The following is a 140,667-nucleotide window of genomic DNA, read 5'->3' as shown; positions in this document are numbered from 1 at the left end:
ACCTGTAATAGCACATCCCAGATTTTACTTTCATTAATTTAAGTGTGGCTCCTGATAATCAATTGAGCAAATACATGCTTCTTTGTAAAAGAAAATTAATTTTTAATTTGTTACTAAACGCTCACCTCCTCAGAGCTGCCAAGATAGGAATTATCCACCATCTTCATGTAAGAGTTTGATGCATTTCTTAAAGTGATCTGCAAAAATTGAGGAAGTAGTTTGGATTAATTTAAGTCCATCATCACTAAATTTGGAAGCATAAATGGCTTTTTGAGAGAGAGGATATACCTTATCGTATTTCTTCATGATCTTTGAAAACGCCAGGGTATTTAAGAAGCTGTTTCATACATAAATAGAAGGATCAGATACCATCCTTGAATATTATGTAAAAACTAAAACTGATGATGTGATGAAGCGACAGCCAATAGTTTACCAGTAACTCTTTAGAAGACGAAGCTTTTGGTAAAATTCAACAAAAGCCTGCTTTAGTTGGTCTTCAACTTTTCTTAGATTTTCTCTGTTGAATTTAATCTCTGTCTGGTGAGGAACCCCGAGGACAGTCTTGATGGTGGAACGAGGAGTTTCTTTTGTGTTGTTTATTTTCACCTTCTCAAGTATTTCCAATGGAGCCGGTCTAGGTCTAGGTCTAGGTGCCTTCACTTCAACAGGTTTTTTCTGCTCTTCATGAGCCTTCTTCTTCATATTATTCTTCTCTTTAATCTTATCTTTATCATCAATTGATTCATCTGACTGCCCATGGCTGCTCTCCCCAGTCTCTTCAATCACATCCATGTGGGTTTGTCTTCCTGCAAACACAAGAGTTGATAATCCAAACTTAAAAGTTAAAACTTGTTTACTATTAGAAAATAATTAAACTAACTGCTTGCTCTATCTCCAGCTGGAGTAGAAATGGACAGTTCAGCTGTAGAAGCTGCAATATGCGAAGCCAAGCGAGTCATCTCCACCGTCCGGTCGAAAAAAGAAGCTGGCGGATTCTCCACTTTTATTCTGAAAGCAATCAAAGCATCCATTTGCGTATTCAAAGTTGCGGCCTCCTTCAGCAGCTCTTGCACCTTCGACTTATAAAACTTGTCCACCTTATTGAACTCATCGTCAAGCCTTCTAAAATACACCAACTCATATTCTCCTCCTTCATCCGCAGACATACGAAACGTGGTTTCATAACTATGACCCCCATTCTTGCTCACCGAATTCACCAAAATGGTTTGGCTTTCAATATCTGATGCAGAGGACGGGCTCACAGGATTATGTTGTTGCCATTGCGTTAGGCCACTGAAAGCTCTGTACAGAGTTAAGTTCCGTTTTAGGCCACCCGGGCTGGCCGGCGGCCTCGTACGTTGCTTAAAACGTTGGATATCTTTTAAAAGGGTTTTGAGATAATCGTATTGCACGTACGCCTTTTCCCACTCCGGCACCATCTGCGACGAGAACTCTTTTCCGAACTTCATTTTCGCCTGGTTTGGCCAGAAGCAATCAGTAATACCTTATTTTAGCTTAAGTTAGTGAACGTAATAATGAATAAAAGAGTAGTTGATGATATGCAATTTAAGTTGTTACCTTCTTAGGTTGCTGTTGCTGTTGATGTAAACAAGAAGGAAAGAGAAAATATTGATGAGACAACTATTGATGTTTTAATGTGTATATCTTACATTAGAGTGTGAAGCTGAAGCAGTCGCGGAGGACCACTTTATATTCCCAGATACCATAAAGAATTGACCCTTTAATAGTATTTTAATTATTTGGGCATCGAAAATCTTTTGTTTTCATTCCATTCTATTATTTATTGAAGATAAAATAAGATTAAAGTCTTAACTACTCTGGCTTTATCAATTACTGAACGGTCTTTGATTTGAAAGACGTACACGTCCTCGGATTCATTATCATTTAGCACTTTCTATGGAGCCCTTTTCCTGTTTTAGGTAAGTTCTTTTTCTTTTTTGACATTGAGCTTTTTGAAAATGTAAATTTTATTTTAATCATGTTTTCTTAATATTGACCAAGTTATTTTTTTTAATATATATACATTAATCTAGAAGTACCAACCATTGTATGGGGGCCTCGATTAAAATATTTAAAACACAAAATTAGAGTTGATTGGTAATTAATACTACAAATTTTCCTGATATTCAATTAATTAATTAAGCCAATTTTTGGTAATTAAGTCAACATTACTTGTCGCGTTTATCTTCATTTGTGGAAGATTTGCACATTTCCACAAACATTCTTCAAAATCCCTTTCATTTCAGTTATCGTTTATAACTGATTTATTTGACTTTAATTTTTTTATATAATTTAAAACACATAGAATGTCTTCCTGTTGTTTCAATCTCGTAACTAATTTAATTATCGAAGTAATTATTTTTGTTTTATTCAATAATACTATACACACATAAACCATTTATAAAGATATTTATACAAAGTGAATGTAATGAATTTGACTTATTTATATTTACACTTTCATTTATTAAGATATTTATATTCTCATGTATAATAACTATCTTTAGGTATCTGAGTGGTTCGATTTGAACTCTTGGATATATTACTTAATCTTATCTGGTTGGTAATTTTAAGGTCTCGATTGATTAGTTGAAGTGTGTATATACTGACTCGGATTTAGATTATGATTTGTTTTGTACTCTATCTCTAGATTTTGGATGTCTTAATTTAATTTTAAATGATAACATTTTTTTATGGATCCTAATTTACATATATTTAAAGTCTCTTAATCCCTCCTTTCTAGATCGCTTTAATTCTCTTTTTTTTTTCTTTCTTTCTTTTTTTTTTTTTGTTGGTCAAATACAAGCATAAAGTAACCCAATTACAAACTCTAAAATCAAATTAAGATTGAAAATCTAACTTGAACCAGTAAAACTATATTTTTAACACATATATATTTCGCATTAATATATGGACCAGTTATCCTTATCCTTAAAATAATTAAATATATTAATATTATGTAACAATTTAAATTAGCTGCTTTCAAGAGCTTGATGTTGTTTCAGCTCTTGTTCATGAGTTAGGTGATATAACTTATCATACTTATTCATGTTATTAATGTTAGAAATATAAGTACAGTATTACTAATGTAATTAATGTTTACTTTATAATGAGTGGATGATGATTTTTGACTCGAGTATAAATCATTAATTGGTTTATCTGATGATTTGTTGGGTTTTTAAATAATTGTTCGATTTCGATCTTGGTATTTTTTGTTGCTTAAGCCATGAATTGTAATGCCAGTGAAGATGGTTAAGTTTCATTCATTTAGTTTAGGTGCTATGTTAACAGTAACCAGGGGTATATTTTTACGTGTAATATGTATGGTTTTCATTCATACAGAACCAGAAGTTATTGTATCAATCAATGTTCTGAAAATCGACCGAGGGTCCCAGGTTAAATGGTTTAACCAGTCGGACCAGTGACGGTATCATGCTGACATCAGAATGTCAACAAAATTCAAAATACTTATAAATTTAATAACAACCATCAATAACAAGGTTCCACAATCAAAGTTTACGTCCAACTACAAATTCAATATCAAAATTCATAAAGAAACGATATCAAACTTCATCGACAATTCCCAATTCTCAAGCCATCAACTCCCATTTCACTTTGATGATGTCAGCTTCATTTCTCAGATTCATTCAACCTGGAAAAATATTGAAAGTATGTTAGCTGATTGTAAAGAATATGCTCAATGCATTCATAGACACCTGATTTTCTAATTATTGCATCCACTTTTCTTACCATTTCGTCAATAAAGCTATAACCCCTTAAATAATCAATTAAATTTATACCAAGTTTTTACATAGTGGGGTTCAAAGTTCATCATCCCAAATTTTCATAATTTTATATTGCTTCTTGTAGCCAAACTTATTTACAGCAAGAGCTGTAAATTATAAACCATTCACTGTCTGGACTTTCTTTTCTTTCCAAGTTCTTAAACAGAGTTCATTCTAGTTGAGTTAATTAATGAGTCGTGTTCAATCACGAGTTATATGCGACTTCAAATTGAGGGCAATAAAAGGAAATTAAGTAAATAAAGTTATCCCACATGTCGAAGATTTTTTACATAAAAACTACTCCATTTCCATAACACAAAATTTAAACGCCCATTTGATAGTTTCTATGGCATGAAGATAGAGAGCAAAGATTTTGATGATTAGGCTTTTGATATCAAAATTATTCTCATCACAGATCATATATGGATGGAATACATGGCCAAATCCCTAACACTATTTATCTCTCAAAAGAATTCCTAAACATTTATCAGGGAATTCCAGGACAAACGAAACCCAATAGCCAATGCAAAAAAAAAACAAATATCTAAAGCATAAATAATAATCAACAAGAATAAAAGATACTAAGAACAGACACCCATTAGATTACTCAAAATCTTTTGAACCATGTTCATACAGTAAAATCTATATCTAAACTTATATAGAATACCAACAATATTATATTTGCTAAGTACTTAAATTCTTAAGGTGTAGAATTGAAAATATTAAGGGTACTGAATATTTACCATAACTTGCATGTTTTCATCCCGGTTCCTCAGCTTGGAAGCTGCTTCTTTGCTGTAGTTGTGTTGTCTGGGCTTAGGCCCCGTTTTTCAACCCAAAATATATATATATATATTATCTTATATAATATAGATTATATCTATATTATATAATAGATATATATATATATATATATATATACACCACAACTAAACAATTTACGAGGAAGAAGAAGGCAGACTGGTGGAGTATACAACGGCTGAAATCAAATATGATCGAACATGAATGAAGGTCGAGGATGATCGGCTGGTCGGTCGACAATTTTTTGGCACAGCGGGGAGAAGAAAGAAGATCGAAGTCTCAAAGATGAATGAAGGTCGACGATGAACGAAGATCAGTGAGAAGGAAGATGAATGAAATGAAGATGAGAATTAGATTTTGGTGCTAGGAATTTTTTGTTTTTGTGAGCCGATTTTCCCTCCAACCTAGTTGGACCGGAGGTCTGATACTATTATTGCCGGTCCAACAATAGTCTAGAATGGTTTAACTAATAAAACCGGATTTAAGATACTAGTGAACCAGAGTCAGAGATGAAATTTGGTGACCGATTGGATCCGGGTTTCAGAACATCTTTGAAGTTTGAAATATCGAATTGTGAAAACAACAGTTTTTAGTGATTTAAATTCCTATCTAAGATGGGGATTATATATTCTGAATTCAACTTAATCTACCTAATTGATGAAATATGGAATGCCAGGATTATGGCTTAATCTCAGATAATCAATTTCATCAATCATGACTTAAATTATGTAATTAATCATCTCTGATTTCATATCAATCATCCTTGATTTCCTATATTTACATTAATGTATTACCATTTTTATTGTTACACCTTTTGTATAAATTCAACAATATACAAGTGATGTAAACTTCTCAATACAATATACAAAAAATATTTCTGCATCTCTTTTCTTTCTTTTTGGCATTCTTTGGTAGCTTGTCTCTACTTCTCTTGCCTTCTCCTTCAAACTCTGACATGGTATCAGAGCAATCAATCTGATCCAGTTTTTGCTACTCTAAAGCTTGTCTACCCTCTCTTTTCTACCCCTGCAAACATAAACAAATACTCAGTTTAGGACAATGAGTAGCTATTTATATGGTTATATGCATATCTAAGAAAATTATGTCAATAAGACGATAAATGTCTAAAGATGCTAGGTTTTAAGTGAGACCGTTAGTGACCCCTCTAGTTTCCTGGGAATTTTCTTGGTGTATATTAAATCATTTTCAACACTTACTACTATCCTAGTGCATAACCAAGCTTCCGCTTATTAGTCCACTCAAGCCTTCAGTTTTGTCTTAACCTGCAAAACACATAGTACTCGGATTAGTTAAACCAGAAATCTTAACACCCATGATTAGCACTGAACAATACAATCAGCTAATCTAAATGTTGAATCGTATCACACAGGCAAATACAACATCCTCTATAGGTACATTTTTCTGTCTAAATTTTATTAAAGATGATACTTGGATAATTGATTCAGGGGCTAGTGACCACATTATCTGCGATCCCAAATATTTTTCCCATAGTCATATGCCCACTAAGTCATCTACCTCCGTACGAATGCCAAACGGAAATATTGCACTAGCCACCCACATAGGAATCGTCTACCTAACAAAAAATTTAGTGCTTGACAATATTCTGTTTGTTCCCGATTTTCATTTCAATCTTATTTCCGTATCCAAAATTTGCACAGATAACAATTGCATATCAAAATTCCTTCCTACTAGGTGTGAATTTCAAGACCCTTCAACCAAGAAACTGATGGGCTTGTAGGGTTGGGGAAAAAAGTTCAAAAAATTGGACTAAAATTCCTGTTTTTTTGAAAACCGGTTTGAGCAAATTGAAAAACCGTTTAAACGGCTTGGTTTTCTATTTAAGACTATTCCCAAACCGGTTAACCAAAACCAAAATATAAAACTAGTTTTAACCTAGGTATATATTGAAAATGAAATTTTAAAATAGATTTTACATTTTACTCTAAAACTCCAGACTCCACTGCCACCCATCCATCCCTATTGATACTGAATCAGTTAACCACTTAACCTTTCTCATTGGCGAACAAAAAAACCCACCCAGTGACCACCACGACCATGGCTCCACGAACGGTGACAACCACAAGCCCACGAACGACGAACGGTGCTTCAGTTCTTCAATCCTCAACTGCTCCACGACCATTAGTCCATCGCCGATTCAGCAAGGTAAGCTGTGACTTGATTTGAGTGATTTCAACCTTTGATTTAGCTCATTTATTTTGTTGGTTCTGAACTTCTAATGGCCATAGGACATACCCATGTTTTTTTTTTTTTTTTTTAATTTGTGCGAGTATGGTTGTGGTGATCATGCGAAATGTGTTATTTGTTATGATGTTGTGTCTTGTGTGGGTATGAAAAAGGTAAAAAGTTGTTGCAACTTGGGAAAGAAGAGTTGTTGCATAGAAAATGTTTGATAAAAAAACAATAAGAGTTGTAATTGTGTTGTGAGTTTAAGGTTTAGTGTGATTTGAAGGCAGAAAAGAAGTAGAAATCTATTTTTAATTAAAAGTGATGAACTGATGATTACATCTATTTTAAAAGATTTTTCGTTGGTGTGAATGTTGAATCCACACTGTATAATTCTTAATTTTTAGTAATAATTTCACTGAATCCGACCCATTTTTTGAAATCCACATAGATGAATCAATGAATGAATACGGTAGTTATATGAGTAGGCCTCGTAAAATCAAATTGTTGGCAAGGAACTATACTAGGGATCAACACTTTTAAGTAAAAATCACACTTGAAGTCAAGTAGATGATAAGGATTTTATTTCACATTATGATGAGATTTTGAATATTTCAATTAACTAGTAATGTTTTTGGTGTGTGAATTCTCTTTATGAATCTATCCAAGATTCATAGGATCATGATTACCCAACTAATCATATTATAAAATAAAATAACAGGATTATGGCAAATTGAATTTTTGAAGAAAGATCAATTAACCTCCAGGCACTAGAGACAATATGTATTGTAGATGTTTTCAATTATAATTATATCTTTTCCATCATTATTTATGATTTTATGTAACTTGCTTGTCCAATACTTTGTGTAGAGTTTGTCTTCGGGATTGGAAAGTAGTCTAACTCATCTTGATGATTGAAGGGTATTCCAATATATGAGGTATATTGTCATTGATGATTAAATGGTTTGTTTTGTGTGCAATTGTGAAGTTATCAACAATTTTGTATGCTGGTTTGATTAATTAGTTTAGTATGCTGATTTAATTAGTTTATCCTGAATTGTTGATAATTATTTCATATTATTATAATGTTGAAATTTTGATCATTATTTCTTATTATTATAATGCTGAATTGTTGATCATTATTTTGCTTTTGCTCCTTATTCAATGGTAGGTTGAAGAAGTCTTGAGATCTGAATTATGAAGTCAAGGGTGTTTTTACTTTTAAGATGGTTGAAGAAGACTTTTTTTATTTCAGAGATTCAATTGCAATTTGCAAATGTTTTCACTTTTTATGCCAATGCTTTTATTAATGAGTGATGTATAATTGAATACTTTATCTTTTTATTTCATATTCTAGATCCATTATTTGAAAATAGACAATTTAATGTGTTTTTCACACAAAGAATACAACAACAATACCCAAAAAAAAAATACAACATTAAATTATATATATAATAATATATATTTGAATTTTGGGACTTAAATGTAAAAAATAAAGAATTTATGGTTGAATTGTACAACCGGTTTAAAACTAGTTAACCGGATAACCGAATTGCATATTCGGTTCGGTTTAACTTTGATTTTTGCATATAACCGGCCCGGTTTCAGTTTAGCTTTTTGCTTGAACCGAATAACCAATTTGGTTTACCCAATCCGATTCGATTAATCGGATTATCCCACCCTTACAGGGCTTGGGCAAGGTCCATCATGGTTTGTACTATTGGACAATTGATAATTTTTTTAAGGAATTTCAACGTCATCTTCTTGTATTACAAATAAAACTTCTCATTGTAATACAAATATTAATAAAAATTCCTTTATTTTCCATCAAAGATTGGGTCACAGTGCCTCAATTCTTCAACCTCAGTGTCCTATTTGTCCTCTTGCAAAACAACCTCGTACTACTTTTCCAAATAGCACAACCACTACTACACATCCATTTGCCTAATTTTCTGGATGATGATTTATCAATCTCTCCTCATTTCATCATGTTCCTTGTCATTTACACCAGTACACAACCAACAGACTCCGGTCCTTCACCAATCACTACTAATCCTCATTCTGATACAATTCCAAAAAAATCTTTTGAGTCTCGTGAACCCTTACCTACATCTCCTACAAGGTCCTTTGATATGCCTCTAGAGCCAGTTCCTCAGAGACGATCCTCTTGTCCTACTCGACCACCTGTATGGACAGCAGATTATGTTTGTCCAACAATTCCGGATCCTTCAGGTAGCCTTTATCCTACATCTAATTATGTCAATTGTGACCGTCTTTCTCTGTCCACAGGATTTGTATAAGTCAGATAGACAGAGAACCCTCCAATTACTCTGAAGCTGTCCAACAATCTCATTGGCGTCAAGCTATGGCTGACGAACTCAATACACTTGCACAAAATCATACCTATGATACAGTGCCTCATCCTGCTCACTAAAAACCAATTGGATGCAAGTGGGTGTACAATATCAAATATTGTGTTGATGGTTCCATTGAATGCTACAAAGCCCGTCTAGTTGTTAAGGGCTTCACACAACATGAAGGATTTGATTATTAGGAGACATTTTCTCTTGTTGCCAAGCATGTCATTATTCGAGCTCTACTTTTTGTTGCTTCCACTCAAGACTAGTCTTTACACCAGATGGATGTTCATAATGCCTTTTTACATGAAGATCTTCATGAGGAGATTTACATGGATTTACCTCCGGGGATTCATAGACATAGGGAGAATATGGTATGTCGTCTGCGAAAATATTTATATGGCCTGAAACAAGCATCTCGCCAATGGAATGCGAAATTCATAAAGGCACTCACAAGCATAGGTTTTGTTCAGTCAAAGCATGATTATGCCCTTTTCTGCTGGCATCAAGGTAAATCCTTCATTGCTCTCGTCATTTATGTCGGTGAGATCCTAATTACAAGAAATGATGAAGGGGCCATTGGAACTTTAAAAGAGCATTTCAACAAACATTTTCATATCAACGACTTAAGAGAGCCAAAATATTTTTTGGGAATTGAAATTGTAAGGTCTCCGACAAGAATATCTTTTAATCAACGAAAATATGTTCTAGAACTCATATTAGATTCTGGATTGTCGAGATGCAAGCCAAGTGTCATTCCTATGGAACAGAACACCAAACTTAATTCTCCAGAGTATGATAAAAGGATATTGTTACCAGAAGAAGATCCACTTCTTGAAAGTTCTTCATACTACCAAAGACTTGTGGGACCTTTGATCTATCTTACAATGACACGACCAGATATTAGCTATGCAGCGCACATTCTCAACCAGTTCATGCACGGGCCAAAGCAGTCTCACATGGATGCAGCAATTAAGGTACTTAAATACTTGAAGGGTTGTCTTGGCCTAGGACTCCTTTTACCTCGGGATGAGCATCTGGACATCACGACATACTGTGATTCAGATTGGGTCATATGTCCAATGACAAGGCAATCACCAGTACTGGTTTCTATATAAAACTTGGAGGAGCCCTCATATCATGGAAGACAAAGAAACAATTGACAATATCACTGTCGTCCACAGAGGTTGAGTATAGAGCTATGGCCAAAATTACTTGATCCTTGGGCTATTAAAAGATTTGGAGGTGCAAGTAAGTAAGTCTGTTCACTTATACTGTGATGGCAAAGTTGCCAATGACATTGCAGCGAATCCGGTGTTCCATGAGAAAAATAAACACATAGAGATTGACTGTCACTTCATTAGAGGAAAAATTCAAGAAGAGATAATTGCGACCATGGACATTCACACTTCGGAGCAACCAGCAGATATCTTACAAAACCATTATACAGTAGACAACATTTATATCTACTTCACAAGCTTGGGGTCTATAACATATACAAACCACAAGCTTGAGGAGGAGTGATAAAATATGGAATGCTAGGATTATGGCTTAATCTCATACAATCCATTTCATCAATCATGGCTTAAATTATGCAATCAATCATCCCTGATTTCATATCAATCATCCGTGATTTCCTTAATTACATGAATGTATTACCATTTCTATTGTTACACTTTTTGTATAAGTTCAGCAATGTACAAGTGATGTAAACATCTCAATACAATATACAAAACATATTTCAGCATCTCTTTTCTTTCTTTTTGGCATTATCTGGCAGCTTATCTCTGCTTCTCTTGCCTTCTCCTTCAGACTAACCATACTCAAAATGACTATGGTATATACTTTGTGTTATCCTTCCAATGGACATATTCCTTATTGTGACACGTTTCTTAGTCGCAGCAAAGCGATTTGTAAGGTGAAGAAAAATATAATTGACATTTCAATAATAATCTTTAATATAAAGAGGATAACAAAGATGGATTAATATGTTTGGGTGGTTAAGGTAAAGATTATTATGTATAAATATGTCAAAGAAATGTTTTTCTCATCTTGGAGTTTCTTGATTAATTTGGTCAATTTCCTTGTTGCCTTGTCTAAGAGTTCAAGTAGACCAGAAGCTCAAGGACCAGTCAGGGACTCAGGGGAGGCTCTCTCTCTCTCTTTAATGACTAGAACAACAAACCGCTCTCAAAAACTCCCCTTCCCTTCTGGCTCACCGATTTCATAGGGGGTGTTTGTTTGAGCTTATGAAAATTAGCTTATAAGTAACAAATGCTTATAAACTAATTTTAGCTTATAAGCATTTGAAATTTTAAGCAATTACGTGTTTGGTTAAAATACTTATAAGTGACTGATAAGTAATTGACGTGTTTGGTAAAATGTGGCTTATAAGTATATTTTATTATAAAATAACAAAAAATGGTACTACATTAAACAATGGTATACTAAGGAATTTTAAAATTAAATAAGGATAATGTGGTAATATACTTGGTCAAACTAGCTTATAAGCAGAATGCTTATAAGCCAAAAAAAAAAAGTACCTCCCCCCCAACTTTTTTTTTTTTTTTTTTTTTTTTTTTTTTTTTTTTGCTTATAAGCTCAACTTATAGGCTCAAAAAAGTTATAAACAAACAAATCAGCTTAATTTTAGAGCTTATAAGCTAATTTGACTGGCTTATAAGCTTAGACAAACACCCCCATAATCCCAACTCACTGAGTCGATTCATGAAATCCTAAAATGTCATCCTCTAACAAAACCAAAACCCCCCAAGAGTAAAGAATGTGGTCAATAATGGAAAATCCTAAAATGTCTTCCTCTAATAAAAACCACAGCCCCCTAGGGGAAAAGAAACGTAATCAATAATGGAAAAGAAATTGAAGGCGAAGGTGGGGGGGTGTGGGTTTCGCTTGTTTATAAAGGGTAGTGAGTGCAAAGAAAGTTTTAGATATAGTTGGAAAATTCTATTGAAGATTCTGAAAAGTAGGAAGATGTTCTGGACAAGTTGTTGCAGTAACTAGTACTTTGAGGAAGGCACAGACCAAGTAAAAGGTTACGGATTCAGATGATTTGAAGCAAATTGAGATGGTTTTATGAATAACGTTCTTTTTCTTTTTTAAAGGAACTATTGTTGTTTCTAAACATGATTTTTATTTATTTATTTATTTTTTCATGGGAATCTGCAGAAATTAAATTTCTTGGTTTTTGGTTTTACTAAAGATAGTTAAAAGATGAGAAGTACAAGTTTCTGTGTTTTTAACTGGTCACTTCAATAATAAATGAATAATGATTTTTGAGTTGAGAATCTATTGTTATTTAGTTATAAATGACTCAACTGTTTGATTTTGGATCTTGGTGTTTCAATGCTTATGTCATTAATCTAATATAGCAATGCTTGTATCAGTATAACCAGCGGCAATATGATTGTCATTCTTGAAAAAAGAGAAGGTGCACATTTTATCAGATATAATGGCACACCAAAATCTAAACCTGGACATTTGTCATAACAACAAAAACTCTATCCCCTTTACTAAGTTTTTGCTCTTTCAGGGGTGCTGCTTGGCAGTTGGCACAGCCACAGATAGTGGTAAAAGAAGCTTAAGTTGAGTTCTACCTTTAACTTGTTTGAAATCCATTGCAAGCAGAAGGGAAAAAATGTTTCTTAGGGTCATTTTACAAGATTTTGAGTAACAAGATGGTAAAGATTATACGCCTTAATTATAATTAATTGACTTGTGAATTGTTTGACATGTGGATTCTGCGAGCTTTCCCCTTTTAGGACATGAAGAACCAGTCAATATGTCTTGTTCCTCTGTCAAATTAGAAGACCAGGGACGGCTCCGGTGCCAATAACTCCTTTAATTTCTGGTCTTCAACACTGTGCCTTTTTGTCTGCTTAAAATGGTATGATGGTTCGTTTTTTACCACTTTTTTTTAATGTTTTAGAGCCCAGACAGGAGGCAGCCAAAGGAATTTTAAGCTGATCGAAAGTTTGTGTCTCTGGGACGTGTTTTTTGACATTCTGGAGCCAATATTTAATAAATCCAAAAAAAAATTATTTCCATTGATCAAAATGTTACACTTTCATCACATGTACATAGCATTTACCTCTTGAGAATTTGACAAAATCAACTGACATATACAAGTACAAAACAAAAATGATACTAAAAATAACAAGAAACTTCTCTTCCACGTAATTTTATCGTCAAGAATTTCTGCTGAAGCCTTTGGTAACTCATATATTTTACAGGTCTTTATCTTCGTCATAGTGGAAAGGTAGTGGTACTGACTTGAATGCACGGTACTTTCCAACATTGTTCAAATGCTCATTCTCCAACCTGATCAATTACAGAAGAGTTTAATCAAATAAATAAAAGAAATGAAACATAGAATTAATGAACTCTCTGCTTCAGGGCTCCTTAATTCACCTGAAGAAATTCCATATGCCTCTACGAATGATTTCAAGGCAGGCAACAGTTGCAATCAAGGTGTTTCTATGCATGAAGGTGAAGTCAAACTTAATCACAGTCTGCATCCATGCGAATCTCAGAAGAACGTTCAATATCTGCAATTTGATGAACATATATAAGTGGGTTAGGAATAGACTATCAGAATTGATTTCAAAACTGTATTTCTTGTGTTCTTACTACTTACCATGGCAATGAAATATACACTCTTTTTAGATATAAGGAGCTTGTCTCTCAACCAACGGTTCTTTGAATGGCGGTTAAGAAGCCCCCAGTCGAAAACAAGGTCCCAATATGTACCAAAGATTGCTGCAAGGACTGAGAAAGTCCAGGCCAATACTTCCCAACCCTTTCCCATGTTAAGACTCCAAGCAGTCCTCATGCAAACCGCTACAATTGTAAGGAAATATTTGATGCCATTGTATCCTTGCATTGGATCTTTCTCCTCGAAAAGGCGTCGAAGACACTGAAAATGAAACGGCTACCTTCTTAATTGGCTGATCAAGTTTAATAGAACAAAATAAACTGAAAGCAAAGATTAAGTTGTGTACCTGGAGAAGGCGAGACATGTATGGAATCACAGCGACGATGAAGTTAAAAGTGTTGAATACAGTGCTTTGTTTGCAGTAGTTCGTGCGGTGTTTAACGTCTCCCCATCCATAATAGCAAATGTAGAACTCCAAACTTCTTAGGGCTTGCACCTGAAACAATTCAATGACAGAAACGTTTAATTATTAATTTGACTTTTGTATGGTTGACACTTACATATTGCATAATTCATTTCACAAACCTGGCTAGTAAACTGATCTGCCAAGAAGAAATCTGGGAGTGTGACCTGCAGGGGAAAGAATTATAAAATAAGTAATCCTGTCCCTTGTAGTTAAATTTTTTGATCTTCATTACTAAGTCTTACAACTATTACTTTACCTTGTAGAGAGGAGCAGCAATACAGTGGAACAAACATACTAAGAAGAAGAAGCGACTTGAGCGATATAAGAGGTTGAATGGAAACAACAATGCAACCAGCAGAACCTGCACACACACAAAATAAATAAATAAACAATCATAGATAGTTGAGTGTATAAAAATTTATGGAAGTTGAATGAGCAGAAGAGTAAAGAAAGAGTTCAATTATGTTTACCAAAACCAAGATCAAAGGCAGAGATTCTGTCAATCCATTGTAATCTTTTGTTTGGGGGTCTATCTCCATATCAAGATTGCCGATCACAGTGAGTAGCGCGAGTACCGATATACCAAAACCCACAAGTAGAACTTGTCGATAACCCAACTCTGTTCCTTCCTTGAAACCAAATATGAAGGAATAGTTGATTCGGTACCGCCTCCAGTAATATATATTGGCAGCATACATAACCATGTGCAGGACAATATACGCAAACAAGCTGCAAAACAATTTGTTTGATAACTTGTCAAACATGTAGATTATTTACTTGAATATCTGCTTAATTAATGACGAAGACAACTCTCAAAGACCAAATTATCTTGGTTATTACCTGTAAAGAGGAAACATGGTCTCCATGTACTGTTTCTGTCCTTCCTTGTGCAGAATATCGTGGGTACGTATGATAAATATAACGGCTATTATGAGAGCAGCTGTGCAACCAGCGAAAAAACCTGAAAAATTACCCTCAAGAGTGTGAATGAAGGGTGACAGAACTCCATAGGCATTTAATGTTTATGTAGTTGAGTGGGTTTAATGGAGTTGAAATAAGAATTTTACCCGTAGAGAATGTTGTTCTGTGTCTTTCTCTCTTGGCTTTTGGTCTTAAGATGTTCATGCCTTTACTTCGGTTTGAATTTGAGAAATGCTTGATGAATGTAGCTTCCACTCTCTCTATAAGCTTAGAAACCTGTAATAGCACATCTCAGATTTTACTTCCATATATATAAGGAATTAAAGGAGTGGCTCCTGATAATTAATTGAGCAAATACATGCTTCTCTGTAAAAGAAACTTAATTTTTAATTTGTTACTAAACGCTCACCTCCTCAGAGCTGCCAAGGTAGGAATTATCCACCATCTTCATGTAAGATTTTGATGCATGTCTTAAAGTGATCTGCAAAAATTGAGGAAGTAGTTTGATTAATTTAAGTCCATCATCACTGAATTTGGAAGCATAAATGGGTTTTTGAGAGAGGGGATATACCTTATCGTATTTCTTCATGATCTTAGAAAACGCCAGGGTATTTAAGAAGCTGTTTCATACATAAATAGAAGGATCAGATACCATTATTAAATATTTATATAAAAACTAAAACTGAAGACGCGATGAAGCGACAGTCATTAGTTTACCAGTAACTCTTTAGAAGACGCAGCTTTTGGTGAAATTCAACAAAAGCCCGCTTAAGTTGGTCTTCAACTTTTCTTAGATTTTCTCTGTTGAATTTAATTTCTGTCTGGTGAGGAACCCCGAGGACAGTCTTGATGGTGGAACGAGGAGTTTCTTTTGGGTTGTTTATTTGCACCTTCTGGAGTATGTCCAATGGAGCCGGTCTAGGTCTAGGTGCCTTCACCTCAACAGGTTTCTTCGTCTCTTCATGAACCCTCTTCTTCATAGTATTCTTCTCTTTAATCTCATCTTTATCATCATTTGATTCATCTGACTGCCCATGGCTGCTCTCCCCGGTCTCTTCAATCACATCCATGTGGGCTTGTCTTCCTGTAAACACAAGAATTAATAATATAATCCAAACATAAAACTTGTTTACTATTAGAAAATTATTAAACTTACCGCTTGCTCTAGCTCCAGCTGGAGTAGAAATGGACAGTTCAGCGGTAGAAGCTGCAATATCCGAAGCCAAGCGAGTCATCTCCACCGTCCGGTCGAAATAAGAAGCTGGCGGATTCTCCACTTTTATTCTGAAAGCAATCAAAGCATCCATTTGCTTATTCAAAATTTCGGCCTCCTTCAGCACCTCTTGCACCTTCGACTTATAAAACTTGTCCACCTTATTAAACTCATCGTCAAGCCTTCTAAAATACACCAACTCATATTCTCCTCCTTCATCCGCAGACATAAGAAACGTGGTTTCATAACTACGATCCCCATTCTTGCTCACCGAATTCACCAAAATGGGCTGGCTTTCAATATCCGATGCAGAGGATGGGCTCACAGGACCATGTCTTTGCAACTGCGTTAGGCCACTGAAAGCTCTGTATAGAGATAACTTTCGTTTTAGCCCACCTGGGGTGGCTGGTGGCCTAGTACTTTGTTTAAAACGTTGGACTTCTTTCAAAAGGACTTTGAGGTAATCGTAATCCATGTATGCCTCTTGCCATTCCGGCACCATCTGCGACGAGAACTCTTTTCCAAACTTCATTTTCGCCTGGTTTTGCCAGAACTAGAACTGAAGCAATAAGTAATATTTCTATATAGCTTAAGTGAGTGAACGTAATAATCAATAAAAGAGTAGTTGAGCAACCCTTGGTGATATGCAATTAGCTTGATTTAGCAATTCTTGTCTTCTTAGGCTGCTATTGATGTAAACAACAAGGAAAGAGAAAATATTGATGAGACAACTATCGATGTTTTAATGTATATATATATAGGCAAAAGAGAGAGAACCTTTCTTCCTTCTTGTTAAAGGAAATTTCATAACAAGTGATTTTTTTTTATTTTCCATGGTTGAAAATTCGCCTATAAGCTTCAATTTTTGAAAGCGGCCGCCATTGATGGCCGAATTATTTTTAATTGAGAGTGGGTCTAGTAGGAGAGAAAGACGACATAGAGCCACGTAAGAGTTGTGTAGGTTCCTCCCTTTTTCTATGTTTTACATGCAAGCACAAGACAATCTCCACTATTAAGTGTAATTGTTCATACCACCACATGGTTATGTGTAAGTTTTTTAATTCATGGATATATACATTTAAAGATAATAATATTATTTTGGTAACAATATGTTAAATAAATTAATTATATATAAAGTAAGAATAATATATACATTAATTGAGTTGTTTCATCATGTACCTTAGAGCATATATATATTTCCTTTTATACAATATATGTTTGAATAAACGGATTTCATATAAGAAAGATGAAAGGAGACATAGGCAGAATTGCAGAAACGATATATAACAAAAATGACCTAATTAATATCAGAACGGCTGAAAATAATATTCAAACAAATTATATATGATTTTACCCCCTATCTATTTATAGGTAAATCATGGTCAATACCTGTGTACTAATAATGCGGGCTCTCAATATTATATAAGTTTGTTGGTAAAAACAAATGAGGTTCACGATTTCACATTGGGATATGTGAAGGTGAAGCAGTCGCAGTTGACCACATTATATTCCCAGACACCGTAAAGACTTGACATTATTGTTGATTTTTGTCCCTTTAATCCACTTTCCCAAGCACTTCCTTTCACTTCATTATTTTAATATAAAATCTAGTATTATTTATTCATTCCGTGTATAAAATAAGATTAAAGTCTTAACTACTTCGCTTTATCAATTACTAAATAGTCTTGATTTGAAATATCTACACGTCCTCGGATTCATTATCATTCATCCTTTTGTGTGGAGCCCTTTTCCAGTTCTAGGTAAGTTTTTCTTTTTCGACATGAGCTTTTTAAAAATTTAAAGATGATTTTAATCATGTTTTCTACCCCTTTTCTTGAATATTGACTGTTGTGTGTTCAATCCAGAAAAGATAATTCCCTACTAGAAAAGAAGATATTTAGATTGATTCAATTTAGAAGGGAGATATTCAAATTGATTTAAATTCCAATTAAGGTAGCTGAAGATCATACAACTTTTTAATTCTACGTATTTTAATCTCATCTCAATTCTATCATATAACTGGGTACTATATAAACCCATCATAACTTGTTTTCAAGGGGGTTGGGCAATTATTCTAAACAAATTTTCTTAGGAATTATTTTATTCTTTATAAGATCTAAAAAATAATAAGATAACAATAAACATAGGTTCAAGTTCTAACTTGTCGAACCACTTTAAAAATCTCTCTGTCATTTACTTTATTGCATTTATTATTTATCCACTGCTGGTTATTCGTAATCACGCACACATCTATTCCGGTTCTAACAAGGTCAATCAGAATTCTCTGGTTTGTGCAAATTTATGTATCAACACTAACCAAGTTATTTCAAGTTATATAATATAGTTTTGACCAGGTTATTCAATCACCTTAATTTTAGCTTAATTAAAAATGTATCGAAGCAACTAATTCAAATCTAAATGGATTAAAATATAGCATACCCGCAATAACATATGTTATATATAATTAATCAATGTTTCAACCTACCCAAAGTTATTGCTCTCTCCTTAATTGATTATCTACTTGAATGTGGGATCATCTTTACTTCATTTTTCTACAGTTCAGTTGATCAGTTTCAACCAGTACTTATCAATCCTCCCACCACAAGTATTTAAGTTGGTGGAGCAACTCCACATTATTTGAGATTTTGACTAACTCAATTTAACATTGAAGTTTGGATGAGTTTATTAGTTTAATCCTACTGTTAAAGATTAATAATTGAGATTTACTTCAACTGAGAATATGTATACAATGAAAAGATAATATTTATTAATACTTTTAATAAGACTACAATTAATCCTATGGCAGACATAATCATTGGGTTGATTTTATTTATCCGAATAATAGAGACATAAATTACAAAAAATTAGATTAAGTTGAGATTACTTTGAAGTTTGACATACACTCTCATTCTCAAAATATAGGAGGGATAAACATAAGTGGCCATTTGGTTGAAAGTAATCTAAGATTACTGAAGTTATGTCATCTTATATTACTTGATTATTATGTTTGGTTGTCTAATAATATAATATTTCTGTAATCTTGCATTACCAATAGTTGTTACTGTTGATAATATTAGAGGTAATCTGATCATCTCTATTTTCTTAGGTAATGTAAAATTGCCTATTTTTGTTAATATGTTATCCCTTATTAATAAAAATTTTGGACAATAATGCCCCTGTTTTAAAATCAATTTACACTAATATATCATTTCAATTTTACCCTTGTTTAATTAAGTTTTTGTACAATAATGCCATTATATTTAAAACAAATTACAGACCACCACTGTCACCCAGCCACCACTACTGACAATCGGCCAACCACCATGGACCGCTGCCGAAAAGCTGCTGGAGTCCCTAAAAATGACCGAGAGTCGCTGGGAGGCTCTAGGAGGCTTCGATATGATCGTTTCTGGGCATATTGATGGCCGAAAACGACCATATCATGCCAAATCTGGCCAGATCTATTTTGACCATTTTCAACCAGCTCGATGGATCTAGCCATTAGCGGCCAGACCTGGACGAGACCTGATCGTTAACGGCCATGGACCTAGCCATTAATAGTCAGATCTGGCCTAATATGGCTGTTTTTGGCCATCAATATGGCCAGAAACTGTCATATCAAAGCCTCACGGTCACGATGAGCTACTCACAGTGTAATATCCCACTTGAGGTACGTACTTAAGATTGTCTGTATTACTTAAAGGATTCACCGTTTCAGCTTCAATTGAGTTTGTTTGTTGTCATGGTTGGTTAGTTAGTCTTTGACTTAAAGTGGTATGTTGTATTGGTTAAGTGTTTGCCTTGGTTTTGGTTGAAATTTGGTGAAGTTTGGAAATCCAATCTTCGCCGGGGCGAAGAAGAAGCTTCGCCGCTGCGATGAGGAGCTGCACTCACGGGTAGACTCTGCCGTATTTCACCGGGGCGACAGATTGTGCTTCGCCGCGGGGAAGAGCTTAACAAAAAGTTTCTTGAGTTTTTTACAGAATTCTTCTTTTGGGGCACAATGACCTTTTTACCCCTAATTAGTAGGAAAAGTGGAGAGTAAAATGTAAGGAAATTTAATAGAGATTGTGTTTGGATGGAGGTGTATTTATAAAGAATCAAATGATATAGATGAAATTTCTAAGAAAGGGCAAGGGCAAAATGGGAAATAATGCTTATAATATGAGCTAAAAAGGGTTAAGTGTAGAGAAACCCTTTAGTCCATCCATTTCCACCGCCTCTTCCATTGCCTAATTTCTCTCAATTTCTCCATCCAATCTTCCAAGATTTCTAAGGAGTTTAGAGAGCTTTTGGGGAATTTTTGATAGAGATTTCATCTAAAGCATCCTAAGGTAAGGATTCTTGCTTTAGATGTGAGTTTGCTTATAGTTATATTGAAGTTTTATTTGGTTGTTATTGTCATTGTTGTTGTTTTGAGTTGTAGAGAGAAGACAAGACAACAAAGGAAAGGAAAAGTGCTAGAGAAGCCACTTTTTCACAAGGTAAGTAAATCCAACCAAGTTGAGATTTGAATAAGCTTTTGAGTAGAGATTTAGAGATTGAGTAGAGATGTATACTTGTATATGTATGCATTATGCTGAGAAATTGAGATGTTATGAGTATGTATCTATGTTAATATGAATTTAATTGAGTTATGAGAAGTGTTGTGATTGTATGATGATGAGTTGAGTTTGACTGAAGTTAGAGGGAGTTATGAGCAAACCCTATGGGAGTGTTTTGCCTTGACAGGAAATTAGAGTGTATGAGGGAGTTTTCCTCTCATTTTGGTTGATTAAAGAGAAGAGTAGAGTTATAGATAAGTAGAGATTTGGTATGCACATGAGTTATTTGAGGAAATGTCCAAGTGAGAAACTGCCCTGTCACAGCCGTGACTTTCTAAGTGATTTTTGGGTATTTTACAGATTGAACTGGGCTGAGACCAAAACATAGAAGTTATAGCCCTGTCTCTAAGCTTTAAAACGAGACCAAAACCGTTGCAATCCGATGTATATAACGCAAGTTATGTCCTTTTTAGTGTGACCTTTGCAGAATGACTGTTTTGATGCAATCTTGTATTTGGCATTTCATAAGTGCAACAGTGAGCATGAGTTATTCATACTCATTTTTATGCACTTAAGAAGTAGCTTGAGACATAGTAGAGAATTTGAGTATAAGCTACTTTAAGAGCTAAGAGAAAAGAGAGAAAAAGAGAATAGAGTAGGTTGTACGATGGGGAACCTGTGAGTAATGGGTAGAGTATTCCCGCATGTACGCCGCATTGAGAAAGCGGCATGAGTATGAGAGAGAGAAGTGGTGTAGCCCGTGAGAGTGCATGCGAATGAGGGCTATACCCGAGAGTACCCAAGAGAGAGATTATTCACTCACATGGCCAAGGGTTCCGAATCCATGCATAACCAAGTCCGCTCGGCTAGAATGAGTAGAAATCACGTAGAGTGGGAGCGAGTCCCGACCATGCCTCCGGTAAGATGAGGGCGTGACTACTAAAGAGAGTTAGTAGAAAAAGTTATGAGAAAGAGAAAATAGAGAGAAGTGTAAGAGAGAGAGTAAATGAGAATTGTAAGGAAAGAATTAGAGAGAGATAGTTACGGGGATAGATGCGTAGAGGATTTACTTACTGAGCATTATTTGTGCTTATCCCGTTGTTTTTCATGTTTTGCAGGATCTAGGTGAGGACACGGTCGGATGGACGTCGGCAAGCGAAGGGAAATGGCTACACTGTCCATCTTATTTTTGATGTCTTGTACATGTTACAATATTTGTGAAAAGAATGTTTATGTACATATATATGTTTAATGAAAGAAAAATTTGGGCCCAACTATTTATGTTATTTTACATGTGTTTTCATTATGTGCATATTTTATGAGTATTTGAATAGAATGGAGTTATTACACACAACGACCTTCAGCGACTTTCGGCGATGGTTTGTGGTGGTGGCAGGGGGTGGAGGTGATTTTGTCATAAATTAGAGTTTTATATAAGCGGGGGTGTTTTAGCTAAATCTAAAATCTTGGGGGTTAAAAAATTATTCAAAAATTAATAATAAAATTAATATTATATTAATATTTAAAAAGAGGGCAATTTAGTAATTTAAATAACATACCCATTAATTTATTCCCTCTAACCAAACATATTAATATAACATACCCAATAACTAACCAAACACATTTTTCTAAAAATTCCCAGTAATCTTCAAGGTAATATAAAATTCAAGTAATCTAGCATTCCCCGAACTAAACACACCCTAAGAGTTAACCAAATTTCCCACTCAAATAATGGTTTAATAATACTTTCCTACCTACAGACTTTTAAAATATCATTTTACTATTTAAATATATACTCCGATGATGAACAGAGAATAAATTCAGTTCAAGCTATTGTGGCTTTTGAAAAGGGGAGGTCAATGAGTCTTTTGGTGGTCTAATGTTGGATTTTAGTGGTTGACAATTGGTGGGATCAACGAGAGTAAGGTTTGAGAGGTTTTGATAAATGATAATCAGAAAAAATTATGGTGGTAATGTGGGATCGCAACGATATTAGAATTGGAAATAAAATATATGTTTAAGTAATAAAGTGATATTTTTAAAATTAGAAGAATCATCATTAAGTAATTATTTGAGTGGAAAAAAAAAATTGTTTACTCTAAACATAAATTTAATTAAAAAAAAAAAAAAAGTTGAGACATCATACTACCATTGACACATATATATTAATCTAGAATGGAGGCCTCAATTAAAATATTTAAAACACAAAATTAGAGTTGATTGGATCAAAGTTCTGAAAGGAATAGTCAACATTACTTGGAAATCGTGTGGATAAGTCATCTTGTAAATGTATTTTGTCGCATTTGTCGCTTTCATAGAAATATGAAGGAGGAATTTGAGTTGATGCAAGTCTATTTTCCAACAGATAGACCTAATTTTATTGAACTAAATAGTAAATAGACCCATATATGAAAGTTATGTTGATTTAGCCATGACATAGTGAGAGTGCATTAATCTGATTTCACAGTTAGAAAATCAATATGATATTGATATATTGATATATTCAACTCAACCCATCAGAAACAATATGATATGATACAGTCTTTTTCATTAATTGAAAAACTTTTGAAATTTTGCGTTTGTTTTAATATTTTTGCACTGTCCTACCCAAAATACACATTTATTTTCCTAAAAATTTTATTCTATTTTATTCAATCACTTTTAAACCTCCTAAATTTGTTAATTAAACTAAACACCCCTAAAAAAGTTTAGAAATTGATAAAAACACCCCCACCTATCCATATTTGCTAAATTCCGACTACTACCACCAAAAGGTGGTCGGAATCTAGTATAACGGAGCACTATCGACTGGATCTGATCGGTAGTGCATCAATCTAATATTTTTCGACCAGATCTACTGCCAAAGATTTGGCCATTGACGGCAAGATCTTTAATTGTAGCTAGTCGTTGACGATCAAATGCGGCCAAATCTGGCCGTAAATCCAGTTAAAAAAGGCTATATCAACGCACGACCAGCTAGATCCAGCCTATCGTACACTGATACAGTGACTCCGACCACCCTCTAGCGATGGTGGTTGACTGTCAGTATTTAATGGATGAGTGGGAGTGTTTTTGTTAATTTTCAATGTTTTATTATAGGGGTGTTTAGTAAATTAACAAACCTAGAGAGTGTTTTGTTAATTTTTAAATTTTAATTCGTAATAACCACCGAACTCTTATTTTTTTAAAAATCTTATCCAAAATACTAAAACAAACACACAGTTAGCTTTCCAATTCCACATCTTTGAGAGTCTTCATTTCCACAAACATTCTTCCTTTCTTTATTTCTAAATAATTTTTATCAATCCAACGACTTAATCAATTATTTGAAGATTTATTTTTTCAGTTATTTATTTTTTATAACTGATTTCTTTGACTTTCAATTTTCTATTTAATTTAAAACACAGATAATGTCTTCGTTTTGTTGAAACTTCAATGTCTTAATTATTGAGGTAATTATCTTTTTTATTCAATAATTGAATAATGTAATATAAATTCCTCTCCGAAATTAGTTCAGTGGTTTCGACAATCATTTATTGTTTGTAGCTAACTTATTTGACGTTCAAAAACTCATATTTAATTTCAGATGTAGATTATGATTTGGTTTGTACTCTATCTCTATAATTTGGATGTCTTAATTTAATTTTTAAATGATATTATTTTATTATTATTATAATCTTAATTTACATATATTTAAAGTCTCTTAATTTCTTCTTTCTAGATCGCTTTAAAGTCTATTACTGAGGTGTTAACTGGGTCAATTTTTAAATACAAGCATAAATTGACCCAGTTATGAACTCTAAAATTAAATTGATTGAAAATCTAACTTGAACCAATAAAACTGCATATATTATTTCATTAATGTAATGCATCTATATATCTCATTATTTATCTTTTTACAGTTAATTTCTTGATCAATTATAAATTATAAAGTTTTAATTAAAATTTGAAAAAAGCAACTATTGTATCTTAATTTGATGTTATTAGTATTTGAGGAATGCAATTTACGTAATCAAAACGGGATCTCTTATTTAGTATTCATTCTTTGACACTCGTATGTCGCTATTATATATTTCATGAAATTCCGGAAAATCATAAGGGTTACATGAAAATATCCATAGCAAAATATACTGTCTCTCTTTCTATTTTACCTTTCTGCAAACTCTTTTACAATTTACCTGTTCTTCCAACTCATATTATATAAAAATTAATTGCTTTGGGCCATTTCAAAACTTGACCTTATTTATACAAGTCAGCCACCCCACTCTGTCCGTAATCCGTATTCTTCTCCGTGCACTTAATTTGACCGCATAGTTCGTTCAATGACCCTGACCCGTTAAAAAAAAAACAGTGAAAGTACACTCCCAGAAGCCACTGTTTTTCAATCATATTATATATAATTATATAGGTGCCCAATTGTTGATTTTTTCATGACACTGGAGGCCCCTACCCTTTACCTCCGGCCCCAAATTTGAATAATCTAAAAAGGGTTGATTATACTTTTATTAAATAATAATAAAAATAACAATCTGTTTTTTGTATTCTCAACTCAACACGGTTTTCTGTCCTACAAGATTCAATTCAAGTCTACAACAACTAATAAACTTTCTGGTAAAACATACAAAAGGTTGAAAGAATCAACTGGAGAATCTGCTAGTTCTGAAAATGTTCTGTTCTAGAATTTGTTAATGGAATTGTATTTGTTGATACTTATTGATGATGTATGTTAATGTTGCCTTGCATACAGTTTCATTTCACAGAACATTTGCTCAAGGGCGAGGACTTGCAGGTTATATTGGGCTTGTTGAGTCTCCAACCAGACCAATCGTTTCATATATATGTAAAGACACTTCTTTCTCTCTTTAATTCACTTCTTTTGGGTTCAAATGCAAGCATAAATTTACCCAATTATAAACTCTAAAGTTAATTTGATTTAATCAAATTAAGATTGAAAATCTAACTTCATTACTTCAACCACTAAAACTATATTTTTAATACATAACAAATGTGGTAAGTAGCATCAAGGTGATTTGCACTCAGGAAGTCAATGAAGAGAGCAAACCTTCTTGACCACCAAACCAATCCCTTGAGATTTTATTTTTAATTTTTATTCTATGTAATTTTAATCTTTCTCTCGTACAGATTAACCAATTATAAATTATAAAGTTTTAATTAAAATCTGAAAACCCAAGTGAAGATTTTAACTACTATATCTTAATTTGATGTTATTAGTATTTGAGGAACATAATTTACGTAATCAAAACAGGATCTTCTATCCTTAAAATAATTACGAAACTCTAACAATCTAATCCTTAGGGTGCCACATATTATAAGGAGATTGTGACTTTGATATTTGATAACATGATCTCCTATCCTTTGTACCTATCCCCTTGTGGCTGGATAGCAAACCGTAGTTACTGGGGTTAATTATACCCAGAGTCTTCTGTTAAAAAAAAAAAAAAAAAAAAAAACTTCACACTCAAAACCCTATTACCATTCTGTTGTCAACAACAATTAACCTAATCATGCTCCACCCTTAATTTTCATTTTTTTTTTTATTCCCAATCATGCTCCACTTTTTATTTTTTATTTTTTGTTCCCACGTAATTTTTTTTCCCAACAATATATGATTATGAATATAGTAATATTTATCACTGTAAAAGTTACATATAAAGCATGATTGTAAGTTTTGAAAATGTCCTTTTAGTTTGCATTAGTAATATAGTAATACTTGAGTTTAGAGTAGCTTAGTTCATTGAAAAATTAGTATGGTATACAACTTGTGTTATACTTCGAATGGATATATTCCTTATGTGACATGTTTATTGGACGCATCATAAATGATTTGTAAGGAGAAGAAAAAATATAATTGACATGCACGTACAATAATAATCTCTAATATTAAAAAATAATAATAATAATAATAATTGAAAGATGGTTACTGTCTAAAGTTACAAAGTGGATAATTCAAAGTGGTTTTGAATTAAAAGACGTTTTTCATTCCAGTCATGGGAGTCTCTCTCATTAATCTAATATGCCAAATCTTGTATGACCAGTGGCATCTTTTATTTGAAGTACGCTTTTGGTTATTTTATAAGATTCTGAGTAGCAAGATGGTAAAGATTATATGGCTTATTGTTTGAAATGTGGATCCTGCAAGCTTTCCCCCTTTTATATGTCTTGTTCCACTGTCAGATTAGAATACCAGAAAAGGTTCAGGTGCCAAAACTTCTTTAATACTTTTTCTGCTCTTCAACACTCTACTCTTTTTTGTCTGCTCTTCAATACCAGAATATCTGCTGATGCCGTTGGTTACTCGTACTTTTTATAGGTCTTTATCTTCATCTTCATCATAACTGAAAGGTAGTTGCACTGACTTGAATGCACGGAACTTTCCAACGTTGTTCAAATGCTCATTCTCCAACCTGATACATTTCAGAAGAGTTTAATCAGATAAATAAAAGAAAATGAAAAATAGAATTAATGAACTCGCTGCTTCAGGGCTCCTTAATTCACCTGAAGAAACTCCATATGCCTCTACGAATGATTTCAAGGCAGGCTGTAGTTGCAATCAAGGTGTTTCTATGCATGAAATTGAAGTCAAACTTAACCACAGTCTGTATCCATGCGAATCTCAGAAGAACGTTCAATATCTGCAATTTGATGAAAATATGTAAGTTGGGTTAGGAAGAGACTACCAGAATTGATTTCAAAACTGTATTTCTTGTGTTCTTACTACTTACCATGGCAATGAAATATACACTCTTTTCAGGAACAAGGAGCTTGTCTCTCAACCAACGGTTCTTTGAATGGCGGTTAAGAAGGCCCCAGTCAAAAACAAGGTCCCAATATGTACCAAATATTGCTGCAAGAACTGAGAAAGTCCAGGCCAATACTTCCCAACCCTTTCCCCCGTCAAGACTCAAAGCAGTCCTCATGCAAACCGCTATAATTGTCAGGAAATATTTGATGCCATTGTATCCATGCATTGGATCTTTCTCCTCGAAAAGGCGTCGAAGACACTGAAAATGAAACGGCTACCTTCTTAATTGGTTGATCAAGTTTAATAGAACAAAATAAACTGAAAGCAAAAATTAAGTTGTGTACCTGCAGAAAGCGAGACATGTATGGAATCACTGCAACGATGAAGTTAAAAGTGTTGAATACGGTGCTTTTACTGCAGTAGTTCGTGCGGTGTCTAACGTCTCCCCATCCATAGTAGCAAATGTAGAACTCCAAACTTCTTAGGGCTTGCACCTGAAACAATTCAATGACAGAAACCTTTAATTATTAATTTGGACTTTTTTATGGTTGACACATACACATTGCATAATCCATTACACAAACCTGGCTAGTAAATTGATCTGCCAAGAAGAAATCTGGGAGCGTGACCTGCAGGAGAAAGAATTTTACAAATAAGTAATCCTGTCCCTTATAGTTAAATTTCTTGATTTTCATTAGTAAATCTTACAAGTTACAGCTATTACTTTACCTTATAGAGAGGAGCAGCAATACAGTGGAATAAACATACTAAGAAGAAGAAGCGACTTGAGCGATAAAAGATGTTGAATGGAAACAACAATGCAACAAGCAGAACCTGCACACGCAAAATAAATAAATAATGAGATATAGTTGAGTGTATATTAATTTATGAAAGTTGAAGAGAGAAGAGAAGTTCGGTTATATTCACCAAAACCAAGATCAAAGGCAGATATTCTGTCAATCCATCGTAATCTTTTGATAGGGGGTCTATCTCCATATCCAGGTTGCCAATCACAGTCAATAGCGCAAGTACCGATATACCAAAACCCACAAGTAGAACTTGTCGATAACCCAACTCTGTTCCTTGCTTGAAGCCAAATATGAAGGAATAGTTGACTCGGAACCGCCTCCAGTAATATATATTGGCAGCATACATGAGCATGTGCAGGACAATATACGCAAACAAGCTGCAAACCAATTTGTTTGATAACTTGTCAAACATGTAAATTATTTAACCCAATTACTTGAATATCTGCTTAATTAATGATGAAGACAATTCTCCAAAGCCAAATTATCTTAGCCACCAAATTACCTGTAGAGAGGCAACATGTTGTCCATGTACTGTTTCCTTCCTTCCTTGTGCAGAATATCATGGGTACGTACGATAAATATAAGGGCTATTATGAGAGCAGCTGTGCAACCAGCGAAAAAACCTGCAAAATTACCCTTAAAACAGTGAAGGAAGGGTGACAAAACTCCATAGGCATTTAATATTTAGGTAGTTGAGTGGGTTTAATGGAGTTGAAATAAGAATTTTACCCATATAGAATGTTGTTCCGTGTCTTTCTTTCTTGGCTTTTGGTCTTAAGATGTTCATGCCTTTACTTCGGTTTGAATTTGAGAAATGCTTAATGAATGTAGCTTCCACTCTCTCCATAAGCTTGGAAACCTGTAATAGCATATCCCAGATTATATTTCCATAAATATAAGGAATTAAAGCAGTGGCTCTAATAATAAATTAAGCAAATGCATATGTTTCTTTATAAAAGAAATATAATTTAATTATTGAACTTACGACTAATAGCTCACCTCATCAGAGCTGCCAAGGTAGGAACTATCCACCATCTTCATGTATGACTTCGATGCATTTCTTGAAGCGATCTGCAAGAATTGAGGCCGTCGTTTGGGTTAATTACTTCCATCATCACTAATTTTGGAAGAATAAATGGGTTTTTGAGAGAGGTTGTATATATATACCTTATCGTATTTCTTCATAATCTTTGAGAACGCCAACGTATTTAAGAAGCTGTTTCATCCATAAATAGAAGGATCAGACATCATCCTTAAAAATTAGGGTTAATTCATTTACACCCCTAAGACTCAAGAAACAAACTTTGACCCCTCAGTTATCAGAAACTACCATAAAGACCCCTACCGTCAATTTCTTGAAAATAGATGTCTGACTCTCTTTGACAACAGGAATGTCCTATTTGCCCTTGAAGTTTCATTCTAATCAATTATTTTTTTCAATAGTAAGAAACTTAAAAAAAACATTAAAATATTGCAAATAATTTTTTTTTTAAATTCTTTAAGAAAAATCTATTGCTAGCTTATATAAAAATATAAAATTTCATAAACTAAAATATATTTAAACTATAACATATTCTTAAGAAAACTTTACAAAATAAGACCAAACTCAAAATTTTTCCATGGTTAAAAAAAAAAAAAATTAGAAAAACCTAAATAGTAGAAAATATTAATGAAAATAATTAAAAATATTGAAAATTAATGATTGGCTAGAATTTCTTCTAGTCAGCTCAATCTCAACTAGATTGTGGTGAAAAAATCAAGATCATTGTGCGATTTCAACATATTTGCCATGATCTGGCCTAGACTTGATAAAATCTCACTAGATCGTGGCTAAGAACTCTAGATCATGATGAATCTAGAGTTTAGATTTGTCCTGATATAAACCGATGCCCTAGATTGCAACAAGACAAATAGTAGCTATAAGATTTGAATTTGACCGTTGTGGTTTTTGTTTTTTTTTTTAACTTTGAACTATTAGAATTATTTTGATTTAACCAAATCCGAAGGATCTAATATTATATCTTAGTTTTAGTTTCTCAATATTGATATAATGTTTTTAATGGTTTTGGTTTGGAAAAAAAAAAATGTCATCTGTTTCATTTTGGAATTTGGAATGTGTATTTTGTCCTTGTTTCCGTTAAATTTAACTATGAAACTAACGGCAATGAGTCTATGGTTTCTGGTTTCTCATAATTGAAGGGTCTAAGATATTTTCTTGCGTTTCAGGGGTGTAAATGTAACTAGCAATAAAAATTATATTAAAAGTAAAACGTAAGATTGGAATTTACCAGTAACTCTTAAGAAGACGAAGTTTTTGGTAAAACTCGACAAAAACCTGCTTCAGTTGGTCTTCAACCATCCTCAGATTCTCTCTGCTGAATTTAAGCTCTGTCTGCTGAGGAACCCTGAGGACACTCTTAATGGTGGAACGAGGAGTTTCTATAGTGTTATTTATTTTCACCCTGTCAAGTATTTCCAATGGAGGCGGTCTGGCTCTAGCTGCCTTCATCTGAATAGGTTCTTTCCGCTTTTCAACCTTCTTCTTCATATTATTCTTCTCATTATTCTCGTCTTTATCATTACTTGATTCCTCTGACAGTCTATGGCTGCTTTCCCCACTCTCTTCAATCACGTCTATGTGGGTTTGTCTTCCTGCAAACATAGGATTAATCAGTTCAATAATCCAAACTTTTGAGCTATTATTAAAGATTCAGGACAACTTAAAAATTAAATATTAGAAAATAATTAAATATTAAATATTAGAAAATAATTAAACTTACTGCTTTTCCTAGCTCCAGCTGGAGTAGTAATGGACAGTTCAGCGCTAGAAGCTTCAATATCCAAAGCCAAGCGAGTCATCTCCACTGTCCGGTCGAAATAAGAGGCTGGCGGATTCTCCACTTTTACTCTGAAAGCAATCACAGCTTCCATTTGCTTATTCAAAATAGCGGCCTCCTTCAGCACCTCTTGCACCTTCGACTTATAAAACTTGTCCACCTTATTGAACTCATCATCAAGCCTTCTAAAATACACCAACTCATATTCTCCTCCTTCATCTGCAGACATAAGAAACGCGGTCTGATAACTATGACCCCCATTATTGCTCACCGAATTAACCAAAATGGGTTGGCTTGCAATATCCGATGCGGAGGACGGGTTCACAGGATTATGTCTTTGCCAATGCGTTAGGCCACTGAAAGCTCTGTACAGAGTTAAGTTTCGGTTTAGCCCATCCGGGGTGGCCGTTGGCCTCGTACGTTGCTTAAAACGTTGGATATCTTTTAGAAGGGTTTTGAGATAATCGTAATGCATGTACGCCTCTTGCCACTCCGGCACCATCTGCGACCTGAACTCTTTTCCGAACTTCATTTTCGCCTGGTTTGGCCAGAACTAGAACTGAAGCAATCAGTAAGCTTAAGTTAGTGAACTTAATAATGAACAAGAGTAGTTGAGGGAACCCTTGATGATATGCAATTAAGTTATTTCAGCAATAAGTATCTTCTTAGGTTGCGCTATTGATGTAAACAAGAAGAAAAACGACAATATTGATGAGAGAACTATTGATGTTTTAATGTATATATAGGCAAAAGAGAGACCCTTTACGCCTTCTTGTTAAAGTAAAAAGGAAATATTTTAATGCAGCGAGTGACTCGTTTTATTTTCCGTGGACTTGGTTGAAATTCGCGTAAAAGCTTCCACCTTTGAATATTGGCGTAGGTTACTCCCTTTTTATTATTATTATCGTCGTAAAAGGGCTATTCAGGTCCGGTTATGTGTATCATGTTTTTAAGACTTTGAAATTACTAAAATGGGTAAAAGTTTTAAGTAGCTGTTCTATTAGTAACTGATAAGAAATTTGAATTCAGGATGTTTTAAATAATTCACCTAAAACTCTTTATTGAATTATTCAACTATCTAAAAATAATTACTTTTTTATTTTTTATATTTTACATCTCAGTATTAACTGTTAATTTTATTTATTAATGGAAGCAAAATAGATGATTGTAATAAATATGACCCAAGTCGTGTATAAAATTAATGGATAATTAGAGTTTTCGAACTTGTGTAAGGCTGTAAGCAAATTGATGAATTGGTTTGTAGCCACATCAAGAATATATAACAAAAATGTCTTAATATATTAATTAACGTCAGAACAGTTAATAATAATATTCAAACATATTAAACCACCATCTTATTATATATGATTTTAAAAATTTTTGCCATAAATATTTAAATATCATAGTCAAAACTTGTGTACCAAAAAACAATAGGTAGACATCCCTTAGGTTTAGTGAGAGAACAAGACGACCCACAAGTTTTAAAATGAAACAATAAAATTTTTATAATTATCAAATATTTTCTGAAAAGTTAATTTGAACACAAAAAATCTTCATAGTTAGTACAATGACTAATATATCTTTATTTTATCTTTTCTCCTGCAACAGAAATAAACTAATATTTGATATTTGTCATATGATCAACTTATTAAATATATTAAATGATTTTAAGATATTAAATTTTGACATTTCAATTAAACATTAAGAAAAACAAAAGATACTTGTTTTTTTATTGTGTCATATAGTTTACTTAATTTTATGATAGTTATTTTTCACAAATATCATTCAATTATAAGAATGTAATTGACCTATTCTAAAACAACAAATATGTAGGTGTTTTATTCTAAAATTTATGAATCTTTTTTTTTTTTTTTTTTATTGACAGAAAGTGTCCGTATTAGTTTGTATATACCTCGATTAATTTTTGAAGACCTTGAAACTACCCATTATTAAGAGCTTTAATAACTTATTATGAGTAGTGAGAACTCAAATTGGGATACCATAATTACTAACTCTAAGAGGTGTCCATGTAAAACCCTCGTACTTACATATATTAAATTTAAACAAAAGTTTGGTAGTAAAAGATTAGGTTCACAATTTCGGTGGGATACGGAAGCAATTGCAGTTGACCACTTTATGGTCCATGTCACCATAAGACTGGACCTTACGGTTAAGTTTTGTCCGCTCTAATCTAATCCAGTTCCCCAAGCACTTAACTTCATTGACCGGGTTTGGGTAACGAATTTAACGTTTTTGTTTGCGATGGGAATGGTAAAAAACCTACTGATTTGGAACGAGAAACTTGGGCTCAGCATTTCCACAAGAGTCCAAAATTTAAGAATATTAATTTAACGTCTTTTGACAAACACGTGATTTGGCATTTTGTATGAGCTTTTTTATTTTTTTAATCTATTTTGACCATTCACTTGTTTCTTCATTACCATAAATCTAATGAATTGTACGTTTTTCAGCATTCAACATTAACAAGTTTTCAATATCACTCATCAAATATTATATTCAATCAAATAGCATTTGACCCTTTAAATAGCTCTACAGTAATTTTTCAATACACGGAAGCTAAATTCAATCCATGCTTTAATTTAATTATTGAAATTGCAGTATTCATACTTTGACATTAGCATATTTACTCATATTATATAAAAATTAATTGCCTTGGTTAAATTGACCTTATATATATATATACAATTCACCCAGTCCACTATGTCCGTATTCTTTTAATTTGACCGCATATTTCCTTCTTTGAAAAAATAGTGAAAGTACACTCCCAAAAGCCACTGTTTTTCAATCGGATTATATATATAATACATAAAGGTTGCCCAATTGTTGATTTTTCTCATGAGACTTAAGGCCCCTGCCCTTTCCCTCCGGTCCCAAATTTGAATAATGTATTAAATAAATAATACAAAATTTGTTCTGTTCTTTGTAGGCTCAACTCAACGCGGCTTTTTGCCCTATTAGATTAAAGTCTACAACAACTACTAACACTTTTTCTGTTAAAAATACAAAAGGTTGAAAGAATCTCCCCTGGTTTTGAAAAAGTTCTGTTCTAGAATTGTTAACGGAATGACGAATTGTTGATACATACTTGATGATGTATGTTAACGTTGCCCTGCATTCACACACATTTACACGAGGACGAGGATTGCGGCCCTGCGGTGAGAGAAGAACGTATATTCTTAGGCCTTTTAAGGGCCCAAAGATCCAAGAACAAGTTTAAAGCCTTGAGCTCTCCACAAGAACAATCGCCCATCCAATGATACCTAAGTTCTTAGGCCCAATCCAAAAGAGCCAATGTCCTTGCCCAAAATGAAAAAAGATGAGAACAATTTGATTTATCAAAGAGTAATACTACAGTTACTGACGGGTTGCACCGAATACGTGATAAAATCCTGACCGTTTTATTATTATACTTAATATTAATAACGGTCAGGATTTTGTCACGTCATTCGATGCACAAATTCGGTGTAAATTTTCGGTAACTCTATCATTTTTCTTTATCAAAAGAGCTGATTGGGACACTCGTCACCCATAAAAAAAAAAGTATTTAAAAAATATATATTAACCACCCCTAGTGGTTGGTGGGACGATAAGGACTCGGTATATTACTCAAATGTCTTGAATTCGATTCCCTCTATTGTAATAAGGGTGGTTACTAAGGTTTACCGTTTTTTAGGGTCTAAAAGATTAGTCGAGGTATTAACAATGTCTCTTATATATTAAAAAATTTTAGGAAGAATTACAAAAAAAATATTATTATTTTGCCTAGATTTGATAATTTTAATATCTTCCATCTCTAAGTTTTTGTTCTAAAACACTCAAAATATTCAAATTCTAGTAATTTTGATTATATGATCAATTTTTTTATCAAACAATGTATTTTCAATAACTTTCACAAATATAAAGCTTAGAAAAAAAAAAAAGAAAAGAAGAAACTAAAAGAACCCTCCAAAAGAATCAAATGGAGTTGTGTTTGTTTTAGGTTAGAAGGATAAGATCTGAATAATTAATTTATACAATATAGAATAATTATTAGTATCTTTGATAATTACCATAAGCTTCAATTTACTAGTGAAATTATATTCTTATTGACCTAATTCATTTATTTTTCAGTAATTGCAAATATAAAGCTTTGAATTAAGTATGATGGAGAAGAATAAATTTTTTTTTTTATTCAAGATAAGGGTTAAAGAAAAAATGCTGGGCTAAAAATCATTTCCCATTTGTAATTTGACGAGAGTAATGTTATACATAAAGTTGGATCCTAGATTTATTATACCTAGGTAATTGTTGATTGACAAATTAATCACCTATTATATCTTATAATTAGAAATGTGTGTATTGGTAATACAAATTGAGATACCAATTTTGTATGTGTATCGTGTTGTTGAGGAACGGTGTCTCATACATCCTAATTTCATGATTTTTAGGAAATGGCTTTCCCATCCTATCAACCAAAATACAATACAATACCACTTATTCTTACTTACTTTATTCATTATTGTTATTCTTATATTACCAAAACTTATCCAAACCACAGCTATAAATCACATTCGGGTCGTTTGGTTTGTTATTTTGGATAAGATTTTAGAAATAATATTGAATAATTAATAGGTAATTATTACGAGGTAAAATTTAAAATTAACAAAATATATTGCTAATTTAACTAAACACTAAATATATAAATTTTTGTAAAATGAAAAAAACCCCACCACCCACAGTGCCAAATTCGCTACCATCGTCGAATCGAGTCGATCACGGTTGGATGTTGGGGTGGTGATTTGAATTTTTGGCCAGATCAACCAGATCTGGCACAACGACCGAAAAGGCAGATCCACAGAAAAGTCACATTGGTGAATTACCAGCTATTCCGTTGTTTGTAGGCTTTGTGAAGATTTTGACTATCACCGATGGTGGTTGCAGAATCTGACAACTATGGAAAGTGGAGTATTTTTGTTAATTTTAAATTTTTTTTTCTGTAAGTGTTTAATTAATAATTAAAAAAATATAATAATTTTTTAAATATTAAATAAATAATTTTTTGGAATAAGAATGGGAATAGGGTTTGAAATAAACAAAGGACTCGAAATTATCCATACCTATCCATACACAACAAGACACAACCAACAAGCGAACCACTCCAACAATGGCCTCACTCTTCACTCTCTCCCCTCTTCATCTCCTTCCCCATTTCTATCCTCTTCTAAAACCCTTAAAACCCTCTCAAAAAAGTCAACTTTTCACCTCAAAACCAGACCTTTATGTGTAATTTCTCTCAACTCTTCACCACCGCAAGAGGTCCAGACCTTCTGGCAGTGGCTGTGCGACCAGGGTGTGGTCTCTGCCAAGTCTCCCATAAGGCCGGCTACCGTTCCCGAAGGACTGGGGCTGGTTGCTCAGAGAGACATTGGTAGAAACGAGGTCGTTTTGGAGATTCCTAAGAAGTTCTGGATCAACCCAGATACGGTTGCCGCTTCCGATATAGGAAACTTATGTAGCGGATTGAAGCCTTGGATTTCTGTAGCCCTGTTTCTGATCAGAGAGAAAAAGAAAGAGGATTCTCCGTGGCGTGTTTATCTTGATATTCTTCCTGAAAGTACGGACTCAACTGTGTTTTGGTGGGTGTAGCTTGGTTTGCGTTTTTAATTGTTGGCCCTTTTTTTTTTGGCGGGTTTTGAGTGTTTTTTGGTAATTTTGAGTTTTTGAGGTTGATAAAATGTTTTTTCGATGTTTCAGTGCAGGTCTGAAGAGGAGCTTGTTGAGCTTCAAGGTTAGTAAGGCTTTTTACGTTTGTTCTTTTCAATATGTTGAGGATAAGCTAATGCTATCGTGTTGGGTTGGCATTGGATTAGTGTTGTTGAGCGTCATCTTTGTTTGGTTCTTATAAAATTGTTTTACAATACTCTACTGGACACTTTTTTACTCTCTGATTTTGAAAATAAAATTGTATGGTATTTCGAAAATGCATTTTATGAGAACTTTATGAAACTAAGCGCTTCTTCATTTAAGAATCACTTAGGTGGTGCATTTTGACAGCTTTGCTCGCATTACCTTCAGTAAATCTTAATAAGAGTGAAGGAGATTGAAAACAACATCGTTTTTCCTTGAGATATTAATTGGTCTGATCTCTTGTCATTTATCCTTAAGATTGATTATAATGATGCAGGAACCCAACTATTGAGCACAACATTAGGTGTGAAAGAATATGTTCAGAATGAGTTTCGAAAAGTAGAGGAAGAAATACTACTTCCTCACAAGCAATTATTTCCTTACCCTATCACATCGGATGACTTCTTGTGGGCTTTTGGGATTCTAAGATCAAGGGCATTTTCACGTCTTCGTGGCCAAAATCTTGTTTTGGTCCCTCTCGCAGACTTGGTAATACCTTCAGTTCTTACCTCAAGTTGTTTTCACTAGCATTAAATTGAAACATGGAGAGTCTATAGTATGTCAGGTATTCAAAATTTTCAGCTGTCTTTCCTGGAATTTCCTGATATAATAAGAAATCTTCTGGACTTGCACTGATTGTGTCAAAACAGGCTGGGAGGGTACCAGACTGTGGCTCAAGGTGCTCGAATGAGATTACCTTAGAAATCCACTGATGATTGTCTACAGACTTTAGCATCTTTGATTCTGTTGTAGTGTGTGGCTCTCTGATTTGCTGGTAAAATGAACATAAGGAAAAGAAAAGTTTGGGTTTGTTTAGATCTTCATGTTCTAGTTTTGCTTGCAGAGGTCCCACTAGCACATAATGAAACAAAATTATTTCAATGATTGGCATTTATACACAGTATGTTCACAATCTGATCAGAAAATCAAGTGCTTGTTCTTTTGTTTGCTTTGCTTCAAAAATTAACTTCTTGCAAATCTGGATCATTCATCAGATCAACCACAGCGCCAGCATAACCACAGAAGATTTTGCATATGAGATTAAAGGAGCGGGTCTTTTCTCTAGAGATCTCCTATTTTCTTTGCGGGCCCCTGTTTCTGTCAAGGCTGGTGAGCAGGTGAAACTTTTCAACTTCTAACATTTCTTGTTCTATTGCTAGTAACTGTGATCCAAAAATGGAACTCAAAACTATTTCTAATTTTGAGAAAATCTGCTGAATCATCGGCATCCTATTGATCCAAGTTTATGATTTTCACCAACCTCACATGGACACAAGATATTTCTTGAGGAAGTACATACAAAAGAAACCCTCTTTTGAATAATATGGAGTGGGCTTGCAATGGCTGCTTCATTGCCTCTAGAAATCCACCAGCTAGACCTAAAGAGGACACTCAGAGAGGGCATTTTAGTGCATAAAGACAAACTATGCTTTCATCATATTTTTTTCATGTGTGAGTGCTGACTTAAACAATTATATGTCAGGTTCTGATCCAATATGATTTGAATAAGAGCAATGCTGAGTTGGCTCTGGACTATGGGTTCATAGAATCAAACTCAGATCGCAATGCATATACTTTAACTTTAGAGATATCTGAGTCAGATCCTTTTTTCGGGGACAAACTTGACATTGCTGAGTCAAATGGCTTGGGTGAGACAGCATATTTCGACATAGTCTTGGGCCAACCTCTTCCACCAACAATGGTTCAATATTTGCGGCTTGTGGCACTTGGAGGAACTGATGCTTTCATCTTGGAATCAATTTTCAGAAACACGGTCTGGGGTCACCTTGATTTGCCTGTAAGTCGTGATAATGAGGAGCTCATATGTCGAGTGGTCAGAGATGCCTGTAAATCAGCTCTATCCGGCTATCGTACCACCATTGAAGAGGTGAAAGTTCATCCTTCTTGTTTATTGCTAACAATATAGTACATGTTAACTCTTTTGTAGTTTTTTTTTCTGTCTGCCACGTGGTAGTATAAGGGTAAGGGGATGCAATCTGAATTTTGTTTTCTTTTTCATTTTTCAAAATTATGATGTGTTTATCATGTTAAAAAATAGGAAAATCTCATGGCTGATTGTAGCAACTAAAGTTTTAATTACTTGGATCTGCTGTCCCCATTCTGCTTTAAAAGTGAACACTGTTAGTAAAACAATATGCCACCATCACTTACCTCACTGCCTCAACCAACAATATGCCACCATCACTTGCCTTACTGCCTCAACCAAAGTTCAATTTATTCTCACATGTGCTTGTAGAAAGAGATAGTTATCTCTAAATAGCTGGTTGCTCTTAGTTCGTATCACTAAATAACATGTGTTGCAGGATGGGAAGTTGGTGGAAGGAGGAAATCTTGATCCAAGGTTGAGAATTGCAGTTGGAATAAGAGTGGGAGAGAAGCGGGTGCTGCAGCAAATTGATGGGATCTTCAAGGAGAGGGAACTGGAATTGGATGAGTTGGAATATTACCAGGAAAGAAGACTCAAGGACCTTGGACTGGTCGGAGAACAAGGTGATATCATCTTCTGGGAGCCCAAGTAAGATTTGCAACTGGTTTCAAATGGCTCAGTGGTTTATGCTGAAATCTGAACTTCATTAAAGCTACCAAAAATTATTTTATTTTTTTCTGAAGAGCCATAGCCATTTCGAGCTGACTGAGAACTGAAGCTGACATCACAACAAAAGAGGATCATTTGATCACGTCAGTGGAGGTTTCGATAAGGAATCTTAAGCTAGTCGTTTCTAATTGAAGTGACAAGTTCATAAACAGCTTGCTGGACTTCTCTATTATAATCAGGGGTTAGATAATTTTATGCCTGGGAATTCCTCCGCTGATGATGATATTGGCAATTTCATTTATAGCTTTTGTATGTTTAGTTTAACATGCAGTAAAAAGCATAATTTAAATTATAATTTCTTTCGTCGTTTCCTCACATTTTATGAATGAATATTTGTTTAAAATTTCTGGAAGCAGGAATTGACATCGGCCATGTACAAAGAATGAAAGCTTCAATGGAATTTAAAGTAATGCATTTGTTTTTATAGGCTGCTTTGCATTACACCAATACTTGATTCAAATCCAGACTGAGCTTTCATAACCTGATCAGCGCTGCTTAGTGTTTTTTTATTTTTTTTATTTGATGATGATGATATTTTCTTGGACTCCAGACGGGCCAGACCTGATATGATTGGAATCGGTCCTCAAACTCTGCATCTTCATATCATCTCTCACTTCTGAAGAACAGTGAAACGCAACAATATCTGTATTATCAACTATGGAATTATGTGACAGCATCGAACACAATGGACAAGAAACCTTGGGGCAGAAGGAGAAAAAATGGACACGATAAATACAAGAACAAAAGAAATTAAAAAAAGAAAAAAAAAATATATATAGACCAAACGTGGAAATGTCAAGACGGGAACTCCAGGAATCTTTTGTGCTGTTTCTCACAAAACTCCAAGTGTGTGTATAGATGGTTGTTTAAGCCTTAAGGCCTACCTCGAAAGCAACATGGCTTGACCCCCCCATCCAGTCTTGGAATGGTTTTCCTGACTGGTTCAGAGGGATAACATCTCAAGACGAGTTAAATCTGTTGCGCTGTTACTGTACTTCGGTCGAGTTACCATGACCTAGTAAATCATCACAATTCCTTTCCTCACAAAGGCATTCTTGAGGATTTGCATAGAAATAATCTTCCTCTTTGGGTTTGTCTGCAATTTCTTTACGCCAAGTAGGCTGTCCAAGCCTTTTCTCATGAGCTAGCCGCAGAGCAACTGAAAACTCATTCCAAGAAAGTGTCCCATTCTGATGCATACCCACCAACTCTACAAGTTTTCTCCTATCTAGCAGGACAGACTTCTTGAACCCAAGATACCTGCATGAGATCAAAAACAGGAGTGTCTTCACAGATTCTTTTTAATTAATCAAGTTTTGTTTTCTTCAAATTCCTGTAAGGTAGGAATACATACCTGCGGTGACCTTCCACAACTTTTGCCATGTTCCCATCATACGTGGGAATGAATGTGTTGCTGGCTGTGGAAACCATAAAATCCAGGGCAGCCATTTGAGATGAATGATTCTGGAAAGATTGTAGTTCTGCTGGATCTAACAACATTTCCTTTTTAACCTAAAGCCAAAATCAAATCTTGAGATACAACATATTATATGCTAAAGTTCAAGCAAAAGATACAACCAAAAAAAATTCCTCATTAGTAGAAGCGAAAAAGGGAGATAACTTATAATTAGTAAGGATATTCAAATTCAGAGTCTCCAACCATTTGGATTTTGGACAGCCTCACAAGCTTATTTGATTCAAACAAGAAGGTAAATAACACTTTAAAAACGTGTGAACAGTTCATCATTATGACATAAATGTTACACATCGCTTCCCAACAATCAAAAAGACAATTTAAATCAACTAAACGCATATCACAAAATTAAGGCATAAGCAACAATTGAGTTGGAAACTCCAACATGTTTAAATAAACATTTCTCAGAATGGAAGTGCCAAAGACTAGCAGAAGCCAAGGGCTTCATAAGAATTCAACAGATTAACAATAGTAGCTGCAAGTTCACAGAAGTAGAAGCTATACAAACATAACAAACTCACAATCCGTGGAAATGCAGCTCTTAGTGCTCCCAACCTCTTTTCACCACCATAAATCTCACCAGCTGCTATATAAATCTGTGTGTCCTTCTCAATCCCCAACGCTTGCAAAACTAATGCTGCCTCCTCAGGTGTCAGAGGACACAGACCCTGTGATCTTCTCTCTTCTGACACTATCTCTTTCTCTCTCCACCATGGGTATGCATACCTGAAACAGAGGGGGAATGATAAGCAAATTATACCAATATCATCTCTCCGAATACAGTAAAGAACAAACTAATCTTACACTATGTTCACACAAATAGAACAGAGTGAAAAAATACATAGTCCTGAGTTGAATTTAATTCTTTACTCTGAAAAATTCCAAGTATCAAGACGTCTGACACAACTATCACCAAAGTAAAATTTTCCAGAATTTGGTTATTGATAACATAACCCATTCAATATTGAACTTTTCCAAGTTGTGTGGTAATAAAGTTAGCTGAGTTGTTCATGACTTGTGACATGACCGACTTCTATCTATCTTCATAAAAGTAAATTGAGCGTATACAGAACTCTATAAGCAGATTAAGCGTAATGATGATTACAAGCAAATTTCATATCATCTTTTTTTTTTTAAACATATAAATAGGAGTCAAATTCCACATTATCAATCTCAAAGAAAAAGCATCAGCTTTCAAACACAACAAACCTCAAACGTTTTAGCTCCTCGGCTTCTTCCATGGTGCAGCCATGAGTACAACCCGAGAAAGCTAACATGTCCATCTCATATCTCAGATGTAAAGCCACAAAAGGTCCCCTTTCTTGTAGAATACGAACCAATTTGTATCCCAAAGCCTCAATCTGAGGAGTGAATTTCAGGCCCTGGAAATTAACACGGCACCTGAGTTTTTGAAGATTAAGTGGGATACCATTGTTTGCCAAACGTGTATCTGTCCTGTTGAAGTGCAACACCTTATGTTTACTTAAAAGTGGCAAAATCTGCAAAATTGAATCAACAATATTCATCAGAGTATGTAACTCAGCAAGAGAACAAATCACCTTGCTCCTTTACAAGGGAATTACATACTTGCTTTGCTCAATTGATATAAAATGGGGTAGTTCTTTACTGACCTGTTGCAAGTAATACTTTTCAGTTGACCAGCTAACAGGAGGCATCTGAAAAGGTTTATATCCATACTTCCTACTGAACTTCTTTGGCAGCCGTTTAATGATTCGAACTTCATCTCTAAGGGAATCAATGAAATGTCTTACATCGAAGATGTCCTCAAAGTTACTGCAGAAGAAACCTTAAAGTTTAAACTTTAAAGCAGCCATCAACTAAAAATATGGTGCAACTATTAGAAACAAAGACCATACCTAGGGTCAGCCCAGAAAGATGTCTTATCAAGCTGTGGAACCACCAAAGTGAGATTCAAAAGCCGTGCAACAGTCACCATGTCACATATCTAGAATATCAAATTAGCTGAGTAAGTAACTTGATTTAGGATAAGAGTTCAGGCAAATAAGTAGTAAAATAAGAAGTACAAACTGCAGCACGCATTTGATTCAAGCCCCCATTGCAGGATACGATGAGAAAACCATTACTTGTATAGTTTCCTGCAAAATAAATAAATAAGGTGTCATAAACTAATATTCCCCAAATGTAAATGAAATTGTGTAGAAATTCTTTCAGTAAAAAAGCATAGACTGTATAAGGTACAATATACTACGATATCAATAACATAAAAAAGGTCTTTCCACATGCAAAGTGAGCATAGAATTTTTAAGTGGGTTATGGTGCTTGACAAAATCATCCTAGGCGCAAATGCTAACAAGTGCACCAATTCAAATGCACTGACAGAAACAAAACTAGTGAAGTGATTTGAATTTTGACATGGAAACACCTAGTGTCATAGAAAAGTACCACTAAAATGATCCTTAACGATAAGGTAGAGAAGAACTTAGTAACAACTACTAAAATCACACATTAATTCTATCTTCATGGATATATTCATCTATGAACTTCCAAACAAACCAAGACTGATCAGATATACATGAGGGAGCTCTTTCAGGATCCAACAACAGCTAAAACCACCATTGCTTAAAGTCCCACACAAATAAACGAAAATCATATAATCTATCAGCCTCAATACGTTCCAATAACATTTGCAAAGTGAAAATTCTAGACTATAAAACACGTAAAACAAAAAATTATGTACTTCATTCTGAAAAACTATACCCACCCACCTTTTTATAAACCTCTACATCCCATTCTACAAATTAATTCTAGCATCAACATCACGAGTTGTCATATGCATGTGGTATCAAGCAATTAAAACCAATTCATCATCAGATTCACAACCATATATACCACATCCTTTGGCAAAACAACAACACAATGCAACTGGCAGTAACAAAAAAAAAATAAAAAAAAATGGCCAAGCAGAGACATAGCAAAGCAACTTAGAAGCACTAAATCACCAAAAAAAAATTCTCAACTTTAAAACTAAAAGAACCCAAAATCAGAAATCCTGAAAAGGGGTTGCATCAAGAAACTAACTTGGAGCAACAAGAGGCGGTGGCGATTGAATAACGATGTCCACATGGCGGGGAACATTTTTAAACCAATGTATTCTGTTGCTTAAATTGGGGAAAATTTTAGGGTGCCAAAGCTCTCCGATGGCCACTAACTGTACCAAACATGTCCATAAAAATATGCTGGAACATACCCTTATAAACCAAACTTGTAATCGTGTTCTGGGAACCACCGGCGCCGGTAATTTGTCGCATCTAACTTGAATATTCTCCGATCTAACTTCCATTTCACTTCTATTCTCTTCATCGCCGCTTCATTCAAACTCTATCAAAGCTCCGCTTTCACCAGAAACTAACAAAAACCCAGTTTCATTTCCGCAACAAACGCGCATTGTTATAAACAGAAGATCTTCAACGTTATAAATACTAATAAATTATTTCTATATGTGGGTTAATTATAAAACTTTTGAGAAATCAATAAAGGAAATGAAAAAAATAAAACCCAGAAAGAGGATGAGAGTCACGAGCCAAAAGGAGAGATAAATGAATAAATAAATAAATCTGACCAACAAGAAACAACCGTCACTCGGGTCGTCTTCTTTAAAGGTTTTTTTTTTTTTTTTTTGAATAATTATTTTGAATTTCCTGCGAAAATCTGCCTTCTCCCCTCTGGCTTAGCTTTATTATATATTCTTGTTACAGAGACAATCGTCAAATTTCTTGTAGAATACTATTCTGTTCCGTTCCTTAATTGATCCGAAATTACTTTAGTTTGAACTAAAGTACTGTACGGCAGTTCTATCATAATCGGACGGCTATCAATTTTCCTAATTAAACTCCTTTTGGGATTCCTTTTTTTTTTTTAAGAAATATATGGATCCTCATATTTATATAAGTATATGATATATCAGAAGAGTAAAAGAGAATCTCCGTCTATCCAAAACAAAAAATATGAAATACAAAATATGGTTGACAAAACCAAGGTTTGTTGGACTGTTTCAAACCCAACAACATCAAATATTCATTCTTATCATTTTCCAAACCATCAACCTTCTAATTTAATGGATTATTTATTGAGTTAATCAAAGCTCATATTTCAAAAGTCACACTTTCAGCTGCCAGATTAATGCTTCACATTGACGAAAAGTTTGGCTTTTTTTATGATCAAAAGTAGTGAAACAATGATTCATTTAAGAGTAAACGACTATTTCACACCCAAGATTTGGCCTAATGACACTTCGCACCAAATAGTTTCAAAATACAACTTAACTACCCATAATACAAATCCGCTAATAAATTTTGTTGTTATAAATAAGGGCAGGATGGTCAATTAACCAACATTTCAACTAGATTTCGTCGGTTTACATTTCAACTGGATTTCGTCGTTTCCTACAACTCTCTTCCTCACCACGTGCATGTTGTTCTCAGGCCAAAGGCTAAATTGGCCTGATTCCAGTCCTTGCTCCCACTAACAAAACCCCCATCTTTCCCGACCACAACAGTCGCCAATTACGGGCCACAGCAGCCACGTCACGTGAATGTTCTTTGTTAGATCCCGTGGGCGATAACCCCTCTCACCACCACCTCCTGACTCATTGACACCTCCCCTACAAAACCCCCATCCTCTCTAGGGATGGGCACAGGCCGGGGCGGGGTCGGGGACCCCTGTCTCCAGCCCCGGCCTGAAAGCCCAAGGGGATTCCCCTATCCCAGCCCAAAGCTCTTTTCGGGGAATTCCTGAAAAAAGCCCGTTCTCCGAATTCCTCGTTTGGGGGTTTTCTGTCTTTTTGTGTCCTTATTAGTTTTATTAAATTTTTCTCCAAATTATATAAACCAACCAAAATATATATATATAATATACATATTAAACATAAAGACCATATCATCAAAAAAGAAATTAAATCTATAATGTACATATTAAATATAAAAATCATCATACTAAATTGATAATATATTACAATATATGACAGATCTATAATTAAAAGGTTCAAAACATGACAGTATCAAGATTCAAAACATGAGCTGCCAAAAAGACCCACCCCACAATTATAAATATTAGTATTTTTTTGTTAAAATGCCCACCTTCAACAAGTGTTGGATCTGCTCTGATTAATGATTATACTGAATCCAAATATCAAAATGATAATTATAATACATTATACATATATATAAATATATTATATATTAACAGTATAATATTATGTATTATTGTATTAAGTAATAAGTATTAACATATATAATGTCTCTTTAATATATAATATATTAGCTATCACAATATAACAAAGTCAATTAGATAATAGAATTGAAATAATGATTCAATGAGGGACAAAAAAAATATTATAATGCTTTATCGATTCATTATAATCAATCAAAACAACAAATAATATATATTATGTATTAACGTAAGATTATAGATAATAGTATATTATGTATAAATTATAATGTACAACATATATATGTTATATACATTATACTTTTATAGTATATACCATATATAATATACAATGTATAATATATAATGTATAACGTCAAATGTATACCATATATAATGTCGAATGTATAACTTTTGCTTCATAGCATTAACATATTATGTATAATATATATATTACAAATATTTATAATGATTTATTATATTTAATCTAGTTTTATTTATTACCTATTTGTATATAGTTTCATAAAATACTTACACAATTATAATTTGTCATTGTATAATGTATATTTGATTTTCAAGTATTAAAATTATTATAAGTATATATGATTGATTTTCAAATATTAAAATTAATATAGGTATATATGATTGATTTTTAATTATTAAAATTAATATATATACATATACGGGCTGGGCCGGGCCAGGCTGGGGCAAGACCTATCCTGACCCCGGCCCGCCCTCAAATTTCGAGACTAATCTTAGGCCCGATCCCAGCCCAAAGCCCAAACGATTCGGGAAAAATCAGCCCCGTTTGGGCCAGGTTGGGGTGGGTCCTCGCGGGGCCGGGCTTTGTGCCCATCCCTAATCCTCTCCAACCACAGCAGCCATCAAGGGTTTGTTTGTGTTTTGTTTAAATTGGTTGTTGAAAGTTGGTTTTTTGATGAAATTGAAGCTTGGGATTTGTTTAGTTGATTATTTGGAGTGTTGCGATTGATTTTGGCCGGAAAACCCAACCATTCACCGTCATTCACCATCCCAACTTAATCTGCCTACCATGTTAGAGTCCCACACCGACTAGGCATGCTAAAGCCTACTGGTTTATAAGAAAGGGTAATCCTCCCATTCAACAATACCTTATTGGATGAGGAGTCAGACCCACCTCAAATTCTAACATGGTATTAGAGCCCATGTTTAGTTGAGCTGAGCGCTTGACCAGCGGGTGAGGAGTTAGAGCCAGTAACTACCTCCAATAACAGGCATGACCCAACATATGGGCTTGACCGTGAGGGGGAGTGTTGGAGTCCCACACCGACTAGGCACGCTCAAGCCTACTGGTTTATAAAAGGAGGTAATCTTCCCATTCAACAAGGCCTTATTGGGTGAAGAGTCAGACACACCTCAAATTCTAACATACCACTTGTTTACTGTTTTGCCCCAACCAACCCAGAAGCCCACACCTGCCCCATCACCCTTCACCCGTTTACACCACCAATCAGTAGCCACTACCCATTGCTTTGGTTTGCGCAATCCAAGCTTTTTCGATCGATCTCAGTGTCGAAAATCATCTCCGAACCCATCAATAGACTCATCGGCATCCTAAAACCCTTAACCTCCACCACCACAATAGCCCATCGACTACTAGTCTCTAAGGTTTTCACACGATCGCTACACCTTTCTAGCATGTTTTCGGTCGATCCCAACACCGAAAATCACCATTGATGCCATCAATTGTCCAGCGGCATCCCCCCTACAAAACCTCTAACACCCTCGATCCCAGTTGCTTGTTGTTTGTCATCCACCATTCTCTTAGGGTTTTGCTTGTTTATTGAATTTGGGTTTGACTGGAAATTGATTTGGAGTTGTTTTTTACATGAGATTGGGTTATTGGAAGTGTTTATGTGTTTATTGGTTGATTGTAGGTTTTTCGACCACTCTCCTCACTATCTTCTAAAAAAAGAAGAGAGAAGAGAAAAGTATTTTCATCTTCATAATGAATATAATTGTATTTAATAGAAATTATTAATGGAACATAACGTTTGTGTAATAAAATTGTATTTTAAAATTTTTTGATTAGAAAAGTGTCATTAGGCCAAACCTTGCTTACGAAAAAGTCATTTATTCTTCGTCTAAATGCTTTGTTTGTTTATTACTAAAGACTTTATGAGATGAGGCAGGAGGCACGTGGGACAACATTGACTATTTAATTAGTAGAGAATTTAACATTGGGTAATGTTATGCGTACTAACGGATTTTACTAATCAGTGTACTAATTTAAAGCATAGTATAGGTACCATACGCATGGTATGGATAATATGTATGATTTTAACAAAGGTTAGTACATTGGTTAGTATTAGTACGCAAAGTATTATTTTTAATTTAAAGGGTTTAGAGAAATTAATAATGTTAGGGTTATTAATTTATTATTATTGCATGCACATAGAGATAGAATCATGTTTATTGATTCAATGAAAAATAGCCAAGTGGTCGCGAGTGTTCAGTTTGCACTAAATTCAAGTGCTTTGCCCATTATTTAATGCTCTTTCTTATTTTCATCTATCAAGGCTACATATTAATATTTTACTTTAATAAACATCCCTGAAACAAAGGGTTAAATAAATAATTAAAAGACTATTTGGTTTGGCACATCAAATTTTTATAGAAAATCAGAATAACAATGTAATAATAAAATTAAAAAAAATAATATCTCCTAAAATATTTGAGGCTCCATTTGTTTCTCCATTTTTTCACTAGCTATCCAATCCTATTAAAATGCATATTTGTTTTAATATTCAAAATTCTTTTTAAAATCCAATCATATTCTATTAAACTCAAAAGTCAAAACATTAACAATTATCCTTCTCAATAAAAGTTTTAAAAGTAACAAAAATACCCGACCTACCCAAGCCACTATCACTCGCTAGCAACCACCGCTGCCACCGTCGATCGCCGACGTCGTGATAATGCACAACTGGCTAGTCGTGTGCTGATCTATATGTTTCCGGCCAAACTCACCACGGATCTGGTTGGAAACGACCAGATCTATGACCACATATCTGGCTGTTGACTACGACCATATCTTGTTCGTCGTTGACGGCCAAGATATGGCTGTCAACGACAACCAGATGTGGCCATCAACGAATATTTGTCACCTTAGATTTGGCCGTTTCCAGCCAGATTCACAGTGGATCTGACCTAAAAATGCCAGATAGGTACACGACCGGCCAGATGTAGTTGTTCATGTGCCATTCCAGTAGATTTCGGCCACCTTCTAGTGGTAGTGGGTAGGGATGTTTTTATCAATTTATAAACTTATATTGTGGGGGGTGTTTAGTTAGATTAACAAACTTAGAGATTTAAAATAATTTAAATATTTTTAGAAAATATTTTCCAAAAATGTATCAAAAACTTCTCAGAATCCTATCATATTTTCCAAAATAGTATTCAGCATAGAATGCTATTTTAAAAAACTAATCAAACAGAGCCTGAAATTTTATTATTGATAACCATCATCTATTCATTGAAACACTACTTGAAAGTTAATCTCAACACATTTAAGAAACTCATCCCATTTTTTATCTCAACATAATGAACACAGTTGAAAGCTATGAGTTAATAACATTAATCTCCTTAAATATGATAAAATACAAAAAACCCCTATGAGGTCTTAGAAATAATTTAAATACCCTTTCAATTAAGTTTTAAGTGTTAAAATAGACATCACAATAAGATGATAATTTGATAATATTTTCTAACTCATAAATGTGTAAATTGTAATGACTCACTAACAGTTCGTTAACGGTAGAAAGATGTATGCCATGTAAAGAACGTTAAGGTGATTGTATTAATATATGTTATGTCTTTAACTCGAAAGTTAATCATCTTGGCATTAACTTTTGGAAAAGTTTTTTTGTAGTTGGGACAAAATGCATAACATTTAAGGTGTGTTAGTATTTCATTTATAATGTTTTTCTCATCAAATGCAATCAAGTTGTTAGATCTAACAAGTATTTGTAGCTAATGGTAGATTAAAAAATAAAACTCAACGCAATAAACATTTTTAATGGTGGCATTTAGAGTTAATAGTCACAAAAATCACAAATAGAAGGAAGTTCGAGTCCTTATAGCTGTTAATAAGGGTGATCATTAGAATTTTTATCTGACTGATAGTTTCAAGGTTTGGAAAGATTAATTGAGGTGTGCGTAAATTGACCTGAACACCTCTGGTTAAAAAAAAAAAATGCACAGGCACGTGTCCAACTTTGTGATTACACGATACAAGGGTTAAAAGATTTACTTCAATACACATGCACCTGTCCAACTTTCTCATAAATTAATGTTTGAGAGCCCAAGCCCAACTATCCACTAATTGAGCCACTACAAAATAATACCCTGGGCTTTTCACAGGAGCCCATATTTTGGTCGATTACGTGTTTCATCCGATGGCAACCAACCACGTCGCAAAAACCGTTGACCTCTTTAATTTTGGTGGCGCCACTCGACATTGGAAGCCATTCCTTGCAGACACTCCTCCAACCTTTTTTATTTTTATTTTTAATTCCTCCGAAACTGCGACGGAATCAAACAATGAATACGATCAGAGTAACCCTAACCCTACTCGTAATCGTTGGGATTTTATTCTCTACTTCTCAATCGCTCCGCTTCGATATACAATCGGGTCATACCAGATGCATCGCCGAAGACATCAAAAGCAACTCCATGACCGTTGGCAAGTACCACATCGTCAACCCTAACGAAGGCCATCCTTTGCCCGATTCACACAAGCTCACCGTCAGGGTAAATTTGGAAATTTTTATTTTTATTTGGTGTTTTCATTTTTTGAAGAGTGAGATAATTAGTGTTTTGTTATTGTTAATGTAGGTGACTTCGTCTTATGGGAATAGTTATCACTACGGGGACCATGTTGATTCGGGTAACTTTGCGTTTACGGCGGCTGAGGATGGAGATTATATGGCTTGCTTTTGGGCCGTTGATCATAACCCACAAATAACCTTGACCGTTGATTTTGATTGGAGGACGGGTGTGCACGCAAAGGACTGGTCTAATGTTGCTAAGAAAGGCACAGTTGATGTAAGTCAATTGTTTTATTTCTTATGATCTGACTGCAAATTCTAGTTCTATTCGTCTTTGATAATGTCGGATTGGTTGAGTTTAATGTGAGGGATTTGTGTTTAACTCTTTAATTGAGTCTAAGGTTAGGATTTTAATTTCGGTGAACTGGGTAGGTAGAATTTTGTTGAGAGGATAAGAAATTATTGAAATCCCATGACATTGGAATTGATTTTAAGTAGGCCGGTTGGTTTAAAAAAACTAGACAAAAACATGATCTGATCTGATTTATGAAAAGTGTCATAACCATACCCTAGATTTGTCAAACTTACATGTCTGAAGTTTCATGTGAGAAATCCGCCATATGGAAGAGGTCTTTCTCAAATATTCAAACCATGGAGGTATCTTTGTGTTATTTAACATCAGCAGAGGTGATTAAAATTTATCATAATTAAATTATTTAGTGAGATATGCATGAAAAATTGGAATCTTCGGTTGGTTGGTTGTTAGAAATCACCAGCCAGTCAATATTTAAAAATTTGAATGATGATTATTCTCGATTGTGTTTCGCAGAAGAATAAGGGTGTATAGTCTTTTTCTTGGTTGGTTGCACAGGTGAAAAGAATGAATAATTTTTCAAATTCATGAGATATTTGATGATCATGGAAATATAAAGCAAAATGTACTTTCATCTCTACCACAAGAGGATTGGTGTTTGTGGTTCTGATAAATGAATTCCTAGTAGGAGGAATGAGCTTGAGATTCAATTTTTAGGACTCCCTGGTTTATCCTTTTATAGTTTCATTTGATTGGTTGAGTCATGGCCCTAGTAGTCGACTATACAGCTCTATAAAATGATATACTGGAAGTAATTTAGATGGTCCAACTATAAATTGAGGAAAAGTAAATGATTTTGTTTGGAAGCAATCAAAGTTCTGTTGTGGACAACTGTAGGTGTTCGAATATTTGATATTTTCGGCTGGAAGTTAATATTTATGGACTCTTCACCTCATCTAGAAGTATTTGGGCTGACCATCATGACACTGATACTTCACTTCTTGACTTGGTTTTTAGATCAAAAAAGTAATTGGCAATGTATCATTAGTATAGACATTGTCCACTGGACATCCAAGCAAGCTTGCAAACTGCTTCTGAATTATTTTGCTAATAGGCGAAAGGAAAAATATGATCCACTCTTATGAATAGCAATCTTATCACTTTTAAGGTGAAGTTCTTTCTATGTTCAGATGTTGTTCAAGTAAAAAGTGATGTCTTTATAGGTGCCTAAGAAACCAAATAAGTAATCGAGGAAAGTTCTAGCCTGATCCAACGGGAGTGAAGCCTAGAGGTTTTTTAAGAATATCTTGGATCTACCATCAATAACTCTTATATTTATACTGTACAAATTATCAATATCTTCTACCCTTTTGTTTTCTTTATAACATACTCTGTAGGATTGATTTTTCTCTAGTATGGGAATCAGTCTATAGTACCTCACTGGTCCTTTCACTTTCAATAATATGCTGGTTTCATTTTTTTATGCTGGCAATGATCTTTTTTTATCTACATATTTTTAATGTTGATATATGTGGTTTTTTAATAACTGAACTTGGAAATTATGTCAGTCTCCAGGGAATGGTATAATGCTTAAACCTTAGATCTTAACCCCAGCCACTTTTCACCACGTCGGATAAAGCCAAGTCTCATTGGGGGGTGGTTTCAACGAGGCAAACAACTATGATTTTTTTCTATTAGGATGATAATTCCTTTTTATTCTAATTATACATGAATTTTCATTTGAAATTTAAAGGAGTTACTGGAGTGCAGTGCCCAAATTCATGATTGAAAATGCTGTAGTCTGTGCAAGTGTCTGGATTGAGATAAAGGAAAAACTTTACACATTCTCTTCATTCTCTTTATGTCAGGTCATGGAATTAGAACTCAAGAAGTTGTTTGATACTGTTGATTCAATTCATCAAGAGATGTTTTATCTTCGGGAAAGGTAATATAATGTTTTATTTTTTCTCTTGAACTGAAAAGTATACTACTATTTCTCCAAGGAATATTATTCATTTATATATCACATTCAATTTTACATGTGCATCTTGCTTATTTCAGAGAATCAGAAATGCAGCAGTTGAATGAAGCTACGAACTCAAGAATGGCGTGGTTGAGTGGGCTTTCACTTCTTATTTGTATAACAGTTGCAGGCTTGCAACTATGGCACCTGAAGACCTTCTTTGAGAAAAAGAAGCTTATTTAAGTTCATATCGGACAAGTTGAACAACTTTATATTCAATGCTCTTGTAAATTATCTTAGAAAAATGTACTTTTCCAGAGAAACAAATAATTATGATATCATATTGTTAGATTGATTGGGGGTTTCAGTGACCTGAAGGTATGTTTTATGTCTTCCCATAGAACAAGAGTCTTTTTTTATCTTTTTTTTTTTAAAAAAAACTTCCCATTTTCCCAAAATGCTTCCTGGTAAACTTGACATTTATGTTTTATGACTTTGTTATTATTATTATTTTTTCAAATGACATCTGGTGCCTCTTTGACAATATTAATTAGGCATTAGGGGTTGTGCTTCTCAGTATTCAAGAATTCGTGCAATTTCACAATCTAGATGGACATTTCAATTACTTGCATGTTTGGCCTGGTGATTTGCCTCAAGGGCAATTTCTAAATGCTAATGTATATTTTCACTTGAAGATAAAAGTTTTCTACAGTACATGACTACCCAGATTCAGATGAGCTTCAGATCAGGCTGACATAAAATAAGGTCAGAGGAAAAACTTCATCTTGTTTACCCATTGCAAATTCATTTTTCCTCCATTTAAGCTTTGGAATATATGGCTTGGGTTGCATACTTGCATTCTAATATAATTTTATTGTTAGTTATCATACAATTCAAAGTTTTTATACCAGACAATAGTATGAATCAACTATTTTGCAGCGTGTTGTTTTGCCCTTTAAGGTATTCTTTAAATAAGCAAATAACATTTTATTTTTTCAATTTTGGCAACCAATTTAAATATGTTGACATATTTATTAGGTTCTCATTTTTCAAATTGCATTTGTTGGGGTTGGTTCAGCTACGGGGAAAGGGCTACAAGCCTACACCCTCCAGGCAAATTAAGAATGTTCGACACTTGAAATGAGAATTAAATCAAATCAACTTGGCCTATGTTTTTAATTCAAGGAATGACTCAAGAGAGCCTCTGCATGTTATTTCAAATCAAAATAGCCAAAAGTTAAAAGTTCAATTGGATCTCCGTCATGTCAATTGTGGAATTTTGAAGTGTAAGTTAACCCTTCGAAATTCAGCTATAGATACTATAACAATACTGAGGTAAGTTACCCTCTTTCTCAACCCTTCGATCCATCCTTGTTCACAAGTTCAGGTTCAACGGACTATGATCCAAAGTGCAGGAAGAGGGGAAGGGTAAATATTAGCCGCCCCTACCTTTAACAATGCCCACCAAAATCTACGTCCCTAGATTTCAATAAGAGCAGGATCAACATTTATGATACAATAAAATAATCCACAAGAAATTTATGTTTTGCCAAATCAACCAATTTGACGTCTCCAACTACAGGCTTAACAGCCTTTAAATATAAAATTTAAAAAGGAAAAAAAAAAAAAGGAAAAAAGAGAGCAAATGTCAGTATATTTGCCTACTCTCAATTCTCATGATCACTTGGGACCAGAATAAATTACAATTGATAGATTTAAAGGAAAAATATAGCCGATTAAAAATTATAATCTGAGATGGATGAAACTCCATCGCTGGTTCACTGTCCACATAAAAGACTAATGAAATATAGAAACTGTAAAACTTAATGAACAATCAGTTAAGCCATTTGAAATTGAAATTTGAATAGAACTGCGGAAAAGTAGTCAAAGAAGTAACTCTCACAAATCTTCCTCAATTGAATCTATTCACAACACCATCTATGCATTTGGATGTACGAAGTGACAAGCAGAAATGGCATATATAGCATCTACCATGTACTTGCTCTTGAATCCTATGGATTAAATAAGCTCCAATGATGATCTGTTGGTAAAGTTTCCTTGATCTTTTCAAGCTTTTTCAGAATTTCCAAGAATGAAGGTCTTAAATTCATGTCGGCATCCCAGCACCTCTCCGTTAAGCTAGAAGCATTGAGAAAGAAAGACATTAACAATCAAACAAACAAATTTCTGGTACCTGCATCTCAGATACTCTATTAAAATTTAACTAGCATATGGCAAACATAATTAACACTCCAATTTTTTGCTAAACAACATGAGGACAATGTCGGTTAAAGAAACTTGATTGATGTACATACTAGGTTAACACATTGAAAATTACCTAAGTAAAAAAGATCAGGATAAGTAAGATCTGGAAGAATGGCAAGTACTAATTAAAAAGAGAAAAGGAAATAGCAAAGATCAAATATGCATAGTGTATTCTGATTTTCTGATGGCATTGTCGGTCAAAGATCCCAGGGCATGACGGGTGGACTCAAATTTGAGATCCCCAAGATGAGAGTGAGGATTTCACATCGCCTTGAAGGGGTTTAAGGGGTAGGAGCTGAGGAGCAAGTATTAGGTCTAACAAATTTTATTTACCAAGATTGGAAAAGCATTTATTATCTTTGCTCAAAATAATAAATTTAGATGAAAAATGACGCTGCTCAAATAGCCTAGATCCAGATAAATAAATCTTCTGCACTTGGGGTCATGCCAATATTTATGAAGTAGACTATAGTGTCTATTGAGGAAACATTATTCATCTATGGTCACCAAGCACATTATGCTCCCCAATATCTGTGTTTCTCCCAGTTTTATTTCTTCTAGGATTTCTCCCCTTCTTTGTTCTCTCTATCTTATTCTATCCTTTCTTGTCTCTATCAATAGGACACGTAACTCATGGCCTTTCATTCATTTAAAAAAGTTCAACAAAGTTGTCTCAGCCAGTTATTTTAAGATGTAGTTATCCAGGGCCACAGCATAGCTTACTGACTATAGGTGTATCACTGGTATCACCTTTTCAAAAACATATTCACTGTCAATAATCATTAATATAAACCATTTAATAGAAGCGTGCCTCTTCACATATGGTTCAGTGTTAGCCACCAGAGCAGCAGCCCAGACAGCTAACAGCTTAAATTTGATTCATAGATGGGCCATGTGTGGTATAAATAAGAAACTGTTCTAGTAGATGAAAAATCCTATAAAATTAACTTACTCTCTCAGTTCAGGGATATATCCTTTAGCACGACAAATAGGCCTGCGTCCCTCTGCCACATATTTGGCTGCTTCATATGGCTCAAAATGTGAAAGCGGTGGTTCTCCTTCAAGCATCTGCTCCAATTGAGAACTCCATGCTTTAGAACCAGATTTATGTACTTGGTATCTCAATGCTATTAAGGAAAAAAAATTACCTCATAGAGAATCATTCCAAAAGAGAAAACATCAACCTTCTTATCGTATTTTCGATGCTTGAAGACCTCAGGAGCCATATACCGGTCTTTTGTTTTGTTCAGATAATAAAAAAAGAAATAAGTAAAACAACATCATATTTCAGACATAAATAATAATGACAAAGAGATACTCACAACTTCCAGTCTCCCCCGTCATTTTGTACACATCATGAGAATTTTGAACCTTGATGAGCTTGCTTAGTCCAAAGTCTCCAACTTTCAAGTGGTCTGCGCTTGAGTTGACCAAAAGAACATTCCTGACACATAAGAGACAATTTTATGCAAGAAGACCCAAAAGGATGGTGCAAATACTAGATTAAAAATCATCAATGATTGAAGAGAAGATACCAAGGGACCAAAAAAGATATTTGTATTGTTTGTTAAAGACAGTTTTGTTTAATTATCCTCCAGATGACATGGATCATTAGTGTATTGATTAAAGCAAAGAATTACTAGCAATATGAACTTAAGACTATTATTTATCCAGAATATCTGACACAGAGATCAACTCACCTTGGCTTCAGGTCTCGATGAATTATGACATTCGGCTCATTGTGAAGATAAGCCATTCCTCTGGTCACATCAAGTTTACAAAAATTAGAATAATACTCAAATTCAGAAAGGCAGATGTGGCACTGATAAAGATTTTAGGCCATGATTCATAAACTTAAACTCACTCATGCTTTTTTTCCCAATATAAATGAATATCTGCACTGTATGACAAATCAAATAAAAGCAGTAAAGCATGTAGACATTCCAAAGACCAGTTTCTAGTGAAATACAATGGAAGTCAATTCCCTTACTATGGAAAATGAAAGACCATGTTCACATGCAAACAAAGAATCCATAAGAACTTCTAAAACACATTAACTTTATGTTTCTTTTTTCTGAAAGCCACTAAAAGCTCCAAACCAGATGATCAGAGCAATATAGGCTGCGTATATTCTGAAAAGCATCTTCCAGAGAAAACTAAGAAAGCATATTTCCCACCTTTAGCTAATATTTGTACAATTCAAAGCAAAGGAAAAAAAAAAAAAAACTGCTAATCAATCTTAAACATCAAAGTATTAAAGTATTTTTAGGCATTTCCAGGCATACAAAACCCACTTGAAAAGAAAACTTTCCTTTTCTTTCTATTTTTCTTTTCTGATCAATATAAAACCCAAATGCAGCACCTACAAACTATCTCAAATTCATGTGCACTTGTTTTGATCTCAGAATCTGTTGGATGAACACGACACTACTCAGTATTGTGACTTAGGACCTTCCTTCAAGAGCTAAGGTCATTTAATTTTACTCAAGAATTTCTGAAAAGAATTATTTTATCCGACAAAAATCAGGTACATAAAAAAATAAGGCCAGCAATAATACCAAATCAACAACACTAATTAAATTGACCCCAACCAAACAAAGCAGACTTATCTACAATTTCACCAGCTAACAAGGGCACAACATGATGCTTAATTTTATTCTCTAACCATAATTATACTTTTTCCGTATAACTGTCATGCATATCCATAGTCTGAGTGACTGTAATATAATCTCATGTTAACTTTTTAAAAATTGAAACAAATTACCCATCATAATCTGCTAAGGCCCTTAAATGAGGCAATTATTGGCCTATATAGCAAGGGAGGAGACGCTTACACTTAAGTCATGCCAATACCCTGGTCAATTTCCATAAGCTCAAATTGAGCATGACAGAGTTTGCATTACTCAATTAGTCAATTAAGCCAAAAACTTATACAAGAACCAGATCCTAATTCTTGTGGCACTAATATCAGTATGCTTTTAAGCTAAGCAAGAGCTGCGTACCATGCCAACCTATAATTTCAGAAAACAATTTAATGATAAAGGGTTTAAATTTTAATGCTTTCACCTGTCAATGGATTTATATATATTCTGTAAGAAATGAAACAACCACATACCAATCAGACTTAAGAGTTCAAGAATCACCTGGCAATGTCCATTGCAAAGTTAACGGCTGTTGAGGGACTGAGTGCACCCTTTTCCTTGAGGTACTTATGGAGATCACCCTGTGACAGCACGTGAATTCACGAGTAAGCATGAGTTACTTTTGACTACCTTCATATCATTATGAACGTTTGTGCAAAGAGAACTTAAAACTTCAATAGAAGAACAAATATGCATTCATATACCCCTCGTAAAAACTCGGTAATTAACATAAGGGGCTTCTTCTCGGTGACAGCTCCCAAAAATTGGACTATATTAGGATGGCGAAGTTTCACTAGCAAATTAACCTCATGCCTGAAGTCCTGACTGAATTGGGAAGCGAAAAACAGTAAGGAATTTAGATTCTTTATATAATAGGAAAAATTGGGGAGGAAGTAGATTATAGCAGAAAAACAACAGAATTATCATTTTCTTGAGAAGGACCGTACACCCAAAAACCCTTGATATATGATAGGTGGACGTCCTTACTAGTTTCAATAGAGAGATTAACTCTTACAAAAGAATGCTAAGAATACTGTTTCCAAATAAATATTATAGCATTTCTAGGTCAATTAATGTCTTAACGTCTTTAACATTGGTACTGATTCAATGTCCTATCAGAGCAAAGTATAGTACATACCACACATCAACAGAAGTAATTATCCAGGGAGTAAACAATTTATTCAAACCAAGTGGTTTCACTGTTTTGATAAGGCATTAATGTTGATATAGGACCATCTGACTATTTCACAAAAATAATGCACTTACATCACCAATCTATCATCTGAAAGTGATGGAAGTATACGTTTGATAGCAACTGGTGTTCCTCGCCAACAGGCTTTTAAAATCTCACCAAAAGATCCCTGACAGAAACAACTGTTATCAGTAAAAGCACATCAACCAGGTAAAGTAAAAAAAATTAGGTAATCCACCTAGAATTTGTAGGCCAGGACCAGGATAAAACTAGCGCAAAAGTAACCTAAAAGTCCAAAATTTCCTCCTGGAGCTAACATGTCAAAGCTGTACCAGACCACCATAATAGAAGTACTAAGAAAAAATAAAGTAAACTGGAAACTACAATTTTTTTAAGTAATTGTTGTGTCATTCAATGATTAACTTCAAACATCAACACTTTTTCTAACAAGAGTCAAGACTATATTTAGTTATCCTGAGCTACATAGTATTGGCTGGCAGCACAATTGTTACAGGATGAAACCAAAGATAAATATATGGTCATCAATCCCCAAGGACAAAAGTAATGTACCCATGAATCCTTGCTCAGTAATCTCACCACACTTTTTCATGCCATGGTAGCAGCAAAATGTAAATGGCGACAAAAAATTCAAACTTGTAATCAAAATTTGATGCAATTTCCAAATAATCAATGCAGCTTCTTAAAACATTTTTGCAACAGTCTACTAGAACATGCACATCACCAATCTCAAGAAAAGTAAAGCCACAGCACACCTTGCCAATAATTGCTGAGTTTGAGAAGTCCAGCTCTGAAGGCTCAATTTCCCAATCACACTTATTTGGAAGTGGGGGAGGGACAGGCTTTGGTTCAAAGTGACTTCCAGTTTGACCCTGCAGCATGCAAACACATATTCAGAACCCACAAATGCATAAACCAAAAGGCATAAAAGGGTCCTCACTATTTACAATTAAATCAAATAACAAGTAATCCGAAAATACAATAAAAAACAATCAGCTCTTCTGAGAAAAAAAAACAAAAAAACAATGATGATGAAAAAAAAGTAGCCAAATCAATAATTGACTCAAAGGGAAAATAAAACCATTAGCAGTAAGAGTAAAACAGAAGACAAATAAAAGAGATAGATCGAAAATTAAGGCAAAAACATCAAGCAAGGACTTACAAAAGATAAGCCACCATAAGACTTTAAAAGCTCAACCATGTTGTATTTCTTAGCTCCTTCTGCATCAGCTAGAGGCTGTCAAGACATAAACCCACATTGACATGCTAAAATAGCTAAAAAAATGTCAACCAGCAGTCAAAAAATAGTGTGCATATAAAACAGTATCATTTTACTGCATTTAAAAAGAAAGCATTACTTGTAAAACCTCACAGAAATAATTAAGCGCTTCTAATAGTTTCGTCAATGATAATTAAATTCAAAATATTGCTTAAAAAATTAAAAAAAAAAAAAAAAGACTTTCATGATATATTGTTGGTCAAACCATGATAATTAGTAAAAGTCAACGTAAGAAGAGTACAGTATTTTTCCAGCGATCCTGGGCGTTGACGTCAGCACCAAACTCGATCAAGGTTTTGGCGACATCGATCCAGCCATGGAGTGAGGCTACATGAAGCGGAGTCCGATTATCGTAGTCCCTTGCCTGAACCAAAGATCGATCTTCTTCGAGAAGCTTGCGGACAGCAGCGCTGTCGTTTTGATGAGCGTGCCAGAGTATAAGTGACGTCCTGCTCACTCTAGCCTTCTCCTTCTGCTTGTTGGTAGATGCCGAGGCAGAGTTCCCCTTCTCCGATGATCCCGGCGAGGGGGAATTGCCGGGGCTGGATGAATTCGAGCTCATGAACAAAGATTGGATCGGATCGGATCTCGTATTCCAGTAATTTGTGAGCGTAAGCGTTTGTATGTAAATAACAAATGCTATGGTTATTGAATTATTAGTTTAAGTTTATTTGCTTAGGATTTGCAAGTTGCAGGAGAGTTGGAAGGCCAAGGGAGGTGTGTAAAGTGTAAACTGTAAAGCTGAAGTTCGCATCCGTTATTCAGGTTTTTTACTTTGTCAACAGAATTCGATTTTTTAATTAATAAAAATAATTTAATTAAATAAAATAAATTATGGTGTAATATGGATAGAATCTAGTGCGTATTGATTTTTGATTCAAGTGTGGAACATGTGTAGGCTTTGTCGTATTAGAGGGCTTTAGCTCATGGATGATTGGACATCAATAGCTTTTTAAATATCTGGTTTACTTTTAATCACATCAATTGATTCAATTTAATCTAAAATTCTGGAGTTCAATAATTTTTATAAGATCACATCAAATACAGGGCTTTTGGGTGAACTACAAAAGCAAAATTACCATTACAATTGCGCATTATTATCATATGCAACTCAAGGACCTTTTCGTATAATCATCATATTTACTTCACCACCGACAAATGAATTTACATTTTACAGATATTTAGTTCTATTTTTCATACTTTCATGCCACCATTTCTCTCACACCAAGTCCTCTTGGTCTTCAAGGGACCGTTTTCGGGCCCTGAGATTGAGCTCCAAGCTCTGAGGTAGAGGAGGAGTTCTTCCCTTGCGGAACAAAACAGCCAAGGCCCTCATTTTTTGGCAGAGATCAAATACCTGCAGCAAATGTATTGGAACTATTACAAACCATCTTTTAAACAGGCTATTTCAATGTTTGGCTCCGAATCTTACTGATGAGGCTTCAATCTCTGCAACACCTTCACAACCTTTACCTCCTCCCTGCAGCAAGTCACAATATCGTGCAGCTTCATTCTCATCTTCAAATACCTGCACCAAGAGTTGAGCCTTAAACTAAAAACCTAAAGATGAAGCACAATGACCCTGGAAAAACAGAACACTAAAAACTTAAAACCTGCCAGAGAACCATTATAACAGAAGGTGGAATGCACTACAAGATGAGATTAATTGTTGAGGGTGGGGGTCTGGGAGTGGAGAAGTGGATGGTTATTGGTTAAAATGCTAACTTTTAAATTCCACTCAGGATACAATTACACAACTCATCGGTGGTAATTTGAAAATTTATTACAAAAAAGAGTATGGTAGAGACCATAATATAACCTCGTTTACCATTTTGAATATAGATGGTACCTATAAATTGATTCATATTAAAAATAAACAGCTGGTATAAGCCAAAACTTACAAGCACTCCCTCCCTAACATCCTCCACAAGCATCTGGAATTTTGTTCCACCTCTAGACTGTTTAGATTGATTTCCAATTTGGGACCTCCACTTTCCTCCTTTGGAAAACAATAACCCAAGCTCCCTTTCAACTTCACTGTTTACAAAAGTAAAACCTAAGCCAGAGAATCAACAATTATTTACAAGGTAATACCATACAGAACCAAATCTAACCTCCGATTCCTTCGAGTTTTCATCGTGCATAACTGGTTTTCATTGTGGGTTAGTACATATACAGGCTTTGAATCTTCTCTCCATGGGTTTGCCTCTAGAACTGGATGATTAAAATAAGTAAAAAAATAATTATGAGTCTTGTCAAGGAAACAAATATGAGATAACATATCAATTAACCAAATCCCTTGAAAAAGCACAACACATGACATTACGTATCTCAATGAGAAACCTATGACCATGAATCATAAGCCTCACCAACATTAAAAGATGGTGAAATACTCCCATTCCACCAAGAAACATAGGTTGAAACACGTTGAAAGCACTAAAAAGAGAGGTAGAAACAGAACAAAAAAGAATAATTTTTTCAAACAGCCATAAAGATTGAGAGCTTAAGAGAATATGCAAGATCACAAACATCTATGATGGGCTCATTACATATTTGTACTTTTAAACTACACATATTATATAGTACAGACACTCAACCATTAAGCACTAGCAACTATAACAAGTTGCCACTCATGAGGTGAACAAGGAAAATGTTTCTGCTGAGCCCATCCCAAAGAATTACAACCATAACAAAATCAGGGCAAAACATATTGTTCCTCAAAATTATTACCAAACGTAGCAAATCTCTTAGCCCAAGTGTCGTAGGAGTAACTTCAAACAAACATCTAAGCAAAGTGAATATCTGACATCAAACAAGCTATTGAAGTATAAAGGTCATATAATAATGGTACATTGAATGACTGATAATATTCAATAATCATACATTCTATATCACTAATATGATTTTAGGTTGGCACATTATGAAAACCAATTGTCTTAAATAACATTTAAGAAACTGGCATCACGACAAATAACATTTCTCTAAGTATATGCAAAAGAATTACTATATTCCGGGTGTAAAATGTGGTTAAATTCTTGCAATGTAAATTTATAATTTGCAAAACATCTAATAGGTAACAAAATATAAACTAGAACACAGCACAAAATTATTTAACGTTAAAAGGACACGTAACATTACGAATAGCATGTCATGATCCTCACTGGAAGCACAATTAAATAAAAAAGAACACTGTAATATTTCTAGGTAATTCGCAAGAGCATACAATACCATGAAGGTGAGGTTAAGAAAAGCCAATACTGTAATCTTTAGCAGTTAACAACAAGTAATAATGATCAAGAATCCAAATTGCAACCAAAGAAAATTAAAGAGTACCGTCATAGCTGCTGGTGTCGAAAGTCTGATGTAAATGTCTGCGCATATCATAAGCCCGTGAAGAGACTCGCTTTACAAACTCGTTCGAACTCCCAGGAATGGTTCCGTCCAAGTGCAGGGCTCTCTCAATTTCTTGGTTGCCGTCATCATCATCTTTATTTCCGGTGCTGGTTTTACATAAGACTCGCGGAAATCTGCTAGTACGGCGTCCGACCAAGGAAGAGGAAAGAGCAGAAAAACGACTGTGAATTGTGCGAGAAGAGAAGCGAACCTGTCGACTGCGAAGACGGAGGGGATTACTGGGAGGGAGAACTATGGAAGTGGAGACTGATGAGAGTGAATCCATGGTTCGGCGATTTGGTTCAGCTACCAAACTATGATCACTAGGGGACTTTTTGTTTAAACACACACGTGGTGTGTGTGGGAAAAATAAGAGAAATTCTCGGCGTGAAAGGCTGAGTAACCGCCAATGAAGGAGGAAGAAGGAAACTTGGTTTCGTTTGTGGAATTAGCCGGATATTTTGTGTGGTGGGGTCTGCAACTGCAAGCGTTAGTTTGGCGTGTGAGAAACAGACGGGTCAAACTCGGAACCGCAAAAAAAAACCCATAAAACTTTTAGCGTCCGTTTGTTTCGTTATTTCAAACCCTACTCCCTATCTTATTCCCAAAATACCTGTTTGTTTAATTATTTAAAAAATATTACTTTATTATTTTAATTATTATAAACTCTTTAAATTTATTAATTTAATTAAACACCCCTAAAAAAAAAGTTTAAAAATTAACAAAAACACATTCATCCACCCATAGTTATCAGATTCTGGTCTATCACAACAGCGTAGAAACGACCGAAAATAGTTGGTAATTCATTGATTTGGCCTTTTCCTGTAAGATTCACAGTGGATCTGACCGTCAGCGACGACCATATCAAATCTGGCCTTTTGCGACCGTTGACGGTCAGATCTGGCCATGAATCTGGCATTTTTAGGCTAGATCTGTGATGGATCTTGCTGAAAAAGACCATATTAACGCACGATCGGCCAAATTCGACCGGTCTACGTCATAACGCCATTTTCTGGCCAGATTCCGTTGGTAGTGGCCGAAATCTAGCATTGTGGGTGGGTGGGGGAATTTTTGTTATTTTACAAAATTATTATATATTGGGGTGTTTAGTTAAAGTAGTAAACCTAGGGAGTTTTTTTGTTAATTTTTAAATTTTACCTCGTAATACTCACTCTATTCAACTACCCAATATTATTCTCAAAATCCTATCAAAAATAACAAAACAAACACACCCTAAATGTTGAGGGAGAATAATACGATCGGGCGGCTTGTCCACGTGTAGATGCCCGACGTGCAGTAGCGGATCCATCAATTTTTGTTAGGGTGGGCCAAAATCCAGAAATTATATATATTAGTATTTTTTAAAATAAAATTGAGTAGGCTGGATCCGCCCCTGCCGACGTGTTCTTCCTCATATCTTGACTACCCATGACCCATCCATCCCGCCGTTCATATTGAAAGAATTTATCTATAAAAAATTTTAAATCTTCCAAATTTATTGGAATTTTCCTGATGATTCATGGTTTCTTATATGGAATTAAGATATAAATTCTGATGTACAAGCTTAAATCATGATCTTGAATCATATTGTAGCAGAATGAGTGTAAGATATGTCATTGATCTCGACTTAGTTTTCAATTTGTAAACTCATTTTGATGTTTGGTTGACGAGAAAGTAATGAGAAAATGTTGGAAAACTAGAGAAATGTCAGAAAAAGAATAACAGAATTTGTTAAAATGAATATGTTTTGAGTATGTTTCCAGTACAGCGTTATTTTGACTGGAAATAAATGAACACCAAACTGAAGAGAAATACGAATAGAATGAAGAATAAAAAATAAAGTTAAAATGAATTCACAGAACAATCCGCGGCAAAGAAGGTATACTTGTTCAATTGACAAAAGCAATGCACAGAACGTGTAGATGCAGACTGCATCTTATTAAGTACAAAACAAAATGATGGAAAATGGGATACATAACCCAATATTTGATTAATAATTTTATATACAATATGCACATAAAGCACATAGAACAACTCTACTGGTAAAACTAATGATGAGAAAGCTTAATAATGAGGATAAAGATGATTGCAAGGATAAGAGCTGCAATGATCGAGCCAACAATCCATTTGTTCCTTGTGATCCTCCGTGACATGGAAGTTAAGACTTTTTTACTCTTACTGATGGCATCATCTACCCCGTGAAGCTGCAGAAAAAGGAGAAAAAAGCTAAATTAATTAGTAAAATTATCAATCAACAATCCCACAACTTTTGCTGCAAACTTTAGTTCGAAATGAATCAGATCTCCACAGGATTTGATCCTACAACCAGTCACTTAACAGCCGACCATTCTAACAGTTAGTTATAGAATGCATGGAAGAGTCATTGGCTACTTAAAAAGATAGTTTACATTTTTTTATTTTTCTTTTGGTTCATCACCCATATGTTCAAGAATTAATTTTAGATAAACCTAGATTTTTAAATTTGATTCTCCAAGTCACATTAAATTATGTCTTGAAAAATTTATTTAGTTTTTGGGGATAAATTTCTAAATTTTGAGGATTTATAAATTGTGGTTAACGGTCTGATTAATTATTATGCGTGCAAGTACTTAGATAAATCCTATGTTAGTCTATAAATAAGGTTGTAATTGTGTTATGTTTGGAAGTATCACATTAATCTCTCTTCACTCCTCACTTCACCCTTAATAGCCCCGACTTCAAACAATATCTTGATCAATCATATCCACCAAAAGTCCTAGGCAAATTATTCGGAAATATATTGTCTTTAAGACTTTAACATGATACCAAAGCAAGTGTAGATACAGTTTCCTCCAAAGTAAATCTCAAACTTCAAAGCAATACTAGTACGAAAGATCCATAGTTAAATCTACTAATATAATCAAATTTCTAAGCCCAAGTAAGATTCTACTTGGTTCTATTACTTGTTAGAAGAAAGGGGGAGGCCAACCAAAAGAAGTGTTGTCAAAATTTCCCCAAAAATTCAGGAGAATTTTGACAACACTTCTTTTGGCTGTCCTCCCTTTTTACCTTAACAAGTAATATGACAAACTAGAATCTTACCTCGCTTAGGAATTTGATTAACCTAGTAGACTTAGCTTTGGATCTTTCTTACTTGTATTGCTTTAAAGTTTGAGATTTACTTTGGAGGAAACTGGTTATACCCAAGAAAGGCTCATTCATTGTGTCACAATTGTTGTTAGGAAAACTAGAAGTAACTCAAAACCTTGCGAAATTGAACATATATCAACAAGAAAAAAATCAAGATAGAGACCTTATTACGGGAATGTAGTAGAGTTTCACGCTGTTGATTCAAATCTTCCACAATTGAGATGCCAAGCTCCTCTGTCTCTAGTAGCATTCTTCTACTCTCCTTAATTCTCTCACCTGACTGATTCACTCTCTCAACTGACATGGCCATTCTTTCTCTATGCTCCCCGGAACCCTGTACCACCAGTTATCAGTGACAAAATGTTTTCGCCAAATAAACAAGAACATCTCCACTTTATTTGGAATGGGAGTTGTTCAAGGAGCCAGAGATCAAACAAACAGAGAAATCACCAAGGCAAGTATAGTGTCGGACAAATACTTCTCACAATATATTTTCATTTGTTTGTGATATCTCACAATTTACATTTGCATTTGTTTTGAGAAAGAACCTTTCCTGCCAAGTAGCAATTAATGGAAAAAAATGTATTCCTATTATCATCCATCAACAATGGTATCCAACAATATTAACAAAGCATTTAGGAACGTTTGGTAGGAGAGTTTTCTACAAAACCAAGGTATTTTCCAGGTGCTTCTCCATATTAATCCAAGTGTTCAATTGGAAAAAAACAAAAAAAAAGAAAGAAATTGTCTATCTTAGCTAAACAGTGAATAAACAGGAAAGTGCCATAAAAAAAGTACTAAGTACTAACATGTACATCCTAGCAAAAACATGTATATTTACGATATAAACATGAAAACAATAGTTTTACAACAAAACTATTTAGTACTAGACACGAAAATTCATGATAAATAATGTTCTACATCAAACAAAGTGTTGAATTGACGTTTGCCGAGAAGTTAAACAAGTAATATAATAGTAAACTCTATAACCAAAAAATAATCCACCAAGTGAAACAAAATATGGATCATTACCGTCGGTGCATCAGCTGTGGCAGACTCCAACAGCTCTTCATGAGCATTAGGTGATGAAATTCTTTTAAATTCTCTCTTGAGCTTATTCAAATCAGACTTATATTCTCTTAATTTAGCAAGAAGCATAGCCTTTACACTCGGCTGCAAACTCCTCGCCTCCAGGTCCATTTTCCGAATCTGGGAATAACCCAAACCAAACACGACATTATAACTAAAAACATAAATTTAAAATTATACAATAATTAATGAAAGAAAATATGTTTTTGATGCAGTACCAAAACGTCAGCATCATCTAGGCCAGATTTTATTTCGGAAACCTTTTCCTTCTTCTGATCTGTAAAATTGAAGTATCAAATAAAGTTGCATAATTGAGTTTGATATGAAGTGTGTTTGACTGTGATAATACCTGTATCGGAAAGGTGAGAAGTTGAGTTGCATTTTCTGGAGAGATTTGCGGAAAGCTCGCAGTACTGGCGCTCGTATCCTTCGAACACCTCACTCATCTTCAATTCAATTTTCAACTTACTTGCTGAATTGCTCTGAAATCTCGAAACCCAACCCTAGATCTCCGAAAAATTAAATCCTAAATACGAGACGGTTTCTTATATAAAGCTAAGCTAATTCTTTTAAAAAATTATTAAGAAATTAAATGACCGTACGGAAAATCGTAGGATGCGTTTGATTTAATATTTTGGATAAGATTTTGGAGATAATATTGGATACTTGGATAGGGTTATAATTACGAGAATAAGATTTTTAAAATATGTGTTTGGTAGAGTATTTTGACATTGATATTTGTGTTGAATATTTGATTAATATATTTGTTTATAAATGATTTATTAATATAATAATTTATTGTATTTTGTTAAAACCCAATTAAAACAATTCCAAATAAAACAAAAACCCATCCATGCGTGTGCCCCACGAGAAATAAAACAGAAATGCGCATTCACAATCCATTCATGCCAAACAAAGACAAAATGCAACTGCTTCCCCTTTTACACAGATATGAGGTGGGTTTGATGGAGATCGGGGTGTCGGTTTGATCCAGATCAGGGTGTGTGTTTGCGACAGATCGAGTCATAGTGACGATGGGTGCATGGGTGCTCGAGGTGGGTTGGTTTGGGGTAGATGGGGTCACGGTGGTGCGTGTGTGCTCGGGGTGGGTTGGTTTGGGGTAGATCGGGGCGCGGTGGTGCGTGAGTGCTCGGGGTGGGTTGGTTTGGGGTAGATTGGGTCACGGTGGTGCGTGTGTGCTCGGGGTGGGTTGGTTTGGGGTAGATCGGGTCACGGTGGTGCGTGTGTGCTCGGGGTGGGTTGGTTTGGGGTAGATCGGGTCACGGTGGTGCGTGTGTGCTCAGGGTTGGTTGGTTTGCGGTAGATCGGGTCACGGTGGGTGCGTGGGTGCTCGGGGTGGGTTGGTTTGGGGTAGATCGAGTCACGGTGGTGCGTGTGTGCTCAGGATGGGTTGGTTTGCGATAGATCGGGTCACAGTGGGTGTGTGTGTGCTCGGGTTGGGTTGGTTTGCGGTATATCTAGTCATAGTGGGTGGGTATGTGCTCAAGGTGGGTTGGTTTGCGGTACATCAGGTCGCCGTGGGGTTGTGTGTGACAGATCGGGTCACGGTGGGTTCACGGTTGTGGATCTGAGGTGGGTTCACAGTGGGTTTGTGTGTGAGGGATTTGCGAGTTGACGATGGGTTCACGTTGGGTTAGAATGTGGGTTTGTGACAGAGGGCATTGGGGGTTCACGGTGCGAAGTGAAGCACTGAAGCTGGTACTGGAAACTAGAAAATGAAATGGTGGTAATGCAAACTGGGAAGTGAAACACTGAACCTGGTAATGGATTATCAAAAACTGAAATGGTGGTGTCGGATACTGAGAAAGTGAAGCACTGAAAACGGTAATGCCAACTGAGAACTGAAGCACGAAGCCGGTGATAGATACTGAGAAAGTGAAATGGTGAAGCAGTGAAGATGCAGTGATACTGAGAAAGTGAAATGGTGAAGTAGTGAAGATGCAGTGAAAAAAAAAATGAAAAAACAAACTGTAACGGTCAAAAAAACATTTGTCAGGATAGTTGTCAGGATTGAATTATCAGGACAGGATTCTGTAAATAACAAAACAAACACCATTTGTAAAATCCGGTCCAAAATATGGATAAAAATACTTAGCCAAATGCACCCGTAAATATCATTTGGGGGAGTAGAATGCTAGATTCTCGACTGAAACTACGAAGACAGTACTTTTGCTTGGCTTTAAAGAAACGCTGCGTTTTTATAGCAATCAAAACACACCGTTCCAAGTTTCCAACAAAGCTTTTGAGCCTTCAATTTTTTTTTCCTCTCTCAATTTGTGAAAAAAACAAAAAAAAAACTAATTCTCTTTGGTCTTTTTTGGGCTCTTAAATGGGTTAATTTCGCTCCGTATCAATGCAATTCGGTCTTTTTTAGGCATATAGATTTACCTTATATTGTTTTAACCATCATTTGAATCGTTTGATGATAAAAGAGTAAAATAAGATTTCATGAACTCCTGAATTCAAGTCTTCTCATACACTAATAGAGGAAATCACTAGGGTTCTTATTCGACCGATAATTCAGGACCACAAGGATTAATTGAGATATACGTAAATTGGTCCGAACACCTCAATGGTAAAAAAAGAATTATTCACTAATGGAGTGTCAACCATGATCTTTTAATGAATGTTTGAAATTGCGAGGTAATAAATGTCAAAAGAAAGAAAGAAACTATCAACTTAAGTCACATGTCACTTTCCCAAATTGCAAAATTGTTTATTGAAATTAACCCCTAATTCAAAATTTTACTTTGTACATCTAGGGAGTAAACTTTAAAAGAAAAAAGTAATTGGCTTAAGCCTCAAAGCTACAAGAGAAATCTGATTTGAAATAACAAAATGTGTACAATAACTTCATTTTCTTGTTCATTAAGCTAATAAAATTTGACAAAAAATAAACCTACACTAAGTGATCCCATCCCAATCGAAATCCAGACAGCGAAAATCATAATGTAACACGAATCTCTACAGTACTTGGCATTGCTTTGGAAACGCTTGCCCGTACTTATAATCCGTGAAATTTTGAACATTATTCGAGCCAAAATAAAGCATCTCAATCTCATATGGATTCAATCCGCTTACAGAATTATTGAGTCTACAATATACGAGACCTGTACATCAATACGCAAACCAAATACAATCGTATAGGCTAATTCTCTGGGGCAAAAGACTAGTAAATATCTTCCCTCCTGAATTTTCGTAATAACAAAAACAAGTCATTTGAACCCTCCCGCTACAAAATGCCCTACAAAAGAAGCCTAGAGAACTACAATATTTTCATACAAATCTAACTTTAGATACGGATGGTACATTTAGAGAAGGTTCAACTGAAACAACGAAAAGAAGAACACACACTCACCAAAAGATAAGGGGCATCCTGAGATTGACCAACCCATCGTGTTCTTTAAGATCAAAACACCTCACCGTGTTGATTCCATTCTTTCACACCCCATTTGCCTTTAAGATGTTCCAGCAAGTATTAATATTAATCGTTGGTGATCCTTGCCATAATCTGATGAATATCCAAGAACAGAAACACTGAAAGCCACCAAAAACAGTAACATAGCAATCATGGTTGTGAACTATTAACAACATTCAACAACTAATCAATTCAGGTACCCCGTGCACTGTACGCTATGTTAACCTCCTGTTCTAACACCTTAAGAGGCCAAGGTTTCACTTGATGGAACAGAAGTCATTTGATCAGACCCCAAACCTCCACCTGCTTCGCTCTGCCTATTTTGTGACTGCTCTGAATCTTGATCAGGGAATACCTCAGATTGCAAAGATGGAACAATGTTATTCACGTGTAGCCATGTAAGTTCCCATAAGCTATCTCCTCCTAATGCACTTCTCTGTACAAGCACTCCTCTTGCCTTCATTACAAGTAAAGTATTCTTAAGGAGATCAGGAACTATTTCCAGAAGCTTCTCACTTTTTTTACCTCTTACTTTTACCTTCATATATTTTTCCATTCGGCTAAGGACTCCAAGCCATAGTTTGCAGAATGTTGACAACTGTGAGAGGTCATGAAGCAACTGTAAAAACACTTTTGACAGTAGCTTCATGGCTAAGATAAGTGTGCCTTCCATGTTTCGGTAGTCTTTTTGGGAATGTCCCTGAGCTATTTCAAGCAAGTCATCGAGCATTGTGAATATTACCATATCAAAACACTGTAGCCACAAACTATGTGGAAGGTGGATCTCATCTACTCCTGTCAAGCACTTCTGCAATGATAGAAGAGCATGGTTTCTAACATCTTCTCTCTGATCCAAACAAACTTTTCTGAGTCCTTGCACAAGTCTTAGCCACATATCTCCTATATCCTGAGACAATTTTGCCGCTTCATACTCCCCAATTGCATCCTTGGCCTCATGACTCCATCTTGATAAACAATCAACAGAATCAGCCATAAGATCTAACGCACGGACAGATCGCTCTGCCTGTCCAACACGAGATTCAGCAAACTGCCTTGAGGCATCTATACAAAGAACATAATTTGCCGGCACCAAGTGGGCTCCATCTGACATAATGAACAACAATGCATCAAATCCTGCTTCAGAAGCTTCTGGGTGCCGTGCTGTGATGGAAAGTAGAGATGTAATAGTGCGCCACCCCATCTGGGATCTGATATGAGTAGCATTGGCTTTCACAAGGCGACTGACTTCCTGAGTAATCTGTTCACAATATGCATCAGCTACCCGAGCATCAAGCTTCAAGACAAGATTCAAGGACCTCAAAAGTTCATCAGCCAGATTCTCTTTATAGGGAAGCAGTCGCTGGCAAATTCGGAGGAGTCCAAAAACAGCCTTTTCTACCAAGGCACAAGGCATCACAGTTGATTGAACAATGCTTGCTATGTGCTCATAAACACCCTGCCACAGAAGCACAATCCTGTCTCGGTTGTTCAGGGTAATTGCAATCAGCAACTCTAGGCAAAAAACAGCAGTATCTTCATCCTCAGGAGAGCTGTTCCCTTTCTGGGGTCGCCCTGCAGCCCAAATGAGTGCTCGTGCAAGTTGCAATAGGGATTCAGCTTGCAAAAACTTACTCTCTGTAAATATACTGTCAATGTGGCATTTTTGAATTGTTTGAAGGGTGCGTTGATGAGCAGCTAGTTGTTGCTCAGTAGGTTGCGATCTTGGCTCCTCTGTATCAAGAGATAAGAGCTGGCTGAATCGGCCCATCAATCCAGAAGATCTTCTTGGAGTTCCCATGGATGGCATATGGGCTGAAGACAAACTGTTTGTCAGAGGCTTCCCATGGCTAGGGTCAGAAGACAGCTCAGATTCATCAGCCGCGTCACTGGCCACTCGAGCAGGAAGAAGACCAAGCTTATGCAATCTTAAGATGCAATCGAGAATATTTCTCCAACCAGTGCGAATATAGTCCCCATACCTATTTGCGATTGTGAAAACAGTGACAGTTGCCATCCTGGCTTTAGTGTCATCACCAAAGGCTAGCACAGGTTCTTCAACAGATGATGGATTCAGGAGAGTTGTAAACTTGCATAAAGACACAACAAGGTCATCCAGAACATCTTCAAGATGATGGCACGCAGAAATTTTTGCAACAGCTAAGAATCCATCAATACATGTTTGGTAAACTTCTTCGTGTTCTGCATGATCAAATACAACAGAGATAGCAGCAATTGTTGGGCCCGACATTATTGCAAACATATCATGGTCAAGGTAGGCTCTGCAATCGGCTACAATATATGGAGCTGTTTTCTTAGACTTGTGCATTAAATCAATCCAACGGCTTGGGGTCATTTCAGGGAAACCAGTGCCTTGCTCTGGAGTTGTGCGAATCTCATTCTTGCAAATAGAATGGTAAAGTTCTGACAGGAAATCTCGTGGTAGATCGCTGCCTCCATTGATGTGCCTATTATTCCTAATAAAATCCTCTTCTGTCATCTTTTTCTTCACCTGTATGTTATGTTGATCGGTGTTAAGCATTATAAGTGAATAGGATAATAAAAGTGCAGCATCCTTGTTCACTAGAATCTGAGGTGATTGCTCATAGTATCTCTCTGAAAATGCCTCAAGCACCCTTTGTATCTTTTGTGATTCTCCGGGCAGCCGAAAAGTTTCCAAGAATAACCGCAGAGCAGTATCCAGATTCATGTCTTGGAAGTCAAAAGTCCCAGCAAATTCATGAAGAACCTGAACACAAAACTCATCATGATTTCCTAGGAAATCTCCAACAAGGTTCTTATCTAACCCAGCAGTGTACCTAAAAAAGCAAGCAACACTTTGGGGATCAAGTTTGTCAGGCAGAAGGTGTGTTCCTTGGAGAAACTCTAATCCTTTCTTTGGGTCCCGGTTAAAGTGATCAGCTCCAATCATCAATCTTCTCTTGATATACTTTCTCCGGCGGACAAATGTAACCCAATGATTAGGATCACTATAGTTGTCACATTTCACCATCCAGAACGGGGTGTATTCTTCAAGAGTTACTGGAGTTTGCTCTGAACTTAGCAATCCATTGCCTATCCTCTCAGCCATTCCCTGTATAACAGCAATCAGACCATCCAAAGCAAGGATGTGCATTGCAGACAAAGGACAGTTCACTGGAAATGCACTCTTTGACAACAAATTAGCTAGGTCTTCAAAAACATTGCTGCAAGTTATGTCACAATCCAAGTTAGCATACATCTCCACCATGAATGTTTTCTGTCTGCAAAAGTCAACAAGAGCTTCCATGGCAACCTCCTGCTGCTGATACGAAGCCCCATATCTGCTTTGTGCAAGCCGCAAGATCACACAGGAAAAGAAAGCCTCAAGCTGTAGTTTCAATTCAGTGCGGAGATGGTGATACAGGTTGAGCACAATGCTACATACCATTGAAAGAATAAGTGGGCTCATGGACAAACCAAATTGCATAAGGTTACGAAATAATTCATCTTGAATCAAACTCAATAGTCTTGGGTGACAGCGAATAGCAGGCCCAGCCAATTCTATGGCTGAGTTAATCAAGCCCAAGGCAAAAAGCGGCACATCTTCATCAAATGCTAAAGTATTAGACCTCAAACCCATTGCCATATGCTCTGAAGCATTCACTAAAGAGCACAAAAAGTGAAATATCTCCACCATGCAAGGGACTCCATATGGCTCAGTCATGAGATGCAAATCATATGAAACAGCCTCCTTTCCAGTACCAGCTCCAATTGTATTTTCATCCATTGCATTAGCTACCACGCCTGTAGCAGAAACAAAATTTGCTGAGGATTGTTGACCATCATATTCTGAATTACCATTTCCATTCTCCATTTGCTTGCTCCCAAAAGCATAATCATAATCTACCCCACCAATCTGCAGGAGTCATAGCCCGTAAAACATGTCAGTGATTCTAATCATTGAGAGGTTGACTTCTCTAGCCAGTAAAAAGAAATACAAAGAGATATTTTTCTTTCAGGCACTAACACAATAGCCAGAGCTCGAGTTAAATTCATCCTTATGCCATCTCACTCCCATCAATGACTCCATGAACAAGAGAATAGAGGAGCTTAATTTCAAATAATATCACCCTGTTTTGTTAAACAGCCACACCAGTAATCACTTGCAACCAATGTATCTGCCAGCCACCGTCTATGATGTTGAAACACAACAAATTTTCACAGTGGACAGAAGGAAAAAGAGCGAGAGACAGTAGAAAAGATTCTTAGTTTTGTAATTTGATTACCAAGAATATAGTGTAGATTAAAAAAGATGAAGAAGTAACTTTTTACAACTCCAGGCAGTTATAGAAAACTTACAAATATGACCCACCACGTGTAGATTAAAAAAAATGAATAATTTTTTGCAATTCCAAACTATCATAGACAGCTTACAAAGAATGACCAGACAAATCCATTATCAATCAATAAACCGACGACAGAGATGCAACTTGAACTATGATTTCTAAATTCTCTCCAAGTTCTTTTCTTTATTTCCTTCCAGTTCCTAGCAACCAATAGAAGCATTACATAAGAGAAGATAATGAACTGAAAAAGGAAGATGGAACATGCACTTATACCTCCTGCTTAACAGCAGCAACTCCATTGACCAATGCATGTTCTGTGTTATCAATATCTGGTAGATGTGAAAAAATACGCCTAACAAGTTCATACATCGTGTGACGAGCTATGCGCTGTAACAACTCACCTTTTGATCCTGCTTGATGAACTATACGAAAACAAGTGTTTACTATGGTACAAACATGCTGATTACTCAACATTACAGATGCTTTGCTTTTCATACAAGCCAGAAGAACCTGAAGTATCTTCATCAGCACCACTTCTTCTGATGCAGGATCAGTCACTTCAAAGCGGCAGCTAGTCACAGCATCTACTACCAAGTGCATAGCCTCTTCAACGTTAACAGTATCTGGATCGATGACATCAAGCGTTAAGATCTTGTAGACTGACGACAAAGCAATACCAGTGATTGGTGCACCAGTTTCATCTGATCGAATCACCTCTAAAAATGGCTGGAGATACACAGCAGGGTTGATGGTATGCCATGGATGCTGCCATGAGAAGATTTGTTTCCTTAATGTCTTCAGAGACTGGATCAAGGAGTGTTCTAGCTGATCATCTCCAGACATATACTGACCCCCCCATCTTACATTTCTATTTCTCCTCATGACTGCCAATACAGCACCTACTTCTGAATTAATCATGCATGCTAAAGTAGCTTTGTTTGAATAAGTTGTGTCATAGTCCTCAGGTTCTTCCTCAATCGCTTTGATTCCGGATTGCAGCTTTAGACGCCCCATTTTTGTACAATATTCTCTGTACTAAAACTAAATTATATGTATCTATATTATCTGCTCTATAGGGAAGTCAAAGCATATCCTACACAATTGACGAAAAAAAAAAAAAACAATTAAAGCACATACATTAGCCCTTTAACCAGCAGATTGAAGCTACAATATCATCAACAGATATGAGTCAAAATTAAGAGTCCCAAAGTTTAAGATCCAACCAGAACCACATAAAAAATCAGCAATCATTGTAAGTACAAAAAAGCAAAGGGCAGCTGGTCTTAAACCATCTATGAAGCAAACCTATACACCCGTCAAATTATTCTCACCCTGTCCTTAAATTAAAACTCTGCAACAGTCTTGCTTATAATTATAAATTTTACATACAAAAAAAAAAAATTGCCATGTGCGCTGTGAACTAGGGTTAGATCTTTTCGAGCATTCAACAGCATTAGCCATTTAAACCGCCATAAGAACCAAAATTAACGTTTGAACGTAGAACAAAGAACCAAAAATAGCTAAACGATGTCGTTCAGTGAAAATAATAATTAAAAAAAATAAAACAAAATTGAACTGAATTCAAAACAGACACGACGCTAACCGGAATAAGCAATCCATTCCAGACTCGAATACTTCAGCTTCATACTGAAAGTAAAATGTGCTACTGAAAAGTAAACGTAGGAACAGGAGGAAGAGAAATTGTAGAGAATGAGGAGAGTGATTATCAAGTACAAAGCAGTAAGATCGTAAACAAATGGCTCACCTTGATGGATCGGACGACTGAGATCTCTCCTTCGGAACCGTCTATCGGAGGAGAGAAAAGAAAAAGCAGAATAAAAAAAAAAAAAAAATTATGATAGAATAAAGCAAAGGAAGTGAAGCTCGAGTTTTGAGACACAGCAGAGAAAATGAAAGTAGAAGGGGAATATTACGAAAAAACCCCTCAAGTTTTGTATTGTAACCCAAAAGGGCTGGAAACGGAAAGACAACGAAAATTGTAAATTATTAATCGTGGGTACGTTGACGTTTGAACAAAAATTTCCAGATTTACCCTTAATATTTTTCATTTTAACGGGTACCAATGAAAGTAATTCCCCGCCCAACAAGTCGGATTTGATCAAGTACCCGACCCACTAGGTAATACCGACCTTATTTATCACGTAATCACTTATTTTAAAATTCATTAATCAATAATAAACTATGTAATATTAATAGAAGTGTATGATTATGTATACACATCCTGTTTAAAACATTACTTTGCGATGATATGACTATTAAAGATGTATAAAAATAGAATAAGTTTATATTATAATAAAAGGGTGGTCGAGTAGTTGAATAGGGACTTTTGGGGTATTATTCAAGAAATCCTGAGTTTGATTCATCTCGATTGTTAACAGGGGTGACAATTGAAGATTTACCCGATCGTTAACTTCAGAGCTTCGAAGATTAGTTGAGGTGTTTACAAACTGATTTAGACACCCCGTTCACCAAAAAAAAAAAAATATATATATATATATATATATTACAATTAATTTAACTTGAATCTACTTAAAATGTAATTACTTAAAATTTGGGATCTCTCAATAAGAATAAAGGAATAATGATGATTAAATAATTTATAGTTGTAACAGATTAATGTAAAGTGTTAAGAGTGATAAGTGGGAGCGACACTTGCAATGGTGTTGAGTGGATATTCTCTTAGCTAAATCATTCCCTTGTAAAATCAATCCAACAATGTTATGATTTCTAGGTCCAAAACCTCATATGGAAAAGGAAATGAAGAATATAACGAAGGGGTTTATGATTTACATACTTAGATTATATCATATAATATAGTGTAATGATTTGGATTTTGGAGATATTCAAAACAAATGTCTTCTACTTTTATGAGTATTTCTAGGATTCACACCGTCATGATTGTCATGTAATTTGAAGAAAATAATAAGTGGTTTCAGTGACCAACTCTCAATATAGAAGAGCTCAACGTGTACAAATATATATATATATGGGTGTATTTGGCTTTCTATTGTTTCATGCATATACGCTGTCGGCACATCAAGGTTAGTGTTATCATCAATCAACGAATTCGAATCACCGGGACCTTGACGCGTGCTGACAATAATTCATTCATCTGTGCAACTTGAATCAAGAGCTGCCCAATCTTCTGCAAAATAAAATTACATCAATAACACAATAATTAGATATCGAATTAATTAATTACAGTTGATAGTGACATGGTATTATTGCATTCAATTTATCAATTCTTTTTTCCTTGAAACATGCTCGGCAACACACAAGAAGTTAAACAGGAAGAAGACAGAGCACATAATTCAATATGGAATAAATTCTCTAAATATTAATTCTAGAACCAATAAAAGCTTTAATAATATGATTATTGATTTGTCAATGTTATAGTAAAGATAAGATCATGTGTTAGGTAAAACATTATAACCTTCCTGATTGATTAGCATGGAGCAGAATTTGGATTTTATGTCAAGTGTGAAGCTCCCTACTCCATTCGTTCCATTATCTTCTTATTTTTTTCTTTAAGAAAAAATCTCTTTACTAAATCCCAACCCCATATCATCACGAAAGTCTCATCATAAAGAAGACTCAAACATTAAACTATGTCAAGACTGAATGAACTCTCTCTCATTAGGCCAAACCTCTTTGGGAACAAACTCTTCAGGCATTTCATATTCAAAAGCGTTAAGTTGCAACTTCCACTAATTAAAATAATAACACACTTATAATTTTGACATGGCTAATTATTAGGTCATTAGGATAATGAAAGTATCAGCACACAACATCATAACAAGTTGATGATAAAAGAGGTTTAAGTATCCTTCTGTAAGACGTGAGTAATTTTTTGAGTACCCGAATCCCTACCTATGAACCACTAGCTTCGTGGTCGGACGGTGATAGTTTAGCTATCTAGGTGGATTGCTCAGAGGTTTTGCATTGGTGTTCCACAAAATAACCACTTACAAGATTTGTGATTTATCTAGACTCATTTGTAAAGTGTTCAATAGATCCAAGATGACTTGAAACGCTTGAATGATTATTTCATACCTTAAATTTTTATATTTTCATTAAGAAACGAACCTGGTCTTTCTCTTTGACTAAAAGAATGAGGCGATTGTTCTCTTCCTGAACTCTTGAACGCCATCTCCGCATCCTAGCGTACAACAGAGAAAGCAACACCGCCGCTATAACTCCAGTCACCGATAAAAACGACCGAAACCCCACTAAATTCACTGCACGGTAACGAACCTTGGCAGCAATCCTAACTATCCCAGAACACAGAACCGTAGAACGCAATCTTAAGACCCTCCAAATATCATTCACATTTCGTGGCCTCAACTCCGGGCTCGACGACGATACAGTTGATGATGGTGATGAGCCTGATGGCGAATTTGGTTCTTCTTCAACCTGTGGAGGAACTGGTAAACCTTTATGCTGATTTGGGGGAAAAAAGGAGAGGCTATCTTGGAGATAGTTGTCTCTAATGGCAACCACATCCCATACACTTGATGGAGTTGTGGGGAGTGGTGGTGTATTGTTACTAAGAGATGGCAGTTGAATTTGCTCCCACTCGTTCAAGCTCACGCCTTCCTCTACAAGCTGAGAAGAACCGTCCATTATTGGTTGAATCCGCTAGCTGCTACTGAGATCTTGAATGTGAAGGATCGGTGCTCAGTCAAAAAAAACAAGTGTACGAGAGACAGAGAGAGGTTATGATCCATTTGGATAAATGATGTGGATTGGTAAATATCCTGTGAAGGGATATTTTGAGGTGAAAATATCTTAGATCTATAACCTCTTGCTGCTCTGTCTGTCTTAGATTTACTTGTAGTTGTAGGCGATATGGTGGGCCAATGCAACGCATTTCTATGAGTTTGTAGTTGGATTGGAACTTGGAATTACTAAAATTCAGTAATTAATCCATCTTACTTTTTTTCCTTTTGCTCAAATAAGAATTTAACCATGAATGAGGATTTCAGTTGGACAATTAGTCCCACATGGAAAAATAACAACATTGGCAAAGGGGCGGAGAATAAATAAAAGGAACGGATTGTGAATGGAAAACATACTTACCTGGACGGGGTTTACGGCTGATCAGGAAAAGTCGTAGCCTAGGCAGGCGGCCCACATTGCACGTTGTGGGTGCGCCGGCCTAACATCTCCCCAAGTGGGAGAGTGTACGTCATAATTTGTGTTAGGGGGAGCCTGCGTTCGCGCGGCTCCTGCCCAAACCCTACAACAAAACTTTTATTTTTTATTTTTTTTATTATGTATGAAAGGTTTTTTTTATAAAGTATAAAAGTTTTAATTTATGCTGATGATTTATAATAGACTGATTAATTATATAAATTTAACAGACCTTATATGATAACCGTGGTAATATTAGATAGAAATGTCTCTTTATAGCATAATTAAATAGTTTTTGTTTTTAATTGAAAAATCAACAATATTCTAGCATATCAAAATATTTCTAGTGTATTCTAAGTTAATGATAATATATATGGTTCACTTTCTCATAATTCATGTAAATTTTAAGTTTGTGTAAAAAGACAACAAAAATATATATATTTTCTTATGACTTGATCTGGAGTGTTTGAGTTGGTTTATGCGCACTTTAATTAATCCTTTAGGATTTTGAAATTATTGATCGAATAAGAGCTCTAATGACCACTCTTATTAACAAAGGACTCTAGCTCATAATCTGTTGAGTAATACAATCAAAATCTATATACTTATATAATGCTGAAGCAAACTGGTTCTTTTGATGCCACGTAGGATTGATATATGATCGTCATGTAGGATGTCATTAATTGGTCCACGTGTTTGCTGTTTATTCGGCTTGATATAATAGAGATTATTCACATGCATTCAGTTAATGTATGTATTCAATACAAATTTTTCACATTCCTCTTTTAATTGGAGATCTTTCACATTCCTCTTTTAATTTGATAAATTACTAATGATTCGCTCGTGTGTTATTGATTTCCATGAATATTAAGAGATTATTATAATAAAAATTATTCACATGCATTCAATTAATGTATTCAATACAAATCTTTCACATTCCTCTTTTAATTTGAAATATTTCACATTTCTCTTTTAATTTGATAGAGATACAACATATCTTTTCACATTTATGAAATTCAATAATGCACTTTATTAATCCATTAATATTCAACGTTCATTCATGCATATTAATTATTATTAATATTTTTGTACCCCTTCACATTCAATTAATTATTATTAATATTAATATATCTTTACCCCTTCACATTTAATTAAACAAAAATATCAAACATAATAACGAAAAATGTTTTTTATAAAACGTATTATCATTTAACATTTAATATAAATCTGAAAATTTTAAATTCATCCAATAACAATAATACATTTAAATCAAAATAACCATAACCAATAACTTGCAAACACTTACTAAAAAATATCAAAAATCATATTAATTAGCAATAATCCAATTACATTGAACATAACACGAATAGTTGTTGTAATAATTAATTATCATATAATATTACTTAATGACATCTAAAATTATATAAGAGTAGAGAATTCAACAATCCATACACCTTCAAATATTTCTTTCATTTCACACATATACCATTAACAAATGGAAGACAAAAGACCAACTATTGTCAATCCAAAATCCAAACAAACAGAAGCGTGCGATAAATAACATCAACTGATTACTCTTATATTCCTTCTATATATCTACTTTTACATGTCCATTTTTTAATTTTTAGCAGGTCAAGCAGCAACGTCAGATGGTTTGCCTGAACTGGAAGGTATTCTACAAAACCTTAAAGTCACACTGGACAGACTCAACACTGCCAGAGTGATGAACAAAGATATAATGAATGTTTTGTTAGAAATAACAGGCTCAACCATACATGTAATATTCGATTTACGGAAACGTGAATCCCTGATTATTGCCAAAGAAAAGGAACTTGATATTCCTCAAGGAAAAAAATAGAACTATATATATAAACAGTTCTATTATCAATAAAATCGATAAAAGATTCACAGTATATTGTTCCCACTGAATGATGATACCAGAAGCTAATATAAATACAATTTATTCTACAGTTAACGCATAATTCAACATTACTATTTTACACCTATTAATCCATTTCTTAAAGATTCCATTTCATTGTATAACTTAATGGGTTGGATTTAAATTTTAAAAGTTTTTTAATTAAGTAGTGAATAAGTTTCTCAACAATTGAACTTAAACTTATTCTATATGTGTTGAATGATTCATTTCTTTGTATAATTCAATGACTTAGATTTAAATATTGATTTTTTTATATGTTCCTTAAAATGACATGAGAACTAAACGTTTACAGTTGTTTTTGTTCTCAGAATGATCCAAAATTTTCTTTTTGCAGTTTGGCTATATGGCGATATGTGGGATTGTTTTCAGTGCGGGTTTGGAGGGTGTTGAGAGATGGAGTTTAAGTGGGAATTTGTCAACAAGGCTGATTAGTAGGCAGTTTGTGGGAAGTCAAAGTCATGTGTGACGTTTTAGAGGAGAAGTTTTGGAGTCCAGTGTTTATCTTTGAGGAAGGTTGTTTCTCGAGTTGAATCTAAGGTTGTTTCTGTGGAGGAAGAAGAGTCAGGGCATGTTATGAGGTTCAAGATGTCTGATTTCAAGATTCTTTATCGTGTTAGCCTTGGCCTTGCTAGGCGGGTATGTTTGTGTGAAGAATTCAAATGTTTATTGGAAATATGATGGTGGTGTTTTATTGTTTTTGTTATTTAATTGAATTGGGATTTCCTGTAGGTTGATGAGGTTGTTTTTGAAGCCACTGTGAATGATTCTAGCAAGTTTCATTTCTTTTTTGTTTCCTTCTCATTATTTTTTTTTTTTTATATGTTAGACTAAGGCGTGAACTTATGATGTTTGTACTGTGAGATTGCAGCCCGTTGTATAACACAAGAGTTGTGCTAGAAAACTAGATGAAACATAAGATCAATTAAAGAGCGAGTAACTTCTATTGCTATTGGTAGTGCTTTTGGGAACCAGCATGGTTATTGGTGATGGCATTCTAACTTCGTCAATGTCTGGTATTATTTCTTTCATACATTACATATATTTTCCATGTGAAGTTATAGATTGATTATGGTACACAACATAATGGTATGGTTTTGTCCATAGATCTCCATCAAATTGGATATGATATATTTTAGCTACTGCACAATGTATTAGCTTCCAAGAATTGCGCAACTTTCTCTTACTTTGTCACATTTAATGCATATATAATATGGGTTTATGTGTGTGCATGTGCATGTGTGTGTGAGGGATAAATGAGTAACATCCTGTTAATTGTTTTTTTTTTTAAAAAAAAATTATAAATGAACTTGATTAGTTCTCAAACCCAGCAGCTAACATGATGGAAAGCAGAGACTATATTTGAAAAGTAATCTTTTCTTTTATAGAGTAAAAATTTGATAGTGTAATCTAAAAAACACTTGCTCTTTAAGTTTTCTTAATGTCTAAATGCAATTGAATTTTTTTTTTCTTGGTGCTTTTATGCAACCAGACTAAATTTAGTAACCCATTATTTTCTTTGAGTATAAACTCAAACTTCTTGCAGAAAGAGTTTTTCAAATATAAATTTTTAAGTTTTTAGTGAACTTTTGCGTAGAACTTAAGTTTGGATTAAAACATATGCGGATGTTTGATAAATTCTTGGATATTCATATTCATATTTGGCTAATTTGACTAACCTCTTGACTTGAGGACAAACTAAACTCCAGCATCAAGCTCTTTGGAGAATCAATGATGCATGTTTCATTATCAGTTTTTGATATATTCATGGAGCTTGAACTACAGTTCCCATCTTTCTCTCTATGCTTGACTAAGAGTTGTTTCACCTATAACAACAACCTATACACCACCTGTTGAGCAACCGGAAGTGGTCATTCCAAGTGTAGCCAGTCATTGCCCCACTCACATGTGCTTACTTTAAACCATTGTTTGTTTATGAAATTTCATATTATTACTGATTTATTTTTGAACGTAAATTGATTCAGTTTTGATTCCTTTATTATACTGCCAACCTTTGGTAGTGATGGTCACACTGAGCATTGATGGGGGTGACATTCGGAATAATTTAATGAACACTTCTTTTTTGGCGTAGACACAATATGAAGCATTTAAAAAAATATATATATATTGTCTACTCATTTTGTTTTTCTGTGTCTTATAAACAATGTTATATTGCAAAGTGTTTATCAATGAAACATATTTTATTATCAAAAAGTCGCAAACTTACATTCTTAGATAGGTTATACATATTTTTGTTGTAGACTCTGTAGCCAGTAATAGTTTGTGTTTTGTGGCGAATAGAGTTTGTGTTGAATGATGAAGGATGATAAGTTTTATTTTATTTTATTTTTGCTCATTTCATGGTGCTGGGCAGCCTTTTAAAATGGTGAAAGATTAACTGTTGGACCTCAAAGCAATGGTTATATTCCATGCAGGAACTACTAATTTTAAGAAGGGCAAAATTGTCATTTCAATTATATTATTATGTACCAAATTGTTGTAAGAAAAGTGTTGCAGCTCTTCTTTTGCTTTGAAAGGGAATATATTCCTATCACTAAAATGTTTCAGTATTATATCGTTCTTCAATTAATTAATTTATTTGTGTCAAAACCACTTTCATAAGTTGCGGGACTTTCAGCTTCTATGTATTGAATTCAATTAATTCAATTCATGCTGAATTACAAACTGACCATTTCAATCTTCCATCACTTGTATTTTATCAAATTCAAAGAGGAATGTGAAAGATCTATACTGCATACATTAATTGAATGCATGTGAATCATCCCTATTTTATCAGCACCAATAAGCAGCAAACACAGGGACCAATTAACGACATCTTAAATGGCAATCATATAACGATTGAATGATTCTCAACAATCTTTAAACATAAAAACCTGATTGAAAAAAAAAAAAAGAACAATAACAAAATATTCTATTATAATTAATATTTGACATATTTTTTTTGTGAAACAATAAACGTTTACAATTTCTTAAAATATAAAAATTCGATAATAAAAAAAAAATATAATAAATAAACCTATGCAGGCTTGCCATCTAGTATTAAAAAAAGTAATATTTTATTTCTTAAATATTTTCTCTTTCTTACTCATGCTATAACAAAATTGAGAGAGTGATCAGAACAAGATAATGAAATGAGAGTAATCGCAGCACACTTCCAAACCTAACATTCACTTAGATATAAAAAATTCACATGTCATTATTTCTTTATTAATTACACTGTAATTATTGAAGAAATATATAACTATTCGTAGTTTTATCATTAATTAATTGATATAACTGGATTCTTCATTCTTGTCTCTTAAAATATTTTTAATTACATTTTCAACCATTGACTAAAATAGTTATTCAACTAACCCTAATAACCTTCTTTTGTATAAATCCAAAATCCAAGTGTTTTTTTTCAATAAAATGGCGGGTAGCATATTTGNAAGTAATATTTTATTTCTTAAATATTTTCTCTTTCTTACTCATGCTATAACAAAATTGAGAGAGTGATCAGAACAAGATAATGAAATGAGAGTAATCGCAGCACACTTCCAAACCTAACATTCACTTAGATATAAAAAATTCACATATCATTATCATTAGAATTAGTTTCTTTATTAATTACACTGTAATTATTGAAGAAATCATAACTATTCGTAGTTTTATCATTAATTAATTGATATAACTGGGTTCTTCATTCTTGTCTCTTAAAATATTTTTAATTAAATTTTCAAGCATTGCCTAAAAGAGTTATTCAACTAACCCTAATAACCTTCTTTTGTATAAATCCAAAATCCAAGTGTTTTTTTTCAATAAAATGGCGGGTAGCATATTTGTTTTTAATTTCTTTTTTATTTTTCTCCAGTGGTATTAAGTTTGACTGGCAGTTAAGCGCCCCTGTATCCCTGATCCCAACCCGCTAGCCTTACCGACAGTTCCTATTTCAAATTTAGATTCCCAAAATATCCGCTTCTTCTTGTACACTGAATCAAAATATCAAATAGCGCAATTTCTTCTGAAGCCATTCACTCAGATCAAGACTAGAACATTTTAAAAAAATACGACACTGAAGGTTCATTTTTGCTCAATTATTGAATCTTCAAGAAGAAGCAACCAGCACGTTCGGGGCAGTTCTGGTAATCAGGACGAATATCTAGACTTCAAGTAAGGGAGCAAGGTAGCTTTAACTGTTAGTCGTGTTAGCTACTTTTGAATCTGTGGTCACAGTGAAATTTAGTAGCTACTAGTGACATTCGCTTCACTTCAATTCTGGTGAAAGTTCATACAGTTGCAGGTTCGTCTGTTTTATGTTTTCTTTTAAACTCTTAGTTGATTGGTTTCGTTTTCTTCTTGCTAAAAGAAAAGAGATTATAGTTAATGAAAGACTTTAAGGCTTTGTTTGGCAGTATGAATATTGGCCTTGAAATCGGATTTTTATTAAGTTGGAGGAGTTTTTATTTTTCTTAAATATAAGGGATTTGCATCTCTAATTCCGTTGGATTCAAAATTTAAATCTATTTTCATGCTACCAAACATGTACTTAATGGACGGGACTCTGTTATATCTTAAAATTGCTTTCAATTGATTACCTGTGAAATTATATTTAGAATGGTTTAAGAAAAGATTAGGTTGATGCATTTTCGTATTTTTCGGTTATGCTGTAGTACACAAGTAAGTGTTTTAGGCTTTAATGCACAAATTTAATTCATTCTGTTCTGCTTCTTAGTTCTGCGCTTTTTGATATAGTTGACGTGTGAATTTAATCTTGGGATACTCAAGTAGTTACTTTGTGCTTGGTGCAGGTTAGCAGTTGGTAGATTTATCATTTCCAAGATCTTGAGATTAATTTGACGAAATGCTTGTGTCTGCTCTTCTAACATCTCTAGGAATAAATTCTGGCCTTTGTATTTTGTTCATCACACTGTATTCTATATTGCGGAAACAACCAATTCATTATGAAGTTTATATACCGCGCTTGCTGGCAGAAGGAAGTTCTAAACGAAGAAGTAATTTTAATCTAGAAAGATTAATACCTTCTACTGGTTGGGTCAAAAGGGCATGGAAGCTCACTGAAGATGACCTATTGGCATCCTCAGGCTTGGATGCTGTAGTTTTTATGCGGATTATTACCTTCAGGTACTTTGGGCCTTTTACTAGTATTTTTGAACAAAAGACAAATGGGCTATTGGACTTGTGTCTCAACTGCTTAATGGAGAGTTATCTCCAGAGAAATTGGTTCACCTGCTCATTTCTACTAAATAAGCCTCAGAGAGATAAAATGTCTTTTTCTGCACCTTCATGTGGATACGTATTGCAGATGAACCTACATATAATTTTTGGTTTAACATACAAATTTTTATCTTTTTCTATGTCTTCTTAGTTTTATCTCTGTTCCTGCGTAATTGAGCTTAATTTATTGGTTTTGTATTGTATATTTTCTGACTTCATGCTTTTTCATCTGACTCTACAGTTTGAAAATATTTGTGTTCGCTGGGATTATAGGAATTTTTGTTATTCTTCCAGTTAACTGCACGGGAACTCAGCTTCATGAGGTTGACTTTGCTGATTTTTCAAATAATTCTCTGGATGTCTTTACCATTTCAAATGTTAACAGTGGCTCAAAATGGTAATTTCAGATCTCTAAGTTCAACTTTAACATGAATAGGGACTTACGAGTGAATTTACTTTAAAAAAATAACTTTGCTGACTACTATTTAAATTTATGGGAGGCACACGGGGTGACAATGCATTCTATTCAATTGGTACCCAACTGGGTTTGAAATCTTGACAGAGGACAAGAATAACTCAAAGTTGTGTTGAGTGAGCAAATTGATAGAGTCATGATCAGCAACATGCTTCTGTCATGTTGAGCTCAATCATATACATATAGATAGCTTCAGTTATAGGAGCATATCTTGTGTTACATGTTCCTATAGATTGAAATGGTCGTTGGTGTAAGAAAATATAGGCTATTCCTGTGTTTTATATTTCTCAACTGTAAAATGTTCAACTTATTTTTAAGTATTTTCAACTTTTTATGGGACTGATTAATTCTGCTATGCTACTTATTTCCAATATGTTTTCAATCTTTCATATGCAAAAGCACTACATTATGAAAGAAATCAAAATGAGGCTTCTTATTCCTTTATCACAATAGATGAACATGGGAATCACGAAGCACTAAATAATATGTCTTATTATGTTTTTATTTTCTAGGCTAATTGGTTTTGCTCCTAAGAACATGTGATAGCAATATGGCTTACAAATGTTATGCATCTGTCAAGAAAAACTCACCTTTTTTGGTGTTTTCTTCTTTAGGTTATGGATTCACTTCAGTGCTGTGTATCTTGTCACCGTATTCGTCTGTTATCAACTTTATTATGTAAGTGTGATACTGTATACATTTAGCTTGATGGTATATCAATACTTGAACCAACAGAACCTGTCTATCTCTAAAGCTCCAACCTTCTGGTGAAACTATAAATCTAGTACTTTTTTGACGGGGTTGCTATGTTGGATTTATGTTTTGCTTGTACATCTTCACTCACTTTTGTTGCACATCATAGTTATCTTCTATAATTGCTAGTCAATCATTGAATGAACGTATTACTGGATATATCATATATGATCTATCTGGGAAAAAGTTAAATTAAGTACTGTATTGCTTCTGCAGGAATATAATTATATATCTTTGAAAAGGATTGCCTATTTTTATTCTTCTAAACCTCAGCCACATCAATTTACCATCTTAGTTCGGAGTATCCCTGTTCCTGCTGGGACCACTGTCAGTGACAGTGTTGAGAGATTCTTTAGAGAGTACCATTCTTCCACCTATCTGTCACATACGGTTATCCGCCGGACAAGTAAACTTCGAAGTCTTGTTGTAAGTAGTTTTTCCTAAGTTCTTATCTGATGTTATGCTTACCACTTTTCTTTATGTCAATTTGTGAAAAGACAACATAATTAAGCAATATTTTTCTCCTTACATGTCTTTGACTTTTATAGTTGATATGCTCAATAGCATGGATCCCATTTTGCTTAGTTGTTAATTGTGTCTGCACATAAAATTAATGAGAGCTGGAACTTTTTAGATTCTTTTGAGAAAGGGCAAACTTAAGTGACATACTATCAAAAACTTCAATCTAAGATTGGTATTATATACCATAACTAATTTGATTTTTTTGAAGAGACAATAGCAGAAACCCAACTGAGCTTCTTCATATCCATATACTTTATCAATTAAATTAAAAAAAACTTGTGTTTGTTTGATCCATCAGGGAGCATGTTAGAACTTAAACCTTCTTGTTAAACTCATACCAACTTAAGCTTTGGGTTTTAATAGTTCTTCTGCAGATTTGATCCAGATTTGATCAAATTTAGCATTATCCATCTTTAGCAAACAATTGAATGAGATGTGAAGTCAATGATCTTTTGTACTGTATATGCCCATCCTTGCATTATTTCTAATAAGTGTTTCAAACGCTTTTTGTAGAATGATGCAAATAAACTGTATAGAAGACTTACTCGCTTACAGTCTGATCCCAATCAAGAAAAGTATAAGCGTGTTAGATTGTTTGGAGAAAAGGTTGATATTTTGGATCATTATGAGAAGCAGTTAGAAGATATTGAGGAGAATTTGAGATTGGAGCAATCAGAGGTTTCGTTGGCAGGAGATGTATGTGCTTTATTGCTGACTTATCTTCTTTCCACAAACTTATAATTTATTATCTTTTCAAATTTGATTTTGTTCCACAGTTTAAGGTCTAACAATATACAGGTGTTGTCTAACTATATACAGATGTTATTTTAATTATGTGAAAGTAAACAATTGCTTATGACATTTTAAATTGAAAGTAAAGATTTTATTTATGTGTGAAATGAGAAGACCAGAATACTCCATACCGATTTTGTTGGATTTCAGTACCGTCATCACCAGGGAAATATAGGTATTTAATTAAAGAATTGAAAAAATTATCAATTAAGTAGTTGTTTGATTATTAACATGTATGGCGAAAAGATGACTGGAATGGAACAACCGGAGAAGATAAATTAATTCTAAAATCTTAAGTTAATAGGAAATGACACTGAAACAAAATTTAAACTTCAATAACAATTCCCTAATTTTGATGCAGTTCTCATTAATAGCCCATTAAGGGTGTATTTTCCTGGTCATCTTCTTTTCTTTGATTGGTTCTTTATCTAAATCTTAATTTATTAATTAATATATAACCGGAAAATTTGAAGCCAGTTCTTCAACATGAAACTGAGTTTTCGTGGAAGTTGAGGCTGTGTGATATTTACGGTATATTTTAATGTTGTTCTTTCATTAGTCATATCTTAGTAGCAACTCTGTTGTGATTGTGATACTCAATTCTGGATTGATTTTCCTTTCAGGATCAAGTAATGGTATAATAATATTTTTTTTGGGAATTAGTTATTATGGTTAATTCTAGCTGAGGGCTGTGATATGTATTCATGCCATTGATTATAAGCAGTGAGTATGAGCTATAAGTATATATTTTTGTGTCTTTTTTTTTTTTTCTCTCTTAAAAAACACATTCTTTTTTCTGTGTGTATGAGGTGTTTCCTTTTAATCTACATCTTTTTTCAATGTAAAGGAAGTTCGAGCTGCCTTTGTTTCTTTCAAGTCTCGATATGGTGCTGCAATTGCTTGCCACATGCAACAATCAACCAATCCTACAAACTGGGTCACTGAAGAAGCTCCTGAACCACATGATGTTTACTGGCCTTTCTTTTCTTCATCATTCATACGAAGATGGATCTCTAAGCTCGTGGTCGTTGTCACATTTATTCTTCTCACAATTTTATTTATTATTCCAGTTGTATTTGTGCAAGGTCTTACTAACCTGAGTCAGTTGGAAGTTTGGTTTCCATTCCTGGAAAGCGTTCTGACCATGTAAGCAATCGTTTTAAGAATTTTTTAAATTAATCTCATCATCATTTTCCTTGATTTATGATTTAACACTGTACCAAGCTATGAGAAAATCTATTAGCTAGATATTACTCTCCTTTGTTCTCTGAATATAACATCCTTTTAAAGAGACTTGAGGAAGTTATGGTTCCAAAATATTAGTGTATTTCCCGCCAGTACTCTAATCATGGAAGAAGAGGATGAACTAGGGTTAGTGCAATTTGAAAAGGGAAAGAATTTGCTCTGTTGATTTTGGGCTTATTTTCATTAATGATTTTATCGTGCCTTTTAGTTAATTTTAAAATCAGATTGGAGTTGGTAAAGAATCATTGTAGTCTGTCGCATATCTGTGGTGTCAACACTCAAAATCAACAGTCTGATTTTTGGAATTTGACTGTGTTAATCCATTTTTAATTATATCTGCTTCTTCAATCATACTTTACTTGTTGTTCAATTTGTTCTTTGTATAATTTTTGGAACCTATAGTTATTTATGATAAGAAATGTGATGCTTTATTTTGTAATCTTTGGTATCCACAGTATATTCCATGCATGATTATCTTAAAATCAAATTATGTAACTAGGAAACCTCTATAATACCCCCTGTATCTTTTGGTTGCTTTATCTAAAATCTGCAGGCCCCTTCTCTTTTACTGTAGTTAATTTGTTAGAAAGTTTTCACAGTTTTATCTACATGTGGTAATGCCAATGATCCCTTCTACCATCCCATCCTTGGTTACTTTTTTCATCGCACTTTGAATAAAAAATTGATTTAATTAAGGTTTAGACAATATAATGTTGACACATGAATCAAAAGAAGACTGATGTCATAGTTCAGAGAGTAATATAGCAATCCAAAAATTTGAATTTAATGTATATATGGAAACAGAAGTTCATTCTTATATGTTTATTAGGGCTGATTTGTGTAGTGTGGATGTGATGTGATGTTCAAGGAAGAAAACATACTTTTATCAACCAATTGTTCAATTGGACAATTGTATTATGTAGATTGAAATATGATGATCAACCAAAAGAAGCCAGGGATGATATTTGAAATAGTGAAACACTTTTTTCTTACAAAACTGATCTTCTTTCATGATTATTATCATTCTGATTTGTGATGGTATATGATATTTAATTATTTATCAGATTGACGTCACCAGCATTTAGTTTGTAACATTTGAATGCTTTAATGGTTTTCACCCACACTCACATTTAATTCTTTGTTTCTTACTCCTTGGTTGTGCAAAGTACTAAATTTTATGATTCTGTCTTGCAGAACATTTGTCAGTGAAGTCATTACAGGATACCTTCCCAGTCTTATTCTTCAGTTGTTTCTGAAGATAGCGCCCCCTATCATGCTGTGCCTTTCCTCCATTCAAGGATACATATCTCACAGTGACATAGATAAGAGTGCATGTAACAAAGTACTTTGTTTCAATATATGGAACATCTTTTTTGCAACCGTATTTTCTGGATCAGTTCTATATCAGATCAATATCTTTCTTGACCCAAAGACTATTCCAGCAAGGCTAGCTGTTGCTGTTCCAGCTCAGGTGAGAATATATCTTCTATATGGACAACTAGTTCAAAATTTTTATCCTGTTTTATTAAAATAAAAAATTGAGTACTAGCTCAAAATTAGTTGAAATTATGACGTGAAACTTTGTTAGTTTTGCTCTTTGTTTCCCTTTTCTGATCTAACTCTAATGCATTTAATAGGAGCATGATAAGAACCTGACTTAATTGATAAATTGATTCAGATATGGGTAGTTGGTTTGGCTTGATTTGTATTTGGTTCTAGGGATAAGAAAGGTGATTAACTGATTTGGTTTTAGTTTGATAAAAAATGAAAAACATAACTAATCTGATTGTTTTCTTAGCTATATTTTTCTTAAGCAGTAGATGAAGATCTACCAATTCCTTTGCTTCAGATTTTCTTTAGTTTTAATATTGAAAAACTACAGTCATATTAGTAAGTTTCATGTTAATACACAAATATCTAACCAATACCGGCCCAAAAAAAAAAAAGATGGAAAATGGTTGTTGTCTTGGGTGGTCTGCTGATTTAATCAGCTGAATCTACAACGTTCCTTTAGCTGGATGGCAAATACAAGATTCGGGAAAGTTGTGGCTGGTCATCTACCTACTCTCAATAACAGTAATAGACAGTAGTTCTGCACTTATGGGACACTGCATTTCAGTCACCTCTTGCTACGCATCAATTTATGAGTAAAATCAGTTTCACTATTTTCATTGTTCTGACAAACACTATTTTGCTGCAGGCATCATTTTTCATTGCTTATGTTGTCACATCAGGATGGACTAGCACTTCCTCAGAACTCTTTCGAATAATACCTTTTATATGTAGTATAATAAGAAGACCTTTCACTAAAAGTACAGATGATGATTTTGAAGTTCCATCTGTCAAGTACCACAGTGACATTCCTAGAATTCTGTTATTTGGACTTCTTGGTATTACATATTTCTTCCTAGCTCCACTAATTCTGCCCTTCCTCTTGATTTACCTCTGTCTTGCATACATCATCTACCGTAACCAGGTTAGTCGGCTATGTGACAATGTTATCTTCCTAGTTGTATTGTTAGCTATTAACTTAGGCGCATTTTGAAAATTTTACCTTCAAGTGTATTGTTGCAGGGTAGGCTCTTTATGATCTTAATAGTCATTTTGCAAGTGAGATTAATAATACATTGTCATGTATTAAGTACTTTGCTGTTGATTTTAATTTAGTCCTGCTGTAATAATGGGCATATAACCATAACTCGTTAAATTGCCTTAGGTAGTCAGTTGCTGCTACTGTTTCACTCATACTTAATAAGAAGTTAATTAAATTGTAGAGCTACTTTCAAAGTTAAACAATGAATAGGAATACAGCAGAGATAATGTGATATCTGCCTGATTATTGCAGTCTTAACAACTTAATGGTGATTTTGAAAATCGAGCTTTTGGAGACTGTACAGGTTTATGAAATTTTTGTTATTTTAAAATTATAACAATACCTATTTGCGGAGTGAGGACCTCTAGTGCTTGTTCATTTTGTGGGTGAAGGGGGGAGCAAAGTAATTGTTCTGAAGAATGTGTTTGTCTCTGGTGTGACAAATATAAGTTAGTGTGCTTTTCATATGTGCCTAGGTGAAAGTGTTGTTTTCATTGTGACTTGTTTTTTCTGTTTTCAAACATAGTTTTAATGGTGCCTTGAGTAGTTGAGTTACTACAATTAAAAGTGATCAGCTATTTGTGATTTTTTATATGAATGCCTAGATTTTGGAGATATTTTATGCAGTAGGAAGTTTTTAGGATTTTTGAATTTCATTTTGGCTTTCTGATGCTTGGGATTTTATGTTGCAGTTCATGAATGTATATGAACCGAAGTATGAAACTGCTGGGAAGTTTTGGCCTATTGTGCACAATTCGATGATATTTTCTCTGGTACTCATGCATTGTATTGCAGTGGGAATCTTTACATTGAAGAAACTCTCTCTAGCTTCAACTTTAATTTTTCCTCTTCCAGTCCTTACACTTCTATTTAATGAATACTGCCGGAAACGCTTCCGACCGAATTTCATTGCCTACTCTGCTGAGGTAACTCTGCATGCCAATTGCTGTATTCCATGGCCAGGGGGATTATAGTACTAGGTTTTTTTTTGTTATATTTGGCTGCTGCTTCAGAATTTCCTGCTTGATGTTTATATGGGTTTTTGTGTCTTTAGGTTTTGATAAAGAAAGACAGGGGAGACGAGAATGATGCTACCATGGGTGAATTTTTTGATGAATTGATCACCGCCTATCAGGATCCGGCCTTGCTGCCAGTTCATTACTCTTCAAATGTTGACAGTCTTAATAGTCCTCTTATATCTTCCTCTGAAAGAGCCTAAGGTATGATTTGCTGATTCTCTTCGAAAGGTGAACAATGTCCATCATTTACTGCCATGTTCATTAGAAGTACTTGATGAATTTTCTTCTTCACCAAGAGTAAAAAGCATAAGTTGTTCGCACAAAAGAGTGTTTATCCTAAGCTTGCATTCCTCTGCAAAGATCTGAATGTACATATTGTGAAAAGTGTGATGGCATAAGCGTGTGCAGTGTGCACGGATCTTTTTTGTGTATTGGCATGTAACTTCACCATAACCAAGTTTGCAAATTCAATCCACTTTATATTGTTGTTTGAATTCTGACCTTTTTTTGGTCAAATGGTTACAACTTACAAGTTTGGCGGCACGATCTCAATTATGTTATCATCACCTACTAAAACGAGAAAATGATTAAGGGATTCTTCCTTATGGCTCACCCACAGTAAGATAGTGTTTGCTTTTAATCTAAAATCTAAGTAGGTTTTGAATGAAGCATCTTCGTTAATGTGTATTAGATGCAGTTACTCTTTTCTTTGTTTTTTCCTCTTAATATTTCAGTAAACAAATCATAGGGGGTTGGTCTGGCGGTTGGTAGTCAAGAAGGTTTACTTCCTTTAGGGAGAATACTCAAAGTTTATCAAAACAACAAGTTGGTATTTAAAAGGTTTTGAAACGATATATAGTTATCTTTCGTTATGTTCTGTTGGTGATTTTCGTTTGATAATAGTGAAAAGACTAAAATGCCCTTGAAAGTTTAATATTTTAGTTTTTTATAAATTTAAAAATTTCTAAAAAACCCCCTAGGTTTGCTAATTTGACTAAATACCCCAATATATAAAAACTTTATAAAATAACAAAAATACCCTCACCACCCGCAGTGCCAGATTCCGGTGGTGGCCTGAATCTGATCGAAAAATTGTGTTACGACACAGACTCGTCGGATCTGTGTTGTAATGCATCGATCTGGCCTTTTCCAGCCAAATCCGCCACGGATCTGACCTAAAAAGGCCAGATCTACGTCTAGTCTTTTTCGGTATCGACGGCCAGATCTGGCCGGAAAATGCTAGATCGACGTGAACACAATTTTTCGGCAAGATTTCGGCCTCGACGGCCAGATCTGGCTATAGATCTGGGCTTTTCCAGCCAGATCAGCCACGGATCTTACCGGAAAATGTCAGATCTACGCGTTACGACATAGATCCGATGGGTCTGTGTCATAACGCAATTTTTCCGGCCAGATTCTGGCGGTGGTGGCCGGAATCAGGCACCGCGGGTGGCGGGGATGTTTTTGTTATTTTATAAAATTTTTATATATTGGGGTATTTAGTCAAATTAGCAAACCTAGAGGGGTTTTTAGAAATTTTTAAATTTATAAAAAACTAAAATATTAAACTTTCAAGGGCATTTTAGTCTTTTCACTATTATTAAACGAAAATCACTAACAGAACATGACGGAAGGTATCTATTTGTCGTTTTAAAACCTTTTGGATACCAACTTGTCGTTTCAGTAAACCTTGGGTATGCGTAAGTCGTTCGGCCCTTCCTTGATTGACTTACTGAATTTAAACCACCTTGGGTCACTTACCATATTTGTGATTTACCAGGAAAAAAATTAATTAAAATATCATTTCAAGTTTGGAATGAATTAAATAGTTATGAAGTTAAATTGTTTACTAAATAATCATTCACTTAAACGATATGTGTTAATAGTCAATCTCTGTGGTTTACCTTCAAACATTAAGTTTGTAGGGTGTTTAATGGTTCCAAAAATTAGTTGAGCTAGCCCAAAAACCTCGGTTATAAAAAATAAAATAAAATAAAGCTTGTTAAATTAACTAAATTATCCATTTTTATTCTAATTGAATTTGGTAATAGGTAAAGATAAACCTCATCAAATCAATTCCCGTGTAGCAAGGAGCAACTTCTTCTGAGAACTGAATTCTGTATTCAATACACAAGGATAGGATTTAGAGAAATAAAAAGAGTACATGGGTTTATAAACAATAAAGATATTAAATAATTAACATAAAATTATATTTGAAAGAAAATTGTCATCATCACCATGCTGTTCAAATTAAATAATTTTTGGTGAAGGATTGTGTAGGTGGGAACAAAGCAAGCGAATTATAATTACGGCAACAAATAAATAAAAGAAAAATTAACAGAGTTCAGCATTGGAAGAGTTAAATCAACTATGGTGGTAATTTCGAAGAGTGAAAGCAACAACACAAAAAAAATCCCAGACACAGCAGAATATTATGGCGGCCTATCGGGCTGCACAATCGTCTTTTCCATTGGACTTTCCCTACAAAACAAATCTTCTGCACCTTCCATTTTTCTCTGTGATTTTCATATCCAGTTTCAGTATTTTAACACCCTTTTAAATTAAAATAATATTCTTATAGAACTAGAGTATCTTTTAACAATGTTCTACACACTTTTAGAAGCGGCGGCATATCAATAATTATAATATACCATAAAATTGAATTATTTTTTGTTTATCTGTACAAAGATATCTGAAGTCTGATGTTGATTGGTGGCGTTCATTTCATTGTTTATGTCGTAAGCCACGAAAATGATAAGAGGTAACAATTACATACACAATCCTACAATATGTCTCTTTAACTGTATTGGTTTCTACAATGTTGCTAACTTACTTCAAAGGCTTTTATATTAATTTTCCAGCTAATTTATAATGCTAATATAATAATTTTGATCTTGCTTGGCACTATAATGCCAATTATAATAGGATAAAGGTTAATTTACAACTCAACAGCTCGGAATTGGATGGACAAATAAGACTCATAGCGAGCAGGCAAGACCCATTTGCAAGCTGATCAATTACGAGTTATTACGTTGGAGTTATAAGAGAAAGTTTGTAAGATTGTTTTGTAAGTATAATATTACTAGTTATAATAACTCAAAGCCCCACGATGGATAAACCCACAAAATCCGAGAGCGTAAAAATTAGTACTGAAAATACCCAGCGACTCGAACAAAATCATATTGAAAACTGTAGAAATTGTATAATTCATTTTGCAATTTTAAATAATTGCAGAAGAATTAAGCTGACTTGGTCAAGTATATAAGTCATCTATGTTCTTGAATTCTCCACAACGCGTGAAAGTGAAATCTCCATGTCTCATGCAAAAGCCGAATTAAACAAACAACAAAGAAGTAGCTACAAGAAGTAGAAATCTATCTGGCTAGACCCCTCACAATCATAATCCCTCTTATTCTTACGTATAAATATATAATACATTTCAATAAAACGTAACAAACGAGCTGCAGATAAAAGGAGGAGTATGTTGGGTAAAAGAAAGATGATTGAAGGTGATGAAGAAGTGAAGGAAAACATGGGGTGGAGCCAAGTGATGGAGGAGGCGACGGCAGCAGCAGCATTATGTGGAGCTCGACGAGGAAGAAAACGTTACGTTGGGGTGAGACAACGACCATCGGGGCGATGGGTGGCCGAAATTAAAGACACCATACAGAAGATTAGAGTGTGGTTGGGCACTTATGATACTGCTGAACAAGCTGCAAGAGCTTATGATGAAGCCGCTTGCTTGCTCCGTGGAGCCAATACTCGAACAAATTTCTGGCCTTGTTCCCCATCTTCAAAATCAGTTCTTCCTTCAAAGATCACGAATCTTCTCTTGCTTCGGCTTAAAGCTAGGAACAATAATGTCAATGCTTCTACTACTTCAATGGTTACCACTTCGCTTGTTAGCCTGCAGGTTCAAGAAACTGCAAATGCTATAGAAGATCATACTCGTAGCAGCCAGTTTGATGATTTCTTCAACGTGCCTGAAGATTGCACCGTTAATACTGAAAATAGTGATAGTGCTACATTTACCACTAGTACTACGACGATTACTAGTGATTACATGATGGATTGTTTTGACACAAGTTTCAGTTCTCGTGCAGAAGATAACTGGAGCAACGTTGATGGCGACAACAGTAGTCATGAGGAAGAGAAGAAATTAGAGGGACAAGTAGTTGAAGAAGAGATTAATACGGAAGTGATGGATTTTGGATTTGTTGATGATCTAGGGAAATCTTGTCATTGTTCTCCATTTGAGATAGCGGAGGAGATTATGAAGCCAATGCATGAGGATTATCAAATTCATGGGGATCATGATCCAGCAATGCTAACAGAGACCATGAAGAGGATGAAGTATGAGCGTAATTTCTCAGCATCGCTATATGCTTTCAATGGTGTATCTGAGTGTTTAAAACACAAAGAAAAAGGCAAATCTGAACATCTATACACTAACCTCAGAGTTAATGAAGTGAAGAAGGAATTAGATGAGAAGGTGCAAGAACAAGTTGGGACTCCACAGGCATCAACAGAAATGGGGTCATCTACTTCTTCTTCTTCTTCTTCTTCCACCAAGGAATGTGATGATCAATTCTCTCTTTGGAGCTCTTTAGATCTTTCTCCTATCCGCTTCTCCATATAGTGGATATATAGAAACTAATATTAATTCCTTTTCAATTAATTAGTTTGATAGCATATTGATTTCCCTTATGCATATGCATGCATGAACTTAAAAAAAATTGTTGTCTCCTATGGTTGGGGTCCTTTATTGATACTTTTCCTTCGGAAAAATTATGTATGAAAAATTAATTTATGAAGATGGTAGGTTTATTCAAGAATAAGAAGTACATATAGGATCAACAAATATGTTAAAGAGATTATCAATCTCAATTATGTTAAGAAATTAATTAATTATATATATATATATATCTTATTGTGATTGGGCTGGCTTGATCTTAATTTCAGCTTAGCAACTTTCGTTCCAACAGTAGACTAGTCTCTTTCTCCGTCTTGATCACTCGTAGAGATAACTAGGGTTGTCCGGTCCAACTTATACGTACCTTAATTAATCTTTTGAGACCTTAAAACTGTCGATCAGATAAGAGTCTCAATGGTCACTTCTATTAGTGACTAGGGGGACTCAAACTCAAGAGCTCATAAAACTTATTTTATTCTTTTACTATCAAACCGTTTAGTGGTAGTTTAAAGCCTCAAACTTGCTTTCAAATACTCTCAAGTTTCGTATCGTTTTCCATTGATTCTCTGATTTAACACTCATTTTCAAATATCAATTATCAAATTGTGAAAATTGAATTAAAAATAAGTACATTATTATATTAATTGTTTCAGTCAAATTTTATAACTTTATTATAATAAAGATATATAAAAATCCTTGAAATAGTTTATTTAAAAATTTAATGTAATCGTTGCTAATAATATGAGTCAATTTCAAAATATTTTGTTGTTGTAATAAAGTGGTATCTATTAGAAAGTTTATATTATTTAAATTAGAATCAAATTTAGAATGAGAATTATTGAGAAAAAACTATTAATTAAAAGATTTACATGAGGAATTTTTAAAAAAAAAAAAAAAATTTCAAAATCGAAGGTTTTTTTTTGCAAAACGACACTTTCCTCAGGCTAGCTAGCGACATCTCGTACCTGACCTAGGGTAAATATTGCTTAGGTCCAAAATATTATTTTTGCTTTTAATATATTTGCTGAACTATATGGGTTTCCTTTATATTCCCCACGAATGCACGACACGTCGTTCTCATTGTAAACCACGTGTCACGGTGTCAGATAAAAAAACCGACTTGCAGTTAATTTTACTTTGGCCGGATGGGAAGTCGTTAATATTCACAACCTGCATGTCGGTTTTCCGTTAAACAACTTGTCGTTTAACTTCAGACGACATGTCATGCCTTTGCTGAATATCATATAAACCCCATATGTTTTAAAATATCATTTAGCCCCTATATCTGTCAATCTGAGATTCTGGATGGACTTACAGAATATTTTTCCTAAAGAATAGTTTTAAATCATTTCCTTGGCCACACGTCGTTTATGGCATAAAGCCATAAACGACATTGCATCCATGATACGAACGACAGCTAGTGATTTGTATTAAGAAAATCACTTACACCCCCTACAGATGTGTAAACATCCGATAAGCCCCTAATATTGCTAACTGCATTCGGTTGCCCTGAACTCTTTATGTGTATCGTATGTTATCTCTGTCTACAAAATACTTCACTAGTTCACTTTTCGTTGCCTGGATTTTGCTATGTTCGAGTATGAGTTAACCTGCTGATGAAGATGAACAGATTAAGAATTCTGTGGCAAAACACATATAGTTTCTTTGGTATGTGTTTTTTTTTTTTTTTTTAAGTTCTTTTTCTATATATAAAAGAAATCGGTAAATTTTAAAATGAAAATTGAAGTTCTTACAAGTATAAAGTTGACCAATTGTTCACCACTTCTTTTCTTTGTTGGCTATGTTGAATTTCTCAAGAATTTGCGGAAAATTGAAGTATGATATATTCCTAGCAGCTATTAGCTGGGATTGATCATAGGAATTCTCAGGATTTTTCTTAGAATCTTAGCCAGCCACTCTCAGAAGTCTATCCTTTCTAATCTGTCACAAATGAAGTTTGTTGAAGATGAATGTAAAATTAGAAAAAGAAAGACTACCGAAGAACAACTTGATGGAGGATGAAGTTTAATCTCATATAATTAATTAGCTTTGTTCCTGAATTTAGTTTTTTAGATTCAAGCTAAAGCATGGTAATTCTTTCAGCGAGTTCCAAGTTCTTTCCAGGATTGCTACTGCATCTATATTTCTCTACAATTTTTTGTTTATCTCATAATGGTGATAGTGTTCTGGAACTTTTTTGTTTTCTCTTGATCATCATCAATGGTATACTAGATCATATAAATAAAATGTTCCAACCAAGAAAAAGACCATATGTAACCAAACTTTTAACCTAAATTCTGTAATGGAGCGAAGAAAATGTTTTTAACAATCTTGATTCTTCTATATAATGATAAGTGTGATTTGTGAATCTCTTGCACGAAACGTATCTCAAATTTCAAGTTTGTGAAAGACATTAATATATATGAGTCATGCAGCGGCTGCCGGAGACCTTTGATTGGTGAGACAATCTGATCAGATTGATTAAAGAACCTAAGAAATATAATAAATAGGACCATGTTGACAAATATCAAGCAACTGCACGAGCTTCGTGATCAACAGCTAGCACCATTAATGGAGACTAAATAATGGTTTTTTGTTATGAATTACGACGTCCAATTTCTCACTTGGGTCCATTTTTTTATCAGATTCATTTCCGAGTTACCTTAAACTAAGCTATCGACATTTCAAGTGCAGCAATATGGTCATAGTGGCTAATCAAATCAGATTAATGATCAAATCCATCAGGACATAATAATAACAATTCATCAATATTGTCGATCTAAAACATCATTATAGTAAGTTCAATAATGAAGATATGAAGTCATATATTCAAGATCTTTTTAAAATATTGTAGGATCTTCTTGATTTTCATAATCATATATGTAATCCAACTTTCATGTTTCTGGTGTAGATTGTTGAAAACCCATTTGCCTGAATCATTTTTGTAGCGGATGAGATTAAACTTTCTTTTTTTTCTCTTTATTAAGTCAAACTTTTATCTTTAAGATAGAGAGAAACTACTGTTTAAGCACGCTTTGTTTTTATTCTTTTTTCTCCAATAGGGATATTAATTTGTTTATTTATTATTCTATCCATCATTATTTTGAAAAACAAAAAAATAATTATCATAAGAGCTATAATCCTGGTGTCTTTCCATTAGCCGGGTTTAATTTAGTACCAGTAACCGATGATTGAGTTGCAGAAGCAAAAGAACAAATATTATATATTTGATGAGAATGATTTTGATTAAGTCATTAACTCTTAATTATTTTTACACCTCTCATAATTCACGTATTAATTCTCCGTTCTCAGTAGATATTTAATATATATATATATATATATTACTTTTGGCCTTGATGGGTCATAGTTACGTAAATTAAGGAAATACTTGAGATTTTCTCATCATCATCAGCACTCCACTATTGAATTTTGTAAGCCATGCTTTGCCGCAGCCAGTCACCTCACCTCCCATTAAAAAAGTGGTCATCTTTCAGTTGCAATTCCTTTTACAAGCAAAATCCAAGACGAGTTTTCATTTTCAATGAAGATTCAATTAATCCGAGATTTTATATCACATCTTATCGATGCTGAAAGGCATCACAATTCACAACTTGACAACAATCTTAACCCACTTAAACGGTTGAGTTTTTATTTTTTGGGTATTTGTATTGTAAAGTGCTTTATATGTGTCAAATTTTGATTCATTACATGAGCTAGAATTATTCCATGGAAACTTTCATATTTCTCTTTATCCTTATCGAATTCTCTCTTTATAAAGTTTGACATTCTTATATGTAAGGCTTGGCCTACCAAATGCGACGAACATGGGTTTTTCCTAATCAAAGGCTTGTCTTGAGGTATGAATGATGTTATCTATAATTGTTCTTCATCTTGGTTAGATTTCTTTTTGTGGATCATATCACAAGGCATATCTTGTGATAGGATGTCTTTGTCTTTTATCATTCGCGTGCTTAAGATAGACAAACAAGAAGAGATTAGGTTTTCAGTCTATTAAAGTTGTGTTTTTGTTCATATCCTAGGATCTGTCCTAAGGTAGAATGATCGGTTTTTTTATGGCCTTTTTGTATTTTCTTTCTCTCTTTTAATGATACTACTTACTTACCAAAAAAAAAATACTACACTATATCTAATTCTTTTTCATTTATTTCTAATTTTCAACCCTTTTTTTTTTTTTGGTGATTTTCTAATGAACTAAATCAACAAAAAAAAAAAAAAAAAGGTTGAGATACTACACTATATCTAATTCATTTTCATTTATTTCTAATTCTCAACCTTTTTTTTTTTTGGTAAGTAAGTAGTATCATTAAAAGAGAAAAAGAAAATACAAAGAGGCCATAAAAAAAGGTTGAAAATTAAAAATAAATGAAAAGAATTAGATATAGTGTAGTTTTTTTTTTTTTTGCTTTTATTCTTTATCTCGAATACGATATCATAAAACATACGTTGATTAGTCTGCATGAGGAGTTAGAAATATTGCAACATGCTTAATTAATTAATTAATTAATTGATTATGACTGGGTCAATAAAGAAATGAATGAATGATTAATAAGATGTGCGTAAGGTATTTAATGGGTCAATAATCCAACATTAAGACGACATGATATAGCAACAAAGCCAAAAAGATGAGTTCCGATATCATCATCTCAAATCATGCCTTTCATTTAGCCGTTGACCCTTGTAAATATCTGATTATTCAATCAATACTTTATTGATTAATATTTTATTAACCTTTTTTAATTTAATTTGAAGGTTTATTCGGGGCCAAGGATATCAAAGCTTGTCTCTCGTCCCAAATCAATCTGGGGATGATAATTTATTGCCTCCAGAAATTTGGACACTTTTTATTTCGAGCATAACGTGGTGCAGCCGCCGGGGCTATTAAGCTGCATGGGGCGCACTTGAAAACAGTTCATCAGGGCTTGGGATTCCTTGCTTGGATAAGCCGGGCTATTGCCTATTGCCTATTGCTCCTTGTTTACGCCCATTTTCTACACTTTTTATTCCTGTGCTCATCGTTTCCCAGGACTGGAGGCAACTTAAGTTTCTCTATAGGTCTCGTAACATGCCACTTAATTGCCTGAATTTCAGGCTTAACATATTCTTTTTTCATTATTAATTAACATTCAAATTTCGAACCAGTCCAGTACATATATATAATACAATATTATTGTGTTATCGTTTGGTAATGTAATAAGTTCATAAAGTGCTCGAAATAAATACAGCAAGCAAAGCAAGAGATTCTTTATGCCTTCAACGAGGTGCGCAACTGAAGACTGATCTCAGTGAGATTTAGTTGCCAACCAGGAGCCCTAATATGAGGAGATTGGCAGATAATGAAGCTTCATTAATATTCGTATATAAACTTGTAGTTTTCCATCCCAAGTACATACATAGAAGACCAGTTCGGACGTCCTATCCCATTTGACATCTCATACATTATTTGTCCTTCTCTCTTGTTTTATATTTTCTCCATCTTCTGTAATGGCCTAGCCTTGCTAGTCATTAGTCAAAGTTCCATCCTTTGAGACCTAGCTGGTTAATGTTCTACCACAAAAGATTCCAAGGCTCTCAACAAAACACAGAAATAACCCTAGATTTTTTTAGCCAAAAGAAATATCATTGATGGAGATGAATTGAAGCAAATATAGTCTTTTCATTCATTCAAATGTATGACGAAGAAAGCAGAGTAGGAAAGCAATAGAAGATAAAGCCATGATCACAACTCTATAGTTGGTTGGTTGGTGAATGAAGTCTCAGCAATTCAGTGAGGATTAATTGAGAAATTTGGCATGATTATCGCTGTTCCTTTAGTGTTATGATGAATAATGAAGGTGAATTTGCCATGTGTCAAGCTGAGCTAAGTTAGAAACTATTAAGTTCTGACCAATCTCATCTATTTTTGTCATATGTTGAAAAAAAAATTATAAACAAAAGGCAGAGTGGACTATAGTGGGAATGACGTGGTCCTAATCTTCAAAATCCAAGGCTCCACACTAATCATATTGTCCCATCATCACATTCCAACAATGTTTATCCTTAAAATATATATATAGGAACCTACCGTCCCAAGTGCTTCAATGGTCCGTCTCTCAATCCCCGCCACTACCATTAATCATGTTCACAAAAGCTGAGGCCAAAAGGGAGGCTTTGAAGTAGCAATGGAATCAATCAAATGTGATCATGAAATATATTACTAAACCACACTTTGTGTGGTAATTAATTTTTGTTTTAACATTCATAATCAGCCGCTGTTTCTGGAATAGTAAGTATGCATCTCTATATAAAGATGACCCAGAAAGAGTGAATAGACAAAGACAAACCATTCATGGAGGTGTTCTCTGTAGTTCGAAGGTTTTTTTCAATATTAAATTCTGGCTGTCGTTGAACCTGTATCTATGTTGCAGTTGGGACTTTTTCTAATTGAGTAAAACACTAAAGCTGTACTTATAATTGTGTGATTTGCTGAGGTTTTCTCCATGTCTCCCACCCTCAATATATTTATGAAATATTATATTAGGTCTGCAGAACTGTGTCCCAATAAATCCAACATGTGCAAAACATAAACTTTATTAATTGATCTTAAATTAGTCTATGATAATGATGAAGGTGATTAACACGATGATGTTAAAAATATTCATACTATTAAAATCAAATTTTTTTAAACAAAATTTGACCAATTAACACAGGAAAGTCCAATCACCATCAGCAAAAATATACTTTCCTTTTGATGAAATTTAAGCCTTTCCCACCTCATTTGACTTCAAAGAAAAAGCCTAGATTAGGCTTATATTTTCGCCAGGTAGTCAATGGATGATAAAGGGTATGTATCAGTATTCCTAACTTAACCCATATGCTTATTTTACACAAGACTGCAAAAAAATTTCAAATAGTCCTTAACTTAACTTACCCCTTTGTTGATGTGCCTTTTTTAACTTTCTTTTAAGGCAAGCTCAGTTACTTTCTTTTCCCTCTGAACTTCACCTCCAATACCATCATACCTCCTTAATAAGAATCAGAAACTAGACACAAAGAACTTCAGCAACTAAAACCCATAACATCTTTCTCTCTCTCTCTCTCTCTCTCTCTGCAATAAATACAGTTTCTGCTAAAAAAAAACTTCCCTTTGATATGAAAAGTTTGAACCTTTTTCTTTCTCTCACACACATGCTCATAAGTCATAACTTCTGATTCTACTTCACTCTTGCTTCTTTCTTAATCCAAGTTATGGAAGAAACAGACGACTCCAATGCAAACAAGAAATGCACCACCAAGACAAGGAGTTTCAGAGGCAGAACCAATCCTCACAAGCATCAGTATCAGCATCAGCTGATTCAATACTCTAATCATTTTGGATTCTGGAACCAAAACCAGTACAACCCAAGATATTACCCTGCTCTGCTTCCTTTACCTTCGCCTATACCTTTACACCTAGCTCTAACTCCACCTCTCCCTCAAAACCATAACTTTAGATCAAAAACCCATTTCCACAAACCTTCATGTAAGCTCAATAATCCTCCTCTTGCTACCTCCTCTGATACCCAACTCCCAGTTGTTACAATTTCACCAGGTACTCAAATATATATGAAGTTCCAAAACCACATCTTTTCTTTGATTCTTTCTTTTGCTCTTTTCATTCTTCTTCCCATGCCCTGTTTCTATTAAATGCATGGATGGTTTTAGCTTGAAGTTCTCTAGAAACAAAATGTCATAAATACATAGAAGCTTAGGATTCTATGAACTTAATGAAGATTTTTTTTTTTTTTTTTTTTGTGAGCAGGTTAGTTCTTTATCTGCTTTTTGTAGGCTGCTTCAGCCGTCTTCTTATTTCATTAGTTTGTATGTGATCCATAAAGTTTATTTCTTATCCCAAAAGAAGGATTCTTTAGATGACTTTGGTTTAGTTTTTTCTTTAGTATGTAAATATGAGAAGTTTGAGTTTTTAGCAAAAAGGAGAATCTTATGTATTGACTATTCTGAAACATGAATCTTAAGTTTCTGGAATGTGTTTGAATCAGTGTTAGGTATTGGTATTTAACCAGTGTTATCTGGAATTACAATTTCAACATATATCAACTTGTAGGAGTTCAACTCTGTTACTCACTATTTGTTTCAACGTATGCAAACAGCTCCAGAGCCTGAGTGGGTTCAAAGGAGAAGCAAAGTAACCCCCAGAGGAGGTGATGGAAGGAGGATGATGGCTGCCAAAACACAAGCACTAGTGGCCACAAAGAGACCAGACTCAGGTGGCGTAGAAGGACCAGTTATCTCTCTCCTTGCCAATCATTTTCTGGTCCAGTTTGACCCATCGCAGCGAATTTTCCATTACAATGTCGAAATGTCCCCTAATCCATCCAAGGAGGTTGCGAGAATGATCAAACAAAAACTGGTGGAGAACAACTCAGCTGTGCTCTGTGGCGCTTACCCTGCATATGATGGCAGAAAGAATCTTTACAGTGCTGTTGAATTCCAAAATGATAGGCTTGAATTCTTCATAAGCCTCCCAATACCCTCTAGCAAGTCACGGTTGCCATATGGAGAATTCAATGATCTGAAACAAAAGCAACAACAGCTTAAACTGTTTCGAATAAATATCAAACTTGTGTCAAAGTTTGATGGGAAGGAATTGAATAGCTACTTGAGCAAAGAAGGTGATGATTGGATACCCCTTCCTCAGGATTATCTCCATGCTTTGGATGTTGTCTTGAGGGAGAGTCCAAGTGAGAAGTGTATAACCGTGGGAAGATCACTCTATTCGAGTTCGATGGAAGGGACTAAAGAAATTGGAGGAGGAGCTGTTGGATTGAGAGGATTCTTTCAGAGCCTTAGACCAACACAACAAGGACTAGCACTCAATGTGGATTCTTCTGTGAGTGCTTTCCACGAAAGCATTGGAGTAATTCCATACTTGCAGAAGCGTCTCGAGTTTCTTAAAGACCTTCATCAAAGGAAGACAAGGTGCTTGAGTGGTGAAGAAAAGAGAGAAGTGGAGAAGGCACTGAAGAACATCAGAGTCTTTGTTTGCCATAGAGAAACAGTTCAGAGATACCGGGTTTATGGATTGACAGAGGAAGCTACTGAAAACCTCTGGTTTCCAGACAGGGATGGGAAGAATATAAGGCTTCTGAGTTACTTCAAGGATCACTACAACTATAATATACAATTCCGAAACCTACCTTGTTTGCAAATAAGTAGGAGCAAACCATGTTATCTTCCTATGGAGCTCTGTATGATTTGTGAAGGCCAGAAGTTTCTTGGGAAGCTTTCTGACGATCAAACAGCAAGAATACTTAAGATGGGTTGCCAAAGACCAAAAGAACGAAAAGCCATTATAGATGGAGTGATGCGGGGACCTTTTGGTCCAAGGTAATTTGAATACTACTTGAAAGGATTTTTTTATTTTATTTTAAATCATGTGTGTCGATCTTTAGTATTTGATCCTCATTGGTCTTAGATTTTGCTCGAACTTTTTCTTAGAATTTAGAGTGTTTTCTTGACAGTGGCAACAGAGCAAGCGAATTCAAACTTCATGTCTCAAGGGAAATGACAAGGTTAAACGGGAGAATTCTCCAACCTCCCAAGCTAAAGCTCGGCGATGGTGGGCATGTAAGAGATCTTGTTCCTTCTCGCCATGATCGTCAGTGGAATTTTCTTGACAGTCATGTCTTTGAAGGAACCCGAATTGAAAGATGGGCGCTTATAAGTTTCGGTGGCACCCCTGATCAGAAGGCCAGCATTCCAAAGTTCATAAATCAGCTATCTCAAAGGTGTGAGCAATTGGGCATCTTTCTTAACAAAAACACAATTTGCAGCCCTCAGTTTGAACCAACCCAAGTGCTTAACAATGTCTCTCTCTTGGAATCTAAACTCAAGAAAATCCATGAATCTGCCTCGAACAATCTCCAGCTACTGATTTGTATAATGGAGCGAAAGCACAAAGGATACGCAGATTTGAAGCGAATAGCTGAAACAAGTGTTGGGGTGGTAAGCCAGTGTTGCTTGTACTTAAACCTTAGCAAGTTGAGTTCACAGTTTCTAGCAAATTTGGCTCTCAAGATCAATGCCAAAGTTGGTGGATGCACAGTAGCTTTGTACAACTCATTACCGTCACAGATACCTCGCCTTTTTCAGCTTGATGAGCCAGTTATCTTTATGGGTGCAGATGTTACTCATCCCCACCCACTAGATGATGTTAGTCCATCTGTTGCTGCTGTGGTTGGCAGCATGAACTGGCCAGCAGCAAACAAGTATGTGTCAAGGATGAGGTCCCAAACACATCGACAAGAAATTATCCAAGATCTTGGAGCAATGGTTGCGGAATTGCTAGATGACTTCTACCATGAAGAAAACAAACTCCCGAAGAGAATAATCTTCTTCAGAGATGGGGTAAGCGAAACTCAATTTTATAAGGTGCTTCAAGAGGAATTGCAATCCATTAGAGAAGCTTGTTCAAAATTTCCTGGTTATAGTCCTCCCATTACATTTGCAGTGGTACAAAAGAGACATCACACAAGGTTGTTTCCATGTGATAACGATCCATCTTCGACTCAGAACCAGATTTCCAATGACAACATTCCCCCAGGGACAGTTGTAGATACTGTGATAACTCACCCAAGGGAATTTGATTTCTATCTTTGTAGTCATTGGGGGGTGAAGGGAACAAGCAGGCCAACTCATTACCATATCTTATGGGACGATAACCATTTCACTTCCGATGAACTACAGAAGTTGGTTTACAATCTCTGCTACACATTTGTGAGATGCACCAAACCTGTTTCCTTGGTGCCCCCTGCTTATTATGCCCACCTGGCTGCATATAGAGGCAGACTTTACCTTGAGCGATATGAGTCTTCAACTTTCATGGGAAGTTCTTCCACCATCTGTCGAGCTGCCCCTCCAAAGGCAACGCCTCTTCCCAAACTTAGTGAGAATGTTAAAAAGCTAATGTTCTACTGCTAATTTTCTTGCTCCAACTTTGCATATCTAGAATTCTCTGTACAGTCAGTAAATTGGAAGAAATTGATCACTATTGCTGGCTATCTCTCAATGTTAAAGAGTAGACAAATAATTGAAGGCTTAACTAAATCAAGCAAATATAGAGTAAACCTCCCCAGGTTTAGCAAGGAAAAAAAAAAAAAAAAAACCCTCTTCATTAATCATTGTTTAATGTTATTTTACCTGCAAATAGATTTGGGGAAGGTTTTTTAATCTATAAGGTTGCGTTTGGTTCGGGATGATATAAGATTAATCATGTAATCTTTGTTTAATTTTCAAGATTCTCTTGTTTGGTTGTCAAGTAATAAACTATTACATAATCTTTTATTATAAATAGTGTTTATTGTTGGTAATATTTGGGGTAATCAGATTACCTTCTCAAGAGGTGTTAATATAAGATTACCGAGGTAATCTTAATTTTGACCATATTTTACCTTTAATCTTTTATCATTTCGAACACATTTGCCCTTATATGTCTACCAAATAACAATTATCTAGGTCTCTTACATTTGAAAATATAGCTAAAACACCCCAATCACAAAAAAATTTAAAAGTTAACAAAATACTCCCAGTCACCCAAGACTATCGTCGATCGCTAGCCACCACCGTTGGCCATCGGCGAAAGTCATCATATCGGGGCAAGACCAGCGGAATCTTGCTGGTCGTGTGCCGGTAAAGACGTTTCTAGCCATGGATTTGTGATCCATGGTCGAAAACGACCAGATCTGGTTGTTTCACGGCCAAAGATATGGTCGTGAAATGCCACCCAAGACCACCGCTGGTCGCCAGCGAAAGTCATCATATTGGGGTAAGACCGGCGGGATCTTGCTAATCGTGTGCCGATAAAGACGTTTCCAGCCATGAATTTGTGATCCATGACCGAAAACGACTAGATCTGACCGTTTCACAGCCAAAGATGTGGTTGTGAAATGGCTGTCATTTCACGGCCGCACCTTTGGCTATGAAACAACCATATTCACAGCTAGATCTAGCCGTTTTTTGCCATGGATCTTTTATTCATGGCCAAATTAGGCCTTACCAGCGCACGACCAGCCAAATTCTACCGGTCATGCTCCATTACGGCGACTGCTGACAGTGGTGGCTGGCTGCCGACAGTGGCTTAGAGGTAGGTGGGGGTGATTTTGCTACAAATTAAAGTTTTATATGGCTGAGGTGTTTTAACAAAATTTCAAATATAAGGGATTAAAAAAAATAATTTTAAAAATAATAATATTATATTATTATTTAAAAATAGGAGCAATTTAGTAACCTATATAATATACTGACTCATTTATCCTTCCAACTAAACAGATTATTTTAACATATCCACCAATTTATTCTAACTAATCAGACACATTTCTCTAAAAAAATTTTTGATAACCTATCTTTTCAGTAATATAATATTTCCTTGTAATATAATATTTCCTAGATCAAACACACTCTAAATTAATCTTTTATTAACCAGTTTTAGCAAAGTCCAAGTTTTGAGAAAGGTACCAAGTCCAACTAGAAGCCAAGAGTATATCTATATGTATTTGAGTTGATGCGAAGAAAAAGACAAACCGTCCTCCACTACAGTGGAGAGACATACAATTTGAAGATATTAAATATGTTTGCTTAACTTTGGTTGATAATTGAGTCTTTTATTACTCCCACTGACATATTTATCTGTTATTCTAATATGGACAAAACAAAATAGAATAACATACGAGTACACCGACTTTTTTTCCCACCTAAATAATCGCTTAATAATAGTTTCCTATCCGTAAGTTTTTAAAATACTATTTTATTACATAAAATTATATTCTATTTCTAATTCTGACATAGTTGTGACTTCATACTATCACCATTCTCTTTTTCAATCATTACTCATTAAAACTCTTCAAACCTTACCCTTATTGGCCTTGTTAATTGCCAACAATTGAGTGATTAGGGTTTATACAATCACCCATCTCAAGTCAAATTCTGATCAATCTCAACCACTAAAATCTAATCTTCTATCATTAAAAGATTCATCGACATTCTCTCTTCAAAAACTTTAACAGTTTGGACCGAGTTTACTCTCTGTTCGTTATCGAAATATAAATTTAAGTAATAAAGTGTTATTCTAAAAATATGTGGATAAGAAAATATCATTAAGTTATTATTTAAATGGAAAAAAGTCTGTAACTCATATATATATATATATATATACACTTTATCACAATCATGTGTAATCTTTTGTGTAAAGATAATTTAGTTAGCAAAAGGAAGGAAAAAGATTGACCAACTTTAGGGCTCCATGAACATAGATATCATTGACTGCTAATTAAAGTCTCAAAAGCAAAGTTGACCCATAAACAGATGCGATTTAAGATATGCGGAAAAGTGAAAACTATAGTCGATGCACGTAAAGTAAGAGTATATTTTATTAAAAAAAAAATTAATAAACTGATTGACCTTGTCCACAAAAATGAAAGAGGTTGGTTCTCTGTTTTTGAAATAAACTTTATGGAATGCAAAAAAAAATGAAAGGAAAAGTTATGACAGCCTGCAATTTCTTCTGAACGTAACAAAAGATTGTGATTACTGTTGATTTGGAAAAATGTCATTGAAAGGATGACTAGTCACTGAAAAGAAAAGAAGAACAAGCAGAAAGGCAGAGAAGGGATCTAGGATAGGGCAGTTTTGGGACCATAAAAAGGGCATTGAAAAATCTGATTAAAAGATTGAAAATCCCATATGACTGTATCTCTGTCAGTTTGTATATATATTATACCTATTTTCCATGCATGCAAAGGGACAGAGATGAGTTGTTTTTCAGAAGCAAAAGAAAACAATAAATAAAGCCAACGTAGTGTTTATTGGTCCCAAGAAATTAATGGTACGTTTGAACAGAAACTCAAAGCTAGCCGTGCTGTCCTGCAATATGTATTGTTTAATCAATTTATTATTTGTATGCAGCAAAGATAGAAACAAACAAAACAAGAGCCAAGAAAGACGGGGTTTGAAGTAAAGGGACTGAAAATGTGACTTTCGACTTTACTTTTTGTCTCTTGGTCTTTGATTTTCTCTTTTCTCTCTCATTGCCAATCCAATCCATTCATATAATAATAATATATGTTTTGTTTCTCTTCTCTTTCTCTCATTTTCTGAATATATCAGAAACACTTTCAACTCGTACACGTTCACAGGAATCACGGCCACAAGACAGACACAAAGTCTGAGAAATAAACGTGGGTTTGGACAGGACGTAGGGACCTCTTTCTTACGTGGCGCCCATCACTTGTTGATTCTTCTTTTTCACGGAAAGACCTGCTACAGTATTGACTTTGAGTTTACACCCAGTAAAATTCGAGTTCAAGATAAGCTCGAACACACAAAAAATCTCAATTTTTATTTTTCCAATTAAGTTTGTCAGCTCAACTTTTCAAGCCAACTCCGGAACTTGAACTCAGCTCAACCTGTATAGAGCCAAACCAAGCTCACTTTACCTAGCTGAGCCAAGCTAACACCCCTACTTTTGAGTCATGCTCCTTAATTAGCTGGCTTCACCTTCATCGCTTCCGTTATTATTTTCATTATTTGATACAATTTTAATTAAGTTATGAAAACTAAATAAGTGATAAATATATATACTAAAATGCAATATTTTAATAAGTCATGTAAATTAATATATTATCGTCTAGTATGGTCCATTATTACAAAAATGTCTCGTGTGATTGCTTAATGGTTCCAATTTGCACCTTGTGACCACCCCTGATTTGATCTTACTATGGTGATGGATTTTAGTGTGTTTTGGCATTCTCATTCATTTATGGTATTATTATAATGAGATAAAGTGAAAATTTTGTGTTATATTTTATTTGGTTAGTGAGAAATGATGCTCCAAGAAATTAAAAAGGAAAACAGTAGTTTGTATATTGATTTTCTTTGTTTACGGGTTCCATTTCACGTTATAGAAAGGTCAGAGGTAGTAAAAAGGTTGGTATGTCGATATTACTGGTAGATTTCGTCGTGTTATATGAATTTTCGATACGATTTATTTAATTATTGGATCAAAAATTCAATAAGATACATAGATTATTAAACAATGATACGTTTATGACCCACTTAACTATGTCACATACAATTACCTAATTAACCTATTATACAGTTTAACTTATTTATTTATTTAGGATATGTTTTCATCAAGATATGTTTATTTATTTATTTAACTATTTACTAACCATGTCATCGGCGAATATTTTGTCAATAAATAGGTTCATTCTTCAATCTGAACACGACAAGATTGTAAAACAAAGTTGAGTTGTTTAATTCAATTCCGACACAAACATATTAAGATCACGATAACTCGCTTAAACTATGCATAACCATGTCATGCCAAAAATCGCCGCCTCTAGTCTAAAGCTTAACAGTTATTTATTTTGAATATTTTATCAAATAATTAGTCAAAATGGGGTTCACTTTTATTTTTGAAATCATCAGGGGTCAATTGAAATTGCAAAACATCTGGTGATCCCCACAAGACAATAGACATAAATATAATGCATATTTCCCACGATTATCAAGGCAAAAAATATTTTGTGAGATCGGGAGATTCCTTGTGTCGGTAAAGCTATACTCTACTCTAGTATAATGCTCGTAATACAATAACGTCACAATCAACGTCATATCAACATTAATCCACGGTTGGATTGGTTGCTGTCTCCCTAACGGTGTTGTAATTTAGACAGTCGGATGAGATGTATGGATTGATGAGCTGTCCAATCACACCACTCACAGCAGTGAGGTGACTTTTCTCTCAAGAATCAACTTGTTGTTGCCTCCAGATTAGACTTACTTTCAGGTGGAATCATATCAATGCCTACTCCTACTTTGCGTTAACATCAAATTTAAATAATGCCTTCCCTGTTCACTTTGTTTCTGGGTTTTTTACTCAACTACTTGGAGGGCTTTAATGAATAAATAAATGAATGATTCTGATACATTAAAGGAACTGATGTCTATCGGACCCTAACTTAACCAATCACTGTGCTACTGCTGTGGCTAAAACCCAACACTAAAAAACCAAATAACAGGCAGCACTTCTGTGTAAGGTATGTTTCCAAGCCCAACCATGGCAACTAGGCTAATTACTTCAGCCCTTTTTCTTTGCCGGAGGATGAAGAGGTACCAGTGAGTAAACAAAAGTCTAACTCCACGACTTCACGCATCGAGAAACAATAAAGATTAACTTATAACTTAATCTCACAACTCTCTTTCATACCACTACGTGATAGTTCCCCATTTTTTACTGATGATTTTGAATTTTGAAAAATTCATTAACAAAAAACTGGACGCTACAACTAGGTGTTGTGAGAGAGTTTGTGATAATTAATTGAAATGATAATCCATCAAGAAATATGGATGTTTTCTTTTATTAATTTGTTTTGTGTTTTTTTGAAAATATTCAATCCTCACTTAATACATAAAAAATAAAAAAAAAAAAAAAAACTCGTTTTGCTTAAGGTCTAACCCAAAACTTATAAGGGCAACATAGGACACCTTTGATCCAAGTATCCTTCCCACGATACATGTTCTTACCACTTTAGCATTTCACTTTCATCCTAGTTACAAAATGAAAGGACAAATTGTAAGACAAAAATTAATCCTTTGCACAACAAAAAAACCTCCAGTTTCGGTTCCATGCTTTTCTTTCATCTTTAGTGCAAGTGATCCAGGACAGTAAAATACATACATACTTTCAAGTCCTACATATCCTAAAAAACAGGCTCGTGTACCTTCTCTCGCCGGCAGATGGAGTAACTCACGAATCCCTTCCAAACCTGACCCCATTATGAAGATAATTATCGATGCAAACCAAATGGAAAGAAGATACAATGGTTCTGACATTTTTTTTTTGCTAGGAAACGAACTATATTAAACAACAAAGTTAGCAAATATAGAAAAATACTTCCAAGAAACCAAAATAAGGCTCCAAAACTATACAAGATTTACAACATAACTCTCAATCTATAAACTGCCAAATTCCTTGAACAAAATCTACACCAAAAACTTTCCCTCACTAGGTATCAAAGCTTCCCAATTGTGTTAAATACAGAAGAAAGAACCTTCTCAATACTCGAAAGTAATAGACACAATGAAAAACAAACTTTATCCACAAAGAAGAAACATCTTTCCCACTTATAACTTCAATATTCTCTTATTTCTTTCCACCACAGGACCGAAAAAAATTCCATTACTAACTAAACTTTAAAGAATAATATATTTTGAAATCATACACAAGTAGTTAAGGAATGCCATAACATATGCTCATCATAAAGAACCTGAACTGCAAATTCCCTATTTTTTAATAGACTGAACTCAAATTCAAATTTCAACCCTTCCATTTGCAGTTAAATCTAACCCATCTTGCCTTGAAGATTATCTATCTTGGATCAAAGCACATTACGTTTATTTATATACAAACTTGTACCTTTAAAATACAACTTGACCAGCCATAAGCAGGCATTGAACTTCATATGTCGAAAGGCCAAAATGAAGAAGGAAAAGAGAAGCCAACATTACAAGAAAACATCCATTTTGATCTGGGCTTTAATTGATGCAATTAATCGAGTATACTCCTCCACTTGCCTGCAAGGTGCAATTCATTAATGCATTATTGTTTGAATGGAGTTTATCAAGGAAGAAAAGAAACCAACTATATGTCAAAACGGATGAGACAAGAGTGTTGTCATGATATAATTAAGCACTGACTATCATCTCTGCAAAATGAATTGTGATGACCAAAAACAGAAGCAACTATAGACTTGACATATCTGAAACTCAGGAAGCAACTCCAAGACCAGGGCATTCTGTCGTTTCATTTGTTGTTTCTGCTCCCACACCATGTATCATTTTGTCGTAATTTAGGTCTTGACTCATCCACAGGCTAATAGGTCTACACAATACAAAATAAAAAATAAAAGTCTAGTACCTGGATAATTTTCTTCCCTCTGTGATATGTAATTTAAAGCTTCAGACCAGGTGAACTCCACTGGAATCCAAGTCCAACATCTACAAATATACGCTGAGTATCTGGCCTGCAAACAAGGAAAGATTCCCAACAATCCCCCATCCCAACAAAGGAAGAAGAAAATAACAGAAGATGGTAAGTTACTCCAATGCAAATCTTAAATTGCACATTGACCACTCACAAACCTCTGCATATGAAGTCCAACACCTATTGATCCTAACAACTTATTTTTGAGGTAATCATACAGAACCTTCAATTCATAGATCGGATATCCAACCTACAACTGCAGAATATGGAGATATGCCTAAACTTACAACAAACACTTAATTTTACTATTTTTCATGATGCTGACAATTAGTCATCTGAAAGCAGGAAACTATTGCTTCACTGAACTAAAGATTATGAACAAAAAAACAAACAAAATTAGTATGATCTTATAGAAGTTCATAAGCAAATGGGAAAAAAAAGAATGGAAGAAATCTAACATAGCCATGCCTTTAGCATCACTTTTGTAGTAGTGAAAGATTCAAAAACTTACACATCACTTGCATGTACACTTCAGAGCCAAGATTGACCATGTCCTAAGACTTGTTACACTATTTTTTCTCAAAATTCTCAATGTTCCTTCGCAAATCTGAGCTATACACATTTAGTGTCAAGTAAAAGCAGATGAAAAGGATCAGCAAATTGGTAAGTTCAAGAAAGGGAAATCCTTGAAATAGATTGTGTCCGTACTGTCCTTTGAACTCTGTATCATTGGTTGCTTTTAAAAAATTAATTTACATACACCCAACAAAAATAATTGAAAGGCTTAGTGAACCATTATTAAGAGTCATGAAAACCACAGTTTTTCTTTCTTTTTTTTTTTCTCCCAAGATCCATATGAAGCCTTAAAACACTAATTACTGTGAAAAATTTTGACTGGATTAAAAAAAAAAAAAAAAAAAAAAAAAATTCAAGTGATCCTGGAATCATTTAGAAAGGAAAGGAGAACCAATCTATCTCTGTGAACAAACATGAAAAACAAAAAATACAAAATCTTTTGTTGTTCAAAGACCTTGTCCCTGCAAAGTAAAACACAACAATGAATTAGCATATCACATTGCTTAAAATGTAACAGCATTTTCCACTTGTAAGTTTCAACTCCAGAAAATAAAGCACTTTGCATATATTCTCAACTAGATATCCAGAAACTTTGCGGCTGCTTTAGTAATTTAGATGCAGAAACGGTTATAAATTTTGACAAAACTTCTCAAAGAATGTAAATTTTCAATAAACTTATAATAAAACTTACTTCATGATATCAGAAGACCTAAAGTCCAACTATTTTCTTCAATACAAAGTCCCACCTAATTGCTAACACCGAAACATTAGAGGACAAGTAATCATACAGTGTATGAGAAACAGCAATTACTCATTTAATCAGCAAGATCCTACTAAAGAGCATATCACAGATCAATACATCACTCTAATGATACTAGATGATAACATACTAAATAGCTTATTAATATTAACATTGTATTGATTCACAACAACTAATTTCAAATACAAACACCAAAACAGACTTGGCCAAAAATATCTTATATCAGTGTCTTCAACTTGCATTAATTTTTTTTTTTTTTTTTTTCCTAAAGACATTCTAAATTTTAAATCCATTGAAAGACAATTTTCAACAATCCTGTAAGGGAAAACACACCGTTCACCAATAGCACGAACAAGGTCAGGTTTCAATCGGCGATCAACAAATTCCTCAAATTTCTGTATTTTCTCCTGGCGATAGCTATCCATTTTAGTCCTGCTAAAGCAATATCAACTATGAAGTTAAGCTTGACCCAACATCAAGAATTCAAAGATTGAGATACAAATGCAATACAACATGATTTAAAAACATACTGTATAGCAAGTTACGTTCGTGTCAAATGCAAAGAGCAAGCAGTTCATTCATAAACAAGTGCACGATGTTTTATTACCAGTCAATCTTACTTCACTACATAAGAAAAACTAGATGTTCTAAATTGCTTTCAAATACAGTAATGAAATATATAAAAAAAAAAATACACAGTATCTGTGTTTCTCACTAATACTAAATGTTCCCAGAAAATACAACAGCTTATCAGGGATTACAGAAAACAAAACGTTCCATTTAGGCATTTCATCAAACAGTTAACAGGACATGACCAGAACGACAATAACAGAGCACAAAATAAACGGAAACTACTTCAAAAAAATCCCCCATAGTCATTGCAATTTAACAGTCTGCTATCTCTGTGTTTAGTTGAAAATTCAATGGATAATTACATGTTAAGTTAGTTCACCTTTCTTACCAATGACGTTCTTGTTAACCCCAAAACAGGCCGTTCGTGATGCAGAAAGTTATATTGGATGCCACAAGTAAACATATATCTTTTTTCTCCTTTGGTTATTCGTTCAATAATAATGAAGGACAATAAGTTAAAATACTAGCAAAAACATCCTGCACGTTGACAGACGTTTGGGGACATATAAAACAATAAAATGAAATTAATTTTCTTTTCTCGGTCAATTTTTTTTTTCCTTCTTATTTTTCCCCAAACAGACAAGTCATTCATGGAATTAAAATGAAAAAATATTAAAAATGAGTTTCACTGTTTTTTCCTTTAAATTTTCAAGGCTGCTTAAAGATAAGAACAAAGGAAATCGCCCATGAAAAGATCATCTTATGTTAACTTGAGTTGGTATCGTGTTATTGATATTTTAATATTTTTAATTTTCATATCTTTAGTATCAACTATCAAAGCCTGTTCGACATATGGATTTTGAAAGATTCTTTAGAAATTCCATAATTTGATGGAAAAAAAAATTTGGTTTTGGAGAGTTGAGATGCTACTCTTTTTGGAATATGAAGACTTCTGGAAGGTTCTAGATAAGGGATTTTTAGTACCAATAGATCAAGCAAAATTAACACGAGCAAAATGATAGTTTGACAAATGCCAAGTAAAAAGATTTGAATTTCAATACCAATATAGATGGGGTTGGTTTTTAGAGAATTGCACACACAAAAACATCAAAGAATTCATGGGAACATTATGATGAAAACCTACAAAAAAAAAAGGTGTTGAAGATTCAATTGAAATCCTAAAAGTTGCCTCCAAATGAGGTGTTGAAGATTAAATCGAAGCCTTGGAAGTTGTCTCCAAAGGAAGTGTTGAAGATTCATCGAAGTCTTAGAAGTTGTGGGTGATCAAAGTTTTGTGGAGATCCAACAAAACAAAGAACATAAATGTCTTCATTGAAGATGAAGTCAATCATGAAATCATCTAACGAAAGAAATTGAAGATGTCTCTATTGAAATATAGGAAAAATAGTTCTAAAACAATTTATTTATTTTTAATTCCCATAAAAAATTCAATCTAAGATCAATACATCTCAATGGGAAAAAAAATCTAAATCTCAATATTTTATGATTTACAGACATAATTAAAAATAGGATTAAATCTTTGCTTTCAACCAAAAAAAAAAAAAAAAAAAAAAAAAGGGGCATTCTATCTGCATTAGAAAGGAATCCATTCCGTTTTGAGATGGAAAAAGTTAGCTATTGACGGATAGACCCTTCATCCGTTTCATTTCATCCAACTTCCGTTAACGTGGGATTTTTGCCATTTATAAGTTTTTGAAAACGTTAAAAGGATCAAAAAGATATTATCCCTACTTGGGAGTTATTTATTTTTCTCAATTTCCCCCTGAAATTTAGAGTAAGTGACCTTTTTCAACCCAAATAATGGTTTAATGACACTTTTCACCTACAGGTTTTTAAAATATCACTTTACTATCCAAATTAATATTCCAACGGCAAACAGAGAACAAACTCTATCCAAGCTGTTGAGGCTTTTGAATAGGGAAGGCCGATGAATCTTTTGGTGGTGAAAAATTGGATTTTGGTGATTGAGATTGATTGAAATTTGATTTGGGAGAAGTGGTTGCGTAAACCCTAATTGTTCGATTTTTTACGATTGGCGAAGTCGACAGAAGTAAGGTTTTAGGGGTTTTGATTAGTGATGATCGAGAAAGAGAATGATAGTAGTGTGGGGTTGTAACAATGCCTCAACAGCCCCAACAACCTTGGATTGAGTTTGCTCTCTGTTAGCCGTTGGAATATAAATTTAGATAGTAAAGTCATTAACTCCTTAAATTTATTAGCAAGGTAGATCAAAGGGCATCACCATCCCGTTTGAACATCGGGTGTCTCACTTTCAATAGACAATCAAAATGGCAAGTCCAACGGACTTCTGCAAATCTGCTGAGCTACAATTAACAGTTGACACGAACCCTTGACCAACATTGACCAATGAAGGAAAATTTTTTGTATTAAACAAAATAATGAAGGTTCCAGTGACAAATATCTACATACACATCTTTATTTTGCATGTTCTGCGTATACAGCCCTGAATTTTTCACATGCTAATCCATATGCTTTTTTTATAATGTAATTGAACTCCATGATCATTCAGAGATAGAAAGGCATCAAAACATTTGAAGCTGCAGAAAAAGCAACTCCTGAATGAATGTGAATGACAAACTATAATGCAGTGCACTTTAAAACAATACAGAAAATCACAATCCTTTCAAACAATTTAGAAAAATGAAACAGAAATGATAAATCATGGATTTGTTCTATCTAATATTGTTTTATGGCATTCACATGCTCCTTGCAACGAACAGATTTTTGCAATGCATAACACAGAAATTCCTGATTCATATGCTCTACTTTTTGAGGAAGTTCACAAGTTCATTGATCATTCCTAATACCAGTTATCATCCAAAGCTAAATTTTTTACCATGTTATTAATTTCTTAAACAACAGCAAGCTAACAAATAAAGTTGTAACAATTGGAAATAACTCTATATATCTGGAAATAGTAATAGGATATGAATATTTCACAAGAAGCTACTAGAAACTACAACGACTAGAAAAATCTATAATTTCCAGAAATTTTCCATCCGGTAATCCTGCATTTTCCCTTAATTTTGGAATTATTCAACATTTCAACTCCATATGCCTTTTCATTCTATCCCCTTGCAAATTGATGGAAAATCAACTACAGCCCTTAAATGAAGTAGACGACGGAGTTGAAAGTAATAAGCATATCACCTTCCACAAAACCTTGTATGCTAAGGTCTACCAATTTATTAGACACGACTCCTCATCGAAATGAATCATGACAGACAAATAAGTCAGCAATGCCTCATCAAATTTCCCATCTCCATATTTTAGCTGAGAAGAAAGTTCCATGGATAACAAAACAAAGCACCAAACTGCAAGATGTCATCATTTGTTACCTGTTGGTTCATCTGAAATGGCTTCAGTTTCTAAAATTGACTGACATTCAGCACTGGAGGCTTCTGTTCTATAATACTTGCAACTGAAGTAGAAAACTGCATTCGTCATGGAATCAATAAGCACCACAAATGAATACATCATCACCAAAAGAGGCCCTTCCCATAACCTTGAAGATCCATCTCCATAGCTCAGGGTCGTCACCCTATGATCAAATAACCACTCAATAAACGCCATCCCAATCGTTGATCCTAAAAATATCACCAGACCCACCTGAGTCTGGCCCTTAATCAAATACCCTGACCTAAGCAATGCCTGTGCCCCTGAAACATCCTCCAACACACAGATAACAATTCCAGTATTACAAATGATAATAGCAATTGCAAAAACGACTGAAAACACCAACCCCACAATTATTGCCGCATACCCAACTAAAGGTGCAAAGCCAACAACAGAAAGTGAACTACACACAGCAACAAGAAGCACAAAGAATGTCGTGAGGCAACCTGAAATCACCATACACACCCACAAATACGTTTCCACAGGCCGCCTCCAAATTTTGCGAATTACACCAAAAAACTTAGAAAAGTCGACCTGTTTCTTTGAATAAGTACAATCTACAGAATAAGCAACAACAACTTTTGACAACAAGGACAGTGTAATAAACATAGGAAAGCACATTGTGGAGGAAACAGCCATTTCAGAGATGTTATGACTCAACTGTTTGATAAAAGGCCTCAGTTGGAGACCGCTAGCTTTAGCTACCAACAAGAGCCTAACAGTAAGTTTCTTCACAATGCTCCGATCAACTAACACTTTTGATAAAAGAAGCGCTGAAACTGGGCAAATTAACAGCGCAGCAATAAGCATAAAAGCCGAACAATTAAACCGGAGAATCCTAACAGTTTCTCTCAATATCTCTAAAGCGCTCGTGGCATGAAAATGGGGATCACTGACATCGTTACCATGATTAGATGATTCTAACTCAAGATCTTGCAAATGGGTATCTTCAGATCCCTCCATTTTTAAGTGATCCAATCTAATCCAAGGAGAAGTACAATTAGAGAGCTCAGTTTTTATCAAAATATCTACAAAGTACACACAGCTGTTATCTGCTCATCGGATCCTATGTAACTGAAAATAAAGAATGCGAATCATAATGGGCTTTAAAAAAACTCAAATAGATCTGGTAATGCTAAAAAGTAAAAAAACCTGAGCGTCACGACATTGAAACGGTGGCAACAGGCAAAAAAGCGGGCTACAGAGCAACAAGAAAGAAGTTCAAAAACTGATTTCACGGCTTTAGAAGAAATGGATTTGTGCTAAACGTGTGCTTTGGGTCTTCGGAGGAGTGATGGTGGCATTTACAGCGTGTGAATGAAAAAACTTTACACTGCTATGCTACAAAAAGCTATGCACGAATAGAAGCTGCTCTTCAATTGACTGCACAGCTTTATAATCAGGAATTAGGATTTAGGCATAGAGTCTCATACATCATCCATCTCAAGACTGTATAACTCACCGTACAAATACAAAAGGATGGTACAACACTTACAATCCAATCTCTAAAACTTTCTCTCACAACTCTAATATAGTATCAATTGGTCCACTCAAAAATTAATTCATCTCGCTATGAGTCACACTTGCCTAATTACGAACTGACACGTTGGTATTGTGAAAAAAAATTTGTAACATTAGATTGTGAATCAATCTTTATTAAATACAAAAATAGACCGATACTCAACAAAGCTAGTAATAACAACTCTTAATTAAGCCTCTTAATATATAAATATATATATATCACAATGGATAATTTAATATGAGATATGATTCTCACCCAAATTACTTGAAGTGTGTGTTCGGTTAGGGGTAATAGAGGATCATTGAGGTAATATCATCTTATATTACTTGATTATCACGTTTAGTTGTCAAGTAATATAAGATTCTAGTTTTTTTTCAAAACTAATAGTCGTTATTGTAGGTAATATATGAAGTAATTTGAATTACCTCAATTTTCTTAAGTATTTTAAGATTACTTGGTAATCTTATTTTTGTTACAATTTTATCCCTTATTAATAAAATTTTAAGATAATAATACCCTTGTTTTAAAAACAATTTACAAAAATACTAATGGACTCTTTTATCCTTATATACAAAGTTTTTAGGACATAAATACCCTTAGAATTTAAAAAAACTACCCAAGGATGGTGGCCAAATTTGGCCACCACTACTAGCCACTGGCCACCACTACCGACGGCGACAAAATGGTGCATGACTGGCCGGATCTGGCTAGTCATGCACCGCTAAAGTCGAAAATGGCTAGATCTAGCCATGAAAAGGCCATATATTTGGCCGTGAAAAAACGGTCGTTTCACGGCCAAAGATGTGGCCTTTTCACAACAAGATCTCCACTATCACCACTGCTAGCAATGGTGGCAAGCCACCAATAGTAGCTTGGGGTGGATGGAGGTGTTTTTATTAATTTTTAAACTTTTTTGTTGTTACGATGCTTTAGCTAAATCTGAAATATTGGGGGTTAAAAGAAATTATTCAAAAAATAATGATATAAATAATATTATTTTATATTTAAAAAGGAGGGCAATTTAGTAATTTATACAATATACCAACTAATTTATTCATTTTAACCAAATATATTAATATAACATACCTACCAATTTATTCCAACCAATTAAACACATTTCTCTTAATATTCTAAAAAGAAGTATGCAATAAAAAATTATACAATATTTAGATAAGTTGTCCATGCAACAATTCAATGACATATTAGTTGTGTGCTATAAACGGTTTGGACAACAAGACAAGGATTAATTTGTCAACATTTTCTAATTTTAGGATGGGGTCAACCAAAACTTATTTGTCTATTAAATAATAAAATTTAGAGTAAACAATTTTCCCACCCAAGGTTTGCCTTAATTACCTTTCCCACCCAAAAAGTTTCAAAATGCCACTTTCCCACCCAAAGTTTATATTTAGTTAAATATCCAAATACACTTCACTTTCTCAATTGGGGTTCGACAAGTTATCAAGAGCCAGAGTAAGATGGGTTTGTAGACTGGAGGTTGATGGATCCAATGGTGGTGACTAATTGAATATTCGTCACTAAAAATCAACTAAAAATGGGAAATTTTAGCTTTGTGGTAGCTGATGATTAGTTAGAAATCAGGTGTCAAAGGTTCAAATGATAGTGACAGAGAAAATCTTCGTCATTAAAATCGGTTTTAGGTAATAACAGAATATTAACTTTAGGTGGGAAAGTGGTATTTTGCAACTTTTGGGGAGGGCCATGTCATTAAGAAAAACCTTGGGTGGGAAAAAGTTGTTTATTTTTAATTAACCATATATATTTATCAATAATCCTTTTAATTAACCATATATATTTATCAATAATCCAAAATTGTTATGTTTTACCAACCAAAACTTAACGTAATTAATTTATTCATCCTATCAAAAGTCAAGAATATGACCTATTCATCTTCTAGTTTTCATCAATTCAAGTTGGCATAAAATCAAGGGAATTTTCACTTTTATTTTGTCTTCCCGTAGGTCAACTCAATACGTGGGAGACAAGTTGTTCACTTGGTCAAATTAATAATTTACTAAAACGACGATATAATTGAATGGTTCCAAACACAACACCATCTCTCTTCTTCTTCTTCTTCATAAATTCATAATCATCCTTCTCTACAGTGTGTCTGTCTCTCATCACCCACCATGTCAATTCCTCCGGTCAGCCTCCACACAATCCTCTCTGAATCAAATCGCATAATCAAGGAACACTCACTTCACTTCAAGGTTCTCGGCGTCCTCTTCCTCGTCCCTATATCTTACTCTATCTCCCTTTACCCGATCCTCAAACCTCAATTCCTTCTCCTAGACCAAAAAAGTCTTATTCTCGCACTCTCTTACACAGCCTTTGTTTTTGTTTTATCACTCTGCGCTACATCCTCCATCACCTACAGTGTCTTCAAAGGATTCTACGGTAGACCGGTCAAGTTTGTATCTGCTATCAAATCCATTTTTAACTCTTTTCTGCCTCTCTTCGTTACCACTTCTCTTTGTCATATAATTTTATCCGGGGTTCTTGTTATTTTTGCAGTTTTCTTGTTTTCGGTTGTTAAATTTGCTGAGGTTGTTGGGTTCGATCAATATGAGTACTCTTCTCCTTATTTTATATGTTTTGGATTGGTTATTTTGATTGTTTATCTGTTTGTTTTGGTTTATTTGGGAGTGAAGTGGAGTTTGGTGCCTGTGATTGTGGTGGTTGAATCAAGCTGGGGCGTGAAGGCTTTAAAGAGAAGTGCAACTCTAATAAATGAATATAAGTCGACGGGTTTGTCTTTGTATTTGTATTTCTTAATGATGACTGGGCTTCTAGTTTGGATCAGTTCGCTATGGAGTACAACTTTGTTTGGTATGGATTTTGATGATAAGTGGGATTTGGCACTTGTGTTTCTATCTTTGACGACTACACATTTGCTAATTATTTGGGTGTTCCTCGCGTGCGCAGCGGCCAATACTGTGTTGTATATACATTGCAAGGCTGCTGTTAATGGGGAAATTATAAGCGAGGATTTTTTTGCAAAGGAATATGTAAGCCTGCCTTTTGATGATGGAAAAGTACCTCTTCTTAAAGGTTATTAGATTTTTGTGCTTTGTAATGTCTCAGAAGTACTTTGTTTCTTGTATTGTCTCTGATAAAAATTTTGGTGAAGTAATAGAAAAACAAAGTGTATGAGACAGATTCTCTTGCTGGATTGAAATCAATTTAATTTTATTTATCTTTTTGTATTTAAAATTTTCTTTTATGGAATTGTTATCATATATAAAGATAAATAAAATAAAATAAAAGCTTATGTCTTCCTAATTGTAATACCATTTTTATAAAACCTTTTCCAATTAGAACGTAATTCTAGGCTTTTAGTGGAGATGTATGGCAGAATGTAATGAAGGATTTGGAGGTGAACAATGGCTTAAACCTATTGGTAATAATTTATTTTGTTACTAAATTTGAAATTATTACTAATAAATTATAGGATAAGGCTCGTAAAGAAGTCAAGGATCATTGGCAGATTCAGGATTTTTGTTGAGTGAGGGCCTCTACGACTTTGCCATTGTTTACCAAACAACTAGTAAAAAATTTAAAAAAATCACCAAACCTTAAACAAAAATAACAATACAATATCAAGAACCTGAAAGAACAACAATGTAATATTACAATACTTTCCTACTTGAATAAATCTATGAGAAGCAAAATTTTGAGTAAATGTATTAAGTAAACCTTCTTTTAATTTTTTTTTTTTTTTTTGGCTTCCAAAGATTATATTATAAATTTTCATGATTTTGATCAGACCTAACCTAAACTAAAGTCAACCAAAACTTTAATCAAGTCGACGTTGTGTTGACTTTTAATAGGAATTAATAAAAAAAAAAAAAGGGAATTTTTTGGTATAAACATAGATACTAACTCAAATTTCTTTAATATTTTTGAGCAGTTGAACAATGACATTTGAAATGTAAAAAAGTGGTGGGTGAAGGGTGAAAAATAACTTCCTTTAAAATATAATTAAGGTTTTAATTTGGGAAAGCATGAACATTCTTAAACACAAAACACAAAATAAACTCACAAGATCCATGTCTTTTTCCCTCAAATTAGAATAAAAAACCTTTTAAAAAACAAGCATGATTCAACCCTAAAATAAACTAAATTGAAATGAGTAATACGCATACTAAAACTGATAAAACAGAAAACAAAGCTAATTATGGCACCTTGAGTAGTGAAAGCTTCAACAATTTCAGTCTTCAAAAGTTTTAAGAACGAATAACATAAGAAAGAGAATGAGAAAATAAGAGAGTAAATAATTTTAGGGATAAAATCATAAAAAGTAGATAGAGCAGTGAAGAAGAAGAGTAGAGAGCGTTTTAAACTTTAATACGATGTGTGCTTATTTATATATATATAAATTTTTTGTTGACCCATATATTAGTAATTTTTTTTTTTTTTTTTAAATATGAGGGGTTGGATCCGCCCCTATCAAGGTTAGTACTCTTTTTATTATAACGTTGTGATTGAGGAAAGATAAAAGAAAGATAAGGCTTATAAACGTTGTGAAGAAGTCAATGATAATGCTAAATCCAACCGTTAGTAAAACTCATTGCTAAAGTCTAGGAATAATTGGTCAAATGGAATAAAAATAACAACAGCTCTCTTAATTCTTTTTGAAATACCAATAATTATTCAACACTTAAAACCTAACAATTTTGGCCTTCTGAAAGCAAGGATTTCATAAAGTTTTATAAAAGTATTGTCCGCTTTGAGAAGCAAGGGTCACAAGGTTTTGTCCTAAAAATGCGTCTTTGGATGATGAGGGACTCTTTTTGTGTTATATAAGCGACCAAAATCCTCATCTCTTAATCAATGTGAGACTTATACTAACAGTAACGAATTCTGTATTTGAAATGGCTGAACAGAGGGGTAATCAAATATCTCTAAGGTCTAATTGACCATTCCTCTTTATATAATGAAGATTTTTTCTCATTTGAAATTTTGAATACATGTTATAAAATTCTTAAGTAGGTATAAATCACTTTAAAAAAAAAAAAAAAAAAAAAAGATCGCTATCATAATTTACTAATCTTGTCTCTTTACCATTTAAACCTTTAGGAAGTTTCCTTACTAAAACAAACTAAAATGAGCTTATAAGCAAGCCAATCAATCTCATTGGACGCCATCCTTTGTAGTTAAACTACAAACCATCACCCATCTCCACTTTTTCTTTGTTTCTTCGTCATCCTCATCCTCATCGTCGTCATTCTCTACAGTGTTTTCTTTATGTCTAATCCACCACGTCAATGCCACATCTCAGTCTCTGCACCATCCTCTCCGAATCGAAACGCATAATCAAAGCACACTCATGTCACTTCCTAGCTCTCTCAGTCCTCTTCCTTTTCCCCTTGTCTTTCTTCATCGCCGCTTTCCTTACCCTCCGACAACTCCTTCTTCACTTAACTACAAACAACTCCAGAACTCTTCTTAGCCACGCTTTTTATCGTTCCACCACCCCCCTACTCTAAAGTTTGACAAACAAAGCCTTCTTTTCACTCTCTTCTTCTCGGTTTTTACCTTTGTTTTATCTCTCTGCACTGCTGGTTCTATCACCTATAGTGTTGTAAGTGTGAAGACTGAAACGATGCCGTGTTACTGTAATACGATGTCGTTTCAGGATAATAGAAGAATCAATCTGGACCATCAGTCATCTTGAGATCCAACGGCTGCAATTAGTCCAATTCTAGTCAATGGTATTTAAGCAAATGAGTCTTCAGTCTTCAGAAAGAGTTTTTCGATCGATATACCGTGTAAAGGAAATTGCTCTCTTAGGGTTTTCATCCAGTTCTGAAATCGTGATCGTTGTAACTAGTTTGAGTGATTGTGTTAGTCATTTTGGGAGAGGGTTATTGTTTCTCTAAGGGCTAGGGAATCTTAGTGTTATTTCTCTAGGTTGGTTGTTACAAGATTGGTTGATTTCGGGGTTTCTTTCTTGGATCATTTGATTTGGAGTCTGTAATCTGTAAACTAGTTCTTAATAGTGCAGTGAGCTTCTCCTGTTTCCGGAGCTCAACGTGGACGTAGCCTTCCATTCTTGGAAAGGTGAACCATGGTAAAATTGTGGTGTTGAATCTTTTCTATGATTGCTTGATCTGTTAGTTTTGTTAGGTTTGTGATGGAATAGGAACAAGTTGGTTTGCTAGGAACGTGTTGAGGATGATTGAATTAGAACCCTAAGGAAACTAAGTCCTTAAAACCCTAATCTTGAGACGCCACAAAGGTTGATCACTCCCTTTGATAAGTCGAGATTCAAGCATTCAATCAAGAACACAAAAAAGCAAAGCAAATAGCTTTCTGAAATAAACTTCAATTGATAATAATTTGTCCCCTAAAAATAACATGGCTGCCCTTTTTATAAGCGACAAACCCTAAAAGAAAACCCTAGCTAATTGAAAAATGGGCTGGGCCTAAGTACAAGCGAATTGGGCCTAAATAAACCTTAAATAAATAAAAGACTAAAGAATCTAATGATAATTAAAACATAAAAAAAAGCCCAAGATTAAATAAACGAAAATTAATTCCTAAATTAATCCTTGCATCCAACTTGATCTTCCGAATCTACCCCTTGCATAAAAAGATAATAGACCATCCTTTTTGAAGCTTTGAAATCTTTGAATTTAGGCTTAGAGTCTTCTAGTACAGCCTCTTTGTATTGCACTTCCATGATCAAGCCTTGCAAAGCCTTTTTCATCCTCTTTGTCTTTGCCCTTGTCATTAGACCGCCAATTCCTTGCAAAGGATCTTGAGAATATTTGGGAACATCAACTTGGTTAGCACCTCAATCTCCATTATTCTCCTCCTCTTCGAAAGGATTTGTCCTTGAATCTCCTACATCAAACAAAGATAAATCAGCAACATTAAAAGTTACACTAACATTACCATAGTCGCTTGGCAAATCTAGCTTGTAGGCATTATCATTGATCCGCTCCAAGACTTGAAAAGGTCCATCTCCTCGAGGCTGCAATTTTGATTTCCTTTGTGTGGGAAACCTCTCCTTACGCATGTGCACCCAAACCCAATCTCCGGGTTGGAAGACAACCTTCAAACGCCCCTTATTGGCTTGCTTAGCATATTACTCATTTTTCCTTTCAATGTTGGCCCGAACTCTGGCATGTAAATCTTTCACAAAATCTGCCTTTTTCTTACCATCAAGATTAGCATGCTCATTAGTAGGCAAAGGTAAAATATCCACAGGTGTTAAAGGATTAAAGCCATAAAAAATTTCAAAAGGAGAAAATAAAGAAGTAGAATGAACAGTCTTATTATATGCAAACTCAATATGTGGCAAACATTTCTCCCGCCTTAAGTTCTTTTGAATGATAGCACGCAACAAAGTAGTGAGTGTCCTATTAACTACTTCAGTTTGACCATCCATTTGAGGATGTGCAACAGTAGAAACTAACAATTTGGTTCCTAATTTATTCCATAAAGTGCGCCAAAAATGACTTAGGAACTTAACATCTCTATCACTAACAATTGTCTTAGGCAACCCATGCAAACGAACCACTTCTTTAAAGAACAAATCAGCAATATGTGTTGCGTCGTTTGTTTTAGAACATGTAATAAAATGAGCCATTCTACTAAACCTATCAACAACAACAAATATGCCATCCTTACCACTTTGAGTCCTTGGTAATCCTAAAACAAAATCCATAGATATATAAATCCAAGGTTGATTAGGTACAGGTATAGGGGTATACAAGCCATGCGGTCTAACTTTAGATTTTGCTTGCCTACATGTAATGCACTTATCACAAACAGATTGCATACCATGCTTCATATTAGGCCAATAAAAATGCTCACATAATATATCTAAAGTCTTTAGAACACCAAAGTGACCCATCAAACCTTCCCTATGACTTTCCCTAACAATCAACTTATGAATATAATAAATAGGCACACATAATTTATCTTTCTTGAATAGAAATCCTTCATGCCTATAAAAATCACCAAACGCACACTTATCACATGCATTCCATACTTGGCTGAAATCAGAATCATTGGCATACAAATCCTTAAGCAATTCAAATCCAAGTAATTTAGTTTTCAATGAAGTAAGTAATACGTACCTCCTAGACAATGCATCAGCCACAACGTTTTCCTTCCCATGCTTGTATTTGATTACATAAGGAAACGTTTATATGAACTCCAACCACTTAGCATGTCTTTTATTAAGCTTACCTTGGGTCTTCAAGAACTTCAAGCTCTCATGATTGGAATGAATGATGAATTCCCTCGGCCACAAGTAATGTTGCCATGTTTGAAGAGTTCTCACTAATGCATAAAGCTCCTTGTCGTAAGTAGGATAATTCAACGCTGCCCCACTTAGCTTTTTGATAATCATATTTTACACTATAATTTTGCATTGAATTTTGATAGGATTTAGGATACTTTTCATTCAATTTGGGCCATAATTGCTACCTAATTCTATTAATTTGTCTTTGCAGGCCTAAACGATGATTTTGAGCATAAATGACAGTTTTGAGCGTAAATTGTGTAAGTTGAGCTTGGAAACTCGGAATGACCTGAACTAAGAAGCTTTGCAAAGCTAAGAAGAAGAGCTACAACTTTCATGTTTTGGGTTTTTCCTAATTCTGACTGAAAAATGGTGAAAACTTGGCTTGAAGTTGTGAAAAGTACGCTGGGGACTGCAGAAAAACGTCTTTGGACGTTCTTTAGTATTTCTGCCATAACTTGAGTTGTAGACCTTGGATTGTGCTGATTCTTGAACGACCGGAAAGATAATTTAAAGGGCTACAATTAATATGTTTAACACTTTTCCAGATTCAGATTCTATCATACTCATATTTGGCCCGAAATTATTCACCGCAGCGAAGACAAAGCTTCGCCGTGGCGAAACCTGCGTCAGATTTAAAAATAAAACGACGCGTTTTGGCTTGCTAGGGTTTGGTCCTTAAGTGAAAGAGGTATAAATTAGAGCGAAAAGAAAAGAAAAAGGGTCTTGGTTCGTCATTTGGGAGGCAGCTCATGGAAGGAGAAGATTATTGAAGATTTGAGCTTCAAATTAGAGAAGATTTCTCCATCTTTTGTTTGTTTTTCAATGATGAATCTTGATTCAAGTTGTTTTTGTTGTTTTATTTCGTTTTTGACTATGAACTGAGTTGTTTAGCTAGGGTTTGATGTAATCTTGATACAATGATTCAAATTTATATGAATTGATTTACTTTGAGTTTTAATTTCATGATTGAGTGTTTATCTCTTTGCTTAATGACTTTTGAATGCTTGATCACTATTCAAATGTGTGTTGTTCATAATGAGACTGAGAAGTGATTTGTGATTGTGCCTCTTGGGATAAATACCGTAGATTAGCAAATGCTAGAGATAGGTTTAGCGATCTATGAAATCTAGATAGAATTCCATAAAGCTTAAAAGACTTTGAACTATTAATCTTCAATTTGTTGGGTGCGGAAGCTTAATAGGGATAAGTAGGAAAATGTAGCCTGAGAAGGTATGTTTTATAACTTAGGGAATTTATTTTCAATCAAGGAATTAGAATTTGGCTAATAGATTCTATGATTTGGGTTAGTGTATCTAGGTGAAATCAACACCCTAGCATTTTCTAGCTTTTTTTTAGAATTGTTTAATTAATTAAGTTGTTGGGTTTGCTTTTGTTTTTAGTTTGTTAAAAGTCCATCAATCCAATTTATTGTTGCTTCAATTAGGACTTTAACTAGAAAAGTCAGTACTTAGTAACACTATCCTCGTGGGAACGATACTCACTCATCACTTTATTAGTTAGTACGACTAGTGCACTTGCTATCATTGCATGTTGTAGGAAACACACATCACTTTTCACTAAAATAAGCAATTGGTTTGGAATCATGCATCAAAACAGCTCATATTCCAATCCCGAATGCATTACATTCTATCTCAAAAGCTTTATCAAAGTTAGGCAAACACAACAAAGGTGCATTAGTTAGCTTTTCTTTCAAAGTTTTGAAAGCCTGATCATGCATATCATCCCACTTAAAAACAACATTCTTTTTAACAAGTTCATTCAAAGGTGCAGTAATAGAACTAAAATCTTTAACAAACCTTCGATAAAAACTTGCTAAACCATGGAAACTTCTCACCTCGTTCGCATTCTTACGTGTAAGCCAGTCCCTTATTGCCCTTACTTTTTCTTCATCAACACTAATACCTTGCAAACTAATAATAAATCTAAGAAACACAACAGATTCCATGCAAAACGTGCACTTCTTAAGATTAGCATACAATTGGTGCTCCCTCAACACACTAAACACAACATGCAAGTGTTTCACATGTTCATCCAAATTTTTGCTATAAACTAAAATATCATCAAAGTAAACTACCGCAAATTTTCCCATGAAAGCACGCAAGATATGGTTCATTAACCTCATGAATGTACTAGGTGCATTAGTTAAATCGAAAGGCATTACTAACCACTCATACAATCCATATTTAGTTTTAAATGCAGTTTTCCATTCATCTCCCTCTTTCATGCGAATCTGATGATAGCCATTCTTTAAATCAATTTTAGAAAACAATTGAGAGCTATGCAATTCATCAAGCATATCATCTAATCTGGGGATAAGATGTCTATACTTTATCGTTATCTTGTTAATAGCTCGGCAATCCACACACGTGTCATGTTCCATCTTTCTTTGGGACTAAGAGGATAGGAACTGAACATGGGCTGAGACTCTCCCTTACAAATCCCTTCTGCAACAACTCATCCACTTGCCTTTGTATCTCCTTCGTTTCCTTGGGATTAACTCTATAAGCAGGTCGATTTGGTATGGCAGAACCAGGTATGAAGTTTATTTTATGCTCAATTCCTCTTAGAGGAGGTAATTCATGAGGAATCTCTTCAGGAAATAGGTCCTCAAATTCTTGCAATAAAGACACGACAACACTAGGCAAAGATAAGTTAAGGTCGTTAGTAGAAAAATGAACATCCTTGTATATAATTACAAGTACTTGTTGCCTTGCCATCATCACACTCTTAACCTCATGTTTTTCAGCAAGTACACTCATTCTTTTATTGTTCTCTCTATGTTGTTCACTTTTCTCTCATTTTTTCCTCTCAACCTCACTTGCTCTCTTTCTATTTTCCTCTTGCTCACAATATTGTTTCTGTCTCATTTTGCACTCTTTTGCTATCCTAATCTGGTCCTCATAAACTTGCAAAGGTTTGAGAGAGGCTAATACAACTTTTCGGTTGTTCATTACAAAAGAATAACAATTTTTGTACCCATCATGCGACACCCTCCTATTAAACTGCCACAGTCGACTAAGCAATATATGACCAGCATACATCGGTGCCACATCACAAAGAACCTCATTCTTATACTTGCTAATTGAAAAAGGAACCCGAACTTGCTTGTTTACCTTCACTTCTCCACAGTCATTTAGCCATTGTAGCTTGTACGGTTTAGCATGCTTCTTCCACTTCAAATTCAACTCTTCTACTAACAAAATACTAGCAACATTAGTACAACTCACACTATCAATAATCAACGTACATACCTTATCCTTCATGTGGCATCTTTTGTGAAAAATATGCTCACGTGGCTCCTCATCTCCTTCATCCTTAGGCTATATACTCAGGGCTCTCCTTGTAACAAGTAAATCACCATGTACAGGTTCTTCCACTTCAACATCAGAACAATCCTCCAATGGTGGCATCTCATCGTCACTTGAGTTAGCACTTTTGACTTCTCCATTTGCCCGTACAACCATAACCTTTTTGTTTGGGCATTCAGAAGTAATATGTCCAAATCCTTGACACCTAAAACACTTAATATCACGTGACTTAGTAAGAGTTTTAGTTTCGGGTTTACCTTTAGGAACAGCAACCGAATTCTTTGACTTTGCTTCTTCTTTTGTTCTAAAGGCAGCTTTGTTGTCCTTCCAATTTGATCTCCACGGAGAGCTAGAGGACGAACCAGATTTGAACCTCTTGGACTTGATTTGCTTCTCCACTTTAATGGCTTTGTGCAGTAGCTCCTCCATTTCTACGTAATGTTGCAACGCAACCACGTCAACAATCTCCTTGTTCAATCCAGCAATGAATCTAACCATTGTTGCTTCTCTGTCTTCCTCTATGTTTGCTCTAATCATGGTGATTTCCATCTCCTTATAATAATCCTTTACACTCATGGAACCTTAAACCAGCCCTTGCAACTTCCTATACAAATCTCTATAGTAATGGCTAGGTATAAATCTCTTGCACATCACCAACTTCATCTCTTCCCATGACCGAATAAGCCTCTCACCATTCCTGTGCCTATTGGTCGCTAATTGATCCCACCATATACCTGCGTAATTTGTAAACTCCACGGCTGCTAGCTTTACTTTCTTCTCCTCGGAGTAATTATGACAATCAAATACGTGCTCAACCTTTCTTTCCCACTCCAAGTATAGCTCAGGATCATTCTTTCCTTGAAAAGTCGGAATTGCCATCTTTATACTGCCTATATTGTTATCTCCTTTGGAGTCAACCTTCTTGGCCCGTTTATAACTTGTTCTCTCCACTTCGGAATCAGCTTCGTCTTCTTCGTCGAACTCATGTCTTCTATGTGATTTAGAACTGGAAGAGGACTCCAAATCATTCAATCTCGCATTCAGCAATTTAAATTGGTCATTAACAGCCTTGATGAAGAATTTCATGTCAACCTCTTGTGGTTCTCCTCCTTCCTTACTCATGGTTTCAACCTGTAAAATTAAATAAAATAAAAAGTGTTGTTCCTCACACACTTCCTCGCGTGTTTGCACTCAAATCAGATTGTTATCACTTGTGTTTCACACTATGTTGGCTTTTTCTTGATGATGATCTCTCTTGCCTTTTACCACTCAAAGCCAAGCCAACCTCCTTTATGTTCTTAACAGAATCAAAGAATTCAACAAATTTCAAGAAGCAACCGATTAGATGGTGACAATCTCAAAAATCAGAACTTTAAAAACTTAGTTGAGGCAAACGGTGAATAGAAAGAAAGACCCAAGATGACTCTAAAGAACCAAGAAAAATAAGAAAAATTCTAAAAGGAAGCAAAAGACGTGTGAATGAAATCACTGGAATTGACACTAAATGATTAAGAAGGCAAAAGACACAAAACAACCTTGTATATGCTTGAAACAGTCACTAGAACAAAAATAAAGGGAAATTAGAACAAAATAAAAAGGAAACTACAACAAAATAAAGGAAACTAATTCAACAAGAATAAGAAACTCAAACAAGAAAAACACGAATTGGAAAGTAATTCAACAAAAATAGGATACTTAGCAAAGAGAACAAGAATGGGAAACTTAACAACTCGAAATTGTCACTTTGTTCTTTTTTTTTTTTTTTTGAAGAACAAAGATGAATTGAACTCAGAAAATAAAGCACAAGAAAAATTAAAAAGAAAGGAAGAATTCAAAGAGAACTACGAAACGAAATCCAAAGACAACTACGAAACATAATTCAAAGAAAACGCAGAAGAACTATGAAAAGACGAACTCAAATTTTTTTTTTTTTTTTTTTTTTAATCAAGAACGCAAACAAAGAGTGTTGGAGATAAATAACCTATTTCCAGCAACCAAAGCTCTGATACCAAATGATGGAATAGGAACAAGTTGGTTTGCTAAGAACGTGTTGAGGATGATTGAATTAGAACCCTAAGGAAACTAAGTCCTTAAAACCCTAATCTTGAGATGCCACAAAGGTTGATCACTCCCTTTGGTAAGTCGAGATTCAAGCATTCAATCAAGAACACAAGAAAGCAAAGCAAATAGTTTTCTAAAATAAACTTCAATTGATAATAATCTGTCCCCTAAAAATAACATGGCTGCCTCTTTTTATAAGCGACAAACCCTAAAAGAAAACCCCAGTTATTTGAAAAATGGGTTGGGCCTAAGTACAAGCGAATCGGGCTTAAATAAACCTTAAATAACTAAAAGACTAAAGAATCTAATGATAATTAAAACATAAAAAAAAAGCCCAAGATTAAATAAACGAAAATTAATTCCTAAATTAATCCTTGCATCCAACTTGATCTTCCGAATCTACCCCTTGCATAAAAAGATAATAGACCATCCTTATTGAAGCTTTGAAATCTTCAAATTTAGTCTTAAGAGTCTTCTAGTACAACCTCTTTGTATTGCACTTCCATGATCAAGCCTTGCAAAGCCTCTTTCATCCTCTTTGTCTTTGCCCTAGTCATTGGACCACCAATTCCTTGCAAAGGATCTTGAGAATATTTGGGAATATCAGCTTGGTCAGCACCTCGATCTCTATTAGTTTGTGTGTGTGTTTTTACAATAGTGGTATCAGAGCGGGTTACATTAGAGCCTAGTGTGACTTCAAGATCCCTAATCTAGGAAAATTCAATTCTAGGGTTTCGACAAATTTGGGGATTTTCTAAATTGTCAGGTTCTAGGGTTCTTAGGAGTTTGTAGGTTATCAACAAACCGAAAATTGTCAAGAATTGAAACCAATTTCTGATTCTAGCATCGTGAGTTCAACCCGCATGGAAATCTCCCAATACGATGGGAAAATAGACTTCAATTCTTGGAAGAAAAAGATGAAGGCCCTACTATCACATAATAAAGTAGGGATTGCACTCGAAAAGAAGACAGAAAAATGGCTAGGGGACAAGTTAAAGAGAAAGGCAGAAATAGACGAGGAGGAGTACAACTTGATCGTGATGAATCTGGCAGACAACGTGCTGAGGGAAGTGGACGGATTGGAGGCTCCAATCACACTCTAGGGTAAACTCGAATCTCTGTATACTTTACAAACTGCACCCAATCTTACTTTTTTAAAGGGTGAACTATTTTCATATAGAATGGATAGTAATAAGTCAATAGAAGATAATCTAGATGAATTCTTGAAAATGACTATAATCC

The 140,667-nt window shown here is 34.5% G+C and overlaps 16 protein-coding genes, 1 non-coding gene and 1 pseudogene across 33 annotated transcripts in view; 7 read left to right on the top strand and 11 right to left on the bottom strand.

Moving 5' to 3' along the window:
- LOC116120591 (phosphate transporter PHO1 homolog 3-like) overlaps positions 1 to 1,478 on the bottom strand; it is a 3,704-nt gene extending 2,226 nt beyond the window's left edge. The window contains exons 1-6 of one of the 7 annotated variants that reach the window (XM_031406546.1): positions 884 to 1,469; positions 723 to 806; positions 434 to 638; positions 289 to 337; positions 126 to 197; positions 1 to 2 (exon numbers count right to left, since the gene is read on the bottom strand). The exon at positions 1 to 2 is cut by the window's left edge and continues 128 nt beyond it. In XM_031406546.1, the coding sequence (XP_031262406.1) occupies positions 1 to 2; positions 126 to 197; positions 289 to 337; positions 434 to 638; positions 723 to 806; positions 884 to 1,469 (998 nt within the window). Of the gene's footprint in view, positions 3 to 125; positions 198 to 288; positions 338 to 433; positions 816 to 880 lie in introns of all 7 variants that reach the window. The other 6 variants (XM_031406550.1, XM_031406545.1, XM_031406544.1 and 3 more) reach the window with 6 other exon arrangements.
- An 11,722-nt stretch (positions 1,479 to 13,200) lies between these two features.
- On the bottom strand, positions 13,201 to 17,161 carry LOC116120590 (phosphate transporter PHO1 homolog 3-like). Its single transcript, XM_031406543.1, has 13 exons — positions 16,382 to 17,161; positions 15,943 to 16,309; positions 15,797 to 15,845; positions 15,635 to 15,706; positions 15,372 to 15,501; positions 15,145 to 15,265; positions 14,775 to 15,033; positions 14,561 to 14,665; positions 14,424 to 14,468; positions 14,185 to 14,334; positions 13,821 to 14,099; positions 13,595 to 13,731; positions 13,201 to 13,504 (listed from the first exon to the last, which is right to left on the bottom strand). Exons 1-13 carry the CDS (start codon positions 16,968 to 16,970, stop codon positions 13,411 to 13,413), a joined length of 2,397 nt encoding a protein of 798 aa, XP_031262403.1. The 5' UTR covers positions 16,971 to 17,161; the 3' UTR covers positions 13,201 to 13,410.
- Positions 17,162 to 26,924: 9,763 nt separating this feature from the next.
- On the bottom strand, positions 26,925 to 31,926 carry LOC116120579 (phosphate transporter PHO1 homolog 3-like). 7 transcript variants are annotated; one of them, XM_031406530.1, is made up of 13 exons: positions 31,335 to 31,926; positions 30,843 to 31,206; positions 29,722 to 29,770; positions 29,554 to 29,625; positions 29,284 to 29,413; positions 29,057 to 29,177; positions 28,673 to 28,931; positions 28,475 to 28,579; positions 28,330 to 28,374; positions 28,090 to 28,239; positions 27,726 to 28,004; positions 27,499 to 27,635; positions 26,925 to 27,407 (listed from the first exon to the last, which is right to left on the bottom strand). In XM_031406530.1, exons 1-13 carry the CDS (start codon positions 31,921 to 31,923, stop codon positions 27,308 to 27,310), a joined length of 2,400 nt encoding a protein of 799 aa, XP_031262390.1. In that variant the 5' UTR covers positions 31,924 to 31,926; the 3' UTR covers positions 26,925 to 27,307. The 7 variants fall into 7 exon arrangements, with proteins under 7 accessions (XP_031262390.1, XP_031262383.1, XP_031262384.1 ...); XM_031406523.1 differs by having other exon boundaries at positions 30,843 to 31,200; positions 31,326 to 31,923; XM_031406524.1 differs by having other exon boundaries at positions 30,843 to 31,202; positions 31,331 to 31,923.
- A 4,535-nt stretch (positions 31,927 to 36,461) lies between these two features.
- Positions 36,462 to 40,337, top strand: LOC116120564 (fructose-bisphosphate aldolase-lysine N-methyltransferase, chloroplastic). Its single transcript, XM_031406511.1, has 7 exons — positions 36,462 to 37,027; positions 37,151 to 37,179; positions 37,576 to 37,787; positions 38,294 to 38,416; positions 38,782 to 39,186; positions 39,623 to 39,834; positions 39,930 to 40,337. Exons 1-7 carry the CDS (start codon positions 36,462 to 36,464, stop codon positions 39,949 to 39,951), a joined length of 1,569 nt encoding a protein of 522 aa, XP_031262371.1. The 3' UTR covers positions 39,952 to 40,337.
- Positions 40,338 to 40,399: 62 nt separating this feature from the next.
- LOC116120519 (rhamnogalacturonan I rhamnosyltransferase 1) lies at positions 40,400 to 45,199 on the bottom strand. 2 transcript variants are annotated; one of them, XR_004126567.1, is made up of 9 exons: positions 44,450 to 45,199; positions 43,439 to 43,506; positions 43,267 to 43,355; positions 43,021 to 43,183; positions 42,599 to 42,888; positions 41,911 to 42,115; positions 41,270 to 41,427; positions 40,800 to 41,175; positions 40,400 to 40,531 (listed from the first exon to the last, which is right to left on the bottom strand). XR_004126567.1 is itself a non-coding variant. In XM_031406467.1 (8 exons), the coding sequence occupies exons 1-8, from the start codon at positions 44,709 to 44,711 to the stop codon at positions 40,902 to 40,904; spliced, it is 1,509 nt and encodes a 502-aa protein (XP_031262327.1). In that variant the 5' UTR covers positions 44,712 to 45,199; the 3' UTR covers positions 40,674 to 40,901. The 2 variants fall into 2 exon arrangements, 1 of the variants encoding a protein (XP_031262327.1); XM_031406467.1 differs by lacking the exon at positions 40,400 to 40,531 and having other exon boundaries at positions 40,674 to 41,175.
- A 5,844-nt stretch (positions 45,200 to 51,043) lies between these two features.
- Positions 51,044 to 54,041, top strand: LOC116120616 (transmembrane emp24 domain-containing protein p24delta9-like). The gene is made up of 4 exons (XM_031406581.1): positions 51,044 to 51,367; positions 51,452 to 51,661; positions 53,566 to 53,642; positions 53,759 to 54,041. The coding sequence occupies exons 1-4, from the start codon at positions 51,158 to 51,160 to the stop codon at positions 53,901 to 53,903; spliced, it is 642 nt and encodes a 213-aa protein (XP_031262441.1). The 5' UTR covers positions 51,044 to 51,157; the 3' UTR covers positions 53,904 to 54,041.
- A 1,257-nt stretch (positions 54,042 to 55,298) lies between these two features.
- LOC116120601 (integrin-linked protein kinase 1) lies at positions 55,299 to 61,789 on the bottom strand. 2 transcript variants are annotated; one of them, XM_031406566.1, is made up of 11 exons: positions 61,298 to 61,789; positions 60,940 to 61,014; positions 60,533 to 60,649; positions 59,834 to 59,928; positions 59,272 to 59,392; positions 59,069 to 59,148; positions 57,626 to 57,685; positions 57,248 to 57,369; positions 57,074 to 57,159; positions 56,878 to 56,993; positions 55,299 to 55,799 (listed from the first exon to the last, which is right to left on the bottom strand). In XM_031406566.1, exons 1-11 carry the CDS (start codon positions 61,616 to 61,618, stop codon positions 55,673 to 55,675), a joined length of 1,320 nt encoding a protein of 439 aa, XP_031262426.1. In that variant the 5' UTR covers positions 61,619 to 61,789; the 3' UTR covers positions 55,299 to 55,672. The 2 variants fall into 2 exon arrangements, with proteins under 2 accessions (XP_031262426.1, XP_031262427.1); XM_031406567.1 differs by having other exon boundaries at positions 60,940 to 60,998; positions 61,298 to 61,439.
- A 272-nt stretch (positions 61,790 to 62,061) lies between these two features.
- Positions 62,062 to 64,889, bottom strand: LOC116120586. The gene is made up of 5 exons (XM_031406540.1): positions 64,390 to 64,889; positions 63,171 to 63,270; positions 62,958 to 63,093; positions 62,489 to 62,584; positions 62,062 to 62,413 (listed from the first exon to the last, which is right to left on the bottom strand). The coding sequence occupies exons 1-5, from the start codon at positions 64,733 to 64,735 to the stop codon at positions 62,276 to 62,278; spliced, it is 816 nt and encodes a 271-aa protein (XP_031262400.1). The 5' UTR covers positions 64,736 to 64,889; the 3' UTR covers positions 62,062 to 62,275.
- A 1,385-nt stretch (positions 64,890 to 66,274) lies between these two features.
- Positions 66,275 to 69,272, bottom strand: LOC116120581 (vesicle transport v-SNARE 12-like). 2 transcript variants are annotated; one of them, XM_031406532.1, is made up of 5 exons: positions 69,017 to 69,272; positions 68,886 to 68,944; positions 68,611 to 68,787; positions 67,742 to 67,912; positions 66,275 to 66,653 (listed from the first exon to the last, which is right to left on the bottom strand). In XM_031406532.1, exons 1-5 carry the CDS (start codon positions 69,111 to 69,113, stop codon positions 66,498 to 66,500), a joined length of 660 nt encoding a protein of 219 aa, XP_031262392.1. In that variant the 5' UTR covers positions 69,114 to 69,272; the 3' UTR covers positions 66,275 to 66,497. The 2 variants fall into 2 exon arrangements, with proteins under 2 accessions (XP_031262392.1, XP_031262393.1); XM_031406533.1 differs by having other exon boundaries at positions 68,886 to 68,939; positions 69,017 to 69,270.
- A 2,250-nt stretch (positions 69,273 to 71,522) lies between these two features.
- Positions 71,523 to 78,327, bottom strand: LOC116120515 (ARF guanine-nucleotide exchange factor GNOM). Of its 2 annotated transcripts, none has more exons than XM_031406463.1 (3): positions 78,197 to 78,327; positions 76,705 to 77,524; positions 71,523 to 76,001 (listed from the first exon to the last, which is right to left on the bottom strand). In XM_031406463.1, exons 2-3 carry the CDS (start codon positions 77,443 to 77,445, stop codon positions 72,348 to 72,350), a joined length of 4,395 nt encoding a protein of 1,464 aa, XP_031262323.1. In that variant the 5' UTR covers positions 77,446 to 77,524; positions 78,197 to 78,327; the 3' UTR covers positions 71,523 to 72,347. The 2 variants fall into 2 exon arrangements, with proteins under 2 accessions (XP_031262323.1, XP_031262324.1); XM_031406464.1 differs by having other exon boundaries at positions 76,705 to 77,472; positions 78,197 to 78,293.
- Positions 78,328 to 79,230: 903 nt separating this feature from the next.
- LOC116120617 lies at positions 79,231 to 81,254 on the bottom strand. Its single transcript, XM_031406582.1, has 2 exons — positions 80,539 to 81,254; positions 79,231 to 79,597 (listed from the first exon to the last, which is right to left on the bottom strand). Exons 1-2 carry the CDS (start codon positions 81,073 to 81,075, stop codon positions 79,511 to 79,513), a joined length of 624 nt encoding a protein of 207 aa, XP_031262442.1. The 5' UTR covers positions 81,076 to 81,254; the 3' UTR covers positions 79,231 to 79,510.
- A 269-nt stretch (positions 81,255 to 81,523) lies between these two features.
- Positions 81,524 to 81,683, top strand: LOC116120622. Its single transcript, XR_004126581.1, has one exon. It is a non-coding gene; the product is annotated as a U1 spliceosomal RNA (small nuclear RNA).
- Positions 81,684 to 87,394: 5,711 nt separating this feature from the next.
- Positions 87,395 to 96,649, top strand: LOC116120528 (CSC1-like protein At1g69450). The gene is made up of 11 exons (XM_031406483.1): positions 87,395 to 87,821; positions 88,330 to 88,663; positions 88,998 to 89,153; positions 89,846 to 89,909; positions 90,201 to 90,410; positions 91,020 to 91,202; positions 92,146 to 92,444; positions 93,738 to 94,014; positions 94,744 to 95,019; positions 95,829 to 96,062; positions 96,191 to 96,649. Exons 2-11 carry the CDS (start codon positions 88,383 to 88,385, stop codon positions 96,353 to 96,355), a joined length of 2,145 nt encoding a protein of 714 aa, XP_031262343.1. The 5' UTR covers positions 87,395 to 87,821; positions 88,330 to 88,382; the 3' UTR covers positions 96,356 to 96,649.
- Positions 96,650 to 99,654: 3,005 nt separating this feature from the next.
- On the top strand, positions 99,655 to 100,794 carry LOC116120562 (ethylene-responsive transcription factor ERN1-like). Its single transcript, XM_031406510.1, has one exon. It carries the CDS (start codon positions 99,655 to 99,657, stop codon positions 100,792 to 100,794), a length of 1,140 nt encoding a protein of 379 aa, XP_031262370.1.
- A 7,026-nt stretch (positions 100,795 to 107,820) lies between these two features.
- LOC116120505 (protein argonaute 7) lies at positions 107,821 to 111,834 on the top strand. Its single transcript, XM_031406450.1, has 3 exons — positions 107,821 to 108,436; positions 108,996 to 110,232; positions 110,367 to 111,834. Exons 1-3 carry the CDS (start codon positions 108,094 to 108,096, stop codon positions 111,823 to 111,825), a joined length of 3,039 nt encoding a protein of 1,012 aa, XP_031262310.1. The 5' UTR covers positions 107,821 to 108,093; the 3' UTR covers positions 111,826 to 111,834.
- A 6,572-nt stretch (positions 111,835 to 118,406) lies between these two features.
- LOC116120561 lies at positions 118,407 to 121,221 on the bottom strand (annotated as a pseudogene).
- A 2,422-nt stretch (positions 121,222 to 123,643) lies between these two features.
- LOC116120600 lies at positions 123,644 to 125,628 on the bottom strand. Its single transcript, XM_031406565.1, has 2 exons — positions 125,385 to 125,628; positions 123,644 to 125,306 (listed from the first exon to the last, which is right to left on the bottom strand). Exon 2 carries the CDS (start codon positions 125,193 to 125,195, stop codon positions 124,164 to 124,166), a length of 1,032 nt encoding a protein of 343 aa, XP_031262425.1. The 5' UTR covers positions 125,196 to 125,306; positions 125,385 to 125,628; the 3' UTR covers positions 123,644 to 124,163.
- Positions 125,629 to 127,886: 2,258 nt separating this feature from the next.
- LOC116120620 lies at positions 127,887 to 128,947 on the top strand. The gene has a single exon (XM_031406585.1). It carries the CDS (start codon positions 127,905 to 127,907, stop codon positions 128,832 to 128,834), a length of 930 nt encoding a protein of 309 aa, XP_031262445.1. The 5' UTR covers positions 127,887 to 127,904; the 3' UTR covers positions 128,835 to 128,947.
- Positions 128,948 to 140,667: the final 11,720 nt, after the last annotated feature.

This window comes from Pistacia vera, unplaced genomic scaffold, assembly GCF_008641045.1.
Source record: "Pistacia vera cultivar Batoury unplaced genomic scaffold, PisVer_v2 Contig94, whole genome shotgun sequence".
Classification (NCBI taxonomy): domain Eukaryota; kingdom Viridiplantae; phylum Streptophyta; class Magnoliopsida; order Sapindales; family Anacardiaceae; genus Pistacia; species Pistacia vera.
The sequence above is the reverse complement of the archived record's forward strand: the minus strand, read 5'-3'. Positions and strand labels throughout refer to the sequence as shown.

What these genes read in the sequence shown, in the direction of transcription:
- LOC116120590 (XM_031406543.1), bottom strand. Translation starts at nt 16,970, where the DNA reads ATGAAGTTTGGAAAAGAGTTCTCGTCGCAGATGGTGCCGGAATGGCAA. An exon ending in ACCTTGGCAGCTCTGAGGAG is followed by an intron (nt 15,502 to 15,634) that starts GTGAGCGTTTAG and finishes GTGCTATTACAG; the next exon opens with GTTTCTAAGCTTATAGAGAG. An exon ending in ACATGTCTCGCCTTCTCCAG is followed by an intron (nt 14,100 to 14,184) that starts GTACACAACTTA and finishes TTTCATTTTCAG; the next exon opens with TGTCTTCGACGCCTTTTCGA.
- LOC116120579 (XM_031406523.1), bottom strand. Translation starts at nt 31,923, where the DNA reads ATGAAGTTCGGAAAAGAGTTCAGGTCGCAGATGGTGCCGGAGTGGCAA. An exon ending in CGGAACAACATTCTATATGG is followed by an intron (nt 29,178 to 29,283) that starts GTAAAATTCTTA and finishes GTAATTTTGCAG; the next exon opens with GTTTTTTCGCTGGTTGCACA. An exon ending in TTGCTGCTCCTCTCTATAAG is followed by an intron (nt 28,375 to 28,474) that starts GTAAAGTAATAG and finishes TTTCTCCTGCAG; the next exon opens with GTCACGCTCCCAGATTTCTT.
- LOC116120564 (XM_031406511.1), top strand. Translation starts at nt 36,462, where the DNA reads ATGGGAATAGGGTTTGAAATAAACAAAGGACTCGAAATTATCCATACC. An exon ending in CTGTCAAGGCTGGTGAGCAG is followed by an intron (nt 38,417 to 38,781) that starts GTGAAACTTTTC and finishes ATTATATGTCAG; the next exon opens with GTTCTGATCCAATATGATTT. An exon ending in ATCATCTTCTGGGAGCCCAA is followed by an intron (nt 39,835 to 39,929) that starts GTAAGATTTGCA and finishes TTTTTTCTGAAG; the next exon opens with AGCCATAGCCATTTCGAGCT.
- LOC116120519 (XM_031406467.1), bottom strand. Translation starts at nt 44,711, where the DNA reads ATGGAAGTTAGATCGGAGAATATTCAAGTTAGATGCGACAAATTACCG. An exon ending in ACCGCCTCTTGTTGCTCCAA is followed by an intron (nt 43,507 to 44,449) that starts GTTAGTTTCTTG and finishes TTTATTTTGCAG; the next exon opens with GAAACTATACAAGTAATGGT. An exon ending in GTTGTGGAAGGTCACCGCAG is followed by an intron (nt 41,176 to 41,269) that starts GTATGTATTCCT and finishes GATCTCATGCAG; the next exon opens with GTATCTTGGGTTCAAGAAGT.
- LOC116120616 (XM_031406581.1), top strand. Translation starts at nt 51,158, where the DNA reads ATGAATACGATCAGAGTAACCCTAACCCTACTCGTAATCGTTGGGATT. An exon ending in CTAAGAAAGGCACAGTTGAT is followed by an intron (nt 51,662 to 53,565) that starts GTAAGTCAATTG and finishes TCTTTATGTCAG; the next exon opens with GTCATGGAATTAGAACTCAA. An exon ending in ATGTTTTATCTTCGGGAAAG is followed by an intron (nt 53,643 to 53,758) that starts GTAATATAATGT and finishes TGCTTATTTCAG; the next exon opens with AGAATCAGAAATGCAGCAGT.
- LOC116120601 (XM_031406566.1), bottom strand. Translation starts at nt 61,618, where the DNA reads ATGAGCTCGAATTCATCCAGCCCCGGCAATTCCCCCTCGCCGGGATCA. An exon ending in ACTCAGCAATTATTGGCAAG is followed by an intron (nt 59,929 to 60,532) that starts GTGTGCTGTGGC and finishes TGTTTCTGTCAG; the next exon opens with GGATCTTTTGGTGAGATTTT. An exon ending in CATCGAGACCTGAAGCCAAG is followed by an intron (nt 57,370 to 57,625) that starts GTGAGTTGATCT and finishes CTTATGTGTCAG; the next exon opens with GAATGTTCTTTTGGTCAACT.
- LOC116120586 (XM_031406540.1), bottom strand. Translation starts at nt 64,735, where the DNA reads ATGGATTCACTCTCATCAGTCTCCACTTCCATAGTTCTCCCTCCCAGT. An exon ending in CGACACCAGCAGCTATGACG is followed by an intron (nt 63,271 to 64,389) that starts GTACTCTTTAAT and finishes TTAATCATCCAG; the next exon opens with TTCTAGAGGCAAACCCATGG. An exon ending in CAGAGATTGAAGCCTCATCA is followed by an intron (nt 62,414 to 62,488) that starts GTAAGATTCGGA and finishes CATTTGCTGCAG; the next exon opens with GTATTTGATCTCTGCCAAAA.
- LOC116120581 (XM_031406532.1), bottom strand. Translation starts at nt 69,113, where the DNA reads ATGAGTGAGGTGTTCGAAGGATACGAGCGCCAGTACTGCGAGCTTTCC. An exon ending in TAGATGATGCTGACGTTTTG is followed by an intron (nt 68,788 to 68,885) that starts GTACTGCATCAA and finishes GGTTATTCCCAG; the next exon opens with ATTCGGAAAATGGACCTGGA. An exon ending in TACTACATTCCCGTAATAAG is followed by an intron (nt 66,654 to 67,741) that starts GTCTCTATCTTG and finishes CTTTTTCTGCAG; the next exon opens with CTTCACGGGGTAGATGATGC.
- LOC116120515 (XM_031406463.1), bottom strand. Translation starts at nt 77,445, where the DNA reads ATGGGGCGTCTAAAGCTGCAATCCGGAATCAAAGCGATTGAGGAAGAA. An exon ending in TTGCTGCTGTTAAGCAGGAG is followed by an intron (nt 76,002 to 76,704) that starts GTATAAGTGCAT and finishes TGACTCCTGCAG; the next exon opens with ATTGGTGGGGTAGATTATGA.
- LOC116120617 (XM_031406582.1), bottom strand. Translation starts at nt 81,075, where the DNA reads ATGGACGGTTCTTCTCAGCTTGTAGAGGAAGGCGTGAGCTTGAACGAG. An exon ending in TAGTCAAAGAGAAAGACCAG is followed by an intron (nt 79,598 to 80,538) that starts GTTCGTTTCTTA and finishes TTTATTTTGCAG; the next exon opens with AAGATTGGGCAGCTCTTGAT.
- LOC116120528 (XM_031406483.1), top strand. Translation starts at nt 88,383, where the DNA reads ATGCTTGTGTCTGCTCTTCTAACATCTCTAGGAATAAATTCTGGCCTT. An exon ending in ACATCATCTACCGTAACCAG is followed by an intron (nt 95,020 to 95,828) that starts GTTAGTCGGCTA and finishes TTTATGTTGCAG; the next exon opens with TTCATGAATGTATATGAACC. An exon ending in TCATTGCCTACTCTGCTGAG is followed by an intron (nt 96,063 to 96,190) that starts GTAACTCTGCAT and finishes TTGTGTCTTTAG; the next exon opens with GTTTTGATAAAGAAAGACAG.
- LOC116120562 (XM_031406510.1), top strand. Translation starts at nt 99,655, where the DNA reads ATGATTGAAGGTGATGAAGAAGTGAAGGAAAACATGGGGTGGAGCCAA.
- LOC116120505 (XM_031406450.1), top strand. Translation starts at nt 108,094, where the DNA reads ATGGAAGAAACAGACGACTCCAATGCAAACAAGAAATGCACCACCAAG. An exon ending in AGTTGTTACAATTTCACCAG is followed by an intron (nt 108,437 to 108,995) that starts GTACTCAAATAT and finishes GTATGCAAACAG; the next exon opens with CTCCAGAGCCTGAGTGGGTT. An exon ending in CGGGGACCTTTTGGTCCAAG is followed by an intron (nt 110,233 to 110,366) that starts GTAATTTGAATA and finishes TTTTCTTGACAG; the next exon opens with TGGCAACAGAGCAAGCGAAT.
- LOC116120600 (XM_031406565.1), bottom strand. Translation starts at nt 125,195, where the DNA reads ATGGAGGGATCTGAAGATACCCATTTGCAAGATCTTGAGTTAGAATCA.
- LOC116120620 (XM_031406585.1), top strand. Translation starts at nt 127,905, where the DNA reads ATGTCAATTCCTCCGGTCAGCCTCCACACAATCCTCTCTGAATCAAAT.